Consider the following 144,179-nt stretch of genomic DNA (forward strand, 5'->3'; position numbering starts at 1 on the left):
TGCATAAGTTGATGACATGATAGATAATTATCATTTTATGCCATTTTCATTATTTTCTCTCAAAGGTGTGGATAGCCAATAAATTTTCAGCATTCCATCGCAGTGTTGCTATGTCAGAGTATTTATATCTGAACCGTAATTTTCTATATAAATATTTGTTTCACAAAAATACATTAATTTCAATTTTTTGAGAAGTCTAATGCGTTGTGAATAAATTTATTTCAGACGATAACTCCACATTGCTCAATGAACGCATGGTCAAGGCGGCTGATGTGAGAAGAACTGCTGTGGCCCAAATGGCGAAGACCTTACAGGCTGTTGCGAATGAGTAAGTTAAATTGGAGAAAGGGAAAGGTATCCATACATCTTTCAACATTTCGAGAGACTAGAGATGTCTCCAAGTTAAAAAAATGCTTTATTATTTCATGCTAACATTTTCCACTGGCTACTGCCTACATTGGCATAACATTGAATTAAGTCGGTAAAAAGGCAAATTTCCTAATTTCACAATCTAAGAACATACAAAAATTATATAGAGATAATTGAAAAAAAATTCCATTAGTCGTTCTTAGAAATAATTCAGTCCCAAAGGTGAACTATTTTTTGAATTGGATTTATTTGAACAATACCATGTCATTAGATTTCCACTAACTATCATAACATTGATGGGATGAAATGATTTTCCATTTAAAAATATGTTTTCCTGCTCTTTTGGTGCTTTGATGACTAAATAAGTAAACATCAACATAGCCTATTGTGCCAGGTATTTGTGTGACAAGGTAATTCCTGGGTGAAAAGAAAGTATATGTTATTATTAATTCTTGATTTCTCTCTTTTATAGATTCATCGAGTACCTGAGAAGGCATTAACTTTGATATTTTTTAATGGTAGTATTTCATGTAAACCAAATTGATTTTTTTATTAAAAGTAAATGTATATTTTAATTTATTAATTTATTAAATGTATTGAAAACTTTGTAATGTTAATGATAAATAAATCAAGAATTAAAATATAATGTATCCATGCTTGCGAATGATCCTGCTCATTTCCTCTCTCCTCAATGGTAAGTGGATCTATTTAGCAAGGATTTCGTTTGAGTTGAGAGCTTCTGTCAACTCCTCAATGGAATTGGACACGCTGCTTTGGCAGAGTCAGAGATTACTATCGGTTACGGTGCTTTTTTGGTAGCTTCCCTGACCATAAAAGGGAAGTGCATAGAGGACCTACGTAAGTAATTGGAATAAGTCAGTAGCGTATAAGCCACATGCAGAGATCATTTTCTTAGCCTTGATTTATTTTAACCAGCTTTTGACTCCGTGCTACTGCCTTGTGTGGTCTCAAACCTGCCACAAGTTCATGCACCATATCTTTTGTCTGGCGGTAGAGCCCCTTGAAGACGAGCTCGTCCACAGCAAAAGGGCCTGAGGAATCCCTGATTCCACGCAACCTAGCGCGATTGTGTGCAACATTTTTGAGCTCTCTCTCTCTCCCTTTGCCTTCTTCTCAAAAAGTTGAGTCCCCATATCTCATCCATAGCTTTAGTTCAGAGTTTCATCATGCATCACAGATCAATCAAAGATAAGATTTTTATGTTAAAAGAAATAACATGGAGATTAAAATATCAAAATTATTCTAAATGTCAATGTCCACAAATCCTTTTCACCATTCGAATTGTAGTAGAATTTTATGTTAGCCTCAAATATGAAAGTTCGCGAATCATCACTTCTGCCACAGCCAAAATTGCAATATTTCGGAAATTAATTAATGAATTCATCGAAAATGTTTAGTGCCATCATGTTTTCGTGAAAGTAATATTCCAATCTAACTTCATCAATGTGCATTGATTGTCTATATTGGACATTTTTTGAGATAATGGATTGGCTATGGCATCATGGAAATGTTAGTTATGACGATGATTACTTGCCGATACAGCTTAAAAACTCCATATTTAATTAATCGTGAAGATGTCGGCCCAAAAAACGCGAACGGATTAGTTGCATTCCAACTTGCATGAAGTAAATTCGAACGATAACATAACTTGGGCATTTTAATTTGAAAACTTGACTATTTCATGACTTCAAAGGAAGCTTCAGGATATTAGATGTATTCAATTTCTTACTCATACCTCAACGTAACTGTAATCAACATAATACGATACACGGAGTCATCATCTTGGCCAAAACACACAACCGGGAATTCAAAAATCTGCAATTCGAAGCCTGTAAACAGATTTCGTTAATGTGCCATGTTTAAAATTGATTAAATTAAATAGTAGCATCATATAAGCAGCGTGGTTAACCTCAGAGGACACAAAAATTACGATATACGAAAGCTCGCCAAACCTTGAACAGAGAATCCGTATTCGGTACTGAGTATTCGAAGCCTCAAACCCCTTCGAATTCGCATGCCGAAGTTCGATTCGAAGGTCGTGCCGAAACTCGGAATGAAATGCTTACGTGGTCGCAACAATCGGGAACCACTTCGAATGTGACGTAACTTCGGCTCCGCTTGCCGAAGTCGAAGTCGAGAGTTCGGAATCGGCGTTTACGTGGTAACCTCCCAGACCACCTAGAATGGGCAGCTGGACCTTAAAATCTCCCCTTCACTCTAACAAGGAGACTTTGCCTAACCGATGTCAAGAAAGAAGATGAAACCTTTTTTATTTGAAAGTAGACACTTAGATAGGAATACAGTTGAAGGGTTTTGTCCAAATACGCCCGGGTTTGAGAGAAAAAAGCATTTCAAAATTGAAAAATGTGGTCACCTTGAATTTAATTTTAAAAATTTCGTCTATTGTTTAAAAGCGAGGTGGCCGAGTGGTAGCGTACCGCACTGCTGAAGTGAAAGTCCAGGGTTCGAGACACGGTGAGAATAAATTTTTTCCAGTCTGCCACCTCCTCCATTTTTTGTAATCCGTTCCATCCTCTTCTAATTTGTTCATTTAGGACGTTTTACATTTTTTTATTTGACTGTTGTTTGAGAATAAGCCCTAAACTGATATTTTTGTCGCTAGCTAACCCTTACTTCGAAATACTCTTTCCGTGCCAAGATTCATGAAAGCAGGAGTGGTAAAACTGTGGTACTGGCTTCGAAGTGAAGGGAACTCATTTCCAAAGCAAAAGATTTTAAACATATTGTCTCCGGAGAGTCTCCTAGGTTCCTGCTTTTGTAGTATTTAGAATATACAACAATTTTCACTCGTCTACCTGTATGATCAATTTGGAGTATTCCAAGTGCTAAACGTCGCTATTGCTCTTCTGACTGTTGTTGCTCTCCTGTAGTCTATTTTTTTACCTTGGTAATCGTCAGGAAATGCCCTTATAACTTAATTTATTTTGCTGAATAACTTTTGCCGCATGTATTTTGTTGCCGAGAACCTATTCAAGCGAATTCGATTTACCGGAGATATTGAGTTAAAAGTTAAAAGGCTAAAATGTTTGTGTATAATAGGATTTGGAAAGGAAGAAAGAAATTTTGTCCTCAACACCTGAATAGTTGAAGGGCTAGTCGATTAGAACGAAGTTTTTTCAACACATAGTAACCTGGATAGGAGGTCGAAGTACCATCTATATTTTTCATTGGAATAGTAAGCCATTTTCGGGCACCCTGCCGACCATTATTCCCTACTCCTCTTGCCCTAACCGATCGATGTGCGAGATATGCTTTCCTCCCACAAACTTACTCTCCTCTCAATGTCAGAGTCCTTATTTCCGCGTATTTAGGTGCCTAGAGATTTTAAACAAGCTGTACAAGCTGGAGAAATTGTCGTTACATGTGAACTTTTAATTACCTGGAATATACTACTCGGCCAACTTAAAATTGGTTCATGGCCTGCACCTGTTGATGTCGATGTCCATATGATAGTACTGTTTTTAGCTTGGCTTGTCGGCTCGTCCCTTCCCTTTTCTTTTTTCATGGCCTCGCCAGACTCCCATTTTCCTACACTTCTTTTGCTTTTTCCCGCAGCACAATATTATTCGGTTTTCTCCTGCTTTCATTAGATCTTCTGCTCACGAGAAATCTCTGTCGCGTAAAGGACCATTTATTGGAGGAAATACCTCCATAATATAAAGCACAAATATATAAAATTGAATAATCTGCAATGCCATTGCCTTCTCCAATTTTTCATTATCTATTTATTACTTCGCCTCTACAGTAATTTGGATGATAATTGTAATAAAACAAGAAAAGCAAGTAATTGAAAAGCACCATGCTCTTTCTATAAAACTGCTACCTGAGCATTCGCCATTGTGTTTCTTTATATCTTCAAGGAAACATAATCCCCTTAACATTTTTAAACAATTTAATTCTCTACTAGCTTCGAGGCATATCATGCATACCTTAGCATATCATTGAACGCTGGTTAGGACAACTGATGATGCACGATTGAATAGATTTTTATTCCATCCTCATGTGAGAATATCTCTCTTTTCCCTTGAAGGAGGAAGGTGCAGTTCTGGTTTCGTGCGATAAACTGCTTTACTTTCCTGTAAAAATAAACATAGCACGGTTGGCTTACGGATGTGCACTTCGGTGGTATAGTTTTTACGCTGTATATCGGTTCTCCTTCCTCGTCGATAAATAGTTCATCATAAATGGCACTATTTTTTTGTCCCCCAAAAATCAATAAGCAATTAAAATGTATTGTTTTTAACACATGGACGGAGAACATTTTTTTAAAATTTGAAATATAACCCAGTCGTAAGTTTTCCAGATTTAGAATACACAACAGAAACATTTAAAAATTCACTCTCCAGTTTCTTCGCTCACTTGTGGACCAAAATCACCTCCAGGTTCTGATAAGCACAATAAAAACTTTAGGAAGCAGCTTTTCTGCGCTGTATATGAGTGTATTACTTTGATCACGCTCCCAAGAGCAACCTGAACAATATTCTCCCTTTCTTGATCGCGTTCTCTTTATATCCACCTCTACGGACACCCGGTCTGATCTGTATTAATTACGAAATCCATTACATTTGGAGATTGGGCTTTTTGTATGCTTCTGAAACGTCATTGCCGATTGCAATATTTCTTCAGCACACGCTTGCTCGCCCGCTGATACGTATTTTGTTAATTTACGTTGCACGATTCGGTGTCTCTTCTTAAAAGATGCAACCCATGAAGCACCAGCAGGGAATTCAAATCCGGGAGATATGTGCTGAAATCACGCATAAATAGCTATTCTTGTAAAGTCCGAGTCATCAGCGGCTCATTGCTGTTCCTGGGTTCGACAAAGTGATCGTATACCCATCTGTAGATCATTTCAAGCTTGTCGAGTTTCGTTCCCCCTGATTTTATATCTTTCTCCCGTATGTAACCGGGGAAACTCTCCAGAGACAATATGTTTAAAATCTTTTGCTTTGGAAATGAGTTCCCTTCACTTCGAAGCCAGTACCACAGTTTTACCACTCCTGCTTTCATGAATCTTGGCACGGAAAGAGTATTTCGAAGTAAGGGTTAGCTAGCGACAAAAATATCAGTTTAGGGCTTATTCTCAAACAACAGTCAAATAAAAAAATGTAAAACGTCCTAAATGAACAAATTAGAAGAGGATGGAACGGATTACAAAAAATGGAGGAGGTGGCAGACTGGAAAAAATTTATTCTCACCGTGTCTCGAACCCTGGACTTTCACTTCAGCAGTGCGGTACGCTACCACTCGGCCACCTCGCTTTTCAACAATAGACGAAATTTTTAAAATTAAATTCAAGGTGACCACATTTTTCAATTTTGAAATGCTTTTTTCTCTCAAACCCGGGCGTATTTGGACAAAACCCTTCAACTGTATTCCTATCTAAGTGTCTACTTTCAAATAAAAAAGGTTTCATCTTCTTTCTTGACATCAGTTAGGCAAAGTCTCCTTGTAAGCGTGACCCTCTGACTCTCCCACGCCAGCCTCCGGGTCCCATAAAGCACAATGACAGCTTCCACCCTGATACTCACATCTAGAAGAGGGGGCGACATACATAACAATGGGAACTCGGGCTATGAACCACGAACAATGGAACAGCGTACTAAAGGAAAGCACGTGGTTCACAGACAACTTCATCGATAATTCTGAATTTGTCTTGAACTTTATGAGCGATGGAAGAGCAAAAGAGCACGGTGTTGAGTCCACCATTACGCAGATTGATACAATAGACATGGAGGAGGGCGGAGAAACAGTTGGGCCTAAGTAGCTGGGCTGGTGAATTTGTCCCTGAATACTGTTTATCACTGGGTAAGGCGTGTAATGGAAGGCGACGAGGCGATGAAAGACAGATAAAGAAGCGGCAGACATCGAACCACCCAATATTTCGAGGGCATCAGGATTCGCCATTTTATCGCAAATGGTCCTCTATGTCGGTAGAGTAGTTGCCTTATCCAGGGAGGCGCAATTTTGATGCAGCTACGCAACGATTAGAAGGCGGGTGAAGGAGCTTAGTATTCAACTCCAAATACCTGCCCTAAACCCATTCTTAAAAGACCAACAAAAACATTCGAGCAGGTTATTCAGTGGAAATAATTTACTTAGCGAATACGCTTATTGGAACTGCACCATTTTCGCTGACGAGAAAATTTTTCACACCATATAACTAGGAAGAATACATTTGTGGATGATGAGGAATACACTGTATGAAACACATTCTTTCAAGTCTAAATTGATAATAATTTTGTCCATTGTTTCAACCTATGTATAGAAGGTGTATATTAGCACATTCGATATATCTTTGAATGATAGCCGGTGAAAAAATACATTGGGAAATTTAATAACATTTGAGATTATCAAATTAGGTTGTTATGAATCCTGATAAATTATTATTTGTTGAACTCCATTCACGAGGCACAGCTAAATAAAAAAATAGTGCATTTTCAAGTTACCCAGAACAAAGTGTGGTAGATAATTAAAGGAAATGAGTGACTCTTTCCCTCCGGTATTTAAAGAGTAAGTTAAGGCTCCCGGGTACCTCGACCGTTGTCGAAACTTGGGTCCTTTCCCCCTCCACTGAAAAAGTCGCACCTCTGGCTGGCGAGCCTAGCGGATGGGGGAGAGGCGTAGGAGGGAGAGCATGTGGGGTGGGGGGCTGTGGTGAGGGATGGTAGGGGAAGCGACGTGGAGGGAAAGTCGTAGTCATACTCGACGGCGAAGCCTGAAATCTTTCGCTAGCCTGAGATCGCCCGAGTTTGAGACTGGTGATAGGTAGTCTAGCACCGTAGCTCTCCGTCTCTCCGCCGCATGGAAGTAGGAATCTAGCACAGAGGCAGTCGAGATTGTCGCCTCGGAGAACGCGAAAGTACTCAAAGAATATTTTAATATAATTGATGTGATTACTAATTGAAGCAATCTATTGCAGCAGCGAGCCAAACCGGCAAAAAAGAATGGCAAATCATAATTTTATTAATGCATCAATTGCTTTAGAATTTATTTAGTCCTTTAGGGTGTTTCAAACCGTCAAAATGTCTCATGGAGGTGGTTGTCAATGAAAAACACTACTCCCGAAACATAAAAATATTTGTTTCCTAACAAACTTCTTCTGGATAACTTCGTCGAGGATAGGTTATTATCCAATCTTTACCACCGGCTAGCCCTCTGCGCTCCGACACCCGCCTCACGAGACGGGTCATGATATTCATTAAAGAATATCTTAAAAACAAAAATCAATCGAAACCTATTGATGAATTTGCAATGATCAACTGATATGAATGCGCCTTTTTCGCCAGTCTTAAACAATTTAACGTTAACAACGATGCTGGGTCTTTATGCGCCCTTCCCCGCCGGGTTTCGGTTACCCGCCTTCGCGAAGCTATAACCTTCAAAATGTACTACCTATTCATAGAAATTATGCGTCTTTCCTAATTTTTATACAACTTATAATCGTTATAAAAAGGATCTAAAGTTGTTGCAACGAATTGAAAGTGATTTAAAATCTATCGAGTCGAGACTTGCAGATGGTTTCGAGAGGAACGAGCGCCCAGTCTCTCTCCGCTCACCATAGTGACCTGTGTTCGCCCTGTACCACTCGCTCGCGTCCTTAGCACTAGCGGCTAACACGTTCGCAGCCACCATGGGTCCGAGAGCTCGCAAAGGAGATTCTGCGATCCCCACCGCTTCACCGGGGGGCCGCAGCAGCCGCTCTCGCTCCCGCTCACCGCGACAAGGGTCGCCTTCTCCGACTTTGCCACAAATGCTCAGCCTCAGCACTAAGATTTGTTTTCTCCCGCTCATGTTGTGTTTTTGTACTGGTAATGTCTCTCTCCGCTCTCCAAAGTGACCCGTGTTCAATCTATACCACACGCTCGCGTCTTTAGCACTAGCGGCTAATACGCTCGCAGCCTCATGGGTCCGAAAGCTCGCAAAGGAGGTTCTGCGAACCCCCCCGCTTCGCCGAGGGGCCGCAGCAGGGGACGGAGCCGCTCCCGCTCGCCGCGACAGGGGTCGCCTTCCCCAACTTTGATCCCCAACACATCCCCTACGGGATCTCACATGTCTTCTGAGCCATCCAGCCTGCTCAACACGCGAGTCCAGCCGCCTACGTCGGAAGAGCCGCTCTCCGGGCTACCTTACTGGTTACTCGTCTTCACCTGCGACCAGCAGACGGCAAGAACCTTAGTGTTCGACATAGTGAAATTCCTGGAAGAAGACCTGGGCCTCAGCCTCAACGGAAGAAAATGTGTACTTACACCTGTACACTGTACAGGTCTTACCGCATCTTGGCGTGAAAATAGACACGCTTGCAACAACTGTGCGCCTGACACCGGGCGCGCTTTCACGTTTACATTCAGCAATTAAGATAATTCCTCGCCTTCGGGCACTTGACATTCCTAAATTAGTTGGTTAACATTTCTTGGATATGTTATATTATGCATTTGCCATATTTTCTTAGAAGTAATGTGTACCGTCGTAATACGAAGTGGTTAGAAAAGTGCTGCGAGGAAGGAATCTTCCACCAAGTGCGCCGGTGCTCAACGTTCAGAGTGTCCTACGTCAGCTACGCGGACGCCCCCCCCCCCCCTTCAGTGGGCTGCTGTGTCTCCCCAATAAGAGGGAACACTCAAAATTAGAAATTGGATTTCGTTATTTTAAACCAAAAAGGTATGAATGAAAATCACACACGCCAAATTTCAGAGCCACAGGAGACCGAAAGACAGAGCTTTAAAAGTCCGCTAGGAGCTTTGGCCACGCTCACGACGCGAAACGCATTTCTATTGGCTGACGCCGTGTGAATCTCATGAAATGCCGCGGGAGTAACACTTGAAGAAGCCGTAAAAACATTGGCTTCGAGGAAATATTGGCCAAAAGTTTATCATCATAGTGAAAATAACGTTAACTTTGTTCTGGCTGATCATCGAAATGTACTGACATTATCAACCGAGGCTCGATGAACATTTTTTTGTCTAAAAACAAATCATTTCATTGAAATGAAACTTGAAGATAATATGTTTACAGTTTTGATAGAGACAGTAATCACGGCAATTTTAGTGGATGCTTTAATTTGTGTACAAACCATCGTAAAATCCTTTACTTATTGATTGTTTTTAGTTTCTGGGTGTAAATTATTAAATAAATTAAAAAAATGTGCTATAGTTATAGCTGTTTTCTTGCTCTCTGAAGTGAGGAAGTTCGGGGTTCTCTCCGTTTCCTTTAGGATTAACATTCAAATTTCGTCGGTACAGTATTTTTAAAGCAGATTCCTCGCTTTGATCAACTGTGCTCCTGATAATTCATCAAGTCAGTTTCGTACTATAAAACATGGTAAGCAGTTGTCATCAAAATTATAGAGGAACTCAGAGATGGGGATTTTTACGTGAAAATATCCGTTAGTTCCCTTATATTTACATCTGAGTTACACTTACAGTCGCTTTCAAAAGTTTCAGGACAAAGTTTGTGGCACCACTTATGCTTCTAAAGAAAATTTAGTATCCTATACTACTTTCATAGTTTTCTGCTGAGCTCCACTAAGATTCCGCTTGTGAGTGAATATATATGTGCACTTAAAGGGATAAATTATTCTATACTGCAAATTTATCATTCCGCTTCTATTTATGCAGGATGTAATAATTATTTCGTATGCATTTACAGCATACTTGAACCGGTTTTCACCCTTACTTTTTATAATATGTACTTATTTTTTTGAGTAATTTTATGTTACTGAGGCGGCCAAATGGCCATTGATTTAAGCTGTGCTAGTAAAGGTTGAGGGATTGGGACTTACAGGGATCGGGTCTTTCATATTTTTTTCAGCTTTTTCTCTCGTTTGCTTTCTTATTTACAGGTTTTTTGTATTCGTAATTTCGCTGTCATTGCTAATACGCTTTCATTGAAGCTAATGCAAATTTTTTTAAATTAAGAAATCAAATTGTGGATAAAATCATGACGGCGGCATAAATCTGCAATCTGCTAAAGTTTGAAGTCTAGCGAGAGGAGTCACACATTACATTGCATAATTTGACACTTATTCTTTTTCGATTGATGGTAGTTCCAACTATTTGCTAGTATTCATTCAGTACGAATTTGTCTTTGGTTGCTCTGTTTTGCTGTAAGATTAGTAAAGTTAAAAAAGAAAGAAAAGTTATTATTTACTATTTGTGCTTCTATTTATAAACCTGGCGGCACCGTGACTCAAATGTTCTTATTTCTGCTTGTTGTCAGTAATGCGATATCGTAGTATTTCCTGGAGTACAAATTTGTGATTATGATGTAGTACTTTGTACTATTTGGCACATCACCAGGTGAGCGCCAAAGACCCTTTCCGTTACAGTAGTTGGCTTTTAATGCGCAAGATAGAAACAAAGAGAGAAAACCGGGGCAAATATGTAGCAGATGAACACGAAATAATCATTAAATTGAACATAAATTGAAACATAATGATATATTTGCAAATAAGAAGTAAAATTTCCCGTTGAGCGCGGATTTTTTATCTATCATGCATTTGAGCACATACGAACTTTTGCGATGTGTGGCCAAAGACAACAAAAGGAGTAATGGAAACTAAATCCCATTGAGAAGCAGAAGAGACATTAAAATGACCCTCACAAATTCTATAACAGCCCCTCTCTGAAGGAATATGCTGTCTCCGTGCAGCGTCGTACCACCGCTTTCCTCGGTCTGGGTCATTTGGCACAAAAAAAATACTTTTCTTGTGTTTAACGAGAGGTAGATTCACATTAGGCACACAACAGTACACGCAAGGTTTCCTCCCACTCATTTAAAATTCTCCGTCTCATCTACCATTTATTTGTACTCGAAATAACGCCTTCGATTATGCACTCCTTATGCAAGCAATGCAGATATCATGAGGTTCACACGTCATCAACATGGCGTCGCCCGAGAAATACGTTTTTGGCGCGGAATTCAAGTCGAAACTTCAAACTCTTCTAGGGGCGAAATTATTCAGCACTCAATGGTAAAATTTGGTGAGAGGCTTTCATATACCCATTGCTTTATAAATCAAGCATAATATTTGGTAGTGTAATCCCTTCTATTGGGAATTGAAGTGATTGAACAGTTTAGTGAACAACTCCCGATCTATTACGCCAAAGGTACGGCCGGCCTCAAGGGCACGCCCTCATACATTCATCACTATCTCAAACGCAACTTTACCCCACTAGATCACTGCAACTGCCATTAAGAAGATGTTTCATAATACGTAATATACAAACCAACGGTGAAAATCTGGGCAGTTACACATTACGTGCACACGAAATAGTCATTGAATCGGAGATAAATCGAAACAGAATAATAAATTGGCAGCATCTCCTCCTCAGTGCCTTTAGCTTCACTCGCAAACGTATAATATTTTCGGTGAGTAACCAAGGAAAACGAAAAGAGTAAGGAAAACTAAAATTTCTCGAGAAGGAGAAGTGGCGCCACAAACATTGTCCAATAACTTTTGAAAGTGACTGTATGTGACGTCACGAGACAGGGTCTTTTTCTGTTGAGGGTGTCACCCTTCCCCCTCCCCTCCGACGCTCTCTGTGCCTCCCCCTAAACCATCAGCTCCACCCAACGACGCGCAAACCGAACCTCTCCCGACCGCCTTCGTGATGCACTCAAAATCAAGGCCAACAATTTTGACTCTCTGATGGGCTTTTTGTGCCAAGCAACCTCCCTCGATATGCTTCGTAATTCCCCGCCATCCATTACTTCTCAGGGCTGTTAGTTAGATGCAGTGCGTCACTTTAGGATTTTCCCCTAGGTCCTCAGTATGTCATAGTGCAGTTTCAGCCTCAAAGCAGTTCAGATAGCGTGGAGAGGTGGATAATCTGCCGCTGAATAGTATTGGTAAGTCCTTTAATCGTAAATAACCTATCATTCCATGCTTCCTCTACGTATTAAATCATAATTTATGTGCAAGAAGGCAACATTTTTCGGCAATAGGATTTGGACAAAATTAATGGTGATTTTGTACCCGCATTATTGGTCTTAGCTTTTCGTGTATTTTTAACTATTATCAAAATCTGGCTCCAACAGCAAGGACTAATTACGCGATACATTACACCGGGCAAGTTTATACATGAATTTGGTTGACGCATATGTTTCATTCAATTTAATAATGGCTTAAATTGTTATACATTGCATACATTTTCTCTGACACAATTCCTCCTTGCTATGTGATTAGAGGTATTGTGTCATCAATTCAACTTTTTTGGTTTATAGCTTGGCCTGTTTCCTGTTTCTTGCTCCTGTAAAGGCCTGTTTCTTGTTTCTCTGTTAGAGCTTACGAAAGGTGGTTATAATAATGCAATTAATGCATTGAATGAAAAAACATAAGCCTAAAGTCAAGCTTTCAACGATCCCTGTGAAGCCTTTGCCTCATCCCTTGAAATATTCTCATCGGTCGTACTGTAAGCAGTGTGCATGTCTCATGGATATAATGTGAAACAACATGCTGTGTTACGGAATGGCAGGAACGAGTGGTTATCTAGCGATTCAGTGAAGTGAAAGTTTGCATGAAAATATCACTATCAGTTGTGTGTTGAATGTGAAGTGTTGGTGAATGTGTGTCTTTTGGGGAATGTCCGATGTGCAGCTGAGCTCTGCCGCCGATGGATATGTCATCGGGTGAAAGGTAGGGAGCCTTCTCCTCTCGCAATCAATGTGAATCTTTAGCATTTTTGCAGAAATTTATTTTATTAAATTGGCTTTAGCACCCTCTTTTCTCACGAGAAGGGAAATTCTTTGACACAATGTGGGGTGATTTTGAAAATGCAAAATTATCTTTGAATTCTGATTCTAATGTTTTTTGTAGCATAGTGGGATAGGCTAAAAAATATTAGCAGATTAATTCAATAGATATTGAATGTAATTATTGTACTTTTATGATCGAGTGATCCAGCCATCAATTTTCAAAGGCTCGACTTAGCTGAATAGGGTAGTTTCCTTCATCAAAGAAAACGAAATGCATTGATTGCGATTCGTTACCCACCATTAGCGTATTCATAATATACAAATTATATGGTTTTAGAAATACCGGTTTAGACGAATGGCAAGGGTCAATTTTAGCCTCGTTTGAAAAAGGCGAGATTGGCGTCCATGCGATGCCTCTCCACGTGACGTCACAGGGACCTAGTTCCTACACGAGAGGATAGGAGTTTTACATCGTCTGAGGTTACCAATACATGCATGAAGTACAGAGCTCAGGGGAACATGTCTTTATAATCACCTATTAAAACTGGCTAAGGTCGGAAAGTTTTCTTCGTTTGATAAGGTATTAATAATCCTTATTAAGCCAAGCGCATTATTAAGGGTACTCTGCTACCTGCTAGCGTCCTGCGTCGTATCAGCGCTCAAAGCCTCGCCCCAAGGTCACCTTACTTGCGGCAGCGGGATCCAGAACGACGTCACACGGAGTTTTCCCAGCATTCATACTTAGCCGTCGCGTTTTCGCACGCTTGAAAATTTTCTATTTTAATTTAATCGCGAAAAATAGATATCGTCATTTAAAAATCCAAAAGCGTGAAATGCGTACTCTTTCAATATAGGCAATAAAAAATAATAGGAAACCACCCTATTGCTTCATTGTGAGGGGAATATTTTCTCCTAATTTTGAAGATTAAGAATAAAATGCATTAAAATAACTTATCATTATACAAAATATATGTGAAGTGGACTAATAGTGGCTCCCACTTTCGGCAGTAGACTAAAGAAATACAAAGTTTTGGGAGGGGATTAGTCAGTTGCCTTTGGCTTTTAGCTATCACGTTTTGGCAGTTGAGCTATTGAGCTAAGGGAATGAAGCACCTTTCATATTATCAATTTAAACTTTGGGAAAGTAATCATGCACCCTTCCCTTGAGTGCATGCACAATTATTTATATCACTTCAACAAATATTATTGTGTTTTTTCGTACTACAGCTCATCGCTCTACTCACTAGACTGCCGCATTTCTTATTATGAGGTAGGTATATAAAATAACTATAATCAGCCCGCTTTCTGGAGTTATAAGTTTAAATAGTAAATGCAGCCAGTTCATCTGCTGAAATTATTCAGTTTTCATCCACTTTATATTTAGAAGATGATTTTGACCCACCTGAAAAAGAGGGTGGAAAAAATGTGCTTACTGCAGCTCAAAACTCACCGTGCTCCTGCGTCTATTTCATAGCATACGTTCTAAAAAACCTCCGCGCCGTCAGCGGTCACACTACCGTTACTTCTAAGGCAACAGGCAAATATTTAAGGCTTAGTTTCCAATGCTACAGCATAACCTTGAATAATATTTTAATCATACACATCTATACACACATACACATCTATCTTTATACATTTCTATGTTTGAATTATGCGCTCTCGATGTTGCTCTTTCATTCACAAAGTCCCAAAATGCCTTGCGGTTTTGTGGTCGTCAGTCTGCTGTTCGTTGTCTCGTTTTCGCTACGCTCGATTCGAAGGTTCGAAGAGTAATTTGTGATTTATGGATAATTCAGTGCTGTTAACGAGCATAATTATTTGCAGTTAGTATATGTGATTAAGAATGAGGCTGTATGTTACTCAAGAATAATTATTTCCCTCTCTTAATTATCCTGGCTGGTGCCTGTGTTATGGATCGTGCATGGAATTAGTCACCTTGCTATGAAATATTGTTAAATAGGTGAGTTTCCATGCTTAATTAATGCCTTTGAAACTTGGAATCTGCAATCATATAATTCGGAAGTAAAGGGTGCTCAATGGCTGATAACTGAAGTTGATGTCATGCGAGATGGTCCTGTTGTGTCACATAATGCTTTTTGATGTTCTGTGAATTACGATTCCAATTTTACGAACAATATTTCTGAGAATGAGGATTAGAGTCTTTCTTTTTTCTTATAAATACGAGAATTTGAATGTATCATGGTCATCATTGTGTTTTCATTGTCTTTCGCGTGACAGATTCTCTTAATGCAAGTACTATCCATTTCTATTATTTTTGCTAAGCCGTGCAGCTTTTTGCGTTTACCCTTTCATTTTGAAATTATATTCGTGTAAACACACGCAAAATATCTCTAATGCATCTCCATGAAATAACCCCTGTTCCAATACTCTAAATCGCCTTTATCTAGCCATGTGCTAGCACGGGTAAATCCATTGTGCTAACACAATTTTAAGATAATCGTTTTCTTGATATATTGTCTTAGTCACGTTCTAAAAGCTTATGTTGTAGTAATTAATCTACAGAATTTGACTTGAAGTGTAGTTTACTGCAGTTTCTAGCGGGAGTAATTCATGCTGTCAAAACTAATGTCATATTATGACCATTTACGGTGGACTGGAGGCAATTGTAAAGGGTGTATGCCATGTTATCTACATATCTAAAATAGAATGTGTATGGGGCGACTGCCGTCTTCCTTACCTCATTTCCTATTCCCAGACCAGCTCAGCGATAAACCTTTTCCTTTCGCTCTCACGATTCCCCTACCTCTCAACACAGACAGGAAGCGCTCGCATGGCCACGTAAGGTAAGAGATCTTTTCTTAAGAACGTGAGCCTGCAACGCACCTGGGAAACAACGGAAAAAACGCTGACAAGAGGGAGACGGCAGCTCGCGGGGCAGTTCGAGGCAGTCGACGGATGTAAGGAAACCAGGGCAGAATAAAGTGTGATTCTCCCCGACATGTGACTTCTCCTTTCTTTCTGCGCGACTTTCCTTATCCTTCTGCGGATGACGAGGACGACAGCGCCCGGCAACTTACAACTTGGTGTCAGAAGTGGGATTCGTCCATCTAGCTGTAGCAGACCTGAGGACGGAATTTCGTCGCGGAATAAGGAGGTAAGATCATTATGGCGGGGCGAGTTAGTGTTGGTGGAAAAGAGGTGGAGTTGCAGCAAGTGATAGAGGACGTCCATGAGAGGCTTCGTGAGTTAGCCTGTGAAAATCAATCCCTAAAATCCCGATTGGCTGAACGTGATAGTGCCCTTAATTCCAGTTTAGGCCCCGACAGAAAGAAGTTCTCACTATTATCGTCTGTAGGAGTGTTTACGGGTGGTCAGTCCGAGAATGTATTTGCATTTTTTGAGTGTTTGGACGAGATAGCGGTAATAAGTGGCTGGGCTGATGCGGATAAGTTACGGGTTGCAAGATTGCGTGTGTCGGGTGGTGCAGCGGAATTCGTCCGCTCGAAGCAGGAGTGCCGTGACGCCGCCTCTTATGAAGACTTTAAAAAGGTGTTTATTGAAAGGTATAAGCGGAAACACGACGCTCGGTTCTATCGAGAGCTTGTCTCTCAGATGAAGCGGGGCCCAATGGAGGATATAGAGGCTTTCGCTGATCGGATAAGGAATGCTAACGCGAACACTTATGAGAGAAATCGACCCCAGGAGTTTTTTGAGGCCACCCTATTTGAAGCCGAGCAGAGGGCGTTGGACGCGTTCCTGAATGGACTCTCCGGTGAGGTTGAGCGCAGATGCCGCCATGATGCGCCGAAGACCCTCGACGACGCTGTCAGAAGCGCCTTGCGGGCTGAGGCGATCGAAGCGAAGGTGGCATCTCGGGCGCCGCCAATCCCCCCGAAGATTTTTCGGGCGCCAAACGAGAGGAAATGTTTCAATTGTCTCCAGCCTGGACATTTTGCACGAGAATGCAGACTGCCGCGAAGGGATCAATGTTACGCTTGTGGCAAGGTGGGACACATCGCTCGCGAATGCCAACGTCGTGGAAGACCTGGGCCTGATTTAAACGGCCATGGCACCGGCGCGGCCGCGGGCGCCGGGTGCCCCTAAAGATAACAATCCCTGTGACGGACTGTAATGCGGCGGAGGGTGACTTAAGGGTGAAGGGCGTCATAGAGGGACGCGAGTGCGCACTTTTGATTGACACGGGGGCGCAAGTATCTTTAATATCAAGTGAAATAAGTGGCCGTTATGGGCTCTCAAGCCCGGGGTGCCACCTGAGAGGAATCACGGGAAGGACGCTTTGGACACACGGGCAAAAGGTGGTGTCCTTACGTTTGGATGATCACGTCTATCCCATGAAAGTGCAAGTTGTGGACAAGTTGGACGGAGTGGATGGCATCATGGGATTAGATTTTTTGGAAAAACATCGAGGTGTATTGGATGTGTGTAATGGGATTTTGCACTTGTGGGGGCGGCAGATTCGGTTATTAGGTCGCCGAAAGGAAGGATATGGCGACCCAAGTCTAAATTTTCCTTCAGATCAACAATCAAGGGATATAAGACGGGAGAAGATAACCTTCGGTAGGAGTAAAGAATATCCCGTGTGCCTAGGGGGAGAAATAAGGGTGCCGCCTAACTCTGGGAGGCTTTTGAGAATTACGGTGGATGGGTGCGTTGGTGCAGGGACATATTTAGTGGAGCCTGCATTGGAGACGTTGGAAAACTGTTATGTTGCGAGGGGACTGTGCACCGTTGATAAGGAGCAGTCAATCACACTGCAAGTAACCAATTTTGGCCGCGAGGAAGTAGTACTACGTAAAGGGACTACGTTAGGAATGGCTGTAAAGTTGGAGCCCTACGAAGCGGGGGTTGGAAAGACTCACGGGAAGAGGGTGAGGACGATAGCGTCGGCTAAGAGCGGGGAAATGTTCCGCGAAAAGTTGGCGCACCTGGATGTCGATGAGAGGGAGATCATCCTTCCACTATTAAAAGAATTCGAGGATCTGTTCACGGAGAAGGATATACTACCTATTACCGCCCTGACGTCTCACCGAATCAACACAGGCAGCGCCCCTCCTATCTACAGAAGACCTTATCGAGTACCACATCGATTGAAGCCCGTTGTGGAGTCATTCGTCGACGAGCAACTCAAAGCGGGTATAATTGTCCATAGTGACAGCCCTTGGGCATCCCCAATTGTGATCGTGCCAAAAAAATCGGCTGATGGAAACCCGGCGTACCGGTTTTGTGTGGATTTCCGGGCTTTGAATGCGGTCACTGTCCCTGATGTGTACCCCATTCCCAACGTCGTCGAATCTTTGGACTATCTGGGAAAATCGCGATTTTTTTCAACGCTGGATTTGACGAGTGGTTACCATCAAATACCGATGCATAAAGATGATCAAGAAAAGACCGCTTTTAATGTCGACAGCGGGCATTATCACTACACTAGGATGCCGTTCGGATTGCGGAATGCACCTGCCACATTCCAAAGGATGATGGACGGCCTCCTACGGGGCTTGAAGCCGGTACAATGCCTCGTGTATTTGGACGACGTGATCATCTTTGGTGCAACGATAGAGGAGCATGCCGTACGGCTGCGTGCTGTACTCGACAGATTAAGGAACGCCGGGCTCACGCTTAAGTTTGAGAAATGTAAGTTTGCGGAGGAAAAGGTGAACTATTTAGGTCACGTGATTTCAAAGCATGGAGTGCAACCTGACCCAGGAAAAGTATCAGCCGTGCAGGAATTTCCCACCCCTGCCAACGTGAAGGAACTTCAGTCATTTTTAGGACTTGCGAATTACTATCGTCGCTTTGTGGTGGGTTACGCAGAAATAGCGAGGCCGTTGACGAAATTATTACGAAAAGGTGCAGTGTTCGACTGGGATAAAGATTGCGCGGGGGCCTTTGAGAAACTAAAGGATTCCCTGATTAATAGCCCCGTATTATCATATCCAGATTTCGACAAACCATTTATTATTTCCACCGATGCATCTAACTTCGCAATAGGGGCAGTGCTTTCACAGGAGATCGGCGGGGAAGAACATCCAATTGCATATGCATCAAGACAGCTGAATTCCGCTGAAATAAATTATTCAGTGACCGAAAAGGAACTGTGCAGTGTTGTGTTTGCCGTGGCGCAATACCGATGCTACGTGTATGGACGAAAATTTAAGATAGTTAGTGACCATGCAGCCCTCAAGTGGCTATTTGGCCTGCGTGACCCAAGTAGCCGCTTGATGCGATGGACTCTTAAACTTTCCGAATATGACTACGAGGTAGTGCATAAGCCCGGGGTATTGCACAAGAACGCCGATGGACTTAGCCGGAAGGTGAGGCGATTTAAATGTACGCCGAGTGTCGACATAGCAAGTGCGCAAAGGAATGACGTAGAGTGCGAGGAATGGGCAGGCAAGGCAGGATTTGAGGTTGTGGACGGAATCCTTTTTAAAATCGGCCCGCGGGGAAGAGTGATAGCTGTCCCTGAGAGCATAAGGACTGACATTTTGCGTCAGTGCCATGATTACGCCCTCGCGGGACACCTGGGGGTTAGATCGACTAAAGCCCGCGTAGGGGCGCGCTATTGGTGGCCGCACCTGGGAAGAGATTGCGAGGCATATGTGAAAAACTGTGTGTCGTGTCAGAGGAGAAGTCCGTATGGGAAGTCTAAGGCCCCGTTACAAGCCCTTCCGGCCACCGATAGACCCTTTGATTTTATCGCTCTTGATATAGTTGGCCCGTTACCTCGGACTGAGAAGGGAAACAAGTTCATTCTTTCCATTTTGGATCACTTTTCTAGGTATCTGGTAATGGTTCCCTTGCCAAATCAGACAGCAGAGGTGGTTTCCGTTGCACTTCTGAAGGAGTGGATTTTAAGATTCGGTGTCCCTGACAAGGTTCTAACCGACCAGGGGAGTAATTTCATGTCGGACTTATTTAGGGGTGTATGTGAGTTGCTAGGAGTGACCAAATTGCGTACATCCCCTTACAGACCCGAGTGCAACGGACGGATAGAGAGGGTGCACCGCACGATAGCGCAGATTCTATCCCATTATGTGAATGTTAAAAACAACAGTTGGGATGAAATCCTATGCTATGCTTTGACAGCATATAATAGCTCAGTACACAGCTCCACGGCCTTCAGCCCTCATGAAATAATATTTGGTTATGAAATGAACTCGCCGTTCGAGTGTGTGAAGAGACCTCTGAGAGATGCGTGTAATGCTCAAGTGGAACAGTTACGGGATAGACTTCAAGTGATGTGGCGAAAGTGTGCTAGAAACAATGAGCGTGCACGAAAACAGCAATTCAAGGGGGCGGGATCCAAGGGAAAGGACCGGACGTATTCAGTGGGAGACTTAGTCTATTTAAGCGACCCTTGTGTGAAGACAGGTGTGGGAAAGAAGTTCCACCGACCGTGGAAGGGGCCGTACAGCGTTGTTAAGGTTCTTCCTCCCGTAAATTTAATGCTGCAACTCCCTCATAGGACGTTAGTTGTGCATAAAAATAGAGTAAAGCCCCATCCCCGCCATCTTGGTCTTCCTTCTCCCGCAGTTGCAGGCGCTGCCAGTGAGAGGCGACGAGGGAGGCCGAAAAAGCAGACGGTGATTCCCGTCTTTGAGGGAGCTGAGAAGGGATCTCCTTCTTGGAATTTCTCTTCGCCTTCCGGGAATTTCATCGGAGCTGAGGACGAAGGAGAGGATTGTAGGAGATCTCCTTCCTTAACGGAAGGGCTAGACAGCTCGTCGCCTTGCCTTAGCGGAGAGCGTCCCCTGCAAGATACGCCCATCTGCGAGGAGAGGGAGAGTGGAGGGGAGGCTGCCGACCTTGCTGATAACGAGCAAGGCCGTGCCGCTGTTGGGAGTGAAGAAGACGCTTGGAGCACGCCCCTTCCTCAGAGGTCCCCTTATCTTCTCCGCTCGAGGGCACGTTCATCCCATCCCCCATCTCACTCCCCACCCGGACCGCCACCCCCTCCCGATACCCCCCCTTCCCCCCGGTACTTCCTGCGCAAGAGGAATCCCCCTCCGTCATGATGGGGAAAGGAGCAGCTATACAGCGTAAAGTTTTGGTGATGTGTGTTTTGTTTATATTTGTGGATTCTGTAGATGGGCAAGATGTGATTCCAATAGGGAGTGGAGTGGTGTTTGAGCGGGCGCAAGACGTGGTGATAACTGATAAAACGTGGGCGTTGGTTATCAATTTTGATTTGGGAGAGGTACAGAAGGAGTATGTTAAATTAGTTGACGCGTTTGCAGAATTGAGAAAAAAAGCCGAATTAACTCGAGGGGTATCCATGGGAAGGGGATACAAAATTGCTCTAAATAGGATGGAAGTGGAGTATTCAAGGGTGAAAGAGGAATTAGAGACCCTAGTGGATTTGGTGAAAAAAAAGAGAGTAAGAAGAGGCTGGATTGATGCAGGAGGATCCCTTCTAAAAATGGTTCTCGGAACAGCTGACGCAGAGGATTTGAGACAGCTAAATGGGAGAATTGAGAAGCTTGAGAGGGAGGGGGGAGATGCTCATGCAGCTATAGGTGCTCAATTGTTGGTTCTGAAAGGAATGGAAGGACGAGTGGCAAATAACACGCGCTTCTTAAGGAGTTTGGTTGACGAGTATATTGATTACAGGAACAAGTCGCAATTGAGGTTTAATCAGTCGGAGGCCAACTATAGGGAACTACGGGAGATGGTGATGACCGAAGATGCTCTGAGGCAGGTGGGTCACGCCTTAGTCAATGCTAGGATTGACTTGACCGGGCTGAGAATTGCATTGGAGAGTAGTGTTTATAATAGACTTAGTAGCATCTTAATCACACCAAATAAATATTTAGAGTGTCTCAGACGAATCAGAGATAGTTTACGGCCCCCATTGAGAATGTTGTCCGCATGTGAGCATGAGACGCTATATGTATATTATGAGATCGCACGGGTAACGGTCGTAGTGGTGGGTGAGACGTTGAGGGTTATAATAAAGATTCCGGTGGTTGGAGACGGCGGTATTCTGGAGTTGTATCGAGTCCACACTTTCCCTATTAAATACCCAGGATTAGACGTCTACGGTCAGTGGAGAGTGGGGGAATTTCTGCTTATCTCGAAAGACAGAGCTTATTTTGCTATCGCGGGGGTGGATGAGCTCCAAAAATGTCGAGAAGGACCTATATATACATGCCCGGGTGATTTCGTTCTGTTGAGTGGATCGGGGATAAGCTGTGAGTATGATTTATTCATGGATAGGGGGACTAAAATGTGTATCCGGGAAGAAATGCGCCTGGTAATGCCTTTCTTCCGCAAGGTTGAACGGGGCTGGGTGTTTACTGCTCCTTCTACACTCTCCGCCACCTTTTTGTGTCATGAGGGAGTAGGAGAAGCCAGGCCCAGGTTGCTGAAATTGGAGGGAAGTGGTTTACTGGCTAACGTGAGCCATTGTGATATAACGGGTGAGAATTTCAAAATCATAGCAGCCTGGCAGGGGAGATCTGAAGTGTCGCAAAGCCTGATCGAGTTTGTTTCCCCTCAAATTGAAATGTTTGGGAAGGAAAGGGAAACCTTGATAAAAATGGATATGAACAGCTTGAGCTTGCTCAAGAGGGAGATTGACACGGAAGTCGCGAAGGGGTCACTGACTGTTGGCTTGAGCGAATTGATAGAGCGAGTGCAAAGGAAGTCATCAACGGGAAATATCTATCACATCTCGATCCCTGTTGGCCTAGGGGTACTTTTAATAGTAGTTTTGGGGATACTATATAGTAAACTTACTTGCATTAAGGGAAAATGCCATGGGTTGGGCGAGAAATCCACTCGTACGAGGACTATCGATGCTAGGAACGTACGCGTAGTGGTTAATGAGGAGAGAGATGATGGGGCAAGCGATGGTGAAGATAATATTGCTTAGATACTGATAATAATGGGTAGGTGCTCTCCGAGGTAGGAGAGGTTTGCATTGTAGTCAATAATTTTTTGTTAGATTTATATGGGTAGTAGTGCTAATGAATTGAATCCTTTTAAGGTCGAGCTAGGGTAACCATCGATCACGGTAGAAAATAATGTGGTTATAGTTCTTAGTGTAATTGTGTTCTCTGTTTTGTGTGTGATTTTGAAAGTGTAATAGTTGTTGTAAAATATTGGTTAGGACTAGAAATGGTGCGATGTGTCCGTGATAACGGAAGGGGACGAAATTGCTTGTGTTGGTTTCATTTGTTTTTCTTTCCTTCGATTGCTCGTGATGTGGTTTTCGTTGTTATGTTTAAGAACGTTATTCTGACCTGATTGTGTGATTGTGTTTAAAAAATTTCCAGATCTGTAAATTTTTTAAATTTTTGGGGGAGAGTGAATGTATGGGGCGACTGCCGTCTTCCTTACCTCATTTCCTATTCCCAGACCAGCTCAGCGATAAACCTTTTCCTTTCGCTCTCACGATTCCCCTACCTCTCAACACAGACAGGAAGCGCTCGCATGGCCACGTAAGGTAAGAGATCTTTTCTTAAGAACGTGAGCCTGCAACGCACCTGGGAAACAACGGAAAAAACGCTGACAAGAGGGAGACGGCAGCTCGCGGGGCAGTTCGAGGCAGTCGACGGATGTAAGGAAACCAGGGCAGAATAAAGTGTGATTCTCCCCGACATGTGACTTCTCCTTTCTTTCTGCGCGACTTTCCTTATCCTTCTGCGGATGACGAGGACGACAGCGCCCGGCAACTTACAAATGTCTATTTCTCTGTCCGCTATGCATATCCATACGGCTGCACGGATTGTGACCAAATTTACTACATAGGTGCACCTCATGCTCTCAAAATCCGTAGTGCTACTTTCGTTTGCGATCGACGCACGTGTTCTTCGCGTCGTTTTCTCATTACCATTTGTTATGTCTCATCGCACAGCTTCTGCGTTTGGACATCCTGCCGGGTAGGCATGCCTCTTCATACCCACAGAGGGAAAACATATCTCAAACGATTCAACACTCACCTACTAATCCTCTCTGTGCAAAACGTTTTGCTGGGGTGTGCGTTCACACCACGTTTTTAGTCCTCTCACGTATCCACAAATCGTGATCAAAGTTGTGGAGTCGAGTATAAGGTGATGCGGTGCACGGAAATGGTCTTTTCTTTTGTTTACTGCTCAGCTTCTTCTGCTCGCCGTATTACTTCAAATTTGAGTCAACCGTGGGATACATTAGGGGGAAGGATTCCAATTCTCTGGGTATTATACTTTCTGAGCAACGCCGGATGGCTTGGTAGTTATTTATAAAGATCAGGTTGACATGATAATGCCTGTGCTGTTATTCCCTTATGTTTTTTATATGTGATTTAGTTATAAAAATCAGCTATGCTGACAGTAGAACGATAAAGAAGCCGTGAATATGGAGGAAACGCTAAAACAAATGGAAGAGAGCCAATTGACTTCTCCGCCGCTTTGAAAATTACCGTTTTAATAATCTTCCTCTACAGTCTGTGTACTTCCGATCTCCCGGATGCTATTCTCCACCAGATCCTGATATTCTCTCCTCATAGTCCCCATGAGCGCTTCTAAATTCCATTTCCTCGCCTTCCTAACATTCGTAAGTCTTTTTGAAAGTTACGTTGCATTTCATAAGCACTAGATTGTGGTCTGAATCCGCATCAGCTGCAGGGAAGATTCACACTACTCCTAAACATCTGTCTCACCATTATGTGATCTATCTGATATCTCGCCATATCCCCTGGGCTTTTAAATGTGTACCTCCGCCCTTCACAATGATAAAACCAAGTATTTGTGATGAATTACTAGTTTCTCCTGCAAAATTCTACTGCCTTATCTCCCCTGTCATTCCTAGTCCAACATCTCCTATTTCGGGTCCAACCCTCCCTTCCCCGACTAAGGCGTTCCAGTTCCCCCATCACTACTAGATTTTTCGAACCCGGGGTTTCTCTAATTATATCTTCGATCTGCACATACACCTCATCTACTTCTTCCTCCCTACGATTGATGACAGGCAGGTAACATTGAAACACTAAAATGTTGGTGGGTCCTCCTCAATTTCTACCACCGGAATCCTATCGCTTACCTGGTCTATACCTACCACACGCTTACCCATCTTCCCGTTTAATACTAAAGCTACCCCTCGCTGGCATCCCTCCCCTCCACTATATATAACCCTATAACCATCTCTCCAGTAGGGGAGACTAAGGAGGACTGGGACGCATTTTGGAATACAATTGTTGTGTAAATATAAGCGGCTGTAATCAATGTTTTTGCAATCCTTAGTTGCCTTGACCCCTCTAAATTCCATAAAAAATTCCTCGAGAAATTAAAATAGGTGAGCACTATGGAACTTGGCATTTAATGAACATATGACTCTTATCCCAGTCCACCCTCATAGAACGGTTAAGTGGGAGGAATGAGACACTAATAAAACTGTGCAAAAAAGCAAGCAAAATAAGTGATTTGATTCAAAATACATAAATTTTGGATAATTTAGTTATTTATGAATAGTGCTTATACGATTTATGTTATCAGATGTAATGTAAACATGGAGAATTATGTTGGAGAATTCAGTTTCATAACAATATATTTTTTCTCTATTAAACTAATGTCTTCTTGTTGACGGAAGAAAAATTTTAAACTGGCTTCCCTTTTTCGCATGAATTTTAAAAAATAGCCATCCTTATACTCACTACTAAAAACTTTCTTTGTGCAGTACAAAAGATGAAAACCATTCCACATTTCAGATAACTTTAAAAAATTACGTTGTCCCTGTCATCAAATCCTTTCATGACATGTCTTGATAATGCAGATTTTGATAAATTCTTTACTCTTGCTACCTCTCTCACACATTTTCCTTCTTAAAAAACATCTTCACAACTTCCAGAATAGTACATTTTGGCACTGGTACCACATCTGGATTTTTTCCCTCCACCTACGAGGCATTACCTAATACTAAAAATGAAATTGCCTATTGAAATAAAACTTAAAAAATAATAAATCTTCGAGGGAGTGGGACATGCAGGGGTTTCTTCCCACATATCTGATTTTCCAGACCTCCCTTAAGATCCATTTTGTATTCCAAATGTATTATTAGGCTTTAAGAAGCAACTAGATGTTAGAATTACCAGTTATGCACCCGAAGCTCATGCATTTTCATCGGTGCTTTGAGCGAGAGAAAGGCATAATTAAAATAAAAGAAACTTAAGTTAAAGCATCTCACAAAAGTTTCCAAAATTGGTATGAAAACCAATATCATCTTCTTAACAGAGATTCACAGATGTGAGCCAGGAGCCATTTTTGGAGGAAATGCATCTACCGCTTCTCATACAGGTGAGAAAAGCAAGGGCTAAAAAACTTATATTTGGAGAGGGAAATTTGAACCGTCCCATACCTCCCACTATCCCATTCGTCCCTGTTTCCCATAGTCCCCACCATCTTTTCACCTCACTTCGCATAATCCATAGATATCTATCCTTCCTTTTTCAATATTCATTTTGATATTTAATAGCTTCCTCGCCCTCATCACTGTCCTCATATTCCACGTCCCTTCATTGATTGCTGACTTCTTCTCCATCTTCTTGGTCTTCAGTTCTTATTTGTTGATGACTGCTGCTGATGATAAGTCTTTGCAAGAGTTTTGCATGATTAGGACCCCGAGGACCTTGCCGACCACGTTGCCGCGACCGACACCCGCCCTTTGCGGACGGGTCCCGGTCGATGAGACTCCGAGGCTCATTTGGTAGCACTCCATGTTTTCAGGGAAGAGATAGTTGGTAGGGTTTCCCACTTCCATTCCAACAGTTGTTTTCACGTGACACCATCACGTGGACTACCTTTCGTCTGGCTCCTACCCTTCGACCTATCTGGCATGGGTGGCCCTACCGGGAATAATTTATAATTAATCCCGCCAGTTCAGCACTAGGGGTCATAGGAACGCGCAAGCCTTTCAATTGCCACAAGGCTGCAGACCAATGGAAAGGACATGAGTTATAACTTAGAGCTTGAAAGGTAGTGTGAGCATGTTGATATTCACGTGCATCAGCACCCATATCGCCCCTGTGAGCCTCATACAGGTGCTTCTAAGCGGGATATGGCCCGAGGAAAGGTGACGAAGGATCAAGGGAAAGCTATGTATGATCTTCGGTTTTCCCGGCGTATCAGGTGCAGAAAAGTCTCTCGGGTTTTCCACCGGTTGATGTTGTCCATGTCTCCCGAAGTTTGGAGTAGCGGCTTGCTGATCGAAACGTCGGGAGATATGGACAACATCAACCGGTGGAAAACACGAGAAACTTTTATTCAATGTCGTCTCCGGGTCGGATCGAATCCGCCGACGTGATCGATGAGCAGTGATCACTTCCGGAGGGCCTGCCATGAATTCGCAGCCGCAAAATCGCCACGGAATTGTAATATAAGCAAATATAAAATTCGTTTGTTGAATCGACGAACAGGATCTGCATGGGATTGTTAATTGATGCGTTTTCCGCTGCCTCGAGATCGCGTGTAAATGCTGTTAAATGAAAGGGTCACGCGAGTGTCGTAAATCAACATGGACGAATTGCGTGACGTCGTCTTTCCCAGGCGATTACTATATTTTATGATTGCTGAAATAACGGTGTTATACGACCCGTGTAAACAAAAGCGCTTTAATATTCAGGATGCAAAGCGTTTCAATTCATTTTTAAAATTTACGCACGACTTAAAACGAGGAAAAAATTTCGCTGGAAGCAATTCCAAATTTTCCGCAGTATTTAATCCTCGATGGAGTGTAGTCCGTTGAAAATTGCCTCCAAGGAGTAGAGCGGAGGAAGGCACGAAGGGGCACTTGATTTCAGCTCTCTCTGCGAATGATAAGGATTAAAAATTATCTACGAATGAGATAGGAAATGGTTGTGCCGCCTTGGACATTGAGAAGGCTCGTTTCTGCTTTTTCTGAACTTTTTTTTTGGCGTTTCTTCACGAATCCCTGTTAAAAGTTTATTGCTTTCTTATTTTGGAAGACCTTGTGAAAAATTGCGTCTTGCGGCGCTTTGAGCCGAAAACCGCAATAATTCCATCTATTAAGGCTGACTTCAAGTAGATTTGTTCTCGAGAATTTCTTTTGGGCGAAATATAATGTCGAGGAAGAAAACCTATTAATATGAAAAATGACTTAGCCTATTTCTCTCAGTGTATCGGTAAATTTTACTTCAGCTCTGCCTAAAAACTGCTGGTAAAGAATGTAGAAATCATATTGGCAAATGCCCTCGGAATCATGCTCACAAGTAGAAAATTAAAAAAAATAATTTCTTTAACTCATCTTGCGTTATTTATCCGTTGGTTTGTTAACGATTGCACTAAAAAAAAGAACCTATATGTGGCCTTCGTTAGAGTTGCTAGAGGTCATTTCAACTAGACATGTATTGAATTCATGCGTTTCGCTTAAATGCTGTACGGCAATTAACTCTTAATTCATTGATATAACGGTCTTTTCCTACGTAGTTTTTGTTTTAATTAACTAAGTGCGTATTTAAAATGGCAATTTTTTTAAAGTGATTACTTTCGATGTTTCCACTTTATGAAATATCATTTTATACCTGTTTACCAGTTAACTTAGTCCCGAAGAGTTTCTTTGCGTTGTTTTTGCTCCCTTAAATTTGTCTATTCGAGACTTCATTGGTTCAACTCTGAGGAAATAGAAATTCGTCTCGGAGTTGTAGCCTCGATATGAGTAAACCCGTACACTGTCGGCGCAGAAATTATGTGCTCTTGGCTTTCGATAGGTACCAATAATCAAGTGATCAAATGACCTACGGATAACCTATTTTTTCTTGTAAAGCTGTGCGTTGTTCAGCGATAAATTTTATCATTATTAACCCAATTGAGCAGATTTTCTAGTGGTAACAGTCGAGGAAGTCATCGCTTTCATAGGTGTTCGAGAAAAGCACCAACTTTGTCAACAAATAAATCAACCACCAGGTAGTCCATTGAAAGCAAATTATAGTACTAATTAGATGTACACATTCGCAATGAATCTTGTGAGTATCACTCATTTTACTAAGAAAGATCTGTTATCATTTATGAAAAAATGCAGTTCTTGGCAGCATGCCAGTGTGACCAAAGTCCATAGCCTAGTGCAAATTTCCCAATTGAGGGCAAATTAGATCCCAAAAAAAGCAATTAATCTGCCCGCTCTATAGTGAATTTTTCGTGCATTTATTCACAGATATTAGTTTTCCTTTGCCTCTTTTCGTTATTTAGTTATTAATATCTAAAATCTAGTGCTTATTATTTATGCGTCGGCAATGCATGTCTAGCACCGACTTCTCCCAGTCTTACCTCTAGTTGGTCGTCTTTCATTGGCGTAGCGGCCACGTAGCCGCCGGCCGTCGAAGCGAAGAGGAGATTTGCTCATACGATCGGTTTCCCTCCTTTGTCTTTCGGAGGTTCCAGCATAATAAAAAGTATTTCCACCGTGTATCGATGTGACAACCCTTCAAACGGTCTATTCAAGCTAAGATGAGATTTTTTAGTGTTTTTTTCTGAATTCGGGTGCATGCACTTTTCCGTTCATGACTCGTAAACTTGACATTTGTTCTGAAGTTTCTGTTCTCTTGCTTTTGCCATGGCAACCCTACTTGATAAGTGAGTCTTCGCTCATGCATCTCATGAATTCATTCCTCTGTGCGCGGTGACTCTTTGCGATGCAGATTGTGAGCATTCTTTGCTCCTTAGCGGTGACCTGGGCTTTGTGCTAAATACCTACAGCGCTCGTTGAATGTGTTGAAACGGAGCATAATGAGACCTAGTAGGTGCGTGTTAGCATTCACTGAATTTAGTTTAGTGGCGTGTTTTGAGGAGAATATTGCCACAATTGGCAGTCGTAGACTGTTTGGGTCAATTAGATATTCATGCCAACCTCTCCGAATAAAGCGCTGGTGGAAATGAGTGATGCACATCAAGACACTTGTTAATTGCTCTTTATTTGATTCATGGAACATGAACAATTTGTGTCGTTTTAACTCTTCGTAAAGTTGTGTTTAGGTGCATTAGAGCAAAAAACTCATTACTATTGTCCATATTTACTAAAATTACTTCGATGCTCAGTAACTATGATCAGAGCAACAAGAACGTATTCTAAATTACAAAACCTCTATATATTGAGAATAAATTATAAATTATTGCATCATCATTCATTATCATCATTAGTAAACGATTAAATAAGATTGGTTTGTCGCAGTTCTCCATTCCTCTCTCCTATCAACTAGCTTTATCATAGTTACGTATTTTTTTTATTTCATGTACTTAATAAACTGTCCTACGAAACTCTTTCGGGTCTTCTCTTGGATTTAATCCCCATCCACTGGTCCTACGATGGCTGATTTCGCCAGAGCATCATGATATAGCCGATTAATATGTCTCCCGTGCTTGAAAATTCCGTTGAAACTTCTTTAAACTTTTTCTTACAGATTCCGTAGACTATTGTGCAGCAGTTCCTGAAAGTATTTAAAAGATTTTTTAAAGGAATACGTAAAAGATCAGGTGAATTTCTCAGCAGTTTTATTATATTCCTACGTGGTTTTTAAACAATTTCGGTCGAGATCTACTGAATTCATTAGAAATAGAAATTCTGTAACTAGAAATGTCTCACCGTTATTTTCTAATTGGACAGTTATGAAAAATTAAATTTAAAATCGTTATGTTAAATCGGAAAATGTTAAACGCTATATATTGATAATTTAAAAATTGTGAAGAAAATAGTTGTATGGTTGAGATGCTAACGCATGACCTAAGACTTTAGAATAGTTTATTCTAACCCCTACACCAACGCATCAGCTGGTAAGATTATGGTAATGATACCGTAAATATGGTAGCATTTCCTCACATTGTTATCTTTGAACTAACTTATTTCAGTTTAAGATTACAATAAGCATTAAAATATTGCACTGAAATGTAGTACTTTATTGTCTAATTTTAGTGGAAGAATTATCATTATTTTCAAATTTCCTCTCAGAAATCGAAGCTCTGAAGCAGATTTACTTCGAAATCGAAGACAAGTGACTCTTGTATCCTAATAATTTTAAATCCCTAGTAGATGAGAATGTTCTAAAATGAAGGTGTCTTGCGTATTACGATTTGAGGGTGTTCTATACCTCCGCGAAAAACGGCTCTGCAGACTTCAGGTTGCTCGCCATTTGCTCGCTTATTATACACTCTGGAGAGAACTTGTTTTGGATATGGTTTAAGCTAAGATTATTGTTCTCGGCAAGCGAAAATAAAATATTTGAAAAGCATTTGTTAATTAGTTATTGGCGCTGAAAAACACAATAAAACGCCTGTTTTCTCGATGTAATTCTACCACGTAGAAAGCGCGATTTGAATTTTTTTTTGGGAAATGAGAACATTCTTCCTTCTTCTTGGAAATAAGATACGTTTCATCAATGTGATCTTTGTAATAACCACGCTATAGCCCAATTTCCCGAGCGTGTTTTCTCAACGTAAAGCGCCTATGATCTTTTCTTCCATGGCGCTGCTGTATGACCCCCCACTCTCGGTGAAAGAGCTTCTCACCCCACAGCAGTCTCTCTCACTACCTCCCCTCCATCGTCTTTTGGGTCCCCTCCATCTGTTTTTTTTTCCTCTATGCTTTCCTCGACCTAAGAAGCCCGTCTGACCCAGCAGGCCAACAGTTTTCTTTTCGTTATTATCCGAAGCCCTGTGTTCTTGTGTTGCGAGCGGCATGTTTGAAACGGGGCTAGCGCGAGCTTTCAAGTTTTCTGTTCTTATGCATGGGAAGTGAACGGAAATCAAAGAGGAAGCATATCTTATGTGGGAAGGTGGAAAAGAAGTACTAGGAATAATGGTGAATATATAAATCCTTTTGAAGTGTACTTCATTAATAATAGTTCGTATATATTTAGACACGTATTTTCATCCACGTAAAATCTCTAATAACGTGATGCAGCTAATAAATAGACTATCAAATTATTTTAACCATTTTAGTCATTACAAACCTGCAACAATAGATGTTATTTACACTGCAGAAGGAGAAACTGCTTTTAAGTAAGTACCTCTCGATAATGTATTGGCTATGACTATAATAAATTAATTTTTTGTAACCAAGCATTGAAAATAAGATGAATATAGAGAATATACTGCACATTATCAATTAGATTCTAGGTTACACCATTGCCTTTTAAGTTCTCGCAGACGATAATCAAGAATAAATATTTCACCGAGTAGGTAATATAACGTGCATATCTTCATTTCGTGTCTAAATATTTTCAAAAGTAACCGTTATGTCATCAAAACACGATATGAAAAGTATCACGCTGGTTTATTTGTCTTGCATTTCCGACATATATGTTTCTCGATAACTTGCAACCGAGGGGGAAAACTTTGAAAAGTTATTTTCTTATAAAAATATTCTTATCATTAAAATTACTATTATTAATTATTACGTGAGTCACCCAAAAGAAAGAATTTGAACTTGAACCACCGTATCACTAAGCAGGGGCTGATGTTTGGTCGATGTAATACATCGATGACGTCAAGATTACGAATTTAATCGTTATATATCTCCTATTTACGTAAATATGCTTGTTGTATGCAAAAAATAGGATCAGGTAAACCATTATATTTAACTGTTGAAATTCTTCGGCATAATAATGCGTCTAGAAATTTATTACAAATAAATGTAATTTCATTAAAAATTCTTCAGTTTAGAATGATACTAACATCACCGCAGCGCGGTTGTAGTCTTTGGGAAGAAACTAAAATTTCTCAGGAGCATTACTCGATCAATTTTTCTCTACCCCTCAGTACACTGTATGACCCTTCCGGGATGGAACCCTGCATTGAAGTTAGGTCTTCTACTTGATATGTTTCCCATTTTATTAATTCCGAAGGGAATTTTAGTTCTTATACTCCACTATTATTTAACATGAATGAGAATACATATATACCAAGACTGTTATTTGCCACGAAAAAAACATTTCGCTTAGCCGCGATTCAAACCCAGATCCTCCCGATTTCCGGTCAGCTACATTACCAAGTAATTTTTTTCTAGGCGAATCTTAGACACAAGTAAAAGGAGAATTTCATATTCAAGGAAAAAGGTTGCTTCGAGGTACAATTGGTAGCATATTTGACCGGCCATCGGGGATATCCGGGTTCGAATCCCAGGTTGGTCAAATGATTTTTTCATGTCGATTATCATACTTATTTAACTATGCACTAGTGTATTTAACTATGCACTCGTGCGCGTGACTGCGTACAAAGTTGCTTTTTCGACGCAGTACTTTGTATGAATGAGAGCACAAAACCTTTTGCATGTGACGCAGGAGTATCCTCTTTCACAAATAACTGTAACCACTGTCCATATTGAAACAAACACTTGCAAGTTTGCACGATTATAAGAAAACTTTTTGTGACCTAGATTTCAATGATATAACAACATCTTCAACGTACAAATGGCGTGTTACTCATTCAATGTATCTTCTTGGGACTAAGTTATGTCTGATTCCGAACTAATGGATTCGACTTTGCCAATATTTGGCCCGCTTTAATTTCGTGGGGGATAAATTATTTCTAATGCCTTTACTAATTTACTTTGAAAAATTGCGAGAAATATTCCTCCTTCCGTTAATTATGTAAAAGATAAGGAGCATACGATAGAAATTCAAGGAAAAAGGTTCTGCCCAAAATAAAAGGATAATTATGGTAAAGCTAGAGACTAAGCCGGTAGATACCGTAGTGGTACATGTTAACATACCTACGACGGACTACTAGGATGAAGAAGTTTAAGGCGTCTACGAAGATATCACCGCAGTAATCAAACAGGTAAGACGTGAAGAAAACCTTATAATTTTAGGTGATTGGAAGGAGAAGGGTTTGGGTGTCAATATTGACTGAGAAAAATAGTATTCTATGATTCGCTGACGACATAGCAATCATAGCCGAGACAGAGAAGAATTTTAAGAAGACTTTGACAAATATAGAAAGGAAAATGGCCAGATATCAGTTGAAAATCAACAAAAGGAAGACTAAGATATTAGTATGCAGTAAAAGAGAGGAGGCTAGGACAAACATTAAGGTAAGAAATCAAAAGCTAGAAGAGATTTTCTTACCTGGGAAGCCGAATTACCAACGATGGACGAAGCAAGAAAGAAATAGTCAGTAGAATAGCGCTGGCGAAGAGGGCTTACTACAAAAAGATGAATCTTCTCACATATGAGAATACAAGCATAGAAGTAAGGAAGCAATTCATCATACGCTACATATGGAGTGTGATTCTCTAGGGAAGTGAGGCTTAGACGTTGATAGCAGCAGAGAAGTCAATGATTGGAAGCATTCGAAATGTGGTGCCACCGAAGAATGATGAAGATAAAATTGATCGAATGAGTAAGTAATGAAGGAGTGCTAAGAAAGTGGGAATTAAAATAAGTCTTCTAAAAACCTAAAAGAATTTCTTCCTTGGTTTTAGCCTCACTAAGACAAGGAATTTTAGTTAAAAATTGAAATTCAGCTCCTGTCTTGTCGATTGCTTTCACAAAGTATTTCATCTGTCCTAGTTTGATGTGCAATGGTGGCAAGTGAATATTTTCTGTCGGAACCAGGGAAACATGGGCGACATTTTCATAACCATGAGTGAAGCTTTCTCGCAGAGGCCATTTCCGTAAGATGTAATGTTTTCTCGGGCGCGGCTGTTGTATTCAAGGGAGCAGCAGTATTTCGTGAAGCCTGATTGCAGTCCCGTGAGTAGAGCGACAACTTTCAGATTAGCGCAAACTTACCAATTATAATCACGATAATTAGTATTCTCAAGGATTCAACTAATATATAGGTACGTCTCCTTCATATCAGCAGAGTATGCAGATAGGATAGAAGGTAACTCATTCCCATTGACCAACAGGACCACTTCAAAGCTTGTCTTTGACGAATCCATAAACAGTCTCCATTTTTATGGGTCACATGGCATCATAATTTCTATCAACAATGCATTTAATGACAGTAAAAAAAACCAAGCCTTCATCTTACGTAGAAATTAATTTCAGTGTTGGCGCTCTTGTCCTACTGGAAAAGATTTTTATGCCCTTTTGTAAGAGATTGGCATCCATATAGGCGCAACTTCGTACCATATGTTACATTAGTTTCTCCAAGTATTTGGTCAAATTACTGTAACAAGTGGTGCAGCAAACACTTGGAGCTTAATCCTAGCCCTGACCGCCAATTTGGCAGCCAGAGAAAAATTTATAAGCAGTTTAAAGAATTAAAGAAAGAGATTATTGTTGCGATGTTTTAGTCAATTCACCGCAAACATAGCAGAAGCGATGACGATGATTTTACACACGTGTAATTTAATTACATATTAAATCACGGTAATATTCACAACTCAAGCCCACATACTGACATTCACCTGGAAAAAGCCGGAGTAAAACATTTTTTATTGTTTTGCACTATTTAAATTACTTGGAAAAAAAGGATCCTTGTCCAGAACACCGAAAGAGTTGACTCTGCGATCGCTAGAGGTATACCGAGGGAAGATGATGACAACTTCAATATACATAATTGATTTTAGAGGCTGATACTTTGCGGAATTCCATGATTAAGGAGAAAGAATACTTTTTTATCCAATGAAATTATAAAATCTCAGTTTTACATTCTTCGTGGAACTAGAAAGTATTACTTTTCTTTTTTTAGCTGCGAAATCAAGAAAATTGCCGTCCAAGCCTGAGCGGGAGAGGCACTGCGAGGGCCCGAGTAGTAAAGTGAATCTTCCGAGCTATTGCTACATATTTTAATTATTGCTGCTATGCTAAACAGCAAAATATTTTTATTAATACTGCTGTTTCTTGCTGCTTTGTATTATTATCTTTCGGGGAGGATGATGTGAAATAGAAGCTGGAAATATTTTTAAATACGTGAAAATTCGCGAAAAAATGGCAAAATTGGTCATTTTCAATGCGTTTTTACACAATTGACGGAGACTAATTCCCCTCAAATCTACATCTTTACCATTAATATTATTTTTTCAGAATTTTGCACCCCTCAAAACCCCTAGAAAAAATTTAAATGCTAAAATAAGCCTTTTAATTTCTCCAAATGACCGAAAAGTGGTAAAAATTGGAGGCTCTTCCGAAAATGGTGGGTGATGGAGAAAAACAGAGTTAATATTCGGATTTAGGAGGTCATTTTAAAAACGAAATAGCAGGAATGGTATCAGGGCCGATTTTCATGCCGTCCAGCGATAATTTAAGCAAAGCTGATCATTTGAATCCACACCCCCTTGATAGTATTGTAAAATGATATAAAGCCAGGAAGCATTTTGTTACCACTTGAGGCAGTAATACTTGCGTCATGGATAGTGGCAGAAATAAATACTACATGGATTTTATAGAAACGTAGGTATTACAACGCGGAAATGTCGGGAGTAAAGCAAAAAGGGAAGGATGTAAGACAAGGGCATACCCAGGGTCATAACTAGGGGGGGCAAGCCATAGTCTAGAAGGGGGCGCAAGCCAAGTTGTGACATTTTAGCATGGAAAAGGTGAATGAAAAAAATATTTTAAGAAAATTATAACAGCGCATTATTAGTTTCTAATATCATTTCATAGAAAAAATATTTTTATTTTAGTTAAGTACATATCTTATACCTACTAATGCATATCATTTTTCGTGGGTTTAAAGGAAATTTGTTGAATACTTTCGTTTCAATTCAGTACCGATTTTGCTTAAGGACTTCTGCGATTTTTGCTTCTGGAGGGGGTGCAAGTGCCCCCCCCCCTGCCCCTCGCCTATGATGTAAGGTTCTATTTTTTCTTGGGGGAGATTCAGGAGGAACGTCTGCTTTGTTCTTACTCATCGTCCTTACCATATCTAATCTTTTTTTGATAAAGTTCTACTGTTAAAGGCATGCTGGTACACCAACTGTCACTGGTAATATTTCTTCCTCTGCAGTCAATGTGCTCTGCTAAGCGTTTGACAATTTAATGAGGTGAATTGGATTCTTTGAAAGGGCATCTGGCTACCTGCCCATATAAATTTCAATTTTTAGGTAAAATTTCCTAGCATCCACCACAGCAATGACTTCAATAACATATTTCTTTGGCTTTTTGATAGATACTGCGTTCAAGGACATCGGCCCCGAAATGGTATAAGTTGCTCAAGGATCGTGATGCACTCTGATGGTGTATTTGCAAATTCAAATTTGTTGGATATTTTATTAATGAACTCAGTAACTGCAGCTTACTAGTCACTTTTCTTACTTTCTAGTCTAGTGCTGAGGTCATAAAAACTAATGCACCGTAGAAAAAAATCCGATAGTTCAGTGTACGGGAAAAAATTTGATAGACTTCTTTGCTCCAAATATCCCTTATATCAACATGGGAAACTTTATACGCACGTGAGAGAAAAAGGAGACTAATAAGAGCCAGTTATTCATCTTCACTGAACTGCTTGTATCACGATCTCTTGCATAATTTCCAGAAACAGAATTAAAGTAGAGATTTGTGATTTTCACAATTATATCTAATAATTCTGCGCAAAAAGAGGCGAAATGCTGATGATTCATTATACACACTTTGCACATGGGTGTATTCCAGGAAGATGAGTCATCGGCGATTTCATCAAGCCAAATTCGAGCGAATGAATTTTAATCGTCTCCACGATGGATCGGTAGCGAGAATAAATTGTAGCACTTTCGGTCGCATCGGGTCAAAACGTCGGTTGCAGCAAAACTAGGGAACACTTTGAATATTAAACGTTACTTCAGTGAGAATTACAAGAAATTAGAGACCAGAAAAACTCTAGTTCGAACGGCATCATTTTGTTAAAAAAACGTCCAAGAAAAAGTCAATATTACCCGATGCGATATATTCAGGGTTATTGGCTTTATTGAAGCTGTATGTGATGTCTGATGCAATATGCAATTTATGATGTTCTTACCATATAAATCAATAAATATTAAAGATGATTGAAAATCAATTTTCGTTCATTCATTATTTGTCATATTTCTCATTAGTGTTCTCCCTGCAGCGCTATGATTACTGAATAAACATGTTTCGGAAAGTAACTGTATTGAATACACGTTTTCAAATGTACGTGGGTGGTTACTATTTCATTCATACTGAGGAATAACGTAAAAATGTAAAGTTGTACGTTAAAAAAAAGTTTCACGAAGTACGCGCATTTCGGTTAGCGTAATTGACTTTTACGATACTTTGAAGAACACTTAACAATTTTGAGATGAGAACGTTGACCAGCTCTCCCGTTCGAGGGGGAGTCGAATAAGGAGAGAACAATGCAAGTAATCGCCTTTCTTCATAGAAGCCGGCCGTACTTACCAGCCTCGTCGAGAGCGTGCGTATTTGGATTCTTCCAAGAAACGTCAACCGAGTGGCTGAGATGGGACTAATGCCACCAGAGAGCAAAAATCAACCTCCGAATCCCGACCACTCTCAATATCGCACCTCCGCAGTGAAATTTGATACAGCGCCGGGTGTTTTTTTCGGTCGGAGCGAAGCTCGACCCCTCGACTTTTCCTTTTTTTTCCTTCGGTCAGCGACTAGGTACTCCCCTCCGCCCAAGGAGGTTTCCCATTCCACTGGCCGTTGCGGCTGACTTCGCAACTAAAATCCTGCGACGGTTGAATTTGGATTTTTAAATTAGGATAGAACACCCTGTGCGTAGATTTCCCTGCACCGTTTCCAGTGAAATTAGTATTGTAATTCGGCATATCTATACTCTCATACATCTGCAAGGAATGAAACTAGTCGCCATTTTATAGATATTTCTTAATACCTGCGGAACGTGAGACGCACAGAATCAGTGAGAAAGTTTGTGCATGATTTTTTCCTTTGTTGCATGAGCCCGTGCTCAGTGATACACCTTAGAGAAGGGCATTGCGAAATGTTATACGGAAGAGATCACTTTAAAACAGTCAAAGAGGGCGTCCATATACATTCTACTGGCAGGAATAATTTCTACAGATTTGAACGGATCGTAAGCCGGTTGTTCTTAGTTTCTTAAAATGGGAACACGTTCTGCAAAATCGACGAATTTTTTCGATGTTTTTTTCGGGAGTGTACTTTTTTGGTTTATCGCCGTAATATTTCATGGCCGTTGATGATCACTTTTTCATCGGGAAGATGGTGATAGTTTTTCGTGGGTGGTATTTATATAAGGGTCCGAGGAGAGAATGAGGGTGAAAGGGGAGGGGGTGTCATTTTATTTAGCATAATTTCAGGGCTGTGCGGCTAGAGAAGCCACACGAGGGATCGTGCTCTCTTTCCTATCCAAATAAGAAGCACTCGACAAAACATCACCAACAGCTAGAGTGACCGGCGAGAGCTTCAACCAAAAACTGACGATATATTCCGTAGACTTCCTTGGGTCATCTTCTTCTCAGGGTTTTTAGAGGACTTCAATGTTCTTCCACTCTTGTTATTACTGTCTCATTAGTCATTACTTACTTGGTTGATCCATTTTATCTTCATCATTCTTCGTTAGCATTATATTTCAATAGCTTCCATTCTTTACTTCTTTCCTACCGTCAACGTCCAAACCTCGCTCCCATATAGAAACATACTCCATGCATAGAATCTGATGAATTTTTTATTTACTTCTATGCTTATATTCTAAGCTGTAAGTAGATTCTTTCGATGGGGAGTAGCCGAAAATCACTCTTTCGTGTGTTTTCTTTAAATTTGGATACAAGTGTTGTTGTGTACTGTTGAGTGTTTTAGTGCCATTGGTGGAAGTTAGCTTTGGGGTTATGTGCTTCGGCAGTATAAATGACTCCTTTTAGGATACCCAGGTGAAGATTTCGTTAACTCGACACAAAATATTTGATATCTTCTTAGTTCGGCTTAGTTCAGAGTGTGCTTGGTTTAAATGTATTGCAGTGGTAAACTTCAGCCACATAACTCTGAAACGTCTGTGTTTTATGTCCTGGAAACATTTTTTCTACCAATATTATCGGAGGTTATCCTTTGGAGGTGTGTCTACTTAGCAAGTGAAATTGTGGGCGTGGCTTCTCCTCTCCATTGCTCCAATATCAACCTCTATACTTGCTTCCTCGGAATGCACTCAGAATGCGTTCTAAATGTACATTAGCTCCATCTCGAGTGCGCTCCTATGGAATACGCCATCTCCTTCCATGCATATAGTGAACGTAGAACTTTGGAGCTCGCGGCGCAGACTGTTCTGCTCCCTCGGGCGGCCACAAGGCCTCCGCGCTCACACCCCCTCCAACTAGGTCGAGGAATTGGACCAACGCATCATAAACAATGCATGCGATTCCAACATTCGCCTGGGAAGGGATGAATAATCACTGCCTGCCTCGGTCCGGGAACGGGGCGAATCGAGGTGTTGGTCGAAAGGTGTGGGCGGGAGTCGTCAGCGGAGAGGGGTGGGAAATATGAGTGACGTGATCGGTGAGGCGTCCGCATTTCTCCCACGGCTCCCCACGTGGTGGATGACGCGTGTCTCCTTACATCATTGATGACGCGCCCCAGAACCCACACACCTTGTCTTAGTGCCAATCGGGATTGTCCCAACTGACGTCGCCTTTTGCCACTCATGCAATCAAGCCTGTGCACTATTGAGTCGTCACAAGCCACGCGAAGAAATATTTCTCTAAAAATGATGCTTGGGAAGTTAGTAGTTCGAGTTTTTTCTCCATGAAATTAAAGCCACATGCAGCGTGAAGGTTATGAGCGTGGGCGTAGATTTGGGTGAAGGGGCGACATGGGACCAGGCGATCTTCAACAGTGAAGTGTTTTCCCCGGAAATATGTTTAAATTTAACCTCCTCAGAATATAAATTGAGCGTGGACATAAGTTGCGACCAGGTTTTCTCTTTTCCACATATTCAGATGGGTACATGAGTGCCAGCGTATATTACTGGATGAAGCGTATATTACTGTTGTAAAAGTTGGAAAATGTTTAGACAAAATACTTTGACCAAATGGTAAGAGAGTCATGGTTGACTAGAAAATGGGTTGATAACCCTACATTCATTGAATGATCTGCGTTTATGTCACTTTTAAACGCAGAATTAATGCAATTGCGTAACACTGACTGCAGAAATCATGCTATTTGAAATGTTGGCTGATTGCTTCCTCTGCCATGATCAGCTGTCCAAAAATAATTGAACCTATACAATTTATTGAAATCAGATTTCGCACATGGGCGACGTTCATTTTTGGAAGGGCTTTTTAACCGCTGTATCACTCAAATACATGCCAAGTTATTAATGATGCAGAAATCATTTCTTGATATATATGCCGGCCGGAATGACCCATTTTATTTAATTCGTGTTATTGTTACTCTTATTGGCAATGGATATCGATTATATTTTGAATTCTATATATATTGTGACGAACGGGTTTGCGTCCGTTATAAAATAGAGCAAGAAACACCTCAGAGCGGGGGCGACGTAAAAAACGAGTAATTTTGAGGATGCGAAACGTACGGGATAATTGGAAGGGGAGGTTGAGGGTGAAAGACCACACGTATTCCTGGGTTGCGAACACAAGAAATGCATTTATTGACAAAGATCGCAATAATTAAATTTAACATACAAAAATATGGGGAGTAGCACTTGAAAAAATGTTAGTAGGGCCGGATTGTCAAGGATCAAATACAAAATACAAAGAAACCAAAAATCAACTTGATAACATAAAAGTAAACTTGAAATGAACTGCATTTAAATCTTTTCGCAAGGTTTAAAAAGTCCTCTGCTGCACTTTTGAGATTGAAGATTCACTAATCGTTCCAGCGCTTTCTTGCAATGGGAAAAGAGGGGGGTAGGAGGGAGAAACGTTCTCGACGCTGCTTCGACCGGGGACAGTGGTGGGGACACGGTTGATTACTGCACCTTATTCGGGAACACGAGGTGATCACGTGGCCGAGTAGACTTCTCATGCGCTCGTGATGGTTCCTCGTTGCATTTTCCAAGCCGACGACTGGGGAGTTGCCAAGGTGCTTTCTCTCTATCTCCAGTAGCCTGTGGCTCCAATGCTCCACCGTCTATCTCCGATGTTGAGTGGTTCAATGAATGCTCGACCGACTCCTCTCCACCGTCTCTCTCCGGTGTTGAGTGGTTCAATGCCTGGCTGTCTCTCTCCGATGTTGAGTGTCCCATCACTGACTGTCTCGTGAGAGGGGAAGGGAGGGGAGGGCAGTGGTTCCACTAGCGCGCTCTATCAGGTCGTGATTCACCTTGTTTGCGCGGTATTTAAAAAAAAATGCTATTCACACGCACACATGAAACACTTACATTCATACCAAATACACTCAAATAGTAACAAAAAGGAAAGGGTAGGAATTGTGACAAGTGCTACTCTTAAATGATAACTAGCGCTGCCGTTATAATATGTATACATAAAGTTTGAATATCATAAACCAAAGCTTTGCTTAAGAAATGTAATATTATTGAATCTATATTATCCTCATTTATTGCTAAATTTAAATGATAGAAAACTGTTTTAAAGCTTTCCTCAAGTACCATATGTTACACTCGGCACAAAATTTTATTTCATAATGTAGATTTCAAGAATAAAATTTAGTGACAACGCATAATTCCGCTCGTTGTACTATGCATAGATTTGAAAAAAAAACCTCAATCCTTGGAAAATTAATGGTGTATTGCTGCAATTTATAAGTTCGTGTTCCGAGGAGAGAATGACCCCGTCCCATGCCCTGGGTATCATAGGAGATTTATCCAGTCATAGCCGCGTGCAATATGCGCCAGCCTATGACATGTAAACGGCATGGTTAATTGTGTGGTCTACCCGGCAGCCCCTTAAAAGTGCCGCTCCCTGACTGGAGGCGCCACCCTCAACGCTGGGGTCGTGTCTCTACAAGTGGGCACGCCCTTTTTAGGATCATTTGGTGATCCTCGTATTGGATTGCGCGCTCCCACGTATTCCTTTGCAAAGGTCTGACTGAATACACAGTATCTTAACACTTCCGCCATCTGCCCGATAATTTAGCCTATACTGCTTGTATTACTATGATAAGGTCTGCTCTTCTTACGAATTACGTCGGAAGAAAAGAACTTTGGTGCTGCGGTTCGGGCTAGAAGTTGTAGCCATTTTGTGACACACGCGTAGTCGGATAGGTACGTGAAAATGAAGCAACTGGAGTGTTACTCTTAAGTAAATAATACTTTTGTTGTACATTCTTCTTAAAGGCGATATTTAATTCAGACGCGTTCAGGTGCATATCGACATCGCATCATTAAATTAACAGTGCTTTGGAATAATTAAGTTGAACTACAATATTTGTTCAGAAAGCGCATGTAATTTGGAATTTCATGAATATTTTTCTGCATGGTGAATTGATAGCATAATGCTCCTGAATGACGATGAGCTGATGGATACATATGGTTTTGAGGCATACCCTTTTTTAAATTCATGTATTTTGAAATTTCATGCTGTACGTAAAAATGTATTTCTGTTTACATTGCTACCCCAGCTTGTTCGTTCATCTATGGTTTGCTGCAAGTAAAATCTGAACGCTTTTTATTGTTCAAAAGGTTATTGATTTTCTTCCGAGAGCAAATTTATATTCCAATTCCTACTGATTACCTATAGGTATTAGGTCTGGATACAGTAAATCCAAATGCCGATTATTGCTACGCTAGAAAATATTTCCGAAACGGTTTTTACGATTGCCGTGGGCAATCATCAACAGGAAGAAGGAAAACAGGTGTTACCTCACCAGGGGGTAGCTAACAGTACGAGTGAAAGTTCTAGCCGAGAGTTTAAACTCCGCCCTCGGGATACTAGCATCTGTTCTCCTCCCTGTCGATGACGGCGTAAATGTTCATTATATGTGACTCATGCTAACAATTTATCTTCAGATATATCTTCTACTTCGTTCAATTATTTCGGGAAAATTTATAATTATATTACGTGTACGGTTTCACCTGTAGTAATGGTCGGTAAACCAAACATCTTTGCTGACTTTTCGTACAGATGGATGCTAAATATAGTATTCTTTTCTCGTAATTGCAATTTTAAATTTACACTATTGAAAATTATATGAAAGGATGCATTATAGTTCTGTTGAAATTGGATCTGTAAATCAATCGACGGATGGGAGTTTCGTCGAAGATGCATCAAGGGAACAGGGTGATGAATTAACGAGAGAAAGGAAGATATACGCTCTATGGTGTGATTTATTCGCGATACCAACCCAACGCGTCTCTCGTCTGTGAAACCGACGTCCGCCTCCTGAATGATGCTGACCCATCACTAGCACATTCCACCTTTGCTCTCACCTGGCTATCAGTTCCACCGTAAGTCAGCTACAACGAACGGAAGTCGGCGGTGGATGGGGAAGAATGCGGGGCAGTCATTACAGATCGTGAAGTTGATGGTAGGTGAGTTAACTTTGTGGAAGTTATACATGATTATGATGATGATGTTATACAAACACTGTACTTTCCACACAATTTTAATACTTGGTGACCGGTTTTTAATTGTTCTACGTCATTTATAAGTTATTATGTGTTTTTACGGCCTTCGTCGGGTGAAATTGCCTGTAAAACAGTGGATGCGTAAGAGATGTCACATTTTTCTCTATTTATATACAAATGTATGGACTCCTGCGAAATTCTTTCCATTGAAGAATCCTGAAAACACGCTTTAAACGAAAAGTGGACTCCCTTTTTATGCAATGAAATCTTTTTTATTTGATAAGAGTACGAGTAGTAAGTTGAATTTTTCGGACATATATTTTTATGAAAGAGATCAAATTCAAGTGTCATGGCTTTTGGAATGGTTTATTGTATTTTCTCTCTGCGTTGAAAAAAGACCGGAAGCAGGAATGAGAATAAATAATTGTATTCGGATGAGAGGAAGGAATATCTGTTTACATTACGGCACAGCTCAGTCTTGACCAAAATCTCGTTTGCATTTTTTGGTTCATTCCGGTACAAATATAAAGCTGCAGACGAAAGCGGAATGCAAATTTCTCCCTTGGGGTTGTGGACACGATGGAATAAGGGAGACAAAAGACAGGAATCTGTCCCGAATCTCTTTTGCATTGCAAATTTCAATACATGCACACATTTTGAGAGCGACGAGATGCGACTTTCATTTCTATCGAAACGAATGCAACGAACACGACACACTAAATGCCTGAATACCCGAAAAAATTATTTGTAAAAAACGCTGTGCCCGCGCCCAGGTCTTTCGGGAAATTCAATTTAGAGTGGGTGCGTGTGCTGCGGATGTCTTTTTGATGTTCTCCTTAGCTGATTAAATCGTCCTCGTCGCTTGTTTTGTACTTTCTTTCAATGGCAGTCCATCGATCACACCAATCAAGCTCTTTGTTCGATTTTAAAATTCAACAGGATCCCATGTGTTGTGGCTCTTTTCTGGCGTTTCACTTTCGATTGTACAAAATAACGTGCATCATTTCAACAGCAGGCCTCAAATCCATCCTGCTAATGGTTCGAGGTTGGTCGGCAGTTACCAGACGGATAAGCCACGGGAAAAGCCCATTGGATGGTCAAATTTCCCTCGTCATAGCTACTGTGAGTTTTGATTTAACAGTCATTTTAGCGTTATAAATTAAAACAAATTCTTTGATATGAAAAGTGACAGTAATTATTCATTATTATCGTAGTTATTTATTAAAATGTAAAATCTTATTCTATGCCGACTTTCTTAGTGTGGTCATTCATTCTAGGAAACAAAACAGCCAAAGTTCAGAACCATGTTTCTGGCTGATATCATCTTTTTCAACTTTGAATATGCTATGATGACTGAGGGTCAAGTGAGAGAAAATTGGCATTCGAGAATGGAACCAACATAACCGTGCATCATATAATATTGTGCTGATTCAAATTTGGGGAGAAAAACTCTGTTAAGGGATTCCAAGCCGACGGCGCCCCTTCCCCGGGACTCGCAAATGACGACGATTGAAAGAATTCCCAAGAATTCTCCGCTCATCCATGCAATCCTCTGCTTTGGTGTGTGTGTGTTGTCGCAGTCAAGGTGTGATAACAAAGACTGATTGTGCTTTCTGGAGCTTCAAATAATTCCTGTATCTCTAAGTTATTTAATGTATGCTCCAATCTGTGAAATCCATGGGGATGAATTTCCTTCTTGTGATTCAAATATTTAATCCACTTTCAGCCGCATGTTGCCGTTTAAATTCTTAAAAGGTGTGAGGATCTTAGTCTGCTTAAAATATATCTCCGTCAGCACAATAGACCATTCAAACTGCAGTCATTCAGAAATAAAACTGTCAAAGGTTTGCTTAATTAATTACGAAGACGAAGGGTTCCCAAGGAGACGGACCATAAACGCCAAAACTGCGGATTGATGGTTTCTACGGAAAGTAGGCAAAGAGATAAAATTAAGAAAAAATTCAATGCATATTATTTTGTCCTCCGGCTCGACGGATTAAACTTAGGACCCGGAGAGAGACTATGTACGTGAAGAAAAAAATACTCGCGGATCCCTCCTGCACTAGATGTACGGGGAAAACCCACTTCACCAGACGAGACAAAACACACTAAAGTGGGCCTCTTTTGGAGAGGCTTGCGCTATTTTTCATGCTCGCTGGTTTAACCTCCGTGCGGGGCAGAGCGTACTGATTGTGAGGGTAAGCAAAGGTGTGGCAGGGGGTGTTAAGGAGCCTCGACCCTCCAACGACACGGATGAAACACACACATTAACACATTTAACGGCACATTTTCATTTCCGAAACTGGCATGTTTTTGCAAAATATGATAACCATCTGATGAAAAAAATTGATAGCTAATGAAGGATGAACAAATTAATTGAATGTATGAAGCATTCTTGGCAAAATAGTGTAAGGGAGATTCAATATAGTTATACAAGAAGAGCAATACGTAACGCCGTCCGAGGCCGTGAGCAAGCAGCAGTAATTTTTCGCCAATCAGAGGGAGGTAATTATAAGTCTTTCCCGTTTTTTCTTTGTGCACTCGACCCTCACCAGCAAAGGACACCAAAGACTTATTTGACACGCCCGCATCGCTTGCGCAAGTGAGGTTTTTCAAATATGGACATATCTGGTTGGAAATTTAATAGCAACGAGAGCTACAAATATGTATTCACGCTGACTATTTGGCGAGGAATGGTACGCATATATGTGTGTATTTTGGGATTATTTCATCGGTATGATCAATTGTACGTTGAGTATAGGTGCCTATATTATACCGGCTCCTAATTTGCACCACGTCGGTAAAACGGAAGAGCGTGGAAATCTTAGACTTCTGTCGTGCGTAGCTTTAACTGGGTCGTACAAGACGCCAAAATACCAGTCCTCAGCTTAGTGCGTTTGATAACGGTCCGTGAATGAGAGAATAAAATATTTTGCAGTTTTAAGCAATTTTTCTCCACGTTGCTAAGGGGATAAAAATAATAAGGTAAATGGAAACAAACTGCATTACTTATGAGCTGAGCGTGCATATATATACCTTGGGTTTTCACGAGGATATGATACAGCAACTCCTATGATTAGTTTGGAAGTAAGAAACGAAGACAATATGGCGGAGTTGCCTATGATCGAGGATTGCCTATTCTCCTCACTGCTATAATGTACCACTAGCAGTATCCTATATTGTACCGGTGCAACTAAGGACACCGTAGTGCTATTCAATGATGATTTAGCTGCTTTTAATATGTAAAGATATTTTTAGTTGATGGACTGTCGTTAATGTTATTCATTGTTAATGTGCTATTTTTCGTGAGTAAGTAATTTGCATAACCGTATGGGTTCCAAAAGAAAACAATGAAAGTGGAGCGTAGATGAACTCCATTTAGCCGTGGCTGTATGTGTTTAAATGGGGTATCTCAAATTCCCAAGGTAAAAGCGAGAGTAACTTCTACTAGTGTTCCAAGACCTGGACAAGGAGTCTGTTGGTTGACGATTAGACTTTATAAGGAAAAAAACAGATTAGCGAAGGAAGAGAACTGCAAAATTACACGTAAAAAGGAAATATTTTGGCGACACTGCAGTGAAATCAGCAAAGAAACCAAGGGATGGAGCTTCGAAAGAATGGTATTGTGAACTAAGCGAGGAAGATATGATTTGGTGTGTGTAATGCAATATATGGATTCTTTCTAATAGCGTGGAGGTGGGAAGATGAGTGAAAAAGTTTTTCTATAATATCTATAGGTACATGTATTAACTAGCAGGAACAGTAAAATGCTTATATTAATAACATTGATATAAACTGCGATGGATTTAGTTAGCTTCGGCCAAATAATTTGTAAAAGTAAATGTTTGGTCCAATTTAGGAAACCATTGGTACAAATTAGGAGATCAGTTTCCTAATTTGTACCACTTGAATATATTTATAAATTCAGAAATATTTTGCTTTTAACGGTATGACTATGAACATTTATCATCGAATTATATTTATTACATCACACTGAACAAGATAAAATAATTTCATTCATCGTGTAACTTATTATTTGAGCCACATAAAGTAAAATGTGAGTGAAGGGTTCAATATAGGCAACTTCCCCTGTGAAATGAAAGCATCAACATAAAGTTGTGTGGTAAAATATTTAAATGTCAGACAACAAATTTCACGAGGGTCGACCTTCAGCTTGGCGTATCCTCTGGCGTGAGATAATGACCCAGAACCATCGGCACGAAGTTGAAGTAGGGAACGGTGAAGGTTATAATAATGCAAAAGGTCAGTGAATTCGGTGAGCCGTGGCATAGAACCTTCCAGCATTTGACCTTAAAAGTTTCAAGCTTTTGGGCCAACTCAGAAGCAATGTTTGAGTGATCGCAGCGAAGCATCGTGCAGGAGACGAGCGAGAGTGAATCAAAGCGCTTTTCAGACTCGTAATTGGCTCCTTCATCACTTTTCTTGTATTGTCGATTTTGAGATAGAGCTTGAAGAAAAAGAGTCGCGTATTCTCCCATTTATCGATTATTCCATCATTGATCGATGTATCGTTTACTTCTCCAGCTGTTAGCGCCGAAAAATCAACGAACTCTTTCGGAGATAAGTTGATGACGTCACACACTGCTGCAGAGCCGGTCACCGCTTCTCGGCTAATCCTCATCCCCTCGCCACCCCTCCATTGATTCCTCCCGGTTGTTTACACCCTTTGCTTGGGCTAATGTCCTCTTCGAGAAGCATTTCGCATAAAGCTGTAGGTGTCACACTACTATTTAGACTCCAATGAGCACGAAAATCGCGGGGATGGGGTTGGTGTGATAGCTAGAGCGTTGGCTTCCCACCCCGTTGGCTCGGGTTGAAATCCCGACGGTGGCAGAGTTTTACGATATAAGAGACTGGTTGGTGAATCCCTGCTTGAATGTTTTGCGGAGGTCACTTTAAGCTCTTCACTCCGTCCGTCGCATGAGGCGTCATGCCGTTGCCCCCTTGGCGTCTTTCTTGAAGAGCAGACTTATACCGAAGACGAGTTTCTCTCCACCCTTCCTTCCATACCATTCCTTCATGGCGCAAATGATCTCAGCTGTCGGTCTCCTTCTCCGATTATCATACCATACCACGAAAATCGCGGATATCCGGCGGAGATATTCAAGATGGCGTGCAAGATGATGGCTTTAAAAAAAAATGCCGTTTCATCATAAAATTGGAGAAAATCAATTATATAATTGTCTACTACTATTTATTAAGTATTCCCAATTCCTTGTTCAGGAGTAAAACCTAAAATTTGGACCTTATTTCTGATGATATTTTGAAATTTTATAGACTAATAATGGTGACTAATGTTTAAAAAATCATCTTTTCCGGAAAATAAATCGAAAAACCAGAATAATGCTCAATTAACAAGCATTTTGGTTAATTATTTTTTTAATTGTCATTTAAATCTATAGCCAGCTTTCTCCGGTAAATAACCACTGAGATGCGGTTATTAAAATAGTGGCGTATGTGACGCTTCACGGTCGAGTTTAGCTCCATTACCTTTAGAGATCAGAATTTAAAATTGATCGGATATTGATAAAACTAATGATCTGCGCGCTGACTCTCATTTGGAGCTCTCTAAACACGAGAAGCCACATTTCCTAGCTTGCCGTAGGTAAGATAATCAAGAATATTTCAAAATGATTACTAGAGCATAAATCTTCTCATGCCTTATTTCAAGATTAACGATGCACATACGAATTATTTTATCTAAATACGTTCCATGGTTCAGCAAAATGTAACATTTTGTCCTTAAAAGAGTGTTCCTGTCTCTAAAAATGTAAAACTGCTGCCCATTCCAGGTCCGGTACACTATTGGTCGCCATCTTACGTATCCGTCAATAATTAAACGCGTGCAATTTCATCTAATATAAACTAAGCAATTACCTAAGTAATTTTGTAATTGCAGTCAATATATCCGTGAGTTATGGATTATTTCTCTACTTTTGGCTAAAATAGCCAGTACATGTGCAAAATGGAACATGCATTTGGTGACTTATTTGCGAGCAAACGATGAAAGTCACGGCCATTTTGCATTTCGAGAACGCGGAAATGAGCTTCAATAATAATTTACACGAATAAGCATGAGAGAAAAATCCCCCCCGGACCGGAAATCAAACCGCGAACTTTTGGCTCTCCAAGCCACTGCGCAGACCACTATGCTATCCATTTCAAATGGATTTATTAGCAATCAGGGGTCATTAGGAAAAAAAACATAAAAGTAGTACAATTCATACATATTTTTAAGAAAAAATACTTCTTTATTGTATCAAGTTGATTTGAAGTGCTGTGTGAAAATTTGTTGAGGGAAAATGAATGTTTTCTATCTTTTTCAATTGATTTACCGAGAGATTAGTGTTATGAATCATTATTCGAAGTATTATACGCTGACAGTTTTACGCGATTAATAACAGTCGATGTTATGTTGATTTAGCATTATTAAAGTGAGGTGTCAATATTCATACATTGCTGGTGGATTGGTGGATCTTGCAATGATGGATCAATTCAAGAAATTTAGTACATTATAATTTTACGCCTTATTACGTAATATTTGTATGTAATTTTTAACATAATTTTTGTAGCGTTACTTTGTAGCTGCATAATGAGATGGTCCCATATTTTTTGACTTGGTTAAAATTATGTTTTTTCTTCTTCAAATTTTGCTGACTCATTTAAAAGGACTTAGCCACACTTCAGATCCACATCTACATCTACAAAATACCCTACGTGTTTGGCAGTGGGTGATCAATCACCAGCATGCAGTATGCAATTGGACTCCCACATGCACAACACACGATCCTAAAATCGTCGCGTACACTAACAAATTATACTACCTCATGCTGTTAGAAATAATAATAAAATTCACAAACATGCATTAAGTTTACATAAGTTAGTAGCCTACATTACAGGTCATCTATTCTATTTATGAGTTCAAACGTTTCCGCTATAATCTCTTATTGATCGTGGAAAAAAAGACATTCTGAATCTGTCTGTTCTACAGTATATCTCTCTTATTTTATTTATATGATCTGATCTTCCTTAGTATGTTGGTATCCGTAAGATATGGCTAACTTCGTAAGAAAAAGACACTGTTCTTGAATTTCTCTAAAAGGTTTAGTCTATTTTTCAATCTACGGTCTGACAGATTCCCATCCAAATTTATCTAAGAGGTCAGTTACACTAACAAGACTATCGTAACGACCTTTCACGTACCTGGCAGCTCTTCTTTGCACGCGTTCTAACTATGTTATTAAGCCTTTTTCATGAGGGTCCCAAACACTGGCAGCGTATTCTAAATGTGGTCTAACGAGAGAGAAGTAGCTAATTTCTCTCACTTTTTCGTCGCACTTTCCTAATATTCTTTTAACAAAACCCAATTTACGATTAGCTTGACCGGTTATTTCCCGTGTATGTTTATTCCACGATAGATCATAATTGAGTCTAACTACTAGATATTTGACGGATTCTACAGTCTCTAATTGGGTGCCCCAAATGATATAGCTATGTTGTAGGGAGTTATTCCTCTTCCAGAAATTCATTGCGACGCATTTTTTCAGATTTAATTCTTACTACCATGCGTCGCACCACGCTTGGATAGCAGCAAGGTCGTTCGTTAGTTCATCCCTATCTTTGTTGGAACGGATTTCCCTGTTAACTACAGCGTCGTCTGCAAATAATCGTAGCTTACTGTGTACTATTTGACCAATGCCGTTTTTATAAAGAAGGAATAGGAGTGGCCCAATGGCACTCCCCTGAGGGACGCCAGAAGTGACTCTAACCTCGTTAGAGACTGCACCGTCTAATACTACTCTTTGCACGCGGTCGCTCAAAAGTTCTCTTGTCCAGGAAATAAAATCTTCATCTAGGATTTCCACCCATAAGATTTCATTTTTATTGTTAATATTCCGTGGAGTACTTTATCAAATCCTTTTTTGAAATCAAGTAAAATCGCGTCTAATCAAGGACTTTTCATGAGGTAGACGTTAAAGATACCGGTCTGTAATTAGATGGCTGTTCATAGTTTAAATATTGGCGATACATTAGAAATTCTCCAGTCATTAGGTAGTTCGTGTTGCTTGATGGATTTACTGATTACGAACTGCAAGAAGGGGGCAATTTCTAATACAAGTTCTCTGTGTACGCGAGAAGGGATTTTGTCTGAACCAGGTGATTTATTTGGACAGCCATTTCAATATATTTTCTATTCCGTGCGCACTAGTGTTGATAGGCGGCATCTTTGGTTTGCAGAGATTGTCAACTGTATCGGATGAGTTCTCAGAAGGCTCGATGAACACGCTCATGAAGTAGGAATTTAATAAATTGGCTTTATCGGAACTGTTTGTAAACATCTCAATTATCATTTCTCAGCGAACATACGGTAGATCGTTTATCTTGAACTTTCCTAACGTAAGACCAACATGCTTTTGGGTTTTCCCGTAACTGCCCTACTACTGTTTTTCTTTTAAAATTCGTGAGTACATTCCTGAACGCTTCCTTCGTAGTGGCTATAGAAATCCTATAATTTTTACTAATTAACTCGCGTTCATTTGCGGATTAATGCGTCCTGACTTTTTTCATTTTAGCATGACACGCTCTCTGTCGCCTCAATGATTTTCTCACTTCCGCGTCGTACCATCTCGGTTCGCTGCCTTCTTTTACTGTTTTACTAGGGATGTAGCTATTTATTCCCGAAGTTACGAGCGAAAGAAAAGCTTTCCAAGTACCCTCTACATTTAACTTTAATATTTATTCTTGAAACGCGGGGAAAGCATTTTTCAGATGACACTTAAACCCATCGAAATCAGCTCTTTTAAAAATGAAAACTTTACGCTCTTTTTTAAAATTTTCGCGGTATTCAGAGAAAACTTTGCAGTTACTACCCTATAGTCACTTATTCTATGGACGGTGCTAACGTTTATTACATGATGAGGTATATTTGTCGTTAATATATCAAGAATATTTTCTCCTCTATTTGGTGCGGATGCTATTTGAAGAAATGCGTTTGGTGTAAAAATGTGTAATAAAGCCTCGCAAATCACTTTATCCCTCCCACCAGGAATGAAGCTATAAATCTCCCAATCTATAGAAGGTACGTTGAAATCTCCACCTACAATCAAGTTCCTTTCAGGATACTTGGATGCTACGCTGTTTATTTGGGTTTGGAAATCCAACATTGATGTTATATCTTAGTTCGGTGGTCCGGAATACGAGCATAATAAAATAGTTTTGAATTTTGGACATTTAATTAAACACCACACAGATTCAGCGCTCGTCTCAGTTACGGTTATCGCTTGAATGACGAATGAATTCTTTACAGCTGCAAATACTCCGCCCCGCGCTCGATTAATTCTATCTTTCCGATAAACGGTGAACGATTTTGGGAAGATCTCATTGTCTTAATCTTCATTTGTTAGCCAACTTTCAGTTTCAATAATAACGCTACACTTCGTACTATGAACGAAATGGTGGAATTCGGGAATCTAATTTCTTAAACTACGGCAATTAACCACAGCCACGATTAAAACTGCGGAACTAGTATTATTGCGATTCGGGACTAATTCTGATTTGCTCTTGTCAATTAGATTATTTTTTGGCTCTACACCCCTGATAAATAGAAATGCATATGTTATTGTCTCACCATTAAAATGCCTGGACCTCCTTTGAAGATCCTGGTGAATTTCAACCTATATTTAGAATTGTGGACTCTTATCTTTCAGCCCTCAGTCCGGATAGGGTTTCAACTTGAAATGTAATTAAAATTATATAAATAGTATCGCGTATGTCAAACCAAATAGTGCAGAATGGTATGACATACTATGAAAATAAATGCTGATCCTAAACTGCAATTTCTTCGTAATCGTTAAGAAAACATTTTGCTTAGTATTATTATTCAAAATCATATCTGAAATATAGGCATGTTCGACCGATGGCAGTGTTTTAGCAGAATTACTTAGCGTTGTTTACGTGCGGTTTTCGACCATCTGGGAAGGTAAGTACTACGATGCGAGGGATTCAAATAAAAGTGACCTAATTGTGTCACGAACGGACGCTGTTCCACCCTTGGAATTTTATATTGCGCAAAGAAACGTGAGCCTTTGCTGTGCCATTCACGGTTTCTTTCGTAAGATTTCTCCACCGCCTTTCATGTCCATAGTTTTCGGCTCCTCTTTCGATCGTGCAGAATCCTAAGTGGATGGCCAATACGTGTCAGACGGGAACTCGGGGCGATTATCTCGACGCCAGATCGTAAGTTGACGGTTTAGGAGTCAAGGCACGTTCTCGGTACATTTACCTTCACTTAATATGTGCATTAGAAGCATATTATCAAGTTTGAGGATCCGAAAATGAAAACAAATTCAACAGTGTGGTGTAAATATCCAATTTTCATCAAGTCAGTATGCGGAAATAACTTTGCACTTACCATGTGGATTGGCAATCGTAAATTAATGAATCAGCGTCAGAAAAAACTTCGGGAGTTTTTATGCTTTCAACTCATTGTATCTCACTAGTTATACTTATTAAGAGCATATTATTCTTCCTCTAAATAGTTAAATAATTTTTGCTTCATCAGGATAATTGCCCCATTCACTTTAATTTAATAATTACCATGAACTAGTACAGTCAACTGATTTTAAATAAGATTTGACGACCAAATGGGAGGCGTACTGCTTTCTCTGAGCATTAATATCTATTTTCATCCATTTCTCGCATTTCAAGGCGTGTTTACACGATGCATTAACCTGAGCGAGTTAATGCCCGACTGCACGAACGATTTTGCTGGGCGTCTTGCGCCTATGCATTTATAGAAACTCGTGCGAGTTACCTTAAGGCGTTGTCTTCGCTGAAAAACTCGTCAATGCGTTCACAGCTGCGTGGAATTTGGTTGTGATTTAGGATTGCATCAGGATACTTTGGTGAATAAAACGCAAATACCGTGTGTTTCAGTGATGAATATTGCAATGCATTTCATGAATATTGAGTTTAGGTAGCGTTACTACCGGAGGCATAACGAACTGAATAAGTGCAGGATAAAGGTAGGGAATTGAATATATGTAAAGCATCTTGTAAAATAAGGATTTTGGAATAGTTGTAAATGCATATGCAAAAGTACACTTTAAGATGGGCGGATGTCATTGGGTATTGGTCACCAGGATGCAGCTCAGTGTAGTTTTACAACAAATTGGCCAAAGGTGTAATAATAACCAATGTATTCACAGAAATTAAATGAATACAGGGGTTATCCAATTCAACATAAAGTGTCACAATCATATTAGAAAGTTAGGTCAAGAAAAGGTAGAATTGACGCTGTTGGTGACTAATTCTGAGTTGTGCAAGGTATTTTGCTTTTCTGGGTTAGATATCTGTTCGTGAGTGCGACTAGTTTAGCATTGAGATGGCCTGAGGATAGTTACGAGAGTGTTCTTTTTCAACCTCCGATCGCTCAGCAAAAACACCGCAATGCAAGCGACTGACGGGCACTGTGCGCATTGGGTGACTACACGTCCTCCGCCCTCAAGTAATTTCTGAGAGTAAGTTGTTGGTTTAAGGTTAGTGGCAAACTTATTAGCAACACTGCCTCAATTATTCTCCCGCCAAGTGTACACTGGGGAGGGACAGCCAGAAAACTCGCCGAATGGCTTCAGCATTGACATGTCTTCACCTTTATGCCAATAAAAGAGAATTTTTCTTTAATGCAATGTGGCAAGTGTGTAAAACAGTGTGAAACATTACATTCAAAACAAAAAAGAGATTTGCTTACTTCTGGAAGTATTCTGATCCATGACAGCGTCCGCAATTGCAGCGCTGATGCAGCCCAACTGCTCCTTGAGCAATTTCAATGGGACATTTTCGATCACCCGCCGTGATTTGCAGACCTAATGCCTGGGGACTTGCATCTTTACGCTGAAATGAAGAAGTGGCTAGATGGCAAGCGTTTTCAAACGTGCGATGAGCTTCAGAATAAAGGCATAATTCGTAGTAAGTCACTAGTGCCAATACCCTATGAAGAAGGTATAGTTACGCTTGTCCACAGGTACAACCAATACCTCAATGGCCGAAGTCATTACGTCGAAAGGATACCACAAGTGTGCTCAGCACTTAGCAATGAAATAATTTTTGAGCAATCACTTCGTCTTCTGTTCATGACCCATCGGTTGTTGGAAAAGAAGGCCTCGTATTTTGAAATCTATGTAGTTTTTTGTTATTTCTCATTCAATGGTTAGAATTCAATCCCTGCGTCATTTTTTTTAATTCCGAACGAAACACATGCACCGATGAAGCTAAAATAAAATTATCAACTTACGAAGGAGCTAAAAAAATGTTCTTTTACTTCTAAAGATTATAAATTATTGATAGTAATACTCTATGCTACGTATATTGTATCAAAAAGTGGAAATTTCCTTGATTTTAATTTTACTCACGCATTACGTAACGATACAAATTGTCGTTTCCTTGATCATATTTCTGATTTACATTATGCGCCGAGAATTGCCTCAAAATTCTTTGGAAAGTCTGGATTATCATCAGCATGTAACTTTTTTATTCGTTCTTCTTTATTATTTATTCTATGTTCTGTATCCTATTATAACTTTATTTCTTGCATTAATTTGTAGAGTTTTTTACAATCACGTTTTTAGAATACCGGTTGGTGAGGAAGAAAGGAAAAAAATTGTGCCTGCGGAAATAGTGAAACCCTTGAAATAGGGCTTAAAAACACAGCACGATGTTTGAAATTTTTTTTGGATCAACTGCGCGCAAGTTACGATAGATCTGGGAGAAGGTCTGGGAGATCTCATTGAATGTTTGCAAAAAATAACAATTTTTTGCATTTCAGCCACACTCCTGTTATGTCGGATCCAGGATGGGATTCGACGGATATGAGTTTGATGAATTATATGTTTGACCGATTCTTGCGCGATAGACGCGCCTCGTGGAGTTCCGAAAACCTATTTTAATGCCTCCAACCGCGCGCGGATGGCGACATCATTTTGCCGTGCGAAAGGTAATTTGTCTCCTTCGCTCGCTGCGATAGAGAGGCGGTGGGCGAGCTTATTTTCGCGCGCGGGGCAACCGCGACGTAAACATGCAGCCCTCTCCGCTTCACTATCAATCAAATTCGACATTTTACAACGGGGTAATAAAGTCAGCGCATGGGTAATAATCTCATCATATATATGCATCTCCTTGGTTTAAAAACCCATAAAGGTCCATGAGTTTATTATTGATTTGAGTGGAGACCATCGATACTTAGCTGAATTTTCTTCTGATAGACATTGACGGGTGGCAGAATATTGGAACGGAACGAAAGATAGTGTTGAGAGGAGATCAACGTTGTTGCTGGTGGGAGAACGGAGTGCGGTTGTGGCGGCGAACGAAATGTCGCATGACCACTCTCCGCTTCAGCACTTGAGGGTTGTTTTGCATGGACTAAGGCAGAGATCACCCCAGACTGTGCATCGGGTCGCTGTTTTGGCTTCCTAGATAGTAGATCCGCGTTTGAATCCCGGCGGCGGCAGAGATTTTTTATAGTATTTTTTAATATTTGACCAACCGCTGTATTTACTATACTTCTGGTATTTCCATGACATGTGCCGTGGAAATGGAAAATACATTTCTGAAACGTCGTCCAATGTTTTTAATAAAAGATCTTAACTCCAGGATAGTCACATTCACACAAAACAAGAGGTCAAATGCAAACAAATTATGTATATAGAAGCTGAAATTTCTCATTTTTATTTTCCATGAGCTTCTTTGAAATTATTTCTCGTCTAACTTTCGCAGCCTTACTATATTCCTCCGGTCCTATTCCATTGATTTCACGACATTTGTACTATAACTTTATACTTATCATGTAAAAAAATCAGTAATTCCCAATTGGTCTAAAAATGAGGATTTCACTGTACAAATCATCTTTTAAAAAGAAAGTTTGTTCTTTGTAAATAAAGTTTTGAAAAATACGATTTTTTTACAATAAATCTGTCTTTCCTCTGAAAAATGAAATATTTAGTAAGTAATAAGAAATGCATTAATCTTATAATTTTATTGGAAATGCCTTTATTGATTTCGCTGTTTTTGGAAGTTCGTGTTTAGTTCGTGGAGCATTTCTTCCAGGATGACATGATATCAATACTCCCAAAAATTCTTCATGATATCAATATGTACTCCCAAAGATCAACAGTTGGTAGCCAGCCCTTGATAGATGATTCAAACGGGGGTTCTCAAATGGCCGTAAAAATTTTGACTCAACTTGCCAGAGGAATAAGACGAAAAACAGTACTTCACCAGAATCCCCTCCTGTGGCAGTTTACGGGAATTACTTCCGCGCCAGGGCTACCACAGACACAAGCACACACCCCCGCTCGCAAGGCTGTCGCTAAGGTGACCTTGGGTGGTAACTTGGGACCCTTCGTAGAGCTAGCTGAATGGTCTTTCCTAAGGATTCCAGGTTATTACACACTCTCACTCCTCTGATAGAGGAGAAGAGACCCGGCGCGCCGGGTCTCTTCTCCTCTATCAGAGGAGTGGCGGTACGCTGTTCTCCCCCAACCCCTGCCTGGACGACGAGAACTGTTCCTGAGTTTTCCTGTCAACACGGGCGCTGCCCGAGAAAATTGGACTGTTGGCTCTGACCGGGGTTTCGGGCGATTTCCTCTGCTCTGAAGTAACCCCCCCCCCCCCTCCTTCGGTCTACCAACACCCTCCCCTCCCCTTCACCCTCGCACTCTGTCTTCTTCCTCTCTCTCTCTCTCCCGTATTACTCGGCCTTCGACGCAGAAGCATCGCTCGACCTCAGACGGCGATTCTCAACTTACTTTCGGTGCTGGCAGACTAGCCTTTTGTACTTAGTTTTTGTATTGGATGAGGTTAGTTTGTGAAATTATTATTTCTTAATGGTTGTTATCGAAGTATTTGCTATATTGAATATTTTCAGTTTCATATGCTAGTTAATTGAACATGACATGTAATTTTTGACGCAATTGTTTCTCTCGCTGGTTATTATTCTTATATTTGGAGCTAATCCCTTACCTATTAGTAGTGGTACTACTAATACTAGTAGTCAGTGACAGACGAAAGGAGTTCCCTGTGTCTGGGATTACGTTATGAATTGCCAAGATTTGACTACGTAATGCCACACAGTAAAGGAAACACTGGTCGACTCTTTTCATCGGAAATGTTTGTAAGAATCGTTGAAAGTCCATTTAGCGCTGAGATTGCTTGTGAGGCTGTTACATTTGTTTCCGTCCGAAAGCAGGAGAGGGTATGCACTTGAATCTCGTCTTAGGCGACGAGTAACGCCGAGTAAAGTATCTGCAGGAGGAATCCAACATTCTCGGAGGGATGGATACTTCCTCAATGAGACCTCACACGTGCGTGCGTGAATCTTGGGACGAGTTTGCGTGCGTGCGTGTCAGGTCTGCTTAGCTTAGTGAGGGGTGAGCTTTTCCCTCACATATCCCACCCGTCAACTTTCGAGTTGAGGAGCTGTGTAGGTGAGGTTTGCGTCAGAATTTCGATTCGTATTCGATTCAGGAAGAAAATTTAGAGAAGTTTTCCTCCTCGACGACTTATTTCCCGAAATTACTTTCATTTAAACACGTATTAGATTATATGTAGGAATAAACAGGTAGGTTTGAAATTCGAAAGTCAGCGTATTGAATTTTGTCTAAAAGGATAAGTTGGATGATATAAATATCTTCCAATTAGTATTGCATTCCGATAATGGAAATTGATAAATAAAAAGGGATCTGGCTTTGCTTAGGATTCGGAAAAATGTGGCGATTGTGGGACTGGCCGACATATGTGATGGCCGCGTTAATTCAGCCCATAGGTTTGCATCGATGAACTCGGTCAAGGTTTTATGTTTCTCAGCTTCGATGAGATGTTGAACTTAATGCGCGAATTGAAATTTTGTATACTTTGTTTACTTACTAAAGTGGAGGAAAAAAATGTGCTATTGCTATATAATTTTACTCTAAAAAATCCCTTAAACCTTCAAATCAAATTAGTAGTACCCTATTGGCAAACGATATATCATTTCTTACTACACTTTAATCGTTAATTGCTCTCTCTAACAGTAATAGCAGAATTATTTTTATCGGGTTTTTGTGAAATAACATCTCATAATTTCGCTGCTAGCGACGTATTTGGCATAAACCAAGAAACAAAATCTCAAAACACACAGAGTTGATGAAAAACTACTATTAAAAATGAATACGATTCCTCTTAATAATTCACGGAAAATTATTTAAGCGAACGTGCCTGAATCAGTTATCATACTTATGGGGTGATATGAGGAAGTTTGAACACGTTTTGCTGCTAACTGCTCGGATCTAGAATTCTTATTTTTAAGTATGTCGACCATTTTTCTCTTCGATAATTTAATAGATTAGTAAATGAGCAGTTTGAAATCGTTATGGAACTCGGAGATCGCTCCCATCGCACTTGAAACGAGCCGAAGAAATCGTCGCGGGAGTTTACGGTGACCATTGGCTTCGGAAAACAATTGAGAGGCGAATCGCGCACGCAATAGTCTGCAAACACCGCTCGTCGGTCATCATTGGCTCGTAAATACATTCGAGTACGGCGCTAAGACCACCGGAGCGGCGCTATCGACATATTGATGACAGAGTCCTCTGGATGGCAGTTCTCAACTCTACTCCCTCATAGGGTCGTAGTTTGTTGTGTATTATCAACAATCCAGAGGACTCTGGTTGATGATTTCTCGCTGGGATCGTATATATGTGACTGCACAAGAAGCCTCTCAGACAAGGCTATTTATCGATTTGGGACCGATCGGCTGCGAAAGGAAAGCAATGAAAAGTGCTTGCTCGACATACATATTACTTTCATCTCGCACTGGAAGGGAAAATGAAAAAAAAAAACGTATTTCGTGCGCTCATTTTTTTCCGTCGTCCCTCCACAACTCTGTAAGCCTTCCCTGGAACGTAAGTGCGCCGCCGGAAATTGTGACGTCCGTCGTATTTCGTCTGCCGCAAAGAGGATCCGTCTGTGTGGGACGCCATCATTTATAGAGAATGCAGGCAAAGGGAGCGGGAAGGAAGGAAAAAAACAAAAGCGAGGGGAGGGGCGCGATCGTAAAAAGGACAAAAGAGGTGCGTTATTCATTTCACCTCATTCCGTGCGGTTGACCAGGGCCGGCGATATATCTCACAAGGGCCTCGCCGCCGCCGTCCCCGACGCCGAAGATGTAAATAAACAATGCGACCGCGACAGGGATAAGTGGCGCCCCGGCACACATATGGCGGAACCTCGAATTAAAACGACCGTCCTTTTCGAACCCAGAGCCAAAGTGGGGTTCCATCGAAAACGGTGCCCATCGTCTATCGACAAAAGGCAATGAGAAAGTCTGCTCGAGATTAATAACAGCCTGCGAATCAACTGATAATTTGAGCACTAACCAAGGTTAGAGGTTGAAAATGATGCACCCATTACGAGTTAGTCCATACTCTATGAGTTACTCCGTTGCTGCTCAATGTGGTATGACTTAATCCGTCTCAGAGAAAATTTTGTTACCTGTATAACATGACCAGATATTATAATGTTGATATTTATACATCAGGTTCGGTAATGTGAACCATATATATATATTACCTTGGGAATGGACATTGCGCAATAACTCATGAAGCTTTATTTCAGTTGGAATGCGTTTAACGTACTCTGTCACTCCTCCCACTCATTGATGTGAAATGTATTCAATATTGATGCCACAAAAAAACGTGGTGAAGGTTAGGAATAAAATGGATTTGTGCCAATCGAAATGTGTTCTGGAATAACTATCATCGTCACATATTTTTGTATGGTTTTGAATAATGCGATAAGTAATTAGCTAATTGTAAGCGTAAGTTTTTGCAGCAATTCCCTTTTACCAGCAAATCCCAATTCAAAGATTCAAGAAATGATGCTGTTCACTTAACCCCATATCATTGACACCACTTTGTATTGTGCAATATATTCCAATGTTTTGATTTCTGTCTGGTCTGAATATAATCATTCGCTTCCGGAATACCCGCTTAAGCTACGAATATTTTAGTTTGATGCTATTTTCCAATTTTTTAACTTTTGATATATGTTCGGTGAGGTAGAAATTTCACCAATACCTTTTTTCTGGATCGAAATCAATTAAAATGGATGATTTTACGATGATTGAATTGAAAAAAATACCATTGGTTCGTCGAGTGAACACTGTCGTTCGTATTCCATCCCATGGATAACATCTCTTTGTTTACGCAATAAAAATAATCGAAGTAAAATATTAAGAGTCGGTAAACTTACTTTCCTTTGGATGAAGCTCAGTCGTAATGAATTCCGAGTGAATTGCAGTCGACATGACAAGATGTGAGTGAATTTAGGGAAACTTGGTATCGCCAAATGTTTTAATCATTCATGCACAATCCCATTGTCTTTGTGCGGCTGATGCTTTCCAAGTCAGATTACAATACGTGATTGTATTTTCGATCCATTCGGATTCTCAATTACGTTAAGTAGGGAACGAAATTCTACAAAGCGGATAAAACCAATCACTACGGCAGCGTTTTCAATAAAAATCTCCATTTAGCGCTGGAACCTCATTTGCGCTGATGAGATTAAATACTTACCTCTCCAGTTAATGCATTGGATCTTGCACGGATCAGTGAGACAATTAAACATGTTTGCGATACATTTCATTTTTCACAGAGCTTTAGCTCCTAAACCGCCACTTATGCAGTCGCTTCGCAGTGAAACTGCAATACTTTGCTTGTTGACAATATTTGTGGCATTTTTTAATTATCTACCCCCTGCCTCAACAATGTTTCTTGGAAATTGGCCCTGCTTGGACAATTTACCCTCCCAAGAAATTCTTACCCCCTGGACTTAGCCGCAGGACTTTGCGCGAATTTCTTTAGCCGATGTCCTGCAGCTAGCTGCTATACATACAGATATTCAGGGAATCCACCCTTCTTTGAGAAATGGTCATATGTCTTGGAGAATGGAGGTCTTTTATGTATTACGACAGTTTCGGGTCAGCCATAAACTGAGCCGCAGAGAGAAATACATTTGTTTTGCGATCCATATTAATTTATGCACTATATTTCCTACACTACTTTTGGTATCCTTAACGTATTCTTGCAACTGAAGTGCTTGTGGAAAAGAAGAAACTAAAATTTAAAAACTCAGAAATGCGTGTGTCACTACTACATCAGCGACTATAAAATTGCTGTACCTTATCCTGATACCATGTCTATTGTCGTATCTGTTCATATTAATTCGTATAATAAAATTCTGTAAAAACTTGGCTGACCTACAGTCAGAGTAACGATGACATCTCCTTAGATATCATCCATTATTAATTTGATTTTAGGCTGCATATTCTTTCATTTTATCTGCCTAGAAGTTACCTTCTAATATCTATTTTTAGATGTTGTTTCTGTGTGTACGCGGGCAAATGTGCAGGAAAACGGAAAACTAAGCATTAATTTTACAATTACTTTTGCAGCACACTGTTGTCTGAAATGGATTACGGGAAGCTTGTGAAGAAGTTCTTGGTAGACAAAAAGTAGTTTTGAAAGAAAATAAAATGGATCACGTAGGAAGTCTTAGATCTCATTGAAGAAAGAAAATAGTTCGAGAATATGAAAACAGATAAGAGTTAGAATAGCTATTAGACATTAAGGAAGGAGATGTGTTGCAAAGCGAGGAAGGTTGGAGAAGCGTGGATGAAAAATATTTGTGAAGACGTACAGAACAATCTTGTGCATGGAAAAGTTGAGGCCGCTTACGGTATAGTGTGGAGCCACTTTAAGGAAAGATGGTAATACCCATATATAAGAGCAAAAACGGAGAAGTAATGGTCGAAAACGAAGGCAAAGGGAAGAGATGGAGGGAACATCTGGAAGAATTATGCAACGGAAACAGCATCAGAACGAAAGCTATTGGAAACGATAGGGAAACGTGGATAAAGCTGAGATGGGAGTCCCAGTTATAAGATTTGAATGTGATGAGGCAGTAGGAGACCTGCAGAGGAATAAGGAATTAGCGATTGATGATATTTCAGCAGAGAAAATCAGAAATTCGTTCAATACGTTGTACGTTCAACCAGCTGCACGAAATCATAGGTAAAATGTGTTCAACAGGCGAGGTACCTAAGGACTTCGAAATAAACATCATAATCCCAATTCCCAAAACGAAAAGAGCGGAGAACTGTGAATATTTTAGGGCTGTAAGCCTGACAACACATGCATCGCATATTTCGCCAACGGATACGATCCACTCACAGCCTGTTGACGAAGCACGTACGAAGCGTTTTAAACGTCCGGTGCGTGCGAAGGGATACGAAGCACGCAGAAATACAGTGCTCACACTGGTCGCAATCGATATACATCAGGGCGAAATGTCAGATATATCGTAACCTGCACTATGGAATGTAACTCCATCGATAGCTATCGCCGGTAGCGTCCAAAGCGTAGCGTAGCGTAGCAAAGCAGGGAAAGCAAAGCTAGGAATTGAAAGTTTTCAGAGAGTTTAATAATACTCTATCATGAATCCTAATTGCTACGAAAAACTTCAACTTACTCAACCACTTAAATTACTTAGCGAAAAATGAGATTCTCAAGGCTAATTCACCCTGTATGCAGCATTCTTAAGAACTTACTTGGCAAACTTTAAGGGGTATGTTAGCTCAATGTCAACTACCATCCGTATCCGATTTCCTAAGACTGAATGAAGGTGAAAATCAAAAAGGGGGGGTTTTGGGGGATAAAACCCCCTCCAGAGCTCAAGAGAAATTTTTAAGTTAAATCTATTTTACTTGATTGAGTTAATATTACTAAAAGAATAGTGTAAATATTAATAAAATATCCCTCCTAAATCCGTAAAACTCACCATTTTGAACCATTCATTTTAATTTTTTCTGGGAAGGGACTCCGCATCTCCCGCTTACCCTGGCGAGTATGCAATACCGCCAGGCCCCCATTGCGCCTGGAACCCCCCCTGGCCTTACTTTTTAGCTGCGCCCCTGAGCAGCAATGCAATTTTAAAATCAAAATCTAAAGGCGAACGGGCCACCAGTTTCTGCGCTGCATAGCAAGCTGTCCTAGCACCCTTCCCAACCACTGTTAGTCGCACTGCTTGCCGCAACCACGAAGAATGAAATTCAACAGTGAAGGAAACATCACTATCACCAGAAACTCCAATTCTCACCAACTTTACCACAGAAGTACGTAAAATGTGGTAAAAAGTAACGTAAATTCACTCGTAAACAATGTGGTCTCCCATGGTAACCGGCCAAACATAGCACTACTCGAGCCTACGTCAGTGTCAATGCACTTGCGATTCTTTCTAGGTAGCTAGGTGACTCCACCCTAGAAAGAAGATGGCCCCAGACGAATCATGTACGATGGGTATATTAGTATCCAAATACGAACTATGTAGATACCAGTCCGTCATTTGTTAATTCACGAGTTTTTGGGGAATTAGGGCGTATATGGTACAATTTTATCGTTGCATATGAATTTGCTTGCAATATTTTAATATATTGCTCTCGTGATTAAAGGAAATAAAGAATCGAAACCTTTTCACGCACTTCCTTAGCGCGATTTCCAGTATATTGATAGTCAACCCTCGTATCCAGATACGTAAAATTCTTGTGCCGTCTGGGCAGGGTCATTTTTATAACAATAACGGTAAATGTTAGGTGATGAACTTGCGAATAGATTTTGGCTCAAAAAAATGATCATTTAAAAATTAATACACCAAAATAAATGCCAGGAAATAATTTAACAAACATGTCAGTCATACTACTTAACAAACATATATTAAAGGAAACTTGTAAATAGCTCTTAATTTCGGAGTTAGGTACTGAGTTTTGACTAGGGCAGAGGCTATTCTTAATTAATTATTGTGCTCGGTGTCTGCTCGGTCACATATAATCTTTAGGTATTTTACGACTTCCGTGGCCTAGAAATGTAATTGGGCCATACTTATGTGACCACCCAGGGTTACAAGACCAATAACAAACGGAATGCAACGGTGAAAGCTTGGGTGAAGATATTGAAAAAGATTTTCTCCAGGGTTTAGTGCACTTCAGCTCGAGAATAAAACGGAAGAAAGGGAGGCAACTGAATTCAAAATCCGTGGTGGATTCCGGCCCTGGGGCCGTATTCTGTAACTCCAAACCGATCGGTGAGGCACCGATTCGTCGGGTGCGACGTCACACCGACTCCCGGTAAGAAGTCGTGCGATTCTATACGAACCCGATCGGTGCAGCACCGACGAGAGGACGGGAGATCGTCGGTAGCCGTACAGCAAAAAGGTGTCGATACGGCCACCGACTAGTGGGTTTCATGAACTCCCCAGTGCGCATTGTACGTTTTATTTTGTTTTTACCTCATCACCGAGTAAACAATGAGGTATTCTGCAATGTTATCTTTTTCTGCCCCTTCGAATACGCCTCTATAATTCACTGTGTCATCATCTATATTAATTACCTTGACAGAAATATAAGATAATGGTTAATAAACATGAGGTTTGTTAACATATAATGACTTTCTCTCATTTATGTTACCACTTGATTGAAATTTCACTCGCTTGTAATAGGCTTTATTTCTCTCTATCATCATTTATTTGCTCCTTTGACATAAAAAAGATATTTTTGATTAAATATGAGTTTTGCCGCAATGTTATCATTTTATATTACTCTGAATAGGCGCCTGTTATTTCACTCAATCATCAATTTGGCGTTTCTCTCGGCATAGAAATAATATCTTTTTATTTAAGAATGAAGTTTGCCACAACGGTATCAGTTTCTTTCATTTGTAACAGGCAACTATATTTCATTTCATCGTCAGCCATCGATTCCCTTGACGATAAAAGAAGATATTTGTTAATAAATATGAGGTTTACCGCAATATTATCATTTTCTCTCACTTGGAATGCGCAACTTATACATATGTATTTCACCCAATCACAATTTATTTACTTCCTCGCCATTACAATTCTTTTAATTACACCCAGCTCCATATTTTTATAACAATTTCCTAACTTGTTCCTCTAATATCACATTTACATTTGAATCCTACTTTCACGTTCCATGGTATGTTATTTTCGTCTGCTACGGTGCCAATGGCATAACCTTCCGTTGATTACATTTAGACGGAACTTACTTAATGACAACTATATTACAAAATCATGAATAAATAGCATTATACGGAACCAATATTTTAAAAAAGAAACTACGATCTCAAGGATAGTTTCAATAATTCATTCCAGCAACAACAATCTCCATCACATACAAACTTTATTGTGATGTTGTAATATTGATTCCTTCGATTCTGTAGGTAGAGCATTACTACCACACATTATATAAGCATTGTTAACAACTTATCCAATATCGATTATCTTAATCTAGCAATAAGTCGTAATTTCCGCAAATAAAAAGATTGATAATGACGACAACAAACTGTGCCAATGAGTCTTCAGTTGTTTTTACCCTTCTTTCATTGGTGGAGACACGTTTAACTTCGGATATATTCGGATTTTCCCAAAGTTTGGGAAGGAGAGGGAACCGTACCGACTGGATTGATACCGACAACCATACTGAATCGCTGAATTAGCCGTCGTCGGTATGGAAACCGTCGTCGGTACGGAATGATGTGCTGTCGGTGGGCTGGGAAGGGAAACCGACCGGTGCGGTACCGACGAAATACAGAATACAGCCCCTGAAAGGAATTACTTGAAAGTGGGGATCTGTGTGAGTAATCGGCTTTTAAATCCTTCTTCTGCAATGCCCGAGGAGGAGGCATTTTCCAGGGGCCCATAATGTGTGAGGGACGGAGAGATATGGCCGCCCCTTTCCAGCGCGCGGCGAATAATTTGAACTCCCGACACGCCGGACGTTCTTGGTCGTGTTCGGTCGTGTTCATGGAGGCCGACATAGTAGTCGAGGCAACCGCCGAAGCGAGGGCGCCACCTAAAGTGACGGTGTCACCTTTCAAGAGCGTGATTGGTCAGGTCTTCTTCTTCCCTTGATTGCTGTGTGACCCTGGGTCATCCATCACTAGTGTTCTAGGGGTGTATGATTGACTCCTCCTACAAAATGCGTGACGGCGCGCCGCGGCGATTCACTTACGCCTGTGGTGACTGCGAAGGATGATAGATCCTCGTTTCTGCGTATTCTAGCTTACGGTACGATACCCTGGATATGGTCGTCCACAAGAAGAATCTGCTGGTATGTAAGCTGGGAGATGAATACGTGAGAATAAATGTGGGCTAGTGTAAATAGTGATAATAAACGGCAATTTCTCGTTCGGGGATTCCTCCCTGCCACATTTCCACCTTTTCCCCAAGCCATCTCGCCACGCTCTGCAAATTGCGATTTTCCCCTGAGCAGCGTGAAGTACCTAATATATGTCCTGACTGAGTGTGATTACTATCGGCTGTCACGCGGTTATTTGTATCTAGCTGGTAACATAAATGAAATACATGGTGATGACCCTGAGAGCATTTTTTCAATCATAACATCCTTCCATCCTATTAGAATTTTTAGAAAAAAAGTATAATTTTATATTTTGTCTCGTCCAGTTGTTAATGGAAAATAATTATGAAGAAATTTTACAAGTGTGAGGTGCAAAATGATCTTCGGTTTCGACGCACCAAAAAAAAAGAACACTGGTACTGCTGCTACGATAAAATACTCTGGCTATGATACATATGAGGACAAATGATGAACTGTTGTCTTCACGGTGAATATGACTCGATTGACGAAGAAGTGTAAAATAATTCTCGTAATATAGGTATAGGTATATATAGATATAGGTATATCTCGTAGTATAGGGACCTATACTCCAAGAATTATTTTACCATTAATTAATGAGGTCAAGATAAGAAGAAAAAAATGAAAAAGTGTAGACATTAATTTCTCTGCTCCCAGACACTCTTGATATTCATGCTCCCATTAGCACAGTTCGTGTTACACTCCCACCAAAACCTTGGATTTCAACTGAAATAAAAGTAAAAATTAAAGATAGAAATAAAGCTCGACTGGGTGTAGACGCCACAGGGACCCGGTCACAAACGCCGAAAAAAAAGAATTACAAAAGCGAATCAAATAAATGACTCGTAAGGCCGTTGGCGAACACTTGCAAAATGCCATCGGAATGCGGACTAGTACCAAAACTATGTGGAAAACAATTCGTGATATTGGTTTAATACAGCTAAAACATATTGATGTCATCAACGTTAATCTAGATGTACCCAATAATTATTTTTCAAAAAAGGAAATTAACCACAAGGGTAGTGTGAGCAACGTTCTTTGTTAGAAAGCCATGAAAAAAATTCTCTTTAAACCAGTTTCATTTTTCTCACATTCCATCCTCATCAGTCACGAGAGGTTGCAGAGATATCACCAAAAGCGCGAAAGGTCATGGCGAAACAAATATGCCGTAATAAAGATGGTTCTTCCCATCATACTACCTGCGCTTCTATATATCTTTGATGCTTCCTTGCAAACAGCACCTTCGCATTTGCCCGAGGAACGGAAATTTTAGTGTCGAGTAAGTAACCATTCATTATTAGTGCAGCATTCGTAGACTTGCATTTATTTCTAAAAAAATTCTCATCGATGCTGAGTTATGTCCTACAGTTTTAGGCTTATCCTATTTTGACCTGTATCTCATTCCTCGTTTTTTACCGGTACCGTTATATGAGAGTAATATGACGATTTATGATGACATATTGATATTAGAACGAAAAATGTGGTTGTCTTTGAAGTAATTACTCAAATTTTAAAGGAAGAAGTGATAAAAGTAATAAAATCCAGTATTCCTCAGCGGAAATGTGAAATATATAGATTCGAGAGTGTGTGAAGCAGGAAATTGAATGAACGTAAATGAGTATTTTTGGAATCCACAAAAGCATTTTATCCATCGAAAAAGAAAGTATTAAATTAAAGTGTTATGTTAAAGCAATGGTGGAAATGATTAGCTATATCAATATTAAGTCCTTATAAATATAAATATTAATAATAAATGTGTAGCGCAACGGAAAGTTTTGCCACGGAAGAAGCGGTATTATATATGCGAGCTTTTGAATAGACTATTGAAGTGAGAGTCAACAAGTATCCTTCATTTTAAGCTGTTTACCATGTGTGAGTGACCCTTTCATTCCTATGGTAAACGTCGATAGAACAATGTATGCTTTTCTAGGAGGAAGGTTTATTGTAGTATGATCATGATGGCGTTTTAAACTGTGAAGTGATCCGTCAATAATGCAATTGGCCATTGTCATCGTAAATAATAAGTCCCTTTCTCATTTTCTTAAAAATTAATTCAATCATTGTTTTTGCTTAGCTGTGTGCAGCTAAGTCTTGATATGCGAATGAAATTCCTTTTCACAGTTCTTTCCTACCTCAGTCCTTCAAGACCCAACTCCTTTTCATTGAGGGGAGAAACATTTTACTCGCAGGCATTTTACTCACAAACGTGATTTTTATTTACTTTTAGTTATAAAGAATAGCATCTGTAAATCAGCTTATTTTCGTTGGTGTTTTCTTAAAACGTGGATCTTTATGAATAGGAATAAGTAATAATAAAAAGTTAATAGTTCTGCTGGTGGGATGTATCATTAATAAATTTTTTTGAGGTAGCTGCTACGATACCAAAAACGAAACCAGACAGGCTTTCATTTTTTAACCCTTCGAGTGCCAACCGATTTTCCAGGTACTATGCTAAAAGTTTCTCGGCATTTTGCTGATTTTGCGGTGGGTTAGGAAAAAATAGGTATAAAAAACAAGGTATATATACAAAAACTGTTGTAAATCTTTATTGCATGTGGTTTCACCTTTTTAATGTATGATTTGACGAATTTTTGGTGTAATGAATTAATTTTTATAATATAAAGGAAATAATTAATGTTAAAATGAAATGAATATTGACTATTGAATGATTAGTGAAGTGTCAGCACATGAGAGTGGAGAGCATTGCAGGAGGAGCGCGATAGCACTCCAAGGGTTAGGCACAAATGCACATTTTACAACAACTGATACGTTTTGAATTATGTCGCATAATTCATGAATATAATACTTGAATACTCGTTTCCAACGTAGCGTTTGAATGTGGGGAATCGTTGCAGGGACAAATCACGTTGAAAATGTAACACAAATAGGGCAATAAATGGGATTTTTTGAATGGATGGGTTACCGGTATGTCTTGGGCTTAAAAGCTATCTTGGAGTGTTTCACTTTCTTAGCAGGCCATATTCTTACAATAATTACGCGTTAAATATAAGTAAATTTAATTCAATTTGAAATATAACGAATTCTTAGTGGGGCTGAGTGAGATCATCAAAAGATGCCATTTTCACCTCGTACTATCAATCAATCAATTCCAGCCTCAATCAGTTTGATTTCACCTGATCGGATGCTATCTCTTGAGGTTTACACAGAGGAATTGATGTCGTTTTCTGCTGAGAATGGCTCTTTTGCTGCCTTTCCAATGAGCTCGAGCGTTAACTGGAGTCCACGGATTATCGAGGATCGACGAAGGGAAACCAAACAGTGTTGCCTCGAATCGAATGCTGTCTTTGCAAGCAGTTTTGCCTTCATCACTTGGCTTTCTCGTCGTTTTCAGGTTGAAAAATTACAGCAGTGGCTGAATGGAAGACGGCTGCAGGATACGTTGTAGCTGTTTTTGAATGGTGGCGGCTGCTCTGTATAGACATTGGGCCTTTATTAATATTCATCGATGTCTCAGAAATGTGTGTATACTAGGCACTGAACTATCGGTGAAGACGACTGAACTGACCCCGTTGGAAGTTGCTGCATGAAATTTTCATTTCATATGATGAATAGATTGCCAAACCAGCGTATCAAGGTGAGATGTCGTGGAACCGCTCCATCATGAAAGAAAAATCCTTCCCAGGTTACGCTAAAAATTTCATCATCGTCTTTTGACATTTTCAAGTCATCGGTAAGTGTTACGACTCTGTCTATATTAAAACTTTTAAAAAGTTATATCAAAAGGATCTTTCGTTTGACATTGATAATAATAAATGAATATAAAATCTATATAACTAGTCTTTTTGACATTTATATTAAAAAAAAAAACGATTTTTCTGAACATCGAAACTCAAATTATCTCCTATCGAAAGCCAATTTTGGCTCTGGGATAATAGGAGGGACAATCGCATTATAGAAATCACAATCCTGGAATGTCAAACACAGAATTCGCGGAATCGGAATGGAAATCTTTTTTGATTATGTAGCCATTTTAGCCATGTCGCATAAAAGAAATAAATATGTGGTGAAGAGAAACATACTTTGTAGAATTCATTAATTAGGTGATAGAAGTCAAATTGTTGGAGCTATCGATTGGATAGACTGTTCGAGCTATCGATTGTTATCCTAATGGAAGGAACGATAATTTATTCTCACTAAATGCAAAATGAAGTCCTGATGCATGACTGACAAGGTTCATGGATCGATTTTAAGATTGGCCCAGCAGAAGCGTGATGGGAAATCGGGTGGAAATTTGATAAATACATTCACTTAGCAAACAGCTGGTGAAGCCTTCGAAAAATTCAAATCCTCCGAGTGCTGGAGGCCATGGGGAAGAAACTGGCCACCCTACCCTAAATGTGAAGAAACAGCTCTTATGGATTAGTACGGGTTGAGCTCTACCATCATACATCCAAACCGTCGTTATATTGCTGCTGCGAAAGAACCTATTGTCAGACGTAACAAGCATCGTAATCGTGCTATTGAAAACCTATAAAAATCATGTAATAATTCAGCAATCCCGAGTCTCGAGCAATTGTACGGGTGGTATGTGTAGCTCTGTGTAATTAATAAAATCATTCGATCACATAGCGAAGATCGGGTGTTTTATTTTTAACGGTCAATCGTCTGTGCGGTTGTAACATTTGGATGAACATTTTGGATTCGGCTTGGTGCGTCGCATTTTACTACAAGCGTTTTTTAATGCCTTACAAGTGATTTTAGGGGACGTACATCGGTCGGTTTTTAATAACAGATTTCTCCCTCAAAAATCATGCCTCCATCTTGCAACTTTTAGAGTATGCAATGAATAACATGGTCAACATTTGCCTGAATCTCTAATTTGAAGTTTTCTCCTCCGCATTTTTTCGGGCGAAACTTCATCATATTTGAGGCACAGGGAATATTGGAGTTGGTCTCCTCCATATAACTTGACATTTCAACACGGTACTGTTGGTATTAAATGGGTAATACTTACTTCACTGAGGGCAGGAAAATTGGAAATTGGAGTTGTCGAGATAGGCCTGCTCTGCACTGAGGATGAAGCAGAAATTGGGAATTCTCCGCCGCACGCATAATTGGTGAGCCTTTCAGAATTACCCGCTTTGTTAAGTGCAGTAATTAATTGTGGGGCGGTGATAGCTGAGGCAAATTCGTGCTTACACTTGATTACGAAATCTGTTGAATATGAATCTTGCTACATCTTCGTTTGCAACGGCCATTAAAAGTGCTTTGTTTTGAAAAGTGTGCATTCCAGTTGGAATTGCTCGACGGCGATCATGAATTCTTGAGCGCTGTCCTTTGTGGCCGCGTATAATTAAAGCAACCCGTGGACCATTCCTGCGACCCATTTACTCTTTCACGCGGAGATAAAGCCATATCGGTCGCCGCTTTAAATTCCCCGTATTTCAAGCACCCGTTCACACATTCCGGAAAAAGTTTTCTCGTTAAATTCCCATTAAAAATTAGACCAAGTTCCCGTGGCCGATGCGCCTGAGTAACGTGGTAGCTGTTTATAAGGCGTACCAAACATTTCTTTTGTGGTGCAGCGAGACGTGATTTACGCCCGAGACCCCAGCACTGCATTGCAATGCTTTTGAAATTCATTGTGTGTTTTATTTTTTAGCAGAATGTCGCACTCTCGAATTTATTGAGTTTTTATGAGTTTTTTCATTCAAACTCAATGGCAGTCATATCTTGTTGGCGCGATTGGGCGTTGATTTTAAATGAGGAATATTAACCGCAGCGTTGAAAATCACCAGAGCCTAAATGATTCAATTCAGAATATGCTGACTGTAATATTGGTGTTTTATTTTAATTCAGGTATTCTTCGTCAAAATGACTAAAATATTTGATTGAGGTTATAAAAGTAATAATGCAGCAAGTTATAAAAAGGTTCAAGCATCAAATTGAGGAAAAGATACATTACTTACTCTGAAGTTTCGATGAAAATGTGATATTAAACGAGTGCTAACTTTCCTCCTTCGCTTATTGAAATATGCAGTAATATAAACCACTAATTTTTATCGCAGTCTATACAGTTATCTCATGTGATTTTCCTTTTATCGAATTTCAGCACGCTTAATGGAACAGGTTGGCAATTTTAACGGAAATTTTATATTCACTAAGGTCACGAGTTTATTATTTTGTTAATTCTCAGTTGCCTGTAAATTCCCAACTCTTTATTTTTTAAGGTAACAAAATTGAAAACTAAATTTCAAACCAGATAAATTGACTTGGAGAAATCACCCTATGACTTCGCTGCTATGAGAATTGGCAATCATAATCGTGCAGCAGTTCTTTTGATGCTCTTCCGTTTGCTGATGATCACGAGAGAGGTCTAGTTGATCGTCAAGGTTTAGTTACAGTTTCATGTCCGCCAGACACCCTCCGGAGTCCTTTGTAAATATTTCCCCTTCGTCACTCTTATGCCCAACTGGCAATAATTATTTCTCTCAATTGAAATCGAGTTTTGTGATTGATGCACTTTTTTCTCGGATGTAAATTGTACGCCAACAAAATGGAATACGATTAAAAATTCAATTACGAGTGTATAAATTATTGGCTAATTAAGGAAGTTTAGTGAGCATAGCTAATTGAAATTAATCGCATTCTCGAGTCAATTAAAGATATTTTAATACAATGAACCATCATTTGTGAGCTGTTTGCACGCATTTATGATTGACTGTTTTAAGCATATAATTAAGCTGTGGATGAAGCTGCTGAACGAAATAAACATTCGATTAACTGATTCAAGTTAGTTAATTAAAAGTGAGGTATGGATGAGGTCGTTAAACGTGAACTTAAAACTTAATAACTATTATTCTAATTCATGCAAATCTAAAGTTAATGCTTATGAGTTGACCATCGATACATTTAATTAGGTTACCCTGTTTCAGTTTTTCAAATGAAATTTTATCCAATGTATCTCTAAGATATTTGGTTAAGATTTTTATAGTATCATGGAACTTTCGTTAATAATTTTTATAATAATTCAGTCAGTGGCTCTGAGTATGTTACTTTACAAATATAAATTATCCTATAATCTTGTTATGATAATTTTCCTTCCCTCTAAATACCTTGCATTCTCATTAAATATCCCAGCCTAATTCAATAATAATACATCTTCGCATGAGCTTCTCATTTTGACTGCCAAAATCGTCAATATTCTCTCTTAAATAGAAATCGGGTAGGTGTGGTAACTAGAGTGTGGGCATCCCATATAGTGGGTTTGGGTTCAAATCCGGGCGGTTGCGGAGATCTGTCTTTGCGGTGAGTTCGTCAATCACAGCACTTCGTCCGTCAAATGGGACGTTATCCCCGTAGCGCCTTCTAATAGAGCAGGCTAACGCCGACGCCGGGTTTCTCTCCACCCTTCGTTTCCTAATTGCGCCAATGACCTCAGATGTCGCTCACCTCCACCTGATACCACTCCATCAGCGATTCTTTGGCCGCGTTTAGCAGCTGTTTCTATGAGTGTTCGCTCGACAGTTCACCACGAAATCTGAATTGTGGCAATGGCAAAGCTTCTAGAGAATTCATGAATATCGAGAGTGTTGGCCGAAGAGATTTGCAGAAATAGATATTATGTAGTGATCAAATCTTAAGAGAATAAATGCTGGTGTGAAATATTTATGGCCTCCGATTCGTTCCTGCTATGAAAAACCTTTTGTCAACTGAGATACGGATGTGAAATATTCCGTGAATCGTTCTTATTTGCTTCCACGGATTGATTGATCTTCCCGTTCATGAGAAAAACTGGCAAGTCCTGTCTATAGAGTGTATCAAATGCCCAGTACAATGATTTCCTCTGGCGCAGTCATTCAGATTCCAGGTGTTCTAAACGTACAGCTCTATACGCCAGGAGAAGTGCAACCAGTTGCAATTTGAAGTCCGCTCTTCCCTTTTTCTTTGCTGTTATGAGTCATGAGAAGGGAAAAGGTGTCGATGGAATGCGTTTTAATTGAATGAGTGAGCTCCTCTCCCTAACCGGACGTTGGATTGCTTGCTAGCCGTAATGATGAGCACTGGAAGGTCAATTATCATTCACTCATTAATTTAAGGCGCTGCAATCGGAAGTATGGATTAGTTTAGGTCTCCATTACTTGCTTTCCTAAGCCATATCATTGTGTTACCTAATGTTTTCTCTTCTACTTTTCCTATATTCATCTGCTATAATAGCAATGGATGTTGTAATTTAACATTGTCATTAAATAAAATGAATACCCAAGACCACGTCCTGAAATGAGAAGTTAAGGAATTGGGTAGAAGGAAGGTAATCAATGTGAAAAATACACGAAAATTTAAGTAAAAAGCTAATGAAAACTAAATAATGTGCTCTCTCACCTACCAGATTTGACTGGAGGAAAATTCTCCGCATAGAGTTCAAGTTCTACTCCCAAATACGCACACAGGTTTGCGTAGATTTCTCATACGCCTCTGACCACTCTCCAACAATTAAGAAATGCATAAAAAGCATATCGCAGATCAACTACGACTACTGTCGGCGTCAAAATGATTTCCGCTTTACTTTGCAAATTTATATCTGGACTTCAGTGCATGCCATAATAACGAAAAACGTCATTTCAAAGGTAATTTTATTCTCAATTCTAATTCATTTTATGTTCTAAGAAAAATTCAAAAATTAAGACACGCGAGTGCAATCAATGACTCCGCGCACCGAAAAATTAGCCGTTTTATCAACTTCATGAACTTTGTAACTCAACCCAGGGAAAACTACAAATTCTACAACATTCATCTTCCACAATAAGTTGCAAGCATTAATATAGATTAATAAAATGGCTTTTTTTTGTATTTTTAATACGCGAATTTTGTCGCAAAGTAACGAAAATGTTTAAACACTCTCTAGTCCTACAGTTTACCCCAAAAGAAAAATTAAAATTGATAGAAACACTTCGAAATGCCGACAGTATGGCTTTGCTATACAACGTTCAGTTATAAATTTTACTTACAGCTCTTTAATTTCACAATCAAAATAATGTAAAATTATTGATTTTTATACACATTTCATCGTTCTTTGATGAAAGTTTTCTATTTTTCGGAATTGGGTGTGGGACAAATAGAGCGGTGTTTTTAATCTGCCGCCTGGAATTCCTTGTTGTAAATCCGCCCTCTTGAATAGATAACCTTTGAATCGACAGAGAGAGAGGTGATGAGGCGCCATTGCGTACCTTCTCTTGAAGAAACACGCTTCATTTTATCGTTTCTGCTTGATGACCGCATTTAATTATTGCCAACCGTTCTCCAATTCATCCCTTCTCAAAGACCGCCGAAGGGCTTAATATGCATTTGCCCTTCCTACAGAGCAAAATGCGTGTCTTAAGATGAGGGGGGGATATTGCTAGTGCAGTGGAGTTGAAGGAAACCTCCTCCGCCCTGTGACTCCGGAAGAGAATAACCCTTTCAGCAGTGGCGAAGGGAATCGGGCTCCCGGCCCTGAATCCGTTGAGCCGCCCTTAAATTCATCGCTCGGAAATTGCCTTCGTCTTGCAAATCTATTGGGAGGATGAAAAAAATCTATGGGAGGGAATGAGGGACTTTATCATCGGTGAGAGAGTATTCCTGCCCGCCTGTAGTGTTTTTTTCTTTTGTCGCCCCTGCGAGTGACACCCCATATATTTATGGCCGGGACTTCCTCGTGGTCGCCTCGGCAGCAATTTCGCCCTCCGTCTTGTCCCAGCTTTTTCTCCAACTTCTTCTCCCGGCGGATGGAGGGTGGACGGATCGCCATTATTCAATTATACTCCCCGGAGTGGTCGAGGAAATGGCGGAATTTTTCATGGCGTCGGAGAATTTATTAGCGCCTTAAAATCTTCCTGATGAATACCTAGAGACACAGGATTCGCGAGAAAAAATATATATTACGGATGGACCGGAAGAAGGGAAGAAGTTCCTTCCACGCACTTCCCTGACTCAGAGCAGGAAATCAACTCCTTTCGCTTTCACTTTCCCAGAAATAGCTGGGCGAAAAATGCGAGAGCAGCACTCAGGTTAGGGTTCTCCAGAACTCGTCTTATTTTAGGAAAGTGACTGATTTGGTATGTTGCTTGCACTCTCGACTGCAATTGCCCACCATAAAGATTTTACGGATGCCGATTCAAGAAAAATACTGATAGTATGTTAATAGTGTGTATAGTGTTGATCTTTACTTTTCAATTAAAGAGCGCTGACGAATGTTTCAAGGGAAAGTCGTTACTATCAAGTTACCGGACGCCATCAAAATACCAAAATACCTATGCACGACTCATTTAAAGTTGGGGCAAGTTTATAATAGGGTAGTTTCCTTCATCAAAGAAAACGAAAGGCATTGATTGCGATTCGTTACCCATCATTAGTGTATTCATAATACACAAATTATTTGGTTTTTGAAATACCGGTTTAGACGAATGGCAAGGGTCAAATTTTATCCTCATTTGAAAAAGGCCAGATTGGCGCCCATGCGATTCCACTCCACGTGACGTCACAGGGACCTAGTTTCTACACGAGAGGATAGGAGTTATACATCGTCTGAGGTTACCAATGCATGCATGAGGCACAGAGCTCAGGGAAACATGTCTTAATAATCACCTATTAAAACTGGCTAAGGTCGGAAAGTTTTCTTCGTTTGATAAGGTATTAATAAACCTTTTTTAAGCCAAGCGCTACCATCCAGCAATGCACTCAGCTACCCGCTAGCATCCTGCGTCCTATCAGCGCTCAGAGCCTCGATCAAGGTCACCTCACAAGGCGGGAGGGGGAACCAGAAATGCGTCGCACGGACTTTTTCCCATCATTCCTACTTACGCGTCGCGTTTTCGCGCGCTTGAAATTTTTCACTTTTCATTTAATCGCGAAAAATAGATATCGTCATTTAAAAATCTAAAAGCGTGAAATATGTACTCCAGGATTAATAATTTTTCGATTTAGGCAATAAAAAAATAATAGGAAACCACCCTATTGGGTTGCAAATTAAATAATATTGGTACTGCCTAACTGGAGGTGTATTGATAAAAATATTGGCCATAGGACGTTGTGTAATACAGTTGGTTCTACGTGGATATTAGAAGAATCTTGTAAAAAGTGTTTACTAGAATACATCGCTAGAGAAGTGTTTTGAAAATTGTCTTGAATTTTACAGTATGGTTTTCCTTTAAGCGCAGCCGAATCATTAATAATGACTTAAAAATCCCCATGCACAACATCACAAAAAAGAATTAGAACATATTCGATGCATCTATATTCTATAAAGTCCCCTAACGACCACTCATTCATTCATTCATTCATTCACTCACTCATACAAATGTTTGGGGTGAACGAGACGAGATACGGCAGAAGTCTAATGAAGACCCCCTCTAAAATTGTCTGAAACCCCAGGAAAAATTATGAAAACACTAAATTTACAATTATTTATCTGTCTATTCATATAAAATTGAGTATGGGGATTAGTTCAAAAAATAGTCACCAAATTCCAATGGCAGTCATACAAACGAACAATCATAGCAACATATTTGTTTATGCAAACAAGAGGACTAAATTGGGAAAGAAGATAAAGGAATTAAAACGAAAAACTGATAAATATATGGAAGGAAATAAGAAAAATAATATTTGAAGTGTCTATTTCTTTGCGTCTTCTTTCCGCAAGAACAAACATCTGTTTAAATCAAAGCGCATTCAAATGAAAAGCGGAGAAATATAAGGTAGGAAATTAGTTGTTGTTTTTGGTATGTTACATCGAAAGTGTGGTGGTTATTAATTTCAAAGTTAACAAGTGCACTAAATGCCATTTTAGAAATATGATTCGTGCTGTTGACTATAGTTCGTATCTTGTTGGCGATACACGATTGTAGTAAAAAGACTTTTAAACAAGTCTTGCATAATATAGGTAGGTGAAAATGATTAAATGTTCATTTTTTGTGATGGTGATAACTTTTTATTTTTGTTTACGGTCTTTTTTCCGTTAATGTCCTTTTTAATGTACAACGTTATCCGTGAGCTGCAGGAGTGAATAGGCAGTGAATAATACAATATGGAAGATTAGTGCAAATAAAGGTATTTCTTATTCAATTATTTGTCTTGCGAAAATTACGTTTCCTTGAGTGACTAAGTTATTCAAGTGTGAAAATTATCGAAATCTTGACATTCACAATGCCTTGTACACCAAAGGCTGTGATCCGTTACTCACCAGATTTATTGCGCATTGCGTTGAATATTAAAGCGGAGATATTTGTGTATCCCGATTCATTAAAACTTTAAATAGAGGTATTTCTGAAGTGAAATCATTCGCGATCAGGAAAATTATATTTCGATAAAATTCGTCATACTAGCCCTAATTCATGCTAAGGCGCATTTGTTCTAGATATTGATGTTCAGTCCCTACGTAATTCGCTTACGAAGGGGAACAGCTGTTACATCTTATTCGTATATCAAGAATTTGGTTGAGTTTTGTGGAAAATAATTAATAAACGTGTTTTTCATTGTAATACGTAAAGTCGTCACGTTATGATATTACATTTGCATTGGGTGTTACAGTGGAACGTGGTCTCAACGTTTTTTGTATTTGAATTGAATAAGTTAGAGAAACTCGTAGAAATTTATTTTACTTTTTTAGCCCCTCAGAAAAACGTTTCTCTTTATAAATATTTGCATTCATATTGTAGCCTACGTACCATGCACTCGTTTTACATGAAAGTGGAAATATTGATTATACCTAAGCTAGCCAGCTTAAAAGTAAACGATCCTTAAGTAACAAGTAGCAAACAAATAGTGTAAGACCTCCCACAGTGAGAATAACAGGCCGCAGGCCTTTTTCGGGGGGGCCAAAGGGGGCAGAGCCCCCCCAGCGAGAAAAGCGAGTAATTAGAACATATAATTGTTGAAACGTATTCGGCCTTACCTGTATGTACTACTTTCTTCCGTTAGGTGGTATAGGTAATGTGCACCATCGTTTCCCGACAACACGGGCAGGTCCATCGCCGCAATAGTAATTCATCGAATCTCGTTGCCAAAAATAGCCTGCATCAAAAACTGATTTTTCACACGAGTGTAAATTACTAGGGATGAGTCGATTCCACTTTTTTTCGATTCCGATTCCAATTCCGATTCCTTCAAATCGATTCCCGATTCTCGATTCCCGATTCTCGATTCCGATTCCATCGATTATTGTTCCTTCTAACAGGTGGGATTTTGATTTACCTGTAGCATTGCTGTCATTAAAATTTAAGAATTGAATATAATAAAATAACTAGGGATGGACGGATCCAGGATTTTTGGAGCCTGATCTTACGAATCGGATATTTTCGATTCCAAATGCATCTTCAAATTCCTGCCATTAAACAAAGTCATTATTCAAGTTTATTCTGGGTACATACAATTAATGGAATGCTTTTTAGATTTTCATACACATTTTAATATTTTTATAAATTAAAAATCTTTTTTATAGGCTTTCAAGTTGTTTTTTTTAAACATCTTTACATGCTCAGGACCTAAACTGTTATGCTTGGGTTAAGAAATGAAAATAGGAAAAATCTTAGGATGAACCACTGACCAGTGGGATAGCAAGAGGACCCCCCAAAATATAAAAACACAATTACTTTCCTTCATTAAAGGAAACATAATATTTAAAAATCATGAATTTACATTAATGAAAAATGAAAAAAATGAATCTTTGAAAAATGAAGTTTTTTCTATTATGAAGGGAGTTAAAAATAGTTTGAAACACTCATCTTTGTACCCTGTTGTTTAAAAACTTTCCCCCCTTGTTTTTGGACCACCCCTTAACAAAATTCCTGGCTACCCCCTGCCATCGACTGAATTCAAATTTTCCTCACGAACGTTTCCCCCTAATTTTATTTTCTCATTGCATACCGACTTGTGTTTTACCCGAAAATGCTTCAGTATGGTAAGGTGGATTTAGTACATCCTCGCGATAATTTATGCCACAGTGCACACACACGGCATTCATTGGTTCTCCTTATCTCAATGGAAATGTTTATACACAATGAAAGACATTTTTATCGGTGTGTCATTAAATTAAATTGCAACTGCGCAATCAGCAACACAATTAACAGTATTTAAAATGGCATTAACGTCACGTGCGATGAGGTGCTCAACCGCTCAGCATGAGGGAGGGGTGGGCAGCAGAAGCGCGTAAAGGAGAGGTGGAGAGGAAGGAGCAGTGGCGTAGCCAGGAATTTCGTTCGCGAGGGGGGGGGGGGGGGGGGCAAAAACAGGGGGGAATACTATAGATAAAAAAAAACCGGGCACTAAAAAATAGGTTTTAAAATAATTTTAAAACTTTTTATAATCGAAAAAAACTTATTTTGTTAAAGAAAAATTTTGCAAATTCCTGATTTTTCAACACTTTGTTTTCTTTTGTGAAGGACAATAATTGTGTTTTTATATTTCGGGGAGGGGGGGGTCCGGACCCTCCCCCTGGATACGCCACTGGGAAGGAGCGTATAAAGGAGAGGTGGAGATGAAGGAGCACGCTCCCTCCGTATTTCAAACAAAATGAGGGAGTCAAGGACGAACAAGTCAGATCTTGCTTCAGTGACGTCGTTGCCTTCAAAGCGAAGTCGGGCGCGCTATGTGATGCATGTAGTTGGCGTTTCCAATCCATCTCTAATTGTTTGAGGGGTTAATGCTGCGCTTGTTTCTTTGAAAATTGTGCTGTTTGGACAATATTGCATATCAGTAAAGTCTAATTGTAGAATTGTAGATAGAAAACTGAGTGGCAATCAATTAGAGCTGAAAAATAAACTGTAATATCGTAAGCAATGCGTCTCGTTTGGTCTAATTCCTTTTTAAATCTCGTGCATTTCATTTAATTGTCGAAGCTATCGAGATATCTTCGGGCCCAGAAATTCATTCTCCTAGCATTTGTCGTCTAGAAACGGAGAACTGAAGCAGGTAGGCCAATAAAGGTCAGTTGGTGAGACGAGGTAGAGATTAAACACGCTTCAGTTGTTTTCTTGTGATTTGATATTTTCCTTAGAAGACAATGATTTATGGTCCGTGTGATTTCGGAAACGAAAAAAAACAAAAGAGGTACGAGCTAATGGACGGCCGAGGGTGGTTTTCTGAAATCTGCGACGTAGTTACTTTTGACGTGATTATTATCCTACGGCGCTGAGATTCCCCCGATGATTGTTCAATCTCTTGGGAAGAGTCACACTATGCGCCAGTTGCATTTTTCCTTTTTTATTTTCTGGCTGAAAATCCTGGCCACGGCTGAAATTTTACTCGTAACCTCTGCGAGAGCTTTTAAACAAAACGGTTCATGAATAGGACAAGAAGCGCATGCGACGGTGCATTCCAAGAGAGAATCGGAACTCTTTCCACCCTGATGGGGCGTTGCATTCACTGAAGCTATTATTTAAAATTTCGGATCCAGATCCGATGTATCCGATGAAGGGCAATATCCGCGGATATTTGGATCCGAGGTATCCGTTCCGACCATCCCTAAAAATAACAATATCCGCGGTGGCTACATTCTCGTTTGGCCGCGGTGGCTAAACAATAATGTAGCGTTCATTGCGTCCATACATACCAGAGCAGCCTGGCCGGTGCGCGGTGGCGGCCGAACGCAACCTGTCGTGTCCGCCCGGAGGCCGCGGCAGCTTATGCCAAGCACGAATCAACTTTCTCAAGGGTTGCATTGATAAAACTGGGCTATATAGTCGCGAATGTGTTTAATTTTTTTATTATTGACGCGGGTTAGTCTAAAAAAAGTTACTTATATAAAAAAACAGCTCTCAGCGCGTATTTATAAGAAACTTTTTTTCACAGGAAAACTTGCTCTCTGCACGTTTTTATTTTCACCAAACTTCAAATAACATTCGAAAATAAAAACATATATATCGATATATTATACTTTAAAATTGGTGGTCCAGATGAATTCTCCGAATGTGATTCATAATCGCAATAATTTGATTTGCCGTGACCAGCAGTTAATAAAAGAACGAAAAACGCATGCAATGCTTCCCGATCCCGTGGTTTCCAATTTTTTTTCTCTGAGTGTTGCTCATAAACACGAGGCATTTCAGGGTTCGTCGGTTTGTCGCTCTTGCCGACATTTTCATGTTTCCGAGGCCTCTTAGGAATGTTCGTCGCAGCACCCGCGTGCCAGGCGTATTCTCCGCGCGGGCAAGGCTGACACCGCGGCCGCTTAGGTGTGTGGCAGCCTTTATGCCCCATACTATGCTCATAACATATATCTTCCTCGAATCGATGGAATCGGAATCGACTTTAGGCGATCGATTCTCGATTCCGATTCCGTGCCCGAGAATCGGTGGAATCGAGAATCGACATTTGGAATCGACTCATCCCTATAAATTACCTTTTGGAAATGTTAACTGGGAAAATTTCGTGTTTTTTCTGTGTCCTAATGAAAGTGGGAGGAATAATGTTCAAATCAGTGAGATTCGCGGATGATCGATTCGTTGATTAGTCAGTCAGCGAGGGGGTTTCAGGCTCTAGTGGATGCGTTAGACGAGCGTTGCGAGGATTATGGGATGAGGATTCATCACATGAAGACCAAGGTTATGCGGTTTTGTAAAGCATCACGAGCAAGGAATGTGAGACTCAAGATAAAGGTGGGTGGTGAAAAACTTGAGCAGGTTGAGCAGTTCAACTGCTAAGGCAGTACGATAGAGGAAAACAGATACAGTATTAAGGACATCAGGAAGAGAATTTCATTTGCAAAGGTGGCGTTCATGAACATGAAGGAGCTACTGAGAGGATCATTATGTAAGAATTTAAAGAAAAGGTTATTGAAGTGTCTGATCTGGGGCCGTGTTCTGCAACTCCAAACCGATCGGTGCGGCACCGATTCGTCGGGTGCGACGTCACACCGACTCTCGGCAAGCAGTGGTGCGATTCTGTATGCACCCGATCGGTGCGGCACCGACATGAGGACGGGAGATCGTCGGTAGCCGTACCGACAGCAAAAAGAATTTTAGAGATCGGAGGTATGGTATACATTTTTCATGTACATCGGAGACAGCGCCCCTATGCTGATATTTGGAATCAAAAAACAAATGACTAACTACAAGCGGAAATATCCCTTTCTTTTGGAGAACACAGCGCCACCGCGCCACTGTGGTACTAATCCGAACCTGAAATCGGATTCGAAATACTTGCTCCTGTTAATGAAATCTGTAAAGAAGGCAAATTATACGGCTACAGCTGCATTGAAAAGTACACATCTATTGGAAACCGTTATTATATTATTGTTTGATGTAGAATTAGGCCCCGAGAGTGACTTTAGTTTCAGAACGTTTCGGTTAACCATGGAGAATACATTATATATATATAGTGTATTAATACATTATATATATAGTATATAGTGTAATGTATTAATCATGCGGTTAACATTTTTGATGAACATCTTCATGCCGGTATTATTCACCTTTTACATTATTTCGTGAATAGAATGTCTCTCTAAATCATTAAGTGGTTTTGTTTTGATGTCATCTTATTATGGGCAATCATGTTTGAGGAATGTATCAGTTTAAATTTCGATGTGAACTTGGGGTAACATTTCTGATGAACAAATTTCTTATGCGGCATTTATCCTTATTTTCATCGTTGTGGAGTAAAAATTCAATAGTCAATAATAAATAGGTAAACATATCGTGTTATTATACAACTAGAACGCTTATTTGATGCAAACTAAAGCAATGGGAGTTATTTTGGTTTCAGAAAGTTTGGGTTAACATTTTTGGTGTACATCCTCATGTCGGTATTTATTGGCATTTTACATCATTTAATGACTAGAATGTGTCTCGTAATCATAAAGTGGCTTGGTTTTGATGTCATCTTACTATGGGCAATCGTGTTTGAGGAATGTATCAGTTTAAATTTCGATGTGAACTTGGGGTAACATTTCTGATGAACAATTTTTTTGTACGGCATTTATCCTTAATTTCATCGTTGTGGAGTAAAAATTCAATAGTCAATAATAAATAGGTAAACATATCGTGTTATTAAACAACTAGAACGCTTATTTGATGCAAACTAAAGCAATGGGAGTTATTTTGGTTTCATAAAGTTTGGGTTAACATTTTTGGTGTACATCCTCATGTCGGTATTTATTGGCATTTTACATCATTTAATGACTAGAATGTGTCTCGTAATCATAAAGGGGCTTGGTTTTGATGTCATCCTACTATGGGCAATCATGTTTGAGGAATGTATCAGTGTAAATATTAGATATGAACTTGGGGTAACATTTCTGATGAACAATTTTCTTCTGCGGCATTTATCCTTATTTTCATCGTTGTGGAGTAAAAATTCAATAGTCAATAATAAATAGGTAAACATATCGTGTTATTATACAACTAGAACGCTTATTTGATGCAAACTAAAGCAATGGGAGTTATTTTGGTTTCATAAAGTTTGGGTTAACATTTTTGGTGTACATCCTCATGTCGGTATTTATTGGCATTTTACATCATTTAATGACTAGAATGTGTCTCGTAATCATAAAGGGGCTTGGTTTTGATGTCATCCTACTATGGGCAATCATGTTTGAGGAATATATAAGTGTAAATATTCGATGTAATCTTGGGGTAACATTTCTGATGAACAATTTTCTTGTACGGCATTTATCCTTACTTTCATCGTTGTGGAGTAAAAATTCAATAGTCAATAATAAATAGGCAAACATATCGTGTTATTATACAACTTGAACGCTTATTTGATGCAAACTAAAGCGATGGGAGTTATTTTGGTTTCAGAAAGTTTAGGTTAACATTTTTGATGAACATCTTCATGCCGGTATTTTTGACCCTTTACATTATTTCGTTAATTGAATGTGTCTCTAAATCATACAGTGGTTTGTTTTTTATATTACCTGACTATGTGTAAACATGATTGAGGAATATGTCAGTGTAAATATTTTATGTGAACTTGGGGTAACATTTCTGTTGAACCAAACTTACAAGGCATTCATCTAGATTTTCAACGTTGTTGGGAAAATATTCAATTTTTAATAATAAGCTGGTAATTTTTTCTTGTTATATCACAAGTAGAACGCTTGTTTGATGCAAACCTAAGCACTGGGAGGTATTTTGGTTTCAGAACGTTTGGGTTAACATTTTTGGTGAACATCTTCATGTCGGTATTTATTGACTTTTTACATTATTTCGTGACTAGATTATGCCTCAAAATCATAAAGTGGGGTGGTTTTTATATTATTTGACTATGTGTAAACATTTTTCGTTAAAACTTTTGCGGATGCTCGTCATGTTGAATTAAAACTTTTGGGCTATGTCGCCGCGTCAGATTTTGGGTGGCCCCAACGTTTCCCGACCGATGCTGGTCGCAGATTCCCTTGAGAAAGCGACCAGCATCGTTCGGGAAACGTTGGGGCCACCCAAAATCTGACGCGGCGACATAGCCCAAAAGTTTTAAATCAATATGTGTAAACATGTTTGAGGAATATATCAGTTTAAATATTTCATGCGAACTTGGGGTAACATCCCTGATGAACATTTTGCTCACGAGGTATTTATCTTTATTTTCATCATTGTAAGATAATTTTCAATTGTTAATAATACATAGGTATACATTTCTTGTTATATAATCAGTGGAACACTGTTGTGGCAAAGTTTATGTTTTAATCTCTTGGTCTCCAAAACTTTGGCAAAAAATAACGATAAATACAACTAATATATGTAAAATAAGCTTTTAGATCTTGAATGAGAATTTTTAACCTGTATATTTATGATAATAAATCTGAAATAGTAAATAATTCTTTCATTCTGTTTATCATTTATACTAATGCAACTGTTTTAAAAATTCTTCAGTACCTTTTCAATATTGGCTACACATGTGAGATAACAAGGACCTCATACCAATGTAAAGTATTCAGTTGCATATCTGTCTATGTTGACATTCAGGAAAGGGTAACTGAGAATTTTTGTTGTAATCTTTACAATGCTTTCATGTGAAACCAAGGGACTCGAATATTTATTTGCTTACGGTTGAATCAATATCTGTCTCTATAATGTTAGTTTGTAGTCCAACAGTACACATTGGTCCTATTTTTAGTGGACCCTATGTAATATGTTTTCAGATAATTAGTATATTAAAAAAAAAAGGTTTTCCATTTACAAAAGGTAAGTACACTACATTTAATGATGCTTATCTGCTATAAATTATTCCTGTACTACAAAGCAGAAAGAGAAGCTAACCGTTGCTGAAGGTCAATGACATCATGTAGTATTACTGCTGACACTGCAGTATGTGAATCAATAGAATACAAGATTTTAAAGTCAACAGCGGAGATGGAGTGCTTTCTCAGATTTAAAGACCATTCTCCATTAATGGACTCTATGGAAATTCCATGATAATTATCATTCACAAACAGTAATAAAGGAAGTGGTCCCAGGTGGGAGCCCTGTAGAAAAGCAGATGTTGCATAAAATTGTTATGGTTCTGCATTCTGGATTTTATTTGCTAGTTCTCTCTTTGACTTATAGCATGGGACCATATATTCCATTGGCTGTCAGTTTTGCTGCTGATAGAAAAATGATAAACTTTATTGAATGCATTTGGAAAAATCACAATACACTCTACCTGAAAATGATCAGTAAGATCTGTAGCTACAAAGAGCTGAAAAAGCAAAAAGGTTTGTACCTTGTAGTTGAAATACCGCACCTAAATCCTTTCCCTTAATCAGTAATCAGGTTTTCAAACACTTTGGCAAAAACTGACTGAATAATGATGGTCTATAATCACTAAAGGCTGCTTTACATGGGGCACGTAATTGCGCTGAGTAGAGCTGCATTCATTTTCAATATGGCATAAAATTGCGAGAATGTGAGCTTGGGATTAGAAGAGGGGCTATTTTGTCATCTCGTGTCCATGCATTATCGAATGCGTCCTAGGAATTCACTGCTTTACAGGACACAATTTTGACTGTGCCTTTGTACATAAGTCTGATTGCGCAGTGACTTGCCACTTTTTCATTTTTTTAATAGTGTTAACGTTTTTACACACAGGTATCACAATTGCTTTTTTGGAGGAGCTAGGAATAATGCTAGTATCTAGAGACTTGTTAAAGATAATATGGAGAGCTATTTTAAATGTTTTGTTAAGAAGTGGAATAATATTACTTTTCTCATGAGTTACATGCAGTGGCATAGCCAGGAAGGTCTCTTGCCCTCCCTCCCCCAAACACATTAGTTTTAGCAGAAAAATATTAACCTATAAGACAAATTAATTCTATTTCACCAATACTAGGAAGCAAAACTAATATTGACTATTATTTTTGTGAAGCAAAATAGCATAACATGTCAATTTTACAGATACAAATGTTCACATTTTCCCCAGAGGGTTCCACCACTGTACCCCCAACACCATTCTAGCTCAGGTGCGCAGCTAGGAATTAGGCAAGGGAAGGTTTTAGGCGCAACTAACACTGGGGGATCTGAGGGTATGGAATACCCACTAGGATAAGAGGGAGGTACGGGGGCCCTCCCCTAGAAAAATTTTCTGATAAATGGCGAGTTTTACCACTTTCGGATGGATATTTTATTAATCCTTAAACTATTCTATAAAAAATATTAATGCAATTAAGTAAAATGGATTAAATTTAAAAATTTCTCTGAAATCTGGGGGAGGGGTTTATCCCCAAAGCCCCTCCTTGCTGCACCTGTCCTAGCTACACACCTGGTAACATGAGGCCAAAAGAATTACCTAACGGTCTAATGATCACCTATTAACATCTCTTGATGAGGTGATTGAATTTCATGTACTCAGTCCGATCACCATTTTTTTTAAGGTATAATGGTAAATTTTATTTTGAGTGATCCAAATTTTGAGAGCAGGGAAGGATCATTTAGGATAATTACTCTAACTAAAGAAATTTACAGGAGTGAAAATGCAAACAGCATCTTAAGTACTGCATAAAAACTATTCGTAGCATCATATAGCGATTTTGGTTTCATAAAATCTCATTGTCGGCCCAGTAAATATAACTGAAATAATAATTCAAACCAATATTATCAGTTTTGAAAGTCATAAAACAGTGTGAAAAATACCACAGGCTTAATGGCAAATATTTTCCTCATACACTGACATCATTGATAGAATTATACTGTGTTTGCATGTGCTTTTAAGAGTTCCAGTCTTTTTCTGGGCAAACCTTTATTTGTACTGTTAGTACAGCACACTCCTGATTATCCGGCTACGGTTTATTTGGGTTGCGGATTATCCGTGCATGATTGTCACTCTTGCTCATTTTTTTCTGCTATATATTTAAAAAAAATACAATTGGACGCAAAATCATCGGAATTACTGCATTAATGGAAGGATACACCAGGCTTATTATTTCCGTTATAATCCCCTACGTAAAACGGAAGCGATCGCGCGCTAGCTGCAATGACGGGATCACCGTGTTCCTATTTTCCAAGCCTCGCAATGCACGACCGCGCTCCGTGATCACGGATACTCCTTTACCGACCTTGGGATACACGTCCCGCAGCAGTTGCAATCTGGGCAACTTGTGCGAGACGCAACTAACATAAGGGGCGCGGTACCTGAAAGTAATTTCCGACGTCGAGTAGTGGTTTTGAAGCTTTCGTTCAAACCACTTTACTGCATCCCTGATCACACAGCCACGGATGTGTGGTTTTCGAAACCAGGCCTTATATAGAGCATTAATAATACAAGCACAACAGTCTTATCGCCGCTAAAAAGATCGAGAACTGGCGAAGAAAGCTCTCATTGAGTCCGGGAAGCACTCTTAAATAACAGAATACCTGCATAAATAATATTATATTGCTTGTTTACGTAAATTATGAACATTACCAGACATTTAAGTAAAAGTTTAGGTTACCCGTGTTCTCCGATTATTCGTGCCGTCTCTCCCCATCATTAGCCCGGATAATCGGGAGTGTACTGTATATGAAGTCATGCATGGGCTAATAATTCTCATGTACTGACTAAACTTGCAAGTGGTACTCATTTAAATACAATGGGTCGCAAAGATTTAAATATGGATTAATTTATTATGAAAGAGGTGGTTTACTGTTTATAGCATGTTAAAGTAGAATTGTTTCTTAAGCAATGTTTCGAGATATTAGTAATGGTCCAAGTCTGACCTAAATGGAAAGAATACCAGAGAGCTCTGCTAATGTTATATGCACAGGAAGAACTGAAGCCCTGAAATACAATTACTCTATCATGTACCTTTCCACGTGAACATGAAACCCAAACACCTAACTTCTTCTTGGTGTTCTACTGATCTAAATAAACAAGAACAGATACCTACCAATATAATTTCCTAGAAGCAGGAAAAATTCAGTTACAGTACACTCTCGTTATTACGAAGTTCATCGGACCGATAGCCCGGAGGTATGTAATAACGAAGATCGTATGAACGTTTCTCTTGGGAATCGTCGAAAAAAACGTACATGATAAATGCGATTAAATTACGCGGAAATATATATAAACAGGAAAAATCGTTTCAGTTTCGGCATGCGGCATGAAGTAATCGAGGGTTTATATCCTCCCGAGTACAGTAAGTCCGATTTACGAACTAGATGCGTTCCAACACCTTGTTCCTAAGTTGATAAACCTACGGTCTGGCCGAGAGTTGTCCGATGACATGCAGAATAGTCTACGTCGGGGCAGCGTTGCCAGGTGAGAAAGTGAAACGCCTGTAAGGGCCTCCGTGAAGAATGGGGACGGAAAGGACGACGAGCGTGAAGGACCCAGTGGAAGAATCACTTGTTTTGGGGATTCGAAGGAAGGGCATGTTTTAGTGGATCAGGCTTATTTCGCTGCTCTGTATGCATTTGACAACGTTGTATGACTAGGCATGTGTGAGGTGCGTTTGGGGGACAGCGATTGCCTGCAAACCGTGTTGGCAAAGGGTTATCCGCACCTCCTATTGTGCCGTAATCGGACCGGTCGTACTGTATGCGAGGCATCGAGGAGTACGGTTATGATGCAGAATGCAACACTTCACAACAATCGTGCGCTAACTCACAATTGTGACGAATTGATCTAGCTGGGCGTGCAACGCAGCCGGAGCCGAAAACATCGCTCTCCGCGGCAAGGAACAACGGGCGAAACGCTGAACAGTTCCTAACTTCACACCGGAATGAATGATACTTTGTTCAGATTATGCCCAGAGTACGATTTCCTCTACGCCGCACGGCTTAGCAACGGCTAAATCATAAGGCTCCAAATTCGAAATTTTTTAATGCTGTCATCTCTGCAAGTTCGTAAATCGAATGTGCGAAGGAAGAGAACTAACTATACATCAAATTTACGAGCTGTGAGTCTGTCACCATGATTCCCAAGGAATGAAGTTCGTTATATGACGCTGCGCGAATGGTGAAGAAATAACCATAAATGACGCTCTCGGTCACAGTACATGAGGACAACTTAAACGTGGCGTGATTATTAAAACTTAGCGTAGTGAATATCCATCTAAATGCCATAGCTTATGCGTGGAACTTCGTAATAAAGTTCATTTTGTAACTACCAGGACCGGGACTGAGGTTCGTAATTTCGTAAAAACGAAAATTTTGTAATAATGTTTCTTTTCCTATAGCTTGCATAGGGCTTTTCGTCGGTACCAACGATTTGCTTCGTAAAAGCGAGAACTTTGTAATAACGTTTTTCGTATTAACGAGAGTCTACTGTTATATACCGCAGTTCTCCAACCACAATTGTATTCCATACAAGGAATTTATAGAAAAACTTATTTTTCTATCTATAGAAAATTCAGTAAAATGGTAAAAAAAGCTCATATTGATGACTTCCTATGATCAATTGAGTAAGTTGAAGTTATAGTTATCAAGTAAGTGTAATAAATGGGCTACGTGCTTTAGAAATTTTCCTCATGCCAACACTAATACCAATATGTTTGTGGAAACATTTCACAACACTCTGAAAACCCATTACCTTAACTGGAAAGTTAACAGGATATTAGATGATCTTGTAACAATTATTTTCAGAATGCAAAAAACAGCGTACCTGTCTCTAAAGTACAATAGGATTATTGAATAGCCACCTCTTGGATTTGCAAGCATAAATTGTTTACACCATTGCAAAGGCATCAAAATCCTTGATGAAAATGTAATGGTAGTGACTAAAGGCTAGTGTTGGAATGTCAGAGCCCAGTCTGATCCTTCGTCTTTGTACTTTGTCAAGTTGGCCAATGGTGATTGTAGCCTTCCAGAGTTGTGCTTCGTAAAATGCTGTAGGTTATCTTGTGCGGGTCTTTGTTCACACATGTATATTTGCTCATACAGTGACAAACATTCAATATAGAAGCACGTTCATAAAGTTCACTCTTTTCAAGTTCGAAATCATCATACTTCATGTGCCCCTGCCTTTGAAGTTGAAAGTACAGCGAAATTGGACCTTTGCTCATCATCATTTCCCTATAATGATTAATCTAAAGAACAGTTACTCCATTCTATTGAAAAGAGTTTGAAGCAAATAAAATCATTCATCAATCAATAAAAGTCAAAGCCTCTCCTTCTCCATGTTCTTAACACTTTAAAATTACTGCTCGAGAAATGCGATGCAATTGAGCATACCACAGAACCTCCTAAACTGCAGCATGCAAGAGTACCCCCTAACTCTAAACTAGCAACTCAGTACAGGTTGCACCAAACCTCAAAGGATCGCAAACCCACCAAGCACTACTTCCAGAGGCCTAGCCGAGAACAACAAGAGTCCATTAAAGGTTCATTAATGAATAATGAGTGTTGCTCTTTCACAGATCGAATTTCTTCGAACAGTAATCTTCTGAAAACTGTTTGCAGGAGTGGCCAATATACAGTCAATTCTGTGCATCTAAATCACTTGATTGTTTTATAAGTCATTTAGAAGTTGAGCAATTAGCCTAGTGTGTATCACCAGATTTTCAAAGAGGCTGGCTGTATGATACTGTAATCGCAGTTTTTCTAACAATTGTAAGCTCATCTATATCTACTGCTAGAATTATAGATCCGGCAGTTTGTAGTTAGCAATATGATGAGAAGGTATTATCCCTATTTCAGAAAATCACCTTCACAGATGTAAATAAGCTAATTATTCCATTTAATCCATTGAATTCACATTGGCTTCTCCTAGTAGTTAGGCTTAATGAAAAAGAAATTTATTTTTATGACCCTTCCAGTGATAGCATTAAGCCTCTGCATAAATACGGTATTGCTCGGTGGGTTATATTCCTTGGTCATAAATGTAGTGGTCAGATTGCAGACTGGAAGACATTTCACCCAAAGCATCTGTTGCAAATTGATGGCCTTAACTGTGGGGTTTACATATCAAGGTTTGCTGAGCAAGATCTGAAAGGACAACCAGTCGATCATCCTTTCGATCCCGTTGCCTACAGGAAGTTAATGTTCAACATAATCACTGGGAGAATCCACTGAAAACCATGCTCGCAGGCTACCCAATTGCCAGAGGTTAAAGCAACGAGTGTCTTCAATAGCTGGACCTTTTCATTCTCCTTTCCTATTTCATTTTCCTGTGTGCCTTAAATATTTTGCGTGACATTTTTTCAGATCTTGAGATGACTTGCATCACATGCATCTTCTACTAATTACTTCTTCCTACTATCTTTTCAAATTTGATGGAGCATACTCGTAGGGACCTGGAGCGCTCCTCCGCTCCGCTATGCTCCGGCTCCAATGTCGGAGCGGAGCAGTTCAATTCCTGCTGCTCCGCTCCGGAGCGGAGCGACGACAATGGGACCTAGGTGCTCCACTCCGCAGCGGAGCATTTCTTGCGAGAACTCCACTCCAGCAGGAATGGAAATGCTCCGCTCCGACAATGGAGCCGGAGTATAGCGGAGCAGAACACAAACGTCAATGCTTCGCTTCTTGGCGGGAAATCGACGTATGCACGCTTCTGCAGCCGTGGAACGCATCGGATATTCCCTGCAGCTATTTTTATGTTGAGTTATTAATCCACATTCTACGTGATTTACGGTATTATTTAATACCAATACATTTCAATTTACAAATAGTATTATGTAAAAAAAGTATTTGTTTCAGGCGTGACTTAATGGAACCTTCTTGACACGATGAAAAGTAAAGATTAAAAAAAAATAATTTTGTGTGCGGCTGTTTATTCTCTGTCTTCTGTGCATTTGTACCAGACGATGACGTGCCACGTCGAAACCTAGGTCGTAAATTAAATATTTATGCGGAATTACAAAGTTTTCTTTACTTTTCATTATGTAAAAAATACTTTTCAAATTGAGCATTCCAATATGTGTTCTATTTAAATACCTTGCGTGAGATACTTTTGAATAATAAATAATGATAGTGATAATCTTAAGGATTAATACAATTCGATAGTCGATAATCGCTATCTATGTTGCTTTATAATTTGACAGGCTTTGTGTTGCCATTTTAATAATTTATTAATTTTATTATCGCATTATAAAATTCTTTGTCGGGCGATATTAAAAAATAAAAATGCTGTAGGATAATATTTTCAAAATTCTGGGATATCGTTTTTTTTTCGATGCCATAACGTAGTACGTTTAAAATATTAAGGATGTGGCCCTTCGTTGGGTGGAAAGATCATTTCTAATGAAAGTTTACAATACATATGTACTTGGATTTAAAAGTAATATATATTTTAACCAAAGCCCATAATTTTTTTCCGAATAACATGCTTTGTAATTAGAGGTTCTTCTAAGCAATGCCTGCCAGTTAAACTAAATTCCGCGATAACACCTATTTTGAAATGTAGTCTTTCTTTCCTAAACAATGCAAGCATTTATTTACAAATGGTATATCTTTTGTACATTTACAAATTTTACCGATTTTTGTGATACAATTGCATAACAGTTGTATTTAAATTTCATGTGCAGAGATGATTCTTAATTCAGTTGTAATAAAAAGGCAAAATACAAGGGAAACACAAATTTTCAATACCTTTGTAATAAATCTTTAATTAATTTTAATTATAATCTTTAGATTGTAAAATGATGGAAAATTGATATTTATAACTATAGAAAAATAATAGCATAATTTCATAATTGCAGACGACTTTTATTCATGAAAGTATCGTAAAAATTATGGCATGAAACGGCCTTGGTAACCATCAGTTGTTGATTTTTTACTCAACAGAGAGGATCACAATAAAATAAAGTTTGGATTCACGAGCGCATAACTTCGGAATACGCTCTTTTTCTTGCTCATAAGTGTGAAAAACATCAACAAAGAACAAGATAAAATATCTATATATACCCCACAAGGCCAGTTAGTTAAGGCCAGGTATATGGCAGTATTGTCAAATATTCCATCTATCATCTCTGAATTTTATTGATAGCTAAGAATAGTTTGTAAAACATGTGATAATCAACTATAAAAATCATGTTCACAAAATTAAATTAGTTTATTATGTTTCTCAAATGTCATTAAAACCCGCATAAATAATAATCATTGTGAATTATTGTTGCGGCCAGGAAAAAATCTACATTATACACGTGAAAGATAAAAATCGCAGTTGGCGTAATTGCTGTGAAGACATTATATAACATGTTGAAAGGTTTTACCTACGTATTCTTAAACGTATGCTTAAAATTTGAAACATAGCTGAAAGTAGTGCATCACTTAATTTTGATTTCCAATTAAATTTTCGTTATAATGGTTGATTTGGCTATGGACATATTGATGAATATTAGTCAACTTTTACAAGGGTATCATTATGCTAAGAATCCGATATTTCTTTATAAAATGATGTATTTTAATAAAAATGTCACGAAGGGAATAGCTATTAAATATCGCTGTGCCATCACGTGCGGGTAACCCTTCATTATATTTAAATTAATTAAGTTTTATTGTGGGTATTTCTTTAATAATTAATTACGGTTAATTCCATTTGGAAAATACGCACTTCCAGGTGGCAATAGAATTTATGGAACAAAGTTAACACAAAATTAATACCGGAGCGGAGCAGCATCATAGCAATTCGCTCCGCTCCGAGGAGCTCCGACATGCCCTCCACCCGAGTGCTCCGCTCCGACATTGCTCCGACCTACTCCGCTCCGCTCCGGCCGGAGCGGAGTGGAGCACACCGGAGCAACAATGAAAATTCGCTCCGCTCCACTGCTGCTCCAGGTCCCTGGAGCATACTCCCTAGTTCAGTACATTTGTATCATTTTACGTGCTAGTGATATTTTATTTTTTGTATTGGAAGGTATGCCAAGATAGCAAATTTTTATTTGATTATTCTAGTCATTGCCATACATAACACCTTAAGTCTTCCACAAGGTAATGACTTTTATTTAGCTTTATCTATAAGGAAGTGCTAAGGTGCTTTCTATAAAACTGTGCAATATTTTTTGTCCTGACATTTGATGTCATGTACATTACAGCTTGCGAAGAGAGCAAATTTTTGTCCAGTCATTTTGTATAAACAGCATGCTAAGAAATGAATACGTCAAGCTGAGTTGCATAGCCATTTCTAATCATATGCAGCATGTCTATAATCATTCAATAACAACTGGCTCTTAATATCCTTGATAAATAACATATGTACATATCTCTCTATTTTCCTAAGTCTTGAAGGCTCAGCATGTTAAGAGAATGTGCAAGGAATTTATTTATCTTCAGTTACATTATTTTTTAGGTGATATAGTTACACCTATATTGTAAATATGTAGATAAGCAGTTTGCATGTCCCTTTTTCCAAGGAATACTACCTTGTCGCGGTGGAAGGGCTTGTGTGTTCCGTGAAATCTGCACAATATTGGCAAAAGATTATTTTTTCTCATTATCATGTAAACTCATACCAATAATGTACAAGGGTAGGAACCAGACTAAAGGTAGCAAAATCCAGATAAAATCAGCAAAGGTGATATCAAAAGCAGTCTTATCAACAATACCAAAATGGATAACTGTTGAGTGTTACTTTCATGCACTTAATATTTAAGGTACATACAGATTTTTTTCTGAAAATAGTCTTTGTATTTTTGGAAAGTGTCTCTGAAAATAATTTTTTAGAATGAAAATTGTTCTGTGAAAGTATTCTTGCCTCAATTCAATGCCAAAAGAAAAACAGCTATTTTTCTTTTCAACTAAAAATTTCTTTGTCAGCAAAAACATAAGTCCATCACCTGGCCCGAATGATTGATGGCAGTCCCCTTATGTTAATATTTCCTATTAAAAATGTTTACCTATTTATTATTAACTATTGAATTTTTACCCCATAATGATGAAAATACAGATAAATGCCTCATAAGCAAAATGTTCATCAGAAGTGATACCCGAAGTTCACATCAATTATTTACACTGAAAAGTTGCTCAAACATGTTTGCCCATAGTTAGATGACATCAAAACTAAACCACTTTATCATTTTGGTACATATTCTAGTCACCAAATAATGTAAAAGGCTAATTAATACCGATATGAAGATGTTCACCTAAAATTTTAACCCAAGCGTTCCGAAACAAAAATAACTCCCATTGCTTTAATTTACATCAAATCAGCGTTCTAGTTGAAATATAACAAGAAATTTTTACCTATTTATTATTGACTATTGAATTTTTACCCCACAATGATGAAAATAGAGATAAATGCCTCGTAAGCAAAATGTTCATCAGAAATGTTACCCCAAGTTCTCATCAAATATTTACACTGATATATTCCTCAATCATGCTTACACATAGTTACCTAAATAAAAAACAAACAACTGTATGATTCTGAGACAGATTCTAGTCACAATTTAATGTAAAAGGCCAATAAATACCGACATGAAGATGTACACCGAAAATGTTAACCCAAACTTTCTGAAACCAAAATAACTCCCATTGCTTAAATTTACATCAAATCAGCGTTCTAGTTGAAATATTACAAGAAATGTTTACCTATTTATTATTCACTATTGAATTTTCACCCCACAATGATGAAAATAGAGATAAATGCCTCGTAAGCAAAATGTTCATCAGAAATGTTACCCCAAGTTCACATCGAATATTTACACTGATACACTCGTCAAATATGATTGCCCATAGCTAGATGACATCAAAACCAAACCACATTATAATTTTGAGACATATTCTAGTCACGAAATAATGTAAAAGGCCAATTCGAGACTCAAATCACCGATGGCGGCGCTGCAGGCGCTGACAATATGGCAAACGCGGCGAGGTTAGTGTTCTGACGGTTCTGACTATAGCATAGGCGTAGTAGGAGCACAACTCTGTGGTAGGAAGTATCGTCGAGGCATCCCACTGTATCAATTGAAATATGTCGAGGAAGATTTTTCTTGGTTATGAAGAGGTATAGAGATACCTTGGGGCAACAACGAATAGCGGCTGTGCCACGGAGGGAGAGTGTATTTTAAATGCGGGACTTGTTAATTTCCGTTGGTTGCCTTAGCCAGCAAGGCGGTGAATTGAAAGTATTGGCTTTGGAAAGTATTGGTTATTGGTAATGCATAACATATATTACTTACAACGTTATCACAATACTAACAAAATAACACTGGACGGCATGATTATTGGCCCTGACACCATTCCTGCCGCTTCTATTGTGAAATGACCTCCTAAATCCGAATATGAACTCCGTTTTTCCCCATCACCCGCCATTTTCGGGGGAGCTCCCTCTCCAAACAGCAGTAATAATAAAAATATTTTGCTGCATAGCATGGCAAAAATGATTAAAATTTGTAGCAATACCTCGGAAGATTCACTTTACCACGCTGGCACTCGCAATGCCTCGCCCGCTCAGCCTTGGACGGCAATTCTCTTAGCTTTCGCAGCTAAAAAGGAAAAGTAATACTTCCTTATTCCACGAAAAATATAAGATTAAGATTTTATATTCTCATTTCAGTTAAAAAGTATTCTTTCTCCTTAAGAATGGAGTTGCACAAAGTATCAGCCTCTCAAATCAATTGTGTGTATTGAAGTTGTCGTCATCTTCCCTCGGTATCTCTAGCAATCGCAGAGTCAACTCTTTCGGTGTTTTGGACAAGGATGATCCTTTTTTTCCAAGTAGTTAAAATTGTGCAAAACAGTAGAAGTTCAGCGTGGAGGTTTTCGGGGTTACTACCGCATAGATTCATCTCTGCATACAAATCTGATCGCAAATCAATCTACAGAATCTACGCGGTAGTAACCCCGAAAACCTCCACGCTGAATCCTCACCACACCGCGAAAGCCTACACAAGGATTACAGTAGTTGTTGTTTCACTCCGGCTTTTTCCAAGTGAATCTCAGTATGTGGGCTTGAGTTGTGATCATTACTGTGATTAAATGCGTAATTATGTTACCATGTGTAAAAATCATCCTCATCGCTTCTGCTATGTTTGCGGTGAATTTACTTAAACATCGCAACATAAACCTCTTCAATTGGATACTCCTTCAAAATTTTATACCATTTAATTTTTCTGTGTATTTCAAAGAAAATAATTGGGAAGAGATCGGCTGTGAAGACGCGCCTCTAACCTTTGCGTGTGATTTAGTTGGAAAAAATATCGCCCATTCGTGTAAAGAGAATCATTTAGGAGAGAGGAGCATTGGAGTTATTTTTTGATATTGGGTTCCTTGGGTTCCTTATCATGGGGTACACCGTAGGTGTGTGAATGTTGCTTGGTGTGAGTAAATTGTGTGTTTGCTTTAGTAGTAGTAGTTGTAGTAGTAGCAGTAGTGTTAGTAGTTGTACTAGCACTAACTGTCCCTTCCGTTACTATCAATCCCTACCCACCCTCCCTCCCCCTCAAATCCAAACTGCTCCCTCTACTTGGGGAGGGGGAGTAACAGAGGAAAGTCTATGCCATACCATTTATAATGCGAATGAATTGTTTATTGCTATTACCATCTTGATTGGTGATAGTAGACTTTCCTCTGGCTAAAGCAGTGTGGTATCTTAATGTCATTTAAAAGTCTATGCAGGTCTTTAGTGACAGTTTTTAGCATACTTCTACGCATGTTCTATGTACTTTTTATTTTTAATTTTGATTTTTTTCTTTTTTAATGTTTTCCTTTTGGATATATTGCCTTGTGTATAATTTTAGTTATTATGCATGAAATACGTTTTATGATTAATTCAATTGTTCATTTTTGTACTTTTTTCCAGGCTTTTACAGTTTCTATGCATGCACCTATTTTTGGCATTAAATTTGTTTGTGTTTTAAAATATTTTCTTATCACTATTATCAGGGGAATAAATTTTTTTGTATAGAATTAATCTAATTTGAAATGTATCTACTATATTTAATTTTTACTATCACTGGAATCGTATTCCAATGGAGGTTTTAGTAATATATTTATTTTAACTGGTCTCAAAAACGTTCTTCAATCATTAATAATATGTGATACTATGTTTAAAATAGAGGAATATTTCCAAATTTGCTTACCAATTGAATATAATTATTTTAAAAAAATTATTAACCCTGAATTTTAGTTGGTTGTGGATTATTTTCATGATTTATGTCTATGTGCTGTATTATAACAATTATATTTATATTACCTTTCTGTATCCTCCTTTCTGTAAGTATATTCATAATTAGATTTGAACATTAAAGATTTGATGTACTGCGCCTTCTCCATATTTTGCTGATGACTCTTTTGCAATGCTGTTATTTTTTAACCAGTCTGAGCGTGTCTTGGAAGCACTGATCCATCTGAGCCATCCAAGTATCATTGTACCATTTTTCAACTGTTTTCCAAGATTGCAGTGGCTGAAACTATCTTTTTATGCATTCATGTTAATGGATTCGGTGGAAAATATCGACATAGTACGATTGTTGGAATAGTTTTTATTTGTAGGAAATACATATATTTGTACTGTTGTTGCTCTTGAATTCAAACAATGGCACAGCGGAAAGGTAGTAGTATTTTTGACCCCATAATCTGGGTACATACGTAAAATTTTATGGAACACTTTGTTTTGAAAAATTAAGTCAATGGTACTGTCCGCATACCAGTATTTTCAGCTTCATAAGTATTACGTCATGCGTGGGTACAATTTATACGAAGTTTCCTCCGCAATATATGGGCAACCATCATAACTAACCAAAGGATTTTAGTTTGCCAAAGTTATGGACGAGGTCCACATATCCCTCTTGTCACCCAGTCGACCTCCAATCGCTTGAATGTGGTCAATGGTCACTGAAGTATTAGGGGGAGCATACGGACAACCAGGGTGTCACACTCTTCGTTTGGAAGGATGAAAAAGTCAATATAGATAGAACCTTATATCATCATATGCTATCTATCATTTGGCTATCAGCTGTCGAGAAATACTTTCGACCATTTTATTATTGAGGATGATTGAAGTTATGTTTAAAGTATTCACCCATTCAGGTAGGTTTACATGAAGTGTTTAAGAGGTATTTTGGCAGTGTCCCTTCCCTTCTCAGTGTTCCCTTTTATAAATACGGCCTACTCCCTTTCACTCACATTGCTCTCGAGTTGTTTTCCGATAAGGCAATAATCAAGGGGAAATAGGGAATGGGTAAGAGGCCGCTATTTGGTTGCGAGGAGAAAATAAAATTGTAATAATCAGTAGTTTCTTTCATTGTTTCAAAATGAAATTACTCCGTAGCTCTAACCCGGGTATTTAACTCGAAGTTTGGTTGGATAGGTGAGGATAGAGATTAAGCCACATCAGCTTAAGGTTGGATGGCGATATTTGGTGGAACTTGTTCGCAGGAAACATAATGAAATACACTTTTGTATGTTCCACAAGAGTTTTTAATCCCGACCTAGGTTTCGGCAGTACACACTGTCATTATCGATTCACTGTCAAACGATTCGTGCCATCGTGCCATCATCACACGCATAAAATGTCGGCATTTCACTCCTTAATACACCGCTTGGTCGCTATTCCCATGTCAAATGAAAATTTTAAAAAAGAACTATCCACTATTAAGTTAATTGCTGTTCAAAACGGGTATAAATCTGTTACCATTGACAAAATCCTTAATAAGAAACTTAAAAAGCACGCTATGAAGACCGTCACAACGTTACCCTCAACATCTCATAACAGTGATAGACCTGAAACATCTTGGGGGAAAATACCATTCCTTGGCCCCCTATCTTATCGAGTGACTAGTATGTTCCCGAAAGATAAATTACCTTACCTTACCTATGTGGCCACTCAAACCTCAGGAGGTTTTTGGCCTCACCAACAACATGTCGCCATCTATCTCTATCCGCCATCCATTCTGCATCTGCTCTCATCTTCCCTAAGTCCCTTTTCACTTGGTCCTGCCATCTTAGTCGGGGTCGCCCAAGCGGACGTTTTCCTCGGGGTTGATTTTCAGATACCATTCTTAGCATGGACTCATCTTTTCTCCTCTTTACATGACCGGCCCATCTTAATCTCCTGCTTTTTATTTGCGCTATTATATCCGGATCTGTATATAATTCTCTGAGCTCTTTGTTGGTTCTGATCCTCCATACTTCATCTTCATTAATAGGACCATATATTGTTCTGAGGATCTTATTTTCAAAAACTATCAATTTCCTCTCCTGGTTTTTTGTTAAAGTCCAGGTTTCGGATCCGTAGAGTATTACTGGTTGTATTATTGTCTTGTACAGTTTTGATTTAGTTTTTCTTGACAGAAGTTTACATTTTAGCAATGATTTAAGAAAGATAAATTAAGATTAACATTTTATAATATGACAACTGTTGGCAATTTTTTTATTTAACTCAAAACCAAAATTTATTGACAAGGACCAAAGCGGTGTGTATAAATTGTATTGCAATAAGCCTAATTGTAATTCTGTGTATATTGGTCAGACCGGACGTGCCATAAAAACTAGGACAAATGAACATATGAAGTGTTAGGTAAGAGGCGATTCAACCTCTAATTTTGCCAAACATCTGTTAGACTGCAACCATAGCAGTGATTTCAATGTCAAGGTTCTCCACAATGTGTGTAAAGGTAAAAAGATGGATTTTCTTGAGCAGTTGGAAATTTTAAGAGCATGTCGAAACAAAAATGTAAGGGTGGTTAACGACCTTTTGTACCCCTCCAACTCCTCCCCTTTATTATCAGTTCTGCTGGACTCGGCAAGTAAACCCACTGACCTTGAGGAAACTATTCCTCGTTAGCTTTCCCCTCCCACCATCACCACCTCCTCCCTGCCTTAACCCCCCTCTCCCTAAGCTATATAAGCTCGCAAAATGTTTGTATATTCACCTTGATAATGACAGTGTGTACTGCCGAAACCTAGGTCGGGATTAAAAACTCTTGTGGAACATACAAAAGTGTATTTCATTATGATTAAGCCACATGCATGCGAATTTCAAATGAGGGGGTGAGAAACCAAAGGAGGGTATAAGTGATTTTTTCTGGCCGAGTGCGAAAATAAGGGAATGAAATCGAACGAGATCGACAATATTTAATAGTGCGTTTCATTTTCCAGTCGGTGTCAGCGCGATGCAGAGGCTCAATCTTATCCGTTGACCACTGAGTTTTTGTATATTTGTTCTTCCAATTTATGGACGCAACTCTATTAAAAATCAATCAATGAGCCCATTGGCTTAACACTTCATATGTTCAGGGTAGAAAAGGCACTTCTTTTCCCGGGGAAAACCCCATCACGTCGGAGATTCAAAACGGAGGTTAGTTTGTATTCTTGAAGGTGGAATATACTCTAGAATAGGCCGAAAAACGAGTGAATTTCGCTCTTTCAGGGTAGGTGTGGCGATTATTTCCCATTGGTCACATCTCACTTGTCGGATTTTTTTAGTCCTGGCGAAAGGCATCGACTGAGAGCCCATCTAAAGGTGAAATGGAAGAGGGGAATTTAGTCTCAACCTCGCCAGAATAAAGACACTATAACCATTATTATTAATTTATTATGTTTAAAGAAATGAATTAAGGTGGTTGGACATACTCTACCCATAGGTAGTTGCTACTATGGGTACTAACTACCTATGGGTAGAGTATGGTGGAATTCTTTTGACGGATACTATTGTACTTCACTAGGTCTAACGAGAGCACATCGATCCGTAGACCAACTCTCTATACCAATTAAATGACCAAGTTTAGATTCCTCAGCCAAATTTGTATTTCCTATTATTATTCCTTATTCGACCTCCCCAATCACGCCCCCCTTCTGTGTGGGCGTTTTCCTGTAGTGAGTTTATTATCTGAAGGATACTGCACCCTCATGTGTTTTCCCATAAACAGAGATATTTTTTTCTTAAATGAAATTATCTCATATAGTTTTTAATATTGTTTCACACTTCACTTATAGAGTACCTTTATTGTAATTTTTTATTGTAACCGTTTGTTTACTGTTTTTAAATAGTTGTTGTAAATTGTAGAAGTTTGAATTGAAGCTATCAAGGGATTAGGTGGAATGGGGGACTCACTAGTCTAAACCTCACCCATATAAAGACCTATTATTATTATTATTATTATTATTAATTTATTGTGCTAAAAGGAAATGAATCTAGGGGATTCTAATCCTTCCTATCTATGGAGTAGAGTACCTATGCTGGAATTCTTTTGACGGATACTATCGTACTTGACGGTTTAACGATTTAACTCGCTTTCGATCCCTGTGTAGGGTCTCTTTACCCCATGACCTGCAGCCTGTTCTTGCCAATCTGCAAGTTCTTACAATTTATGGGTCGTTTGCTTCTCAAGGGTCATTTTTCGGTGATATCTCACCTTGCTTTGATTAAAGATATGTAAATAGAAAATTTAGTTTTTCTACAATTTTTCGTAGAGCTTTCGACGATTTTAGAGGGGGTCGATTCTATGACTTTTTTGTATTCCGTCTCGTTCACCCCAAACATTTGTGTGAGTGAGTCAGTCAGTGGTCGAAAGTTGATTTTATAGCATATAGGAGCGTTTTTAACTTCCGCTGTTGACAAAATTACACCCACTATTCCCAGTTGCTTGCTTATTACCGCGCTCACCAGTGGCGTAGCTAGGAATATGCTTTGGGGAGGATAAGGGGGACTGAGGGGGCGACCCCCCCCCCTCAAGCAACAGGTTGTACGGGAAGAGTTTTGAAAAATTACATGCCTGGAAATACTTTTACATCATTTGTCACTTAAAATTTAACTCTTAGCCGGTGAAGTTATTACACGCCAAAATTAGACAATAGTTAAGGCCTGGTTACACGGTACATTAGAATGTACAAGAAAATGTGAGAAATTCTGAATATCAGAATGAACGCGAAAATGCACCGTTTAACCACGGAAAAATGTACGAATGTATAAATTTATAATTTTAAATTAGAATCTGTTCTTATTTCGTTCAGACAATCGAATTCTACGGGATGAAATTTAGCCTCCCCTTGGGGGAAAGATTGCGTGAACCATCATTCTCTATAGCACTCAGTCATTTAAGGCTTACTTAATAAATACCATATAAATAATACAATAAGTTGTTCTCAAAAAGCTCAATAATGTCACCAGAAAATGCATTTGGTCTCGTGCTCTGATTGGCTGCTGCTTATTCCACGTAAGTGTTCAGTGATGGCAAATTCAATGGGAAAATAATGGAAATAGGGACACTTGTCATCCCTACCAACCTCTGAAAATGATTACGTGGGAGAATTATAATTTGAGTCGTTATTTTCGCCATCCCTGAACTAGTGCGTGGATATTGGTCGCGTCATTCTGGCTTAATTTGGCATGCATGGAGATTTACAGTGGCAATAATTACACACTAAAAAATGGAAAATAATTAGCTAACAGTTCTGGGTCGTTGATAAAAAAATTAACGCGTACTGGATGATCTTCAAATAATGAAATTAAGAGGAATATATAATCTATGGAGATCAATGGGGAAGTAAGGGTAAAAAAATGTAATGCATTGCAATTATATAGCCAACCACGTCATCAATTTTTAATGCATTCATAGGTACATCCAATGAAATATGATTTGGTACTTGACATACCATAGTGATATTGTCCCGATGCCGTTGGTGGCATGCATCATGACACGTAGGACAATCTGGCCATGCAGGAAAAAATCACAATCAAAACACAAACACCAAAATGAAAGGGTTTGATTAATATTTTTAAGCTAGTGGAGTTAATCCTGAATGACCTACTGCTCTCACACAATTTCTCATGCCATTGCGTGAGCAGGATGCGTAACAACTAACATTTTTGATTTTACAAAGAGTAAAGGAATATAATTTGGAACTTGATACCCTAATGTGACGTAAGAACAGTGAAACTAATAATATTGCTTCACAGGTTGACGAGAGTGAATAATGTTTTGGATATCAATTCAGTAATATAAATCCATTTGTGATAGTTGTAATTTTATCATATTTATCTTGCATGTGACGTCATCCAGCACTGTACCATTCCTCCCAGATATCCAGTTCAGCGTTGGCACTGTTTCTTTTTTCCATGGATGAACGGCAATGGGTGTGGGAATGATGTCTTCTTTCACCACCTTCCAAATTGTTGCCGTAGTCTATCCGATTCGTCTGTGAAGAAAAGAAAACATATTGTTATGGATAATTTTTAGCTGATCTCGAATGTACTAAGAGAATTGAATTTTTAATGGTGTCGTTAACACAGAAATTTGCATCTCATTGAAATAATTTTTTATAGAAAATTAAGATGAGCTTCGAGCAAAAACATCCTCCCCATGTGTTTTTCTATCCCTTGAGTTCAATGTATGAAAACAAAATTTTTCACCCAGTTTCCACGAGTTGGTGACTTAATTGTATTTTCTAGTTCATTTATTTGTTTTTAGGAAATCATATATTTAGGGAGTTATCTCTAGTAGTGGTATATCCAGGATAGGGACAAGGGGGCTAGGTGCGGATCTGGGGGTCACTTCCAAGCACTAGGAGGGTCGGAGAGGTGACGATATTTTTGAGGATTTTTAAGCTAGTAAGAACACATTACAAGGTTGTCCAATTACTAATTTTTCAAAGAATTAACTTTTTTAAACAAACATCATCTATGGTATTCTTTGAAATATTTACATAACTCCTACTCTGTGATTAATCTCTTAAATGGTAATCCCAATCGAAAGAAACAACATGGAAAACACGCTCTCATCCTGAACACCCTATCAGATCTACCGCGGGATGTAGGCTTTCGCCTTTTCAAAGCTGGTCTCACGCACAGAAATCGATGCCCGCTCTTGTACGTATTTCGTATATTACTCAGAGAAAGGAAGCCTTCTACCTTAGGCAATAGTACTTTAATTCAACTTAAATTATGTACTCACATTTTCGGATGAATTTCTTTGGTAGTGAGAGTGGTAGGAGCACTTGCACCCAGATGAAGTCTGATCGGAGTACTGTTGGGCAGGGGTCGTCTGTCGCGAGTAGAGCTCTCCATGCTGCTGTCGCCTCTTTTCGTCTGTGATTTTGTGCGCCAAACTAAGTAGTAGCTCCTCCATTATTATGGGCTCGGTTTGTACCCACAGCTGGTCGTTTTCCGGATCCCCCGTCATATCCGTGACCAAATCCAGGAGTATCTTAAATTCCTCAATTGCCTCGCCTCTCCCAGGCCGGTCCACCAGACCACGGAGAAAACCTTACGTACGGAATTACTTAGACTTCCGGATTTTCTGCGGGCCGGCTCGGTGCTGGTGGGTCAGCTGCTAACCTGTCACCAGGCATTAAACCTTCCCGTTGTTACGATTCTTCTGCGGGCTCATGTTGGCATGGGTGCCGAAAGTCACATTCAGCTTGGAAGCGAGTATTCATTGCGTCCATTCCATGGGTACAGAAGTCCATCTGCTCAGCTGGCTCATAAGAATGGTAGAAGGCAGGAGGCTGTTGCGATGTAATGTAATTTTCGTTTATTGCATAACTTTCGTTATAATGGTATGGGTTCTCGCGGTCCATTCTATTGTCCCATTCCACTCTATCGTCTTCAGCCAACATATAAGGATATTTGTTGGCGTCGACACGTTCTGATGGGTTATAAATTGGATTTGAAAAATCCCCTTCATCAGGGCAGTGAGCATGATCGCATCCAATTAGTTTGATGCGGCCCACTACTTTCTTCTCAAGCGAATGCTGTGATGGTATGCTGCTTGGGATCATAGCGTCACCTTCGGTATCAAGATGATGGCTCTCGCAGTCCATTGTACTATCCAATTCCTGTGTCTTGTCTTCAGTCAGTATGTAATGATGTTTATAGGCATCAACACGTTCTAGTGGAATATACATGGGCTTTGATAAATCATCTTTACCACTGCCGGAAGTGTCATTGCATCCCATTTGTGTGTTATGGCACAATTTTTTATTCTTAGGCGGCATATCAAAATATTCCATGTCATAAATTTACTCTGGTGAGAAGGGGCGTGAATTAATAACATTACCCAAGCTTTCACCCTTCCGTTTAGATGGCACGCAAGAACGATATGAAGTGCCAGGATTTGTTGGTGGGCAAAGATGAGAATTTACCACGTCAAATTCAACACCTACACGTTTATTACTGTAATATGTTTCCTTGCGTCTGCCATTTGCTTTGAGGACTTTTGCAATTTTTGCTTCTGGGGGGGGGGGGGGGGGGGCAGCTTCCCTCGCCGGGTACGCCCATGCATGTACTTCTATAACAAAATCTCTCGCGCGGCTGTTAGCTAATAATTATTTCATTGTATAGCGTATAGTAAGAACTTATGGAGAGAAGGCCGTACTTAAATTGGTTATACTTTTAACTAGTTTATAAAATTGGTGGCGAAAAAATGTGCCCTACACAGTTACGCCACATTTGCAATAATCCGGCAAAAGGGCCGCGCGGGGGCTGGAGGGTGCTGTTGGCCGCACCGCGATATACAGGGATAAATATTTCACCATATTTTTCTCTAGAGGGCCTGTGGGCATGTAGAAAATTAGGGATAAATATTTGAGAGGAAAGTGTTGGTTCAAATGAAAAAACATCAACTCCGGTACAATTGTTTATTATAGCCTGATGCATTCTGGAATAGTTTGTGCAGCATATAGCTCACGTAAAACTCCTTTAATTTTTGTATTTGTAATTTGTACAATTGTAGGAAAGCTTGATTTCCATCAAGACTTCGCCATCAGATACTATCCTAACAGGACTAGCAGCCAAAAAATGTAAATTTTAATCAACAAAGACGCCTGAGGGCAAAACTTTATTTTTGCTGGATCTCTCAAATTCCCTCATGGCAGATTTTTCATTGGCATTTCCCCAATTGGTTGCCTAGTTTCCTCTGAAGGAAGGAAACAAACCATAGTCAGCCAATTTTGATGTTTGATTTCCTAAGATTACACATACGACCAAAGGAGGAGGCTTGAACCTCTTCCACCTTTCTGACCGCCGCGTCCCATTGAGCATTTTTAATCTCTAGTTTCCTTCTTTTAATTTTCACGCCACCTTTGTTTCATTTTTACTGATGAAAGGAAATCACTCATTGAATCGTGGTTGGCCAATTTTACGTCACTTTGAACATCACGAATGAGCCCATACTGCTAATTGCAGCCAAATATCCAGTTCACAATCATTACACTTTTTGACTTTATACCAAGATATGAATACATTATTCGTTCCTTTGAAGAAAAAAACACGAATGAATGAATAATTGGTTATTTGTCAAAACCTAATTGAATGGGAAAATTTGATGAAGGCTGGCAGGTATAGTATTGCCGTTCCTTTATCATTTCATATGGCGTTCCATAAGTGGCAGTTTCCTCGCGAGTCCGACTCACTATGTTTATACCTACAACCATTGAAATGATCACTCTGCAAAGAAATGCCGTATTTATATTAATATCAATCGCTTTTATTTCTCATTTATTCTTGTAGCAAAAACCTGCCTCTATTCCCCACCCACATAAATATTATAATAATGAAGGATAAAAAATAATAATTTATAATAATTTAATTTCATGTATTAAATGTGAACACCACAACTATTCGAAAGTCTCTGTTCACAATGCGATCAAATAATTAAGATAAGACTTAAGTTCGTCGTGGACATGTACTAAATGACTGCCTCAATAGAGCAAAAAAGGAATTATTATCGACAATAATGGGTAATAACTCAAATGCGGTCGCCTCCCCCTCTCGAAGCTGAATTGTGCCAGAATTTCGGCATAAAATTCTGCTTATTGTTTTTCATAAGTAACCACCGATGATTAATACTGATCGTAGCGGTTAGCAAACAAGTAAAATGGCTCTCCATAACAAATGATTGCAATGAATGTTCAACACTCGCTATTAGGATACGCCGTGACGAGTACATTAAATGCAGCAATTAACTCAAAATATGCATGGTAATGCGTAATAGGGTAACCATCCTAAGTCTATTTCTTATTTTCGAATCATTTTACAGTGATTCTACAAAACCGCGAGTTGGAGACAAGTGTTATCACTATGGCCATAAAAGATTTTTTTAGCCACAGAAGACAAGAAAATCAATGTTATTGAACCGTGCAATGTATGTATTTCTCTAAACTAAACAGGACTGTGACATATGCATCGAATATTTTCGATCGTAGTATTTTAGGCATAACTATTTCCGATTCTAGAATTGTAAATCCTACTATGTCATTACACCAGACAAGTGTAAAAACATTTTTACACACGTAAATACAGCAAAAATTAAAATGACAAAAGCGATCTCGGGCACCGGGTGAGTGGTTTTTGTATAAGTAGCCAGATTTTTTGTCGGATTGACACCGCCGGGTGATTGAATAAGAAGACGTTCTGATGGCAGTGCCTTACTCTTGTCTGATAGAACTTCAAATGTATCATTCGCTAGGAAAACAGCAAAAATTAAAACGTATGACCCGAAATCGTTTGTATAACGTTGCCTTCGACAACTGTATCGCTATCACCGCTCCACTATTAGATAATCGAGCCTCGCTCCGATGCAGTTTTCCGATGGGTTTCCCTATAAATGCCTGTGTATGACTTTTTCAGTGTAATCGTCCTGTCTAATAATCCAATTTGCGGAAATACCGGATAATTAGATTAATACGAACGTTTATTTTCAACTTAATAACAAATTTTATCACTTACGAAAGTACCAGTATTCCGGTATTTTTTCGCCGGTACAAACGAGGGAGTACTATTATTAATATTCACTACAAGAATACCGGTACTTTATTTTTTAAGTATCATAGTCTCTCGCTCTCATGGCTCGCTTGATCACGCCCTTCTCACGAAACAATATTTTTCCTCTCCGACTAACACACCGAAGCCCGAACGACGTAGTAGAGCAGTTTGTGGGGAATGAAGGCAAGAGAAACGTTGAGAGAGAGAGAGAGAGAGAGAGAGAGAGAGGGGGGAAGGAGAGAGAACGAAAAAGAGAGGGGAAGTGGAGGTGGGGGGGGGGATCCTTCTCTGAAGGACAGCAGCGCCAGTTCTCCGCTGTCACTGTGAAAGACGTAGAGCCGTAGAAAGGCCAAAACATCCATTGCGCTTAAGGACATCACGCGAATATGGTTGCATGCACACACTACACTTAAATATATTTGAAAGTATTGAAGAAACAGCTTTGACTTAAACTTTTGATCAGTCCTGTGTCTCTATTTGGAGCGGAGTAATTATCACTAAAAATAGACCATATTTTTGGGAAGTTAGCAATTTTTTTCCTCCCAACTGGTTTCACATGCGTAACTATAAAACATTCAAATGAAGGCTACATATATGCTATGCATTTTAGTGGAAACAGTTCCTCGTTACATGCAAAAATGGCCTCCTAGCGACCTTAATGGTAGCGTCCGGCAAAGGCACTTTCTGGCGTGGTATCCAGTCCCCTTAAAAAGAATTTCAAGCCAATTTCTCACCCTCGACATGGGCCGACTACTCGCCCGAAGACCTCCGCCCGCGGCCGCTGACCCGCCATCTATAGTGGTCACTGAAATGATTGGACATATGGGGGACAGTTCGATAGCAGATGAGGATGAAACGGGAACCACTCAGAGTACATTACTTACACGCACATTATTTTCATCCGTCGCGACGGATGAATATTTGTAATGGAATACGGTAATGGTGGTATTCAATGTCTTTGTTTCACAAGGCTTTTTTTTCTCTCGATGCGAATTAGTCTACGAGGTACTAGGTGATTAATTCCTGTCCTTAGCTGCAGTCCCTTAATCTCTGAAGGAAATAATGGACCAGAAGAATGCGAGCAACATTGAAATAGCCCTGAAAGAGGGTAGCATAAAAAAACGACGCTATAGCACCATCAAGTAACGTATTATCAGCGTCGTAAATTAAGCGGAAATGGCCGAAAAAGTAAAATCGCTGGCAATTACGGCGAAATGAATAGTTTACTTTGCCTTCCTTTGCTCTCAATTAAGTCCGCATTTGTTTTTCGTTGGGATACACTATCGGATGTGCAAGTTAAAAGCAATGTCTATCTTAAAAGGATCTTTTCCTTTAGGGAGACAGTTAAATGTAGACTCTAGAACTGTACCGCAAGACGAGGGATTGGATACGAGAATGTATTTCTACGTTTCAATCTCGACCCCACGAAGAAGTATTATTATTATTAATACCATTATTCCGTCAAACTCTCCAAAGAAAAGAGTCTTCCTGAGTGGTTCCCGTTTCATCCTCATCTGCCATCGAACTGTCCCCCATATGTCCATTCATTTCAGTGACCACTGTAGGTGGCGGGTCAGCCAGCCGCGGGCGGGTAGTCGGCCCATGTCGACGGTGAGAAATTGACTCGATATTCTTGGCATGATTTTTGATGTGTGCCAACCGGCATTTTCCGACACCGTTTGTTAAGAGAGTGAAGGAAAGGATTTCTCAATCAACGCGGAAAAATTCGACCGAAAAGCCTTTATTTTTTATAAATTTAGGAAAAAATTCTCTCAGATGCCCGAGGTACTTTTTTAGCTACTCACCAAATTCAAGAAAGATTTAGGGCTTTCCTGGCGAATAGACTTCGTGAAGAGTTTTAGAAATCACCACGGGGTCACGAATTGCATGACTGCCGATGTTTCGATGTCCGATTCATAGCCCCGATTAGGCCGAGGCGGGGTAGAAAATATTTGAGTATATACGTCGAATCAAACGCGTACTGTAAATTTAACAATGGATTAATTGTAAAAATTGACAATTATTTTTACAGCTATGAAATGTCCTGGAAGAAAAACAGTTACCAAATACGTTATTCGTACGTATTTTAACGGCAAGTTAATTTTTAGTACCGCTAGTTTTGTCAATTTTACATTAAATATGACTTCAAACTATAAAAAAGTGAAAGTTTTGCATAAACATGAGTGGTTAACTCTCAAAGAGTCAATCTTTAAAGAGTCATCGGATGAACTATAGCAACGACATTGAAAAATTAAGGAAAGTAAATAGAGTAGGAAATATTTTTGTTTTGTTTATTTTATAATTATTTTAAAGCTCTCATGTAACACGCTTAGCCAAACCGACATGTGGTGACTATTTTCAATGCTAATTGGAATTATTTATTAGGGGTAAGGATTGTAACACTGATTTGGGACCTCTTTCTCAGAGCACAGCCATTAATACTGAAATGAATCGCAGAGGAGTACTAGAGCGAAGCATCCGGCCTAGAGATAAGCGGGCGTGAAGCATAATTTAGTGGTAACATGATTTTAATTTGTTTTGACATTAGGACTAGATTAAAAACCAACTAATCTTATTTAATGTTAGACAGTGTTATTCCTCCTCTGTACTATTGTGAGTGCACGCACTCATTTTGATAGACGTGAGGTACAAATCCTTAGCGACGAAGTGCGACCCCGTGTCATCCGTCTTTGTCATGCTGACCTGTCTCGGAGTGAGACGACAACGAGGCCTCCTAGATTGGGTTATGATTGTGTCTCCTTCCTTTGAGCCTACAGATGACATGTCCTGTGATTAGCTTAATGGAGCCGCTAGCCGTGAAATTCATCGATTTTTGTCTCAAATTCGTGACTGATTCCGTGAGATACTGACTTCTCTCAGACTGCTCTGCTTGGAGATTAGTGATTTTTTTAACCATTCCACTGTGCCATCAACTGCTAGCGTCCGTCTCTTTAATTAATTCGGAGTCTAAAGGGTTGCATTCTTCTCCAGGTCGTCTGACAAGAGACAATTGGAGGGTAATGAACGTAAACTCATTACACGCGTCTCTGACTGGATGGAATTCCTCCCTGCCTCTGCGTCGTCTGACATCCGGGTCCTCACTGCCACTGCCTTTTAAAATGGAAAATTCTGCCCTGACACAGATTATTCTCGAAAATGCTTGGTCTGGGATCGGATAAGAGACTAACACTTCGCATGAATCCCGTCCCATCCCAAAATGAGGCAATCATCCTTCAGGTATTTCAGAATTTTTCTTCAATATTTCGATATAACAACTTTGAAGAAATTATTTCAGTTCGATATCTTTATTGTATTCAAATTTTTCATTCTGCAAAATAACGGTCTCTGGCATTCGAATTTTCCTTAAGTAGAACAAGTTATTAACGTAATAGCATTTATTGGAATCATAAAGATAATTTAAAACGGACTTAATCCTGTGAGTTTCCCTTGCATCTCAAGAAATTATAAAAGATGTTCACATCTATATCTGCGGCCGTTTTATTCTTGAAATCATTGGAATCTTAAAAATACCAAATCGTCATTTTTTCTGGTGATTTCATTTTTAGAATCGTCGTTCGAGAGCCTTGATCTGTGTGCATGGAATTCTTTGTGTTCAACCAAATTGACTCAAACGCTGGACCTATTTTTGGATTGAGTTACTTATGTATTTGCTCAATTATCTTTTCTCCTTGTCTTATATTTTAAAAACTATACCGCTGTACCGCGAAACAAAAATAAATATAGACCGCGAAATCTATGAATAAGGGTGACTCAGCGTCATTTTAGATTATTTTTAAGCATAAATATCCAATTAAATCTTTCTTGGTTAATCCTCCCTTCAATGTGAGCAATTTCGATGGGGCAGCGTTATCCGATAGGAAGTGAATGCTTAGCCTTGTTTAAAATATATAAGGGCCGCGGGATGCAGGGACGTATTTTACTGCTAATTCGGGCGGAGAGGTCATCAATGTACATAATGAACAGAAGGGGGCCGATCACGCTTCCTTGTGGACAACTGATGTTTTCTTCGAGTAATTCACCGAGTACTTTTTTCTTAAACTTTCGCAGTGCCGTTCGCATTGATTTCTCGATTACTGAGTATTGTGCAACGTAACTTTCTTTTGCTTCAAGTTCCTTCGATTTATTGCCAAACGAAATGGACTTTTTGTGCAAGTAAACTTGTGCACCTCTGTCCATTGTGTAGGGCACATGGGGTTCAGCGCTCAGTCCGTCGGATGGGACGTTTAAGTCGTGGTCCTTTGGCGCCGTTTGTAAAGAGCAGGCCTATGCCGACGCCGAGTTTCTCTCCTCTCCTCCTTTGCTATGGCACAAATGTTTGGGGAGAACGAGACGAGACACGACAACTTTGAGACACGACAACAACAACAACAACAAAAATCATACGATCGGCCCCCTCTAAAATTATCCTAAGCCTTAGGAGAGAGTGTCAAGACACTCCTGTTTCCTTCAAACTCTCACTCAAAACTTTCTTGTTTATTTACTTTTTGTAAACTATGTATTCATTAAAAATTGGATATGAGGATTAGTTAAAAAAGTGTCCACCAGAAGCCGATGGCGTCGCTGCGATAATTAGAAGAAAGTTAACAACATATGATCATTACAAATTATCAGAAGAAATAAAAAAACAAATTTGACTTTGCAAACAAGAGAAGCAGCAGTGGAATGGGAGAGGGAAGAGGAGAAAAGGAAAAGGAAAAAGCGGAAAGATGAGAAAGGTAAGGCGGGAAATTGACAGTATATTTATTTTGAAAAGTCAATTTCTTCATGGTTTGATTCCATGTGAACAAAACCTTGTTTACAAAAAAGCGTGTCGAAATATTGATTGCGTATCGAAAAAAATCGATTGAGTTAAAAAACTGATTCAGAATTGAATGAACTAAAAGTTGCCGAGAAAATCAGAAGAAAAACAGGAGATCACAAAGTGGAAAATGAAAGGGAGCAAAAACGAAAAGGAGAAAGATAAGGGTTGAAATTTCTTTGTTGTTGCAATCACTTTTACGTAATCAAGTCATGCGTAATATCAATTAAAATTTAATTTACTGTTGTTTATTGTATTTCGTGGTTTTATTATGTCATGATTTTAAGCTTCAATTGGATATTAAAATGTTGAGTGTTTTAGAGGAAGATGCCATCAACGCATTCTTGTGCAGATAATTTGGAGACTGTAAGGCTAACTGTAAATTTATTGGATTTCCTGTAGATCTGTCGAAAAACTTTGTTATTTTAATTAAACTTTTACTTTTATTTTTTAATCTGTATACTGTAAGTCGCCGTGGTTCTCTCGTCGTCCGCCGGAGGAGCGAAGGGTAATTCGCGCAGAAAAAGGAAGAATTCACATGTCGGAACAATCACAATTTATTCTCCCTTGATTAGCACACCCACGCAGACTGATCAATGTCCCGTCGACTCCCTCTCGTCAGCGCTTCGGTTATTGGATCGGGTGCACAGCAAGATCACGTTCGCAGCATGTGTTACGTTACGTTACGTTCCCTTAGTTCCTGCGGCCGACGGGGTTGAGTGGTGGGAAACGTGGAAACGAAAGGGAAAGAAGAAATGCTGAGAAAGGAAATGAAGGGAGAAATACGACAGCCGCCTCTTACAATACTAAGCGGTCGTTTTATCAGTGAAAGTGGGAATTTTGCTAATTCATTATCCATATATTTGGAAAATAAGTTCCTTAAGGAATAAATAGCAAAAAAATGCACAAGCTATAATTGTAAGAACTGGCTGAGGGGCCGGCGTAAGAAGCCTTTTCCGGAGGGGTCTTGGGTAGGGGGGGGGGGGAAAGCGAAAATGAGTTGCATCAACCAGGTAAATTCCAAACAGACGTCAAGAATTATCCTGGAGAAGTCGCCTCCTTGGTTTTAAAACCTAGCATTTTACTCGTTGAAATCTTTTTTGAAAATCTCTCTCTTTCGTTTGCTTTAACCCTTTCACTGCTGTTCAATCTCCGGAAACCTTCTCCTCACATGCGGCGAAAATGTTAAAATGCGTCTCCTGGGCCCATGGAGCAGGTACTTCCAGGATGGGTGTGGTACACCCTCCGAAGGGTCACTAATCCCCGACCCTATCCTCGACGAACTCACCCTCGCAGGACCGTCTCATCGGCCCTACCAGCGGGGGCCCTACCTCCGGAAAAGTGACCGCTCTGACTGTAATTTGAAAATCAATCAATCAATCCGATCATCGAAATATGATAGTTTTCATCGCACTCCTGCCAATCAAGCAATCAAGTACGTCTTTGAACCGTGTCTCTGCGATAAAAATTAACGATTTTGTTAACTTTGCAATAAAACGTGGCTGCGGACAACCGGAAAATGGCCATTATATCAAAGTTAACAAAATCATTATTTTTCATCGCAGAAACACGGTTCAAAGACGTACTTTATTGCTTGATTGGCAGGAGTGCGATGAAAACAATCATATTGTGATGATCGGATTGATTGATTGATTTTAAAATTGCAGTCAGAGCGGTCACTTTTCCGGAGGTAGGGCCCCCGCTGGTAGGGCCGATGAGACGGTCTTGCGTGGGTGTGTTCGTCGAGGAAAGGGTCCTGGATTAGTGGGTCCCTTCGAAGTGCTTCGTGGAAGTGCTGACCGTATGGCAGGGAGGAACGAAAAAGTACGTCCACCGCAGTCTGTCGTGCGGACGTACTAGGTACGTCCACAGCAGTGAAAGGGTTAAATTAAGTGGCTCTAAGAGCCATTGCAATGCGAATCGTAAGTTGCTTCAATCGGTAACATATAGGGATTGTGGGGAACTCCGAAAATGTTTTAAGAAACGATATTTTCTTGGATTTCCATGGAAAGAAAGATCCAGTTTTAAAAGCATTGAAGAAAATATTTCATTGAAGCATTGAGGTTAGTCAGCACAATTTTTCATTTTATATTCCTTCAAAGATTCCCCTTTCTCCATTACTTTGATTTATTATTTTATAATCAATTGAGTTGATGCTCTTTGTTTTATGATTTCATCGCACAATAAATGCCCCAATCTCGCTATCTTTCAAGGCGACGTAAATGTCTAACAATAAGAGTAGCATGATAAATTTTAATTTGTCGAGCAAATTTCGAGTGTATCTTTACTTGCAGGTAAATGACGAAACTTACTGCAAAGCTGCAAATGTCAAGGTGATATCATACGTTTTAAGCTAGGAGTCTATCAGCAAATAAGACCAGTGGAACAGGAGATAAGATTTCTCTTGAACACAGTTTTTATTTCCCGGCTGCGGAGGATGTTTCCCATTCGGTTTCTCCACTGCTAATGAGAGAAATGCTATCTCCGAAGCAAAGGTTCGGAGATCGTCTTTCGAGCCATTCTTATATTTCGTCGCAGATTGTTTGAAATGTTTCTGATTTGCTCATTTGTCTTATACATTCCTTGACATGATGGCTTCCATTGCTTGTTTTCCCCCCAGAACGTTGCTCTTGTCATTTGTCATTTTTGGGTCGAGGGCTGCTGTGTCGGAAGTGAAAAAAAACCTGGAAAAGAAAAGTACCAAATTGATTATTTGTGTGTTCCTCATGCAGTGAAAAAGCACGAAAATTTATCATCGTTACAATTATAGTTTATTTTATTACGCATTTAGCATAATAATGCGCTGATTTGGCGCATTTACACCGATATTTGATTAATCCCAACCTTTTCACGGAAGGAGGGATACGTGGTGGCCTTGGTGGGTGTAGCACTTGACTGCTAATCTAAGGGCCTGAGGATCGACGCCCGATTGCATCATCTTGGGGCACCCCAAACAAAAGCGCTCGAAGTGCGACGTGGCCAAGAGGAAGGAAGGTCTCTCCCAATGTTTGATATCACGCGTCGGTGGCTTACTTAGTGAGTCCGAGTGAGCTCTTCCATCGAAGGTTGAATCACTCATAGAGAGATGTCTACTTTTAAGAAGTGCATAAAGTATGGCTGCGAAGGTTCCCGAGAAATGTCACTAAACATTTACGCTTAAAATATTAAAAAATGTGCATGTTTTAAAATCATTTTTGCCCCCATGCAGGATTGGATTCGTCGTACTTATTAGCTTTCAATCCCTTTTAGGCCTTCTCTTCGCCCCACGCTACTTCTGATTGCCGCCGCGGCGTAGCCAGTGGCGCTGCAGAAGTAGATTGTGCTTCCAACCAGGAATATTACAGTAGAGGGTTCTCTAACCGACCTGTTGCCTTGCATCGTGCATTTAAATGGGTTTACTTGCCGCTCGCGTCGCTGGCAGGCAGAGCGATCCGAATTCCATGTGGATATACCACGTGATAATTAACACTGTTGGCCAAAATTTATATTCGAGATGATACAACCCATGAAATCCATATCATTACAATGCTCCGATTGCAAATATTCAAAGTAAATGGATCGTCCTGCTTTCAATGCCGCGCTGCGGACATTTTTGAAAACAGAATGGATATGCAGTGCCTAAGTGCCTGCGCAAACAAGTATAGCTTGGTTAGCAACAGCTCAAGTGCCTCCTATGCGTGTTTGGCTTAAAATGGGATGATAGGGAAGTACACTAGTGTTTCAAATGCACCAAACACATTTTTAAAATTAGAGTTCAGAATAACTTAATGTCGTTAAACCACAGTTTAAATCCTAATGGTGAATACTTGATTCGAGATAACCGTCCGAAATATGGAAAAATTCAAAGGCCGCTAAAACGGGTGTCCATGTTGAATATTGGCCGTGACGTCACAAGGCAGTAGCATAAGGCAGCTTCTACGCCGTTTAGTTCTACCACTATTATTGCATAGAAAAATTACTGAATTTGAGGATATCCGTTTTTTGCTGTCATAAAATATCTTCAGAATATATATGTGGCTGCTTCTCTTTTGAGTACAGGACTTCATCATTGCGTAATATATTAATATTCATTTACGTGCCAGCTTCAAGTTTGGAAATAGTGCGAATAGCACATTGAATTTTTAATAAATAGATGATGGTATTTATTTTTCACTCGGTATATTTTGGCACAATGCCGTTTTTCATGCCAAAACTTTTTTGTAAGAACTGAGTCAAACTAATAAACCTATTTCAGACGTTTGCTGCAAGACTTATTCGTTGCGTATGTATTCGCGCCGGCCGGAAAGTTCGCCCTTCGCGACTAGAATCATGGGATGTGAGCCTAATTTCCGTGCTGGCTGGTTGTTGCAGTGGTTCGCTGTCCAGGATGGGTTCAAGAAAAGTTAATCTTGGTTGGAAGAAGGAAAATTCCAACGATTTACTAAATTTTGATGTATTTATGGTCACTGAATTTTTGAAAAAGGAGGACAGGTTACAGAAATGCGAGGCGTTAAGAGTAGCAAGGGGAGACCACGTACCTTGCTCCGCCTTTTTCAATGCCGTATTTTTTATGGCCTTCGGAATGGTGAACACGTCTCTGAACTAGTAGTGGTTCGATTGAATGGGCCTTAGTTAGGCTGTAATTAATTAATTTTCATGCGGTACTTTTCAAAAGCCATATATAATTTTAGAATATGACTTGCCACGTAAGATGTGTGAGGTGGAGTAGTGGTAGCGTGTGTGACTTCCACCCAGGGGCCCAGGGTTGGAGACTTCATACAGGAAGTGTATTTTTCTATCTTCATATTGATTCTTCGGCGTCAAGTTTATCATTAATTTTAATTGCAGCAATCTTAGACATAAGACAATTTTTTAATCATCATAATGGCGTTTAGGTATTTAAGCAGTGTCATTTCAAACGCAGACATTTCAAATGCCATATTTCTCGAACACTTGTAATTCACATTACTCCAAAGGGAGTTTACTTACACAGTAATATGTGCTAAAAGAACCATTCCGAAATATATTTTCAATTAATAAATAGAATGAAATAAAAGTTGATAATCCTGGACCGGGCGCGCTGGCGTATAAAATACGTAAATCTTCGAAAACCGAGGATTTCAACATTGTACGTAAATTCTGGGCTAGAATGGTCTCTTGTATTCCTACAATGTACTTTGACTGCTTGTATTGCGAGTTTTCAAAGTTCGAGGTATTGTAGCTAATATTTTTAGATCAGCAAGAGGAACCCGTCACCAGTGGAGTATAAATTACGCCGCGCGACCTGCCGTGTACCTTTGTATCTGTATCACCTATAAATGTACTAATTACAACAAATAAAGATTAACTTTAACAAAAATCGTTTGTTATCATATATGCACATATCATGGGCAAAGTACGCATTTTGCCCGGTCGTGTAAAAATAACAGTCGCGCCATAATTCCTTAACCAAACTACTTTAAGTTTATACATTACATAGGTCTACGCGGAAGATTTTGACTCAACACACTTTCTGATATGAATGAGGTACCTATTAATTAAATTATTATGATGATAAATATCAATTTGATCTTACAATACTTTAAAATGATCTTCAAAACGGAATATCATCGATAGGTAAGAGTCAGGAGCAGCCTTGAACCATTTATTCCGTATGGCTTGTGCTTTGGGCACGGGAATGAATATCTTCTCCAGGCTTTCTTCGACGTCGAGATGCAATTCGGAACAAAAAATCATTTATAATTCTTTTTTGAATTCATGTTTTCCGTACTAGTCGACATTTTTAGGAAGCAAACTCCACCGATTCCCGGAAACTCGCCACGCTAAAGAAGGCGACGGAATACAGCGATACTCCACTGGTAACTACTGCCTTGTGACGTCACATCTCAATCAAGATGGAGGCACTGTGTTTCAGCGCAACATGAACTTTTCTGACTTTCAAAACGTTTTAAAGTGCATACCCCCAGATGCAGGAAAAAAGCGACTATACTAATATTTATTTTTTAGGCCAAAGTTTCAAGTTCGTCAATAAAAATTGGTGCACTTCCCTATTGGATGGTTGGAAGGCTAACTATATGTGTAGGGAGAAGTTGAGTGAATATTTCATTTAGGGGGAGCAAGGAGGGAGAGGGAGGCAGGAATGAAGGGGAGGGGTCGAAAGTGACAAGAGAGCATCGGAATGCGCAAGACGGATTCGCTCCAATTCGGCGTCTGTCTTTCCCTCTTACGAGCGGCGAGAAAAAAAGGTCGGATCGGCCTGAGCAAAGAAGAAAAGAGTTGGAGACAGATGAAGAACTTCCAGCGTCGCTCTTAATTAAAGGCATTTGAAATAAAAGGAAGAAGAAGAAACGGCGTCCGAGTATCCAGGAGAGATCCTTCCAGAGGAGTGCAATGGTGCTGTCGCCCATTGGAGGAGTTCCCTCATCTTGATTGAGGGCGGATTAAAAAAAAAATAGGGCGATTCGTTCGGCTCGACTTCAATCTTTGAGTGCAGCGGATCCTGGCGAAGTTCACGCCCAGATGGGAGTCGGGCATGATCTCGTTTAGTAAGACAAAAAATGAAGGGTTTTGTGGTAATGAATGATAGGTCGACGTAATCAATTCTTTCGGGCGCGAAGGCTGTGGCGCTTGTGAAAGGGGAGTTTAATTAGAAATTGATATCGTAAAATGGAAATAAATTTAACGGTGGCAAGAGAAAAAAGTGAAAATCGTATTTTCTACAACAGGCTGTACTTTGGGGTGTACCTATTTGTTATTGTGGGATACACCTTCATTTTATCGGTAGAAAAAGCTCAAATAAATTACGTACTTTATCCATTTAGGCTTTATCGTTTCATTTAAAATTGGAAATGAGCTCAATATTTTGTACAATGTGAAAGTCACTACCGTATTCTTAGCATGCAAGTGGTTGTGTGTGTTATCCCAAGATTGAATCAAATAATATGCATTTCTGAAAGTACTTCATTGTTCAGGAGAAAAACGAATTCCTGTAACTACGAATCCGGAAAAAATCATCTGATTCTTCTTCCTTCCAGGATTAGGCTAGTAAGTCTGTTCCGCCTCCGCATTACCATCTGTTTCTTCCAACACTTCTCATGCCAGTTGGTTTATATTCCATTGCTTGTTTTGGAATTATTTCATTTTGCATTCGTGGTATAAGTTCCTTCCTTCTGTGTTTGTAATATTTGTAATTTATCATTAACTGACTGGACACCTGTTCGTCTCTTATTCGAGTATTTCTTAATTTACCCAACCTTGTGCAGCCTTTGACTGGTTTTAAAAGTTTCATTTCCGAGGATTCTATCCACCTTAATACATTCTTTTTTAGCACCCAACATTCTGATCCGTGGAGTACAGTAGGGACTGCCAACACTTTATAAAATTTTATTTTGTTTCTTCTCTCATTTTATTTTTAGAGTTCTTTTTACGGTGCCAAATTTTCTCTGGAAAGTATTAACTTTATTTTTGATATGAATGTCCTTGTAATATGTTATATCGCATCTTAAGTATTTGAAATGCGACACTTGCTCCAGGACTTGATCCTCAATAACAATTTTTGTTCGTATCGGCTTGTTCCCTAAAAGTGCCCTAGTCTTTGTTTTGGCTTTTGAACTTTCTGCCCGATGTCTGGTTTGGGTGCCCATGCAAGGAGCATGCGCTCCCGCCGGCATAGCTCTCCATCATGCTTAACAATCATGCTACCATCTTGAAATATTCCAAGGATACAGTAGTAGATAAATTCCACAGTAAAACACATACAGATTGTCCGTTTTCAGCCCTGATTTCGAGATAAAACGCAGCAATAAGAAAAAATATAATTGTCTTATTTTACAGTAAATAACCTTAGATGACTGAGAATTGGCGTGGTACTTTAAACTTTGATCAAGAAATAGTAATTTATCATGCTTTCTTCGACATTTACGTCGTAAGGTTACGCAATCGAGCTATTTTTACCTCAGTATTCTCCCAGCTACAATTTTTCTTTATTTAAGAAACAGATAAATGCTGAAATAGGTCTCCTGTATGGACTCTGATAATTGAAAGTTGATGGCGTAAGTTTAAAAGGCGTTACACGCCACCAAAGGAAGAGAGAATGCGACCGGTCGTCACGGAGTGATGATTCCTCCAATCGATATCTGTGTGTAAAGCGGGGATTACACGTACGAGTCGACTCGTTGGTACTAGCCGACTCGGACGTGTATCATATCAACTTCCGGCCGAGTTCACTATCGATTGCTGTGGTTCTCGATTCTCGGACGAGGTAGCCGCCATCCTAGTAGCTATCCGAGGGTTCTCGATTAGATCGAAAAAATCGCACTGGTCCGACAGCAGTGGATCGCTGTTTAAAAATGGAGAACGTTGAGAGAAGTGTAAGCGTGTACGCAAGAGGAGGGAATATGAGTTTCCGGAGGGGACCGTTTACCGAGGCAGACACCATAAAGTTTATCGAGGAATATCAAAGGCATGAATGCCTTTGGTTTTTACTATTCAATCCAAGGACTTGAGGATGGTTGTCAAATTGATGTCCTCTATACTGACATTTCTAACAGTGGCGCCGACTCCATGGGGCTTGAGGGGGCCCGAGCCCCCTCAAAAATTCGTTATGGGTGTGAGGAAAAAATGTGATTGCTTGCTTGCTGATTTTCCCCGGAGTGTCCAGACATCTTCTTCCATGGTCCAGATATCGAGATTCCTGTTATCAGGGCTCTAATGTTGATCATATGACTCTTCTAAAATGCTTAAAAACTTAAAACTCACTGCTTATAATATTTCCCGGGGCAAGATCCACGGTTTGGGCCCCCCAATATTTTTTGTAAGTTGGCACCCCTGATTTCTAAAGCGTTTGATAGAGTAAATCACATCAATCTGCTACACAAATAGAAATCTCTTGGATTACTGGACTCCATTAGTTTCATAGTTATGCATATTACTGTAAGTAAAAATTTAATCCTCTTTCTCACAGCCATTTATTGCAAACTCCTCGCCGAATACTCAAGACATGAAACAAGCGAATGGAAGGAAGATTAATTCTTCCTCCACAAGGAACCTGCCAAATTCCCACAGCAATCATTGAATGAGAAGTGAGAATTATTGCTCCACAGATATCGGTAGAACCTTCAATGTAAAACGTAATACACCTTCATATAATTTATTATATTACCATTATTCACTATTCCTTTCATCTCCTCATCGCTCCCATCACATGAAAAAACTTTGCTGTTATCACTTACTAGTCCAAGCGCGACTCTTCTTCGGTTAATAGACATCGCCACAAACGAATAATTGCTTATATGCTTGATACATAAATACCGCCAACGACAAGACTTCACTTGCGATAACGTGCAATCGACAGCGCTAGACGTGTAGACACAACAGTGAATCCAAGTGGAGTCGAAACTCACATTCGATTCAATATAAATCCCTTCTCCTCCTGGTAGTGGAAGGCAAAGATGAAAGGGCGACATGGGCGATAGCAGAGGCGAAGTATGAACTAAAATTGATTGTTAAGAATGGTTCATGAGGGACGAAGAAGAGTATTCTTCTTAATGTAGGCGCAGGAACGACTCCTTTGACGAGTATTAAAATGTTTTCCATGCTGTATTTATTGATTTTCATTCTTTCCCTTTATAATGCTCTCTAAAATGTTAATGTCGCAAATTATTAGTTATAAATTAGATCTAAAATCTGTTTTTATGCTAAAGTCTTTGACGATGAATGTTAAAAAAAAGATTCCTTTGTCTCAGTTCATCGAATGACTCTTGAGTCAAAGATTAGTGAATGGCTTTGTATGTCATGAGCTTTGGCACTATTGTAAAAAGTTCTCCATACCTGATTACATGTAGCATCGCATCTTGTAAACATGCTCTACCATTGGATCATTAATAATTTCCCTTGCGTTGGTTTACTTTCGCTTGTTTTCAGCAGATCCGCTCTCACTAGGAGACCCCACAGAAGAGTTGGCTTCATGATTTAAACTTTCGCGGCCAGCAGTATGAGCGATGGATTTTAAAGGTCTCCAATGGTTTTGAAACCACGGTGAGTCGACGTTTTGGGTTTTCTACTCGGGCCCTGTTCTCATCGCCTTGATAGCCTTGCAAGTGGTCGGAATTCGAAACGTCGGCTGACCGTAAATTTCAAGCCCAGTGGCGAGGTCGATAAATTTCTCCAATACTTAATACGATTTCGTTTTGCATTTTGTGACGTTAAAAATGTCTATTTTAACTCAAACTGAACTACGGAGACCGTTTTGCGAACAAAATCGTGCGTTTTCTACGTAATTCCTAATTTTCACAATCATGCGTAAAAACTTGTCATGGACTTTGACCCATTCAAATTTCTAGCCTCTAATCGCAATTTTTTGCATGGATATGTTTATGAACTGTTACTCTGTTTGGCCAGCTCACAATCCAATTTCTGGCTTGTGTTATTTTGGTGTGTCGCAAATTGAAAATAAAATCTACCCCGTTTAGCCATTTTCTTCTCAAAAGTAAGCAAATTTAGTAAACATGAACGTTACCGCCCAATAACACATAAATGCTTGGTACGATATTGTATTAAAATCATTCCAATTTGCACCTTTCTATATTTGGTTTTTATATGTAAACGGCAGGTGCGCTAACATCCCTTGCCACACGCCTAATGGGATCGATTTTAGGGTAGTCTTTAGATGACTCATCGTTGAATGTGTCGTGACAATGAAGGAAGAAAAATGTCCCTTTTGCTTTTCCATCGGCGTTATTCCCTTTTCGCAATCGATACATGAAGGTGAAGGGCGAGGTGGTGGCGTGGCGGTGGGCGGAGGGAAAATTCTTGTGTGAGCGGGAAAGTTTAAGATTTGAAAAAAGTGCTGACCCCAATCCTTTCGCTCAACGGGAAGAGAGATAGAGAGAGGAGCTTCCCTTCGCCCACTAAATAATTAGCGCGCTCCGAGTTACGTATCCTTCCCATTGCTTTTTATACCTCTCCGTATTAAGGGCAAGTTGCGGGGGAGGAGGTTAATTAATGGCCCATGGTGGAGGATTCTCTCCTGTTATTTTTTTCGAAAATATATTTATAAATAATCCGGCTCTTCGTCGTCCCGTGGCTGCAGACATTACTTAAAGCTCTATTCAGCGTTTCGCATCCTAAGGCAGGCAGCTAATATCCAACAGCAGGTTGTAGTTTACGAAGAGGCCACGACTCCATAGAGTGGCGCTGGGGTCAACTTTGCCTTTTATTTTGTCCACTTCGCGCCTTTCTCTAACCATTCCTTCTTTTATTAATAGCACATAGCACAACCACAGCACAACCCTTAGACTGGACGGAGGGATCGTTATTAAAAGAGAAACAATTGTGTTTGAGGATTATCTCGGAGAGGGCCACGAGAAACTTTGTGCTTGGAATATGTGGAGTGGAGCGTTGGTCAAGAAAACGTTGGAAAGCGGGGAGGCGTTGTGCGTGCGTGCGGTATGGAGGTGAATAGAGTAGTGATGAGCAATATATCGCTAACTGTGATTGAATCACCGTTACTGAAAAGTAGCAGTCACTGTCGGTGATTCAATATTCGAAATCACTGTGATCGGTGATTCAATCACTGGATTCGGTGAAGATAGCTCTAGCTGCTACCAAGTGATATGCGATATATCGCCACTTGTGATTGAAGAGAAGTAGCCGATCACTGCCGGTGACTAAATCACTAAATCACCAAATACTCGAAATCACTGCGACTGTGAATACGGTGAAGTTAGCTTCGGCAGCTACCATGATGCTACCAACAGTAAAATAAGAGTGTCTTATTCTCATACTCTGAGGTCTTATTCATCTTTTATGATAAATAAGACATTCTGTGCGAAATATACAGCTAAAGCTTTGAATTATGATGGTTTGATTATAAATATGTATAAAAAATGATTGCCCCTTATCAATTCTTTTACCACATCAAATTTACTTAATTATTGTAATATGAACTCGGAATCAGAACTATTCCCTCAAATAAAAATATTTTGCCTAATTTTACAGTTTTCTGTAAGTTTATTTGTTCCTATTGAGGAGAGCTCATTCCTTGGAATTGGACAAAGTAGCAGGAATAGCAGCGCCACAAATCACCGTTGACTTTTAAGAGTGATTCACCTCGGTGATCACAATCACAGTTAAGAATCACCGTTACTGATGAGTAGCAGTCACAGGTAACGAACTGATCCGAAAATCACAGTTCCGATCATCACTAGAATAGAGATGCGATGTCGATGGTCGCCATTATGACGTCTTTGTCTCCAGCACCCAGATTATGTAACTGTAAGAAGGGCGAGAGCGATGTCGTTGCTAGGGGCAACGCGATTCCCACGACGGAAGGTGATAGCAGCGATTATGAAACCGTGATCGCTCTCTTTATCACGCTGCGAGCGTCGTCGGCCTATCACGTTCGAAACCGATGGTGACAAGTATATGCTGACATAAAAACGAGCACTAAATGCATATATTAGCAAAAAATTATTGTTTATTTAATTTAAAAATGCTCTATAATCGATTTAAAACCATATAATTCTTAATTATTTCTACTGGAGTTCTCTCTTGACATCATTAGTTGCCCTCGTTGTTCAATTGTTATATGCGCATGGTGGTGAATTCGATTGAGCAGCTTTATTTTCACACAGCAAATTGGAAAGTACTGCTAATTGAAGTACATCCGTGATTTAAACGTCAATTAATTTATATCGAAGTTTAATTATCAAAATTTGCCAAGTACATTCTCCAATATATCAGCATCGTTAAACCATGGCTATAAACCCCTTTTCGAATTTTTAATCATCATATAAATCAACTATTAACTACTTACATTCAAATCACTTGCGCGATTACACTTCCATTATCATTTCAACATTAATTAGTTTCAATCCAACTTTTCGGCCATTCTCTACGATATAGTAAATATAATGACTGCACCATCTCCCGGCGAGCATTAGCATAATAGATTACGTTATCACACATCGAAAAGTAATATTACACTTTCCCCATAACTTTACCATAATACGAGTACTTAATCATAATAATACCTATAGGCGAAGCGAAGTACTTAGCCGTGAACTGCCTCCATTTTATGTATTCGTTGTTTGTTATTGTTATTTCAAAGACTCCGCAGACGACGCATTCTCGGACATAGATGTGTCGAAGGATTTCATTGGCTCTTCAGATTTTTCAATGATGCCAACCTCGCGCGCTCGTACCTGCATGATACGCACGATGGCGGTGTCTTACATGATCGCATGATAGAGCGGAACGTGATAGGAGAACGTGATGGTCATTTATCGCCGTCGTCGCTGTCACATTTACATAATCGAGGTGCAGGAATGGTAGTCGAGTGAAGGCGTTGGAGGAAGTGATATGTATGAAGGCAGGGAGTGCACTATGGGTTGGAGATAATGAACAACAAAAGCAGAAATTCGTTCTGTGGCAGATTGAAATGAAGAAACTATCGGGCGGCCGGGATTATTAGCTTTGTGTATTTTCGGTAGGATGTAGAAATGATGGTAGAGGAAGGATTTACAGCCCATTGCTTCTCATTATGTACTGTCACCTGCCAACCCCCAAAGAGGTGGGTAGGACAGTATTGTTGCTGTTTTAATTTTTTATAAAGCTTGCATGCAAAACACGCCAGCCTAGCTGACTTATTGCCTTTGCCTAGAAGATCATCGCCCGTTTGAAATCGCCTCCTGGCCACTTATTCATTTCTGCGTAAAAATGCAAGCCACATGGCACTATGTCGGCATTGCACGGCGGGTGATCAAAAATGTGCCATTGAAATTGCTCGAGGAGCAGTTGGGCTGCATCAGCACTGAGATGATGTGCGTTGTCATGGATCGGAACACTTCCTGAAGTCATCATGTCTCCTCTTTTGTTTTGAATAGGAATGGGTGTAATGTGTCACACTGTATCACACTCTAGCCACACTGCATTAAAGAAAAATTCTCTTTTATCGGCATTTGGGTGAAGACATGTTAATGCTGAAGCCATTCGGCGAGTTTTCTGGCTCTCTCTCCACAGTGCACCCTTGGCGGGAGAATCCATTGAGATTGCTACTAACATTAATATAACAACTCACGGCCAGAAATGCCTCGAGCGTGTGGTACGGAGGACGCGCAGTTGCCCCACCTGCGTGGTACCAGCCTATTGCTTGTATTATGGTATTTTTTCTGAGCGATCGGAGGTTGAAAAAACCGCCCTTGTACTTATTTTGGGCATAAATTTTGTTCGTATCTTGCAAAAATTAGATATTTAAATATTTTGATTGCTATTTTGTCGGCAATCTAGGTTTTGGCTCTTTTAGAAAAATTACAGTTTGCCACCATCAGTATTCATATTCCACTCATCAAATCGTAGAGAATGGCTTCACTCTCTTGCTTCTATGATCAAGGAGCCCACGTGACTCTCTTTATGTGACACTTGCCCGTGGTACCAATATAATGGTAATATAACTTGCAGTGGATTTAACTTGGTAAAATTTGAGTATGATCGTTGGATATTTATGTGAAAATTATGGTCAACGTAAAATCCATACAGTTTTTTAATGTAGCTTTTGCCGATCTATTCTTTAATATGAATCTTTAACGTTCGGGATCAAAACTGTTGGTATCAATATGATACCATTGCGTTAGGGATTTATATGATTTAATGAGAGTTGATTTCCATTTAACGACAAATATTTGTCCAAAGAGGTGGAAAAATATTTTTACGAATGTCTATCCATCAACTAAACAGCAGAGAGTATGAGGGTTCAAGGTGAACCCTTGAGGGATACAACACACCGGGGCCGGGAACCAAGCCAGCGGCTTATACGCCCGATCACCCGGGGAGAGGCTGGAGGGGAAGGAGAAAGGAAAGAGGCGCCGCCGTGATAGGAGCCCGTCGATACCTTTAGGACGCGCATCGCGATTCGCGCTGCGTCGCACGGATTGCGAAAAAGTAGGACAAAAATCAGATTTTTGTCGGATTGCTTTGAAAATTGCACCCTACATGTTTATTGGCGTGCTGATTTAATTCATGCAGTTATTTTTAAGATAAAACTATTATTTTAGAAAATATTGTGGAATTATAATTTATTAACTGTCTAATAATAGCGCTGACTGAAAAGGCAATCCTTAGTTATTATTAAATCCGAAAACGAAATAGAATTCTTAACAAAGTATGACTAAATGGCAATTAAAATTACCAACTAACCAAAAAGGCTAAAATTAAGGATGTAGAGTGTGGTGACTTTCGTTGAAGAGATGCGATCTTCCGACTTCTTGGGGTACTGCTATTTGGACAAAAACGTAATATTTAAATGAGATTAAAAATACTGTTGGAGTGAAAGTCAACTCCTACATTTTCATTTAAGCATGCCGAATGTATTATATTCTTTAAAATTAATCAAATTCTACATCAGATTCTTCTGAATCCCTCTCCTCTTCGCATTCGCTCTCCGAGTTCGAATGCTCTACCATTGGGTTATTTAATACATGGATTAAAAATATATAAAGATCCGAAGTTAGGATCAGTCTCCGGAAAATATCCTCATTCTGGTGTAGTCAAAATATTTTTTCTGGCGTGATGCTCGCATTATTTTGTTACATCTTTCATTCACGATTCCTGGGCCTCCTCCGACAGTTATCCCATTGGAAGAAGAGCCAACTCGATAATATCTGCATCATGTATCAATACTATGTATTGTGGTAGTCATTGTAGCTTCTTAAACAAGAGACGCTTCTGTGCCATGCCTTTTCCTCTCTTAGCATCATTTTTACGGCAAAAGACAACTCTGCGGGGGAATGTCTTTTAAGCCAGTTTCTTTCCCTTAGCAATTTAGTTTGTTGTATTTTTTGAGCGGGTGTTGGCATCGGTGATTTCTCTACTTAGCTCATATTTTTATCAGAGTCAGCAGTTAATAAAATTTATTCTTATACTGAAATCCCAGGGAAAACTACATTACCATCAGAATACTGGGATATCTGAGGTGTTTGGAAGGTTGCAAAAGACAACATCAAGAAAATCAGTAATTTAATCCAACCATGTATCATTCTTCTCTAAAAAAGAGTTTTCTCGCGAACAAGCTCGCCATCTTCTATCATCGGAATAAACAAATTTCATGTTCTCAAAATTAACAAGTTCAAGTTTTGCCTCCTCATCTCCGATTAATTGAAAACAGCTCTCTTGAAGTTCGTTCAAATTCCTTTTTCGTGGGTCCACGTTTTTCCTTATATCTCCTTAATTTTTCCTGCAGTTCCTTCCGCGAGAAAGTCAACACTTAAGAATACTGGTTCGCAAAGACTACACAAAAGCCACACGCTGGAACGTTTTTATTTCTAATACAAGGGAAAACTCGAACAATTTAGTATGGCACCTCATCTTAGACCAATTTTTAAAAACGGAAACTAGGAGCGGAAATAAGTGAAGCCCTGTAAACTCTCTCGGGTCCGCCGGAGGCCGCAGAGGGAACGCGAGGAAGTGAATTAAGGAATTAATAACAAATTCCCGGTCTTTTCCATAACTCCTCTTTATTCGCGTTCAGATACATCCATCCCGCAAGTCGTCTCCAAACCAACTCCCAACGTCGTGTCCTCTTCCCACCGGCGCACCGGCCACCTTGCAGTTCCCACCGTTCGTCTCACCGGATGCAGGGAGGGGTGAGAGGAAGGCATTATGTGTCTGCTTGCTCTAAAGGTAACTATGGTGGGAATGCAAGTCAGCGGGACACTTACAGCCCAATTTATTGTTGAATAAGCCCAAGTTGAATAATCGTTGTTTCTGTGGTTGTCAGGCATTAATGAATCACAAGATTTATGGTTATCCAAACTCTTGAATTTCCCTGCGTGATGACTACAAATCACGAAAAAATATAGCCAATAGAGTACTTGTCAATTGGTGGTGGGCATCCACAGAAAACGTCTAACTGAAGAGTTCCAAATATTTTCAACCGAAACTTGGAAGGGTAAAAAAAGAGAATGCAACAATGTATTGACAACAGCTGTGCAAAGTTTCAAATTCCGCAATCAAAAAAATCTTTTTTGAGGTTTTGTCCAGCTTTTTTCGATTTCAGCCCACTGCGCGACGGAGTGATTTCCTTCTTGCTCCGTGATGAGGGTTTTCTTATCTTTAGATTCATATTTGGGCATACCGTTTACCTCTCACCAATACCTTCCTTCGCAGCCGATAAGGTTTATTCTGTGCGCGGTAGATGCGGTGAAGTTCTGGGAGGGTTAGAGCCCGAGGTAATTATAATTTATCCATTTTTTGAAAGGGGAATTCTTAACATCAACATACTCTGTACGGATGACTTAAGAGAATGTTAATATCGAATTTTTCTAAACGACTTAATTATTGAATGTTGACTCTATCTACCTAATCACACTCATTTATGAACAGATTCATTCACGGAATGGAAATAAACAGAAATAAATAGGTAGATGAAATCTGAAAACTAATTAATCCAACAACTATTAATCATTATTCATTTATGACCGAAATAATGCTCACTTACGTCTTTAAACTTTTTATTCAAGCTCATCCGTGATTTTAATGTGACATTTTTTTCGGGGTACAATGGTAAAATTTCCACCTCACTCTTATAGCTATTAGTTTAACAGACAGTGAAATATTAAAATTAATACGGAAGCAGGAGAGAAATAAATCAATGAGTCCTGATGATGTATCAATGGATGCATTGAAACTAGGGGATGAATCAATAGTTCCTTATATCAGAAGACTTTTTTCGTCACACTAAATAATGGGGACTTGCCCTGCGACAGGAAAATGGGAACCGTCACACCCATTTTCAAGGAGTGTTAAAACTTAAGTAGATAATTATAGACGGGTAAGATTAATGTCAGTAGTGTGTAAATCAATTGAACGGTTATAGGAAAAGCTAGGTACTTGTGCGAATTCTGAGATATAAATGCCTGGCCATTCTTGTATCACCATGTATTCATGAAGGGCTTTTCTTGCGATACCCATGTGTTGGGGTTATCGCAAGACATTGCTGAAGTCCTGGATCAAGGCAGTGAAATTGATGCAGTGATCATTGATTTGAAAAAAGCTATAGATACGGTGTCACTCGTTCAATTGATATAGAAAATAAATGGGCGCAACAGATAGATGATAGGATTTAAGTAGGAGATGGGGAATTTTTGAAAGGTGAATCCTAGAGGGTAAGAGTAGGTGAAGGACTTTCCTTGGAGAAAGCTGTTGCATCAGGGGTCCCGCAACGAACCGCATTAGGTCCGCTTTTGTTTTTAATACATATTAATGACGTACATGTGGTAGTTGACTGCAAAATACGCCTTTTTGCGGATGATTGCACAATCTACCGAAGGATCAGACGCAGTGAAGATCGGCGTACCCTTCAAAATGACTTATTGTCAGATAACATATCTTCATAGATAATCACCAACAAAATGGATGTTAATGCTTGAAAATGCAAATGATTACATTCATGAGAAGGAGAAACGAGTGTAATCGGTCATATATCTTGTTTGGGGAAAATATTTCCAACTTTAACGATTGTAAATACTTGAGGGTTAATTTCACATTTAATTTCCAAACTTGATTGGGAAATGCATATTGATCATGTGGTGGGAAAATCAACACAAATCTAAATTGGGTGATGAGTAATGTAAAAGATAGTACAAAAGAAACAAAACAAATGGCCTACATGATAATGGTTCGACCTGTGTTAGAATAAGCTACTTTAGTGTGAGATCCCCATTGTAAAAATGATACTTTAAAGCTTGAAAAAGTTCCAAGAAAAGCAGCCAAGTATACTTTCGGGAAGCATAGAAATGTCACAACTAGGCTAGGGTGTTTGGAATGAAAACCTCTAGTCGTGAGAAGAACGATAAATAGGTTACCTATGTGAAGCCCACAAAGCCTTTACAAAATAGCGGGGTTGGAGGGAAATAGGTGTTAAGCTGGACACACCCTGCTACATAAGAAGAAACGATGATAAATTCAAAATTAAGTTAAAAAATAGCTAACAGCCATTTTGAAAAAATCCTTCCAACAAAGAGGAATGAAGAAGTGGAGCGACCTACCTGAAGATATTTTTAAGATCATCCCCGTAAATACTACAATTTTTAAGAAAATGTGTACATCAATACTTGATTGATGACATGATTGTTATTATGGAGAGTTTGAAATTGGGATATTTGGGTCAATATCCGTTTTTTAGCAGTATGGTATTGGAATTATTGTGTTTTTAATACTATTTGTGTGTTTTTTTGTTTATTTACTATGTTATTACATAGTTAAAATTGTCACTTATTTGTTTAACTCTAATGCTGCCACCAGACCCTATTTGCAGTAATATGTAATAAATGAACTGTGGTTTGCACACCCTTTCTTAGGAAAGCGTTTATCCTTTCATTCACGTTAATTCCCACATTTTTTCGTAATTAAGTATTCATCATCATCATCATTTGTCAACAATCCTAAGATCGTTTAGACGCAACTCTTCATTTCTCTCTCCTATCCGTTAGCCTTTTCACAGTGACGTATTTCTTCTCTTTTACATCCTTTATAACCCTTTGTCCTATGTAACTCACTCAGGGCCGTCCCTTGCCCTTCTTCCCTTCCACCACTGTCCTTCAACGATTGTCTTCATCAGGCCATCATGCTTCATGATATGGTCAACTAAGTTCTCCCGTCTTCTGCTTAAGGTTTTTAGGAGGCTTCTCTTTTCTCCCACTCTTCTTAGAACTTCCTCGTTACTTTCAGGGTCGGTCCATTTTATCTTCATCATTCCTCGGTAGCACCACATTTCAAATGTTCAGATAATTAAAATTTGTAATAGGTGCGACTCCTCGGGATAATAATGTGGTGGTTTCCCCTCTGCCTTCCACATCGCAGTACTGCAGCCGTTAAAGTAAATGTTACCACGCCTGAAGTGAAATACATGTCGTTGTACTGATCACTGTGGTCTCCACGTTCGCTCATACGAAGAAGAGCTGTTCCCCGGGTGATGTGAGGCATAATTGTTGGCGGCCTCTCATCGCCAAGTCACGGTATCTTCACAGGCCTAATGCATCATTTGGATGGCCTATCTTACCCAGGGATAGACCCATACCACCTCGGAATGCCGCCGTTTTTTGCCCAAGACTGCTTACTCGACAAGTAACCTCACTCACATTGCAGCTAACCACTATATCTAGAGTGTGACTACGTAGATTTCCGCGGTGTTCAGGTTCCAATTTCTCCATATTTCCGGTGCAACCGCGTCGGTTTGTTGGTGATGACAACAGTTTCGCTGGCACTGCTGCCAGCGTCTTCAGGTCGAAGATGATGCCGGTCCACGATTTTCGTCCTCCTTATATAGGGGGTCAGTCCCGCCAGTTGTGGCTGCCGCTCTCCTATTTGCAAGAGCACCGAAGGGCAACGAAAAACAGGCAATTCCAGCTGTCTGCCATATCAGAGCACGCCTGGACCCCGGGACATGACATTAAGTTTGACGACGCCAAGATAATAGTGAAAGAAGGCAGATATTTTCCCAGACTCATCCGCGAATCCATTGAGATAGCCCGGACGGACAATTTTAACAGAGACGACGGCTACCATCTGGATGCCCATTGGAGGAGGCTCATTAGGCGGACCAATAGGAGAGCGGCAGCCACAACTGGCGGGACTGACCCCCTATATAAGGAGGACGAAAATCGTGGACCGGCATCATCTTCGACCTGAAGACGCTGGCAGCAGTGCCAGCGAAACTGTTGTCATCACCAACAAACCGACGCGGTTGCACCGGAAATATGGAGAAATTGGAACTATATCTAGAGGTTGACCCACCATCCGCAACGCGGTGGACATACTCGGTAGCTTAAAGCTCAGCCGCGAGTATTAAGTATTAGAAATTTGAAAAATATAATTATCAATTGCAATTATTTTTATTACTCTAGGGTTATCAAAATTATTTTAACTACTAATGTATCTGGTCATTTAGAGAGAGTTGTTGCTAATATAAGTACGAATTTTTCTCAAATGAAATTGGACAGTGAGCAGCGGGAAGAATACGAAGATAAAGCCCCTGCCACTTTCTCTGCTTATATTCTCTCGGTGAATGAATCTGCTTAGAAATAAATTAGCTAACGTAGATAGCCATTATTTTAATACATAATGTCATTTGAGAAAATTCGGTATTAATTATTTAATGGGTCAACTGTGTCTATTATGTCGATTTTAAGATGATTCTCTTACAAAATGAAAAAAACAATTACTTCGGATTCGAACCCTCTCAAGACTCAAGCGCAATTGACGCGCGTGAAATAAGCCTACTCAGCTACGGAGCCACATGTACCCGATTTGTAAACGTTGAGTCCAAATATGAATCTAAAGGGAGGAACAACCTCGCCTAGAAGCCCCAATGAAAACGTCCCGACGCGTCGCGAAGGCCAAAACGCGAGCGTGAGTTTCCTCGGTTCATTGCATCCGCTTGGGCTATTGTGCCTGTATTTTGACTCCTGTCTCGCCAGCCCGATCGCCCCCGCGTCCTTGGTGGCCTGCGGTTGAGGCACGCCGTTACCTCATGCGCCAACCTTCCAAGTTTTTACCCACCCGACCACAACAGTTTAGTGGGGCTCGTGGATGTCTACGCATTATTGGAAACGATAGTATTTCATAGGGTGAAAAGGTTTTATTGGTGGGGTAGTGCTGATGCCAATTTACCTTCGTGTTCCCGGGTATTTGGAGGAGATGACCGATAGCTGAGGTCGTTTGCGCCATGGGGGAAGGGTGGAGAGAAACCCGGCGTCGGCTCTTAACGAAAGGCGCCAAGGGGACCGTGGCTAAACGTCCCATCGGACGGACGCAATGTTCCGCTTTAAATTCCTCCTCATGGCACCCAAGCAGGGATCGGGCAGTCTCTGACAAATCTCTGCCACCGTCGGGATTGGAACCCGAGCCTACAATGTAGGAAGCCAACACTCTAGCTATCACACGAACCCGATCCCTTCTGCGGGTGCCCTTTCAGCTTTAAGTTGGTTTAAGCTCGTTGTTTATTTCTTCTACCACATAGAAAACTCCCAGATAGTATATGGCGTTACACATACTTACAATAATTGGAAAACTTTAAGAAATTAAATTTACTCATTTAACCCCTAGAATAATTCTATACTACACCATTTGATAGTACTAGTGGGACATTGGCAGAAAAATAGTGTTTACAGTTGGTTTAATTTTTACAAAAATAATGTAAAAATATAGAGAATTCTTATTCTAGCTCATTAGGTAGGGGTTTGGAATATGATTTCATTTACTGCCTTATTTTGCAAACATAAGAGGGATGAAATGCATGCTTCCATAATACTTGAACGCTTTCTTAAATGTTGAGACACGACTGTCGTATGGTCGAGTGATCTTACCATGAAATGAACTACGCTACCGCTCGTGAGGAGCATTTGATTGTAATCACGTTACCTAGAATTCGATCCTTTTCCCCCTCCTGGACCACTAGACATAGAGTTCGGTCAATCTGGAAGTTTTTCCGTGGCCTGCGAGAATTTCTCAAGCCTCGATTATTGGAAGAATTTTTTTCTCGCCATTCTTCGATTTATTGGGTCAAACTTGCGATATCAAATACGGATAACCTTTTCCCCATTCCTCTGGGGGCGTCCGGAGTGCATCTTGTGACTCGAGCAGCCAATCAAATAAGTCTGGTTTCATCTCGAGGAAAATAAATCCGACGTTCAATTGAGTTCACAGATCTTTGGAGGGCCCTATGTGGCCTATTAATGAACGCTGAAAAAGTTTAAAGTGCTCGAGAATTTCATCGGTTTCTTAGCTCCTCTGACAATTTTTCTTCTGAATAAAATTGGGTCAGTTTCATCACTCTAACCTAATTGCCCTTTTTTCCCGAATTTTTCCTTTTTTGTTCATTAGATGTGGTTCTCTCGTGAAGCTCAAGCTATTTCATATTGAGTTTAAATCGTGGAAGGAAGCGAAGACCGGAAGAAATTACTTTCAGTTACGGAGAAGTCTTAATATGGTTGTAATTTGCTATAAGTTTTTTAACCAAAATCCTTGTATTGCCCTCCGAATGCCGACCTTATCGCATGTGCTATTTAGTTCAGTTGTATTGCACGCGCCTACTAGGAGCTATATTCTTAGCTTCTCATTCACTTAATGTGGAGATTGCTATAGAGCGTTCCACATTTAGTTGACAGTACGGGCCTTATGGATAACAGTGTTGCCAAGCTTCCGCTCCGCCGGCAGGCATCCTAACAGCGTATGCAACCACACATAATAGAGTGCCAAAACGGTTTAGTTCAAAAAGGAGTTAGGGATCGCACGAAAGACGGCGTAAATTACGGAATTTTTTAGCGTAAATTACAATACCTTTGCTGCAATATAAAAGGAAAATTCTTTTGTTATTTTATGTACGTAATTATTCAATGCACAAGCTGAATAATGAATAGTCTGTAATGTAAAAAATAACAATAAATTGAAGGATAATAAAAATTATCGCCACTCCTGAATGAGACAAAATTTCTATTCCTCCCATATTATGCAATATTTTTTGGCTCTGGCTAGTATTACATGAAAGGCGATGTTGTATAAGACATCATCAATCTTTAATTTTTCAAAATTTTCCCGTGCTTGGTTTATTGCAAATTAAAGATCTCTTTTCAAGCTGACATCTTCAAAGCTAATTTCCTTAATGTTCTCTTTCCTCCACCTTGTAGTAGGTAAGGATTCCAATTTCCTTGAGTACTAAGAGGCATTATCTACCACTATAATTGATCCTTCGGGTAAGTTTTCAAGAAGTGAGTGCTCAAACCATCTCTCGTAACACTCGCCACCTACTTCTTCATGCTCATCCATTGAGTTCTTTTTGTACAGAAACACATGCGATGCTCCTTTTATGAACCCATTTTCCGTTCCTGTGTGTATAATTGAAAAACGTCCTCCTCGGGAAGTGGGGGCCAAGCCACGACCACCGAGAGACAAGGCCTGAGCGCTGAATTGTGACGTCACGAGTCGTAGGCAGACGGAGGGAGTAGCGAAGACTGCCATTGATAGCGCCGATTGGTGGGGAATGCGTAAGAAAACCAAACGATATGTGAAAAGACATTTCTCCGGCTACAATTTTCCTTATATAATATCATATGTACATATACTTAAATGATGTTAACAGTAAATCCCTACCTCGGGAAACATAATTGTCTCGAATGGACCTACGCCTTCGCCGAAAAATCTTCTTCGAAGAGAAACAGCTTGCTTCCAAATGCATTCGAAACCTCGAGAATATCATTAAAAGTCTTATATTCAGTAAAACATTTTTTACGCATCAGTGGAACTTATAACATAGAAGTCATAGGATTTTTACATCCTTCACGGGGCTTCTATTTTTTCAGCATCGCTGCATTAAACGATAATGAAATAAAAAAGTTATGTTCTTACACATGCACAAGATTTGGATAAAACTAGATTGTGCTTCTGTTAAATGACATAGGGATTGTTTTGATTAGACCTATCTGCAAACTATAATTTCATGGCAATTTATGCACTTAACGGGGCGAATTGTAACCTTTTAAGAAACGGTGAACTAGGATTTGCTGCTTTAAAGTACCTGGGGAAATAGTTTTGAATGGAAAAATACCATGTCCTACCTGATAACACAGCAAAGGTAGCATATATAACGCATTCAGTTGGGAAAATAATAGTTTTTCTTATTGATCCAGTTGTTGCGAATACATTTAAACATATGGACAGTCAAGCCTTTAGAGTAATGGTCAAGAATGATGAGAAGGATGTGGATAAACTATACTCAGCCTTGGTGGATTGGTGAAGAGAGATACTGCCTTCCTGTTGATGGATTTGTTTTCACTTATAACACAAACCACCTCCAGACCAACTTTTTCGAGACCAATGATGACTTTCTTCAGAATATCTTTTAGAACACAGGCTGACAGAGTACTCACTGGCAAAATATGGACAACATCTGTAAATGAATATAGTAAGTTCTCTACCGCGAACTCATGAGCACTACAAGCTAAACTGCTGGAGTTATATGCAGGTTCTACTATACTCTGCCCTTGTAGTCAAGAAAGGGTTTCTAATGAATAAGGGTGATATAACGCTCGTGGCTCTGTAATGAGATACTCGGTGCTTCACGTAAGATAGAAACCCATGCTCATTTTTCTCATTAATTGGACCAACTTTAAAAGAAGAGCAGAGCCGTTTGATAGTAACTGGATGTGGGAAAACCAAATTACCAGAATTGCGAGCAAATATATGAACTTCAGGAGATACTAACAAAACATTGCAGCAAATACAAATATGTCACAGATGTACCTTACTTGTCCTCTTTTCTTGAACCTACTTACCTTTTTTTCTGGAACAAGAGACATTTGTGATTTGATAAAGTTATTCAAAGATTAATTTGCAAAGTCTTTAATTTTGCATTCTTCCAGTAGAGCTACACTATAGCTATAAATATTTACAGTTTGTGGAGTTTTTAAATTCTATCCAACACATCATTGGTACTTTTCATACATGAAAGAGGCTTGAAAAAGTGGAGTGAATTTGCCTATTGCTTTTAATTCCCTTTTTCAGTGGTATATTTTGATATTATTATGAATGTATTCTATTAATGAGTAAGTAATAAGAGGTGGTGCACACTCTTCCAAATGCTTTAATATTATAGCACACGGCTTCACGACCACATCCCAAAATGCTGAATGCTTATTCATCTTCACCAGAGAATTTACGTTTCCGAAAGAGTCTAGCTTTTTCTAAGCCTTATATGCTTCCTGAGTTTTCAAACTCTCAGCTAAAGCAGCTTCCACAGTAGCACTTTCAAGACGCTTTTCCCTCATTGATGGCGCATCCCTGGTCTGCTCTGAAGTGGTAAGGTACTCAGGGCAATCAGGGAAGATCCTCGGCATGGCACCATCCCTCAGTTTTGGGCTGTTCAATGGTACAGCCAGCAGTTTTCCTGACTTCTCATCGAAGTAGGAGCTTTAATGAAGCACATCTTCAACCAGAAAATGCCGGATACACACCTTAAAAACAGAGATAATTTTATTGATAGACGGAAAATCAAATGTATTTCAAGTGAAGAATACCTTCGTCTGATAAGGGTGTAGTAAACAAGACTTAAATAATTCGCTGTGCACACAATGGTAGTTAGATTAACAATATTTTATCTAAAATGCCAACTTAGACATGAGCCATATTTATCTCGCTTGTAGGTAGCCCATTTATTCATCCCGAGCGTTTCACATGTTTCCATAATTGATTAACTACTGAAGAATCATTTATTTAATACCCTCGAAGACTTTAAGATTTCGCTCTCTACACAATCGTTCTCAGATTAACACGATTAGTTAGTACATATTACCTTTGTAAGAACTGCTTAATGCAAAAAAACCTTTTCTAAAACAGAAATACTACCCTATGCATGCGTAAACAGACAAATAATGTAAAATGCCGTCGTAGGCATGGGTCATATTTATTACACAAGAAGGTATCCCATTTATTCATCCCGAGTGTTTCACATGTTTCCACAATTTACTAATAAAAATAAAATAACTATTCATACCCTCAAAAAATCAAGTTCTTCTTAATAACAACACCTTCGAACACGAGGATAAGCGGCGTATTCTATTTTAGCGTTCATATGCGAGAATTTCAAAGACATTTAAGTACTATGAAATAATTAAAACCATTAATTATTCAAGCGATAACGCAAATAATATTAAAATCAACC

Source organism: Ischnura elegans, chromosome 11 (assembly GCF_921293095.1).
Source record: "Ischnura elegans chromosome 11, ioIscEleg1.1, whole genome shotgun sequence".
Classification (NCBI taxonomy): domain Eukaryota; kingdom Metazoa; phylum Arthropoda; class Insecta; order Odonata; family Coenagrionidae; genus Ischnura; species Ischnura elegans.